The following is a 114,312-nucleotide window of genomic DNA, read 5'->3' as shown; positions in this document are numbered from 1 at the left end:
AATTGCGTCTGAAAACATTTTCAAGTGTAAATTAACCTGTGGAATTCTGGAACGAGAAGCAAGTCTGGCTCAGCCACAGTCAACAGAAAGAAAGAAAGAAAGATGAAGAAGCATTTCAGGCGATCAGCTTTCCTGCCCTCACAATAGGCAGCATTCATCAGACTGCAGGCTGAGCGTGACGACTAACTGCAGACAAACAAAAAGAAAAAAAACAACTGTATTGAAGGGATGCTCTTAAAGGGCTTAACTTCAAACAGCATTCCAAACCAGCTGGGATCAGAATATATTCAATCAAAGGTTTCTTTGCAATGTTGCGTTTGCCGCCCAAGTATCTCGCAGTGCCTTCAGAAGACCGAGAAGCAGCAGCAGCAGCAGCAGCAGCAGCAGCAGCCATTTGATAAAGTGCTCAACAAAGCAGCGTCTCTTTGAAAGCCGCTCAACGCTCAACGTTCCAACTTCTGATCAGTACTGGAGGCACCGTCGTCAGCAAGTCCCCTTCCCTCCCTCCTGCCTCGTCAACCTATAATGAAGACTCCCATTAAAGTTCCCCAGTGACTCACTGTCTATTGTTTCTACGTGTTCAAAATCCCTGTGAACTTAAAGCGACCCTCATTTGTTTTGATATCTCGCGTGCAAGCGAGTGTCACGCCACCTTCAAAGACCCGGGCTTGGCTCTGCCTGGCGTACATACGTACGCTCTGATGCTCCCTAGTGGTATGAAGAGCACAGCTCACAGGGTCGGCCAGGGGATTGTTTTCATGCGGGAGCGTGCTTCTCAAACAGAGGGTCTTACTTAATCAAAACGAGGTCAAAAAAAAAACTTAATTTTACGTGTTATAACGTCGGAGGTGTGACTCCAGATGTTGGTGGGGAGGTACGAGGGCGTGGACTCTCCTTGATTCTCCAGGGTCATTTCAGAAGAAGAACATCAAACGCAGCATCAAGGGCCACGGCATGAAATCCGCTCATCTGCAGTGTCACGCTGTGACCACGGGGGGCACTGTGGCGTATCACGATGCGTCTTAAACTGGAGCGACTTCAAAGGCTGCAAGAAAAGACATGGCACAACTTTTCAGGAACATCAAAGAGCAGGGAAAAAAACACATCATGCAATAACCACATCAGAGGAACAGAGGAAATGAGGCGTGTTTCGTAATTCAGACGATCTTTTTTATTATTATCATTATTTGCTCCAGAACACAAATCATAGCCTGATGGATCAGAAAAGGGTTTTTTTTGCCCTGTAGTTTGAGTTTTTATTTTATTTCTATCTTTAAAAAGAATGGTACATAAAAGCAGCAGATTGGATTTTTTTATTATTTTTTTTTAAACTGATATTCAATCTATGTCAAATGACAAAGATAATACAACAAAATCTGGGTTTGTTTGTTTGTTTGCTTTACAGGGGTCAAACAACTTTCTGTTGTATTAAAAATGTCAAATATTTTTAGCCAAGCTGAGAGTGAGCACAACACTTGCAGCTGTGGCACTCTAATAAAAATAGACAAAACTAAACATCAGTGCTCATGTTAAATTTAAAACTTGACATCAAGTACAGAATGTGTTGCCAGATATTGTGGTTTCAAATTTTGATGCACACCTCAGCTGGAATTTTGATGCATTTCGCTAGAGCCATTTTTTTTTCTTGCTGCCTGACTTTGATTTTGCGTGCATACACATCAGAATTTTTCATTATAATTCAGAAAACTCAAAAGAAATTTCATCAAATAAAAATGATAGAATAAAAAAGGAAAATATTTTGTTTTTTGTTTTGTTTTTTCAATTATTACAAATAGGTTTTTATCAGCTCCACTATTACACTAAGTGTTTGAAGCCAGTAAATTTAATATGCTATATATATATAATTTGACCAGACAACATGAACCATTAATTTCAATATTATTTATTTTAACAATATGATATCACAACAATCAATATTATAAAAACGATATAAATAAATAACATATGATGTTATGTCTAAATTAACATTTAAATAAACAAAGAGATCACGTCTTTCAACCGTGAGTGTGCATGAGGACATTTTGGGCGGGGAGTCTCCCATTGCCCTGTTGTGTTTGGCTGTGTGACTGCTCTGTTTCTTTTACCCCAATTATCTCAGTGTGATTTCAGTCTGCATCATGGTTGTGGCTCTTTTTGCTGTGTGTGTGTGTGTGTTTGTATGTGTATGGTGGATGCACCAGGAGCGAAGGAGGTGTTGTTTGACCTGTCATGCACGTGGTGAAGCACTTTGGATTTTCCCCAACAGAATCCGGGACATTGGGACAAAAAGGAGAGTTACCTCTGTTGTTACCATATGTCATATTTATATATTAATTTCTAAATTAGAAAATTAAAAAAAGTACACTGTAACAACATTAAAAAATACGGACATCGTCTCAGTAATGATTCATCATCACAGTTCAAACATGCACTCAAATGCCTGTGATACAACCGACCAGCACAGCCTATCAACTCTTTTAATCCCTCACTAAGACCTTGGAGATAATGTGCCATAAAACGTGCGTTATGAGGCCGTCACAGGGTTATCAGAGGTACAACAAGTTTGGGGTAATGTCCCACCACACACACAAACACACACACACGCACGCGCGCACACACGTGTATGTGTGTACACTCACGCACACGCACCGCAGCCTGATCTGAATGGGAAAAGGAACTAAAGAGGGCTCTGGGCCTGCATCCCCTCAGCCTCACTGGCTGAGGATTGTTCCGTGGCCCAATTCAGAAATAGCTGCTTGTTATCATCCCTCTGATCTTCGGAGGACAGTTGCGCAGGCTGTCGGGATGATACTTGAGAAGTCTACAAAGACACCAGGGTAAGAAGCAAGGCCGCTAATGATCTCGGGGAGATTTGGAAGGGAGTGGATTTGTGGATGGGCTCAAAGCTAAACTGGGTCAAACTAGGTCGTTCAAGATATTAAAAAAAAGAATGAGGGGAAAACCCATTTTAATGTATCAACCTGTCCGTGAGAGTTTGTGTTTTTATTCTGGATCGTCATCATCAAACGGCAACAAATATTGCATAAGTGACATTATGTGCCCACTTGTCCGATTCCTCAAAACAAACATGAACCAGAGTTCAGTGGACGGAACACACAACACAACACTTAGACCCGACACAGCCAGTGGCCTTGAATCCGCAAATCTCCAATGACGCGGAAATAACACATTAACCGATCTGCAAACAGAAGCTACAATAAATAAAATATTTAAATAGACAAACATTTAAACGACAGACACTAACCTAATTTAACAAGCACATTGTGGTCTAGCCAAACAAAAATTGGGCCTCCAGGGAACCAAAATCAACAGGTGTTTTCTTTTCACATCTTACATATTTTCTTTTTCAGTACAAGTCAGTCCTATTTCCCTCGTCAAGAGCGTATTCAACCGAGCTTTTTTTTTAAACCACATATCTAATAACAGGTTTGACGGTTTCTTTTGTGTGTGTTTTATTTTGTTATTTGAAGAAGGTCTTGTGATGCATTGCTTTGATCAAACAAAGTCCAGAAGTTTTTTCTCTTTCTTTTTTTCTTTCAAGAAAAACAGCCCCACGAGGCAAATAGAGGCGGGCCGGATGTGACCACAGTCCTCATGGGGGATTGGATGAGGGCAATCTTTAAAAATCTCGATGACTTTGAAAACGCTTTTATTAACCACTAAACGCTGGAGGAAGAAATACATCTCTGCCACCACTACTTTGGACAAGTCATGAGCGGATGCCCGTACTTTGAGAAGAGGCACTTGTACGTAGAACTTTCCTTTGTCTTTTTTTCATTGTCTCTAAATGATTTCTCTCAAGCTTTTTTTTTCTTGAAGTTATTTTTTTTTATTATTATTTTCTTACTATTTATAACACAGATGAGTCGCACCAAATGACAAATGGTCTTTTTTTTTCTTTTTTTTACTTGTTCTTCCAGGTTGTTTAAAAACAAGCCACCAGCAGAGGGGGAGGATGACGATCCTACTCAAGCCGGGGTTAACAAGGCCAGTAAAGGTGGAATCATCTACGGGGACTACCTGCAGGTAGAACACGTATTACAAGATTTATTTTCAATAAACCTTTTCTTATTTATTGTTCCTTACATTTCTGTTTTCTGTATTCCTTTTTTTACCTTTCAGCTAGAGAAGATACTGTCATCTCAGGTCCTGCAGAGCGAAGTGAAGGGAAGAAAGATCCACGATGAGCACCTTTTTGTCGTTACCCATCAAGGTAAAGCTGCTAACTTTCAAAACTTTCAATGAAAAAAAAGCTTAGCAAGTAGAATAAAAAAGAAACTGAAAAATTCAATGCCAACAAGAAAAAATACATTAATTTATTTTCTGTATTGTGACATGTACAAGGCTAAATATAAAAGTGATTTTTTTTTTCTTCCCGTAACATCCCCCTCTGAACTCGAGCTTGTCAAACTTGTGTATCATTGCAGCCTACGAACTTTGGTTCAAACAGATTTTGTTTGAGCTGGATTCAGTGCGCGAGATCTTCATCAGTGGACACGTAAGTTATGTTTCTCCCTGAGGTTCTGTGATGTTGTGCTCCTTTTTGTCTCGTTGATTGACTCTCTGCGCTATTAAATTATATATTAAAGACTTGCGCAAAAGGGCAATATCAGATAAAAGAGCAGTTTAAATAAAAAGAAAATGGATGAACTGTGGTAGAAAACTATGATGTCACACTATTTGAAATTGTATTAAACAAGAAATATTTATTCAACTGATTTGCAGTCAGGGGGGAGGGAATTTGCAACAGCTTTTATCAGCTCTTAAATGATTAAATGGTGCTTCATTCCCTTCTGGGGAAAAAAAACACATGTTAAATTCTAAAATATTGGTGCAATAATTCTAATTATTGAGCAACTCAACCGTTCCTCTGTGTAAGGCCAAAAAATTCATAGTGGTCTTTGTGTGAAGCCAAAGGTTACCGTCGAGGGAACACAAAGCTGTGGGACAGACGGCTGACATTTAATCAGGATGTTACCAATATATTCCCATCTACACTAGACATGGGATAAAACAGCCAACTTGGATTGCTAGTTTGATAGCTTAATAGCAATAGTAGCCAGTTAGTTGGGTGGATAACTAGAAAAGCAGTGATTTTGTGTGGTTGTCAGCTTAATGGATAGACGGACAGAAAAATACTGAACTCATGTTGTTTCTCCAGGTCCGTGATGAGCGCAACATGCTCAAAGTCAACACTCGCATTAACAGGATCGTTATGATCTTCAAGCTGTTGGTTGACCAGTTTACTGTTTTGGAAACAATGACAGCATTGGACTTTTTTGACTTCAGGTAAGCTTGTAAATACCCGTTAGCAACAACTACCTCAGTGGTCAACCATCTGTTCAAAACATACCTTTTCCATCATCATGCATGAATTGCATTGATTGGTTTTCTCCGTGTCACAGGGAGTATCTGACCCCCGCGTCTGGATTCCAGAGCCTTCAGTTTCGCATCCTGGAAAACAAAATTGGCGTTGCAGACAACCTGAGGGTCTCATACAACAGACGCCATTACAGGGACAATTTCAAGGGTCAGGAAAGTGAGATGCTGCTCGCTACCGAGAGGGAGCCAACACTCTTAAAACTAGTTGAGGTTTGTCTTTGTATTTTTTTTAAATTTGCATACATTATCTTGTCGGTTATCTTGCAGCGTTGCGGTGGAGACAAAAATCGTGTTTTTTTTCACATATGCAGGAATGGCTGGAGAGAACGCCTGGCTTGGAAGTGGATGGATTCAATTTCTGGGAAAAGCTAGAAATCAATATATTTGACGGGTTCAATCAGGAGAAGGAGAAAATCGAGGTAGCGCAACAAACTTCCGCTCCTTTCCCCGGAGTGCTCCGATGATTGACAGCGCTCATGCATCTTACTCTGTGTTTTCATCCTCAGAAAATATCAGATTGGGAGGAGAAGGAGGAGATGATGGCGGAGCTGGTGAAACAGAAAGAGGTGTTCGCATCTCTCTTTGAAGAAAAGCGCCACGACCATCTGGTCAGCAGAGGTCAGTGACCTTTCAACACCCGAACGGTCTCGTTGTGCTCCGCCGAGCTCCTGAATACGAACCAGCTCAAACATGTTTTTCTTTTTTCATTTCCCCGGCCAGGTGATCGGCGGCTCTCCTACAAGGCTCTCCAGGGTGCCTTAATGATCTACTTCTACAGGTTGGTGGCTTGTTTATGTAACAGGCGTTTCCTCCCACGCCTTGCCTTAAAATAGACATGTGAGCAGACTAACGTGTCTGACACACATGCTACGGCATCAGAAACTCAGTCATCTATCCTCTCAGGGAGGAGCCCAGGTTCCAGGTGCCTTTCCAGCTGCTCACGTCCCTGATGGATATCGACACCCTCATGACAAAGTGGAGATGTGAGTATGGCACGGGGGTGGGGTGGGGGGTGGGGGGTGGGGGGGGGGTGTACAAGGTGCTCATTTCTATGAGACACCAACGTCTGGGGCCAGAACCCCAGAGGCCGATGATGCGATCAACATTCACACTGTCTGACTAATTAATTAAACATCCTGTTCACATGGACTCCTTGGAAACGACATGCAAAACAAAAAAAAAACAGTTACAAACTTATGCGTTTTCAATGCCTTTTTTCTCCTTTAGACAACCACGTTTGCATGGTGCACCGCATGATTGGCAGCAAGGCTGGAACCGGCGGCTCCTCGGGCTACCATTACCTGAGATCCACCGTCAGGTATTAAATGGTTTCAAATTGACTCCAGCAATTACAGCCTTCAGTGTGACGCCAACTCAGTTCATTTTAGACACTTTGCGGCGGGCTTGTCGAAGGAAAAACTGCCACACGGTCTCTTTACTCTGTAATCTGCGAGCTAAATCCTTCAAGAACGTTAAATTAAAAGTTCTGCATGGAGTCTGGACTTGTCTTCAACTCGGACTTGTCATCCTCACAAGTGGCTGTCGGTGGTAGAGAGGACGCATGCTCACCGGCTAATCGAAAGGTTTTTCCCTGCCCGCAGTGACCGCTACAAGGTGTTCGTGGATCTGTTCAACTTGGCTACGTTCCTCATACCTCGCCACTGGATGCCCAAGCTCAACCCCACCGTTCACACCTTCCTCTACACGGCCGAGTGCTGCGACAGCTCCTACTGCAGCAGTGAGGATTCGGACTAGGGGGCGCCGCAGCCGAGCTCGAAACAGTGCACGGACCAAAACGCTAGTCCTCAAAATACGAATCAGGCGCGAAGGGTTCTATTACGTTCTATTAATTACATTAAGGGTAGGATTAGATTTGCGACACGGCGGTGCAGCGATCGGCACCGTCGCCGCACAGCAAGAGGGGTGCGGGTTCCATTCTTAGTTGTCAGTTCGACAGGTCGCGACAAACTTTGGCGACCCAAAGTGCAGAATAAGCACTGGTTGAGCATCAGAGAGAAGAAAAGATTTGAAACCTCCAGCAGCAGCACTGAGGTTCAGGAAAGTATAAATTGAAGGGCCGGGTTTGTTTTTCAATGAAGTTATGCAAATCTGTACAAAGTCATCTGTAAGGGAAAATGGATTTGTGGGATCAGTGGTCCCATTGGCAATGAGGAATTACATACGTTTTTCAAAAGTGTCTCGTGAGGCATGAGAGCCCTGTTCAGTGGCTCAAGTGTTAGGATCACTGTAAAACATGGACCCCCCAAAAAAATGTATATAATGTTTATATGGTTGTTGTGTAATAGTTTCTGTAAAGCGCATTGTAAAGATACATGTATGTATTTATGCAATGATTTGATTTAATTCCTGTAAAGTTGAAATAATGAGGTGGAAATATGTATCTACTTTATGTATTTAATAAAATACTTCTTTTGTACAGTGAATCACTTCTGAAGAGTCGTGTTGTGTCGATTGCTCACGTGTGCCTCAGCAGCTTTTTAAATAAAAGCCTTTATTTTTCCGGTGACAAATAAAGGCTCTAAACACTACATTATTTAAAAGCTGGCAAGGAGAAGTCACTCACACAAATATGCAGAGACAGAAACAAAAAAAGCGGACAGGATCTTTTCTCAAAGGAAACTGTTGCCACCGAATCTGCAATGCCTGGAAAGAGAAGGCTTATGTACCATAAAGGCAGAAAATAAAATCATAAATAGCATGAAATACAGAAAGCAAATCTCAGGGGATAAAAGAAGATCATATTTTCCACAGACGCTGCCACCAATTTTCTATATAAACATAACCTTTGCCCCCCCCCCGTGTTGTGCCCCACGAGTTCTGTACAATCCTGTATGGAATATCTCCTGAAACAGACAACATGCTTTCCGAGATTTAATTATTTACAGGCTGGAGGAGCAGTAGACGTTGGAGTGCGTCTGCGCACTCATGTGTCTGCAAGCACGCAATGCAGCTGCAACAGCTCGACCACAGGGAGATGGGGGGGGGGGGGTTACATAATCCTTGTGTAATACCGACAAAACTCAGGAGGCCGCGAGAGACTCAACGCGGTCACCGGTGCTCGATGCGTACGTACGTGTGCAAAAAAAAAACAACACGGTCCGCTGAGATCAAACGTTTCACAGTCTTTAAATTCTGTTTCGTTTTGTTTTTGTTTTTGTTTTTGTTTTTGTTTTTTTATTTTTTATTTTTTATTTTTAAAGGGGCGGAAATGAAAGGCCTCTGCGATCGGGACCTTCTGCAAAAGAGCCTCATACAAGAGCGCGTGTGGCAGTCACGGCTGCCACAACGGGCACTAATTGATTTTCGTGTAGCAGATCGGGACAGTCACCCAGGCTGTAACCTCCAATTTACGGAGGGCATCAACAACAACTGTGTTCTTCCACTTCACTTTGTCTTTACAAACAGTGCAGTCACTGGGAATCTGCTGGGTGATTATACATTACAACAGGTTACAAGATCATGGCGCCGGTGGCTCACTTTATTCCATCGGCATTTAAGGCAAATTTACCGTATTAACGACTCTTAACCTTTCTCCGTAATTGCGCTCAGCCACCTAGTTTGAATTGAACCATTTGTTTGTCTAGGTTCCTAACAGGAAACTCACAAGGAAACGCTTGGCCATATTCATTTTCAAGCTGCAGCATCAACATTTTATACAAGTCAGAGGTGATGATTCTGTTCCATCTGGGATAAGACGGGGCATTTGCAGTATATATTTTGAGGTTCTTCCAAACACATGTTTGAAACCTTCACTTTTAGTTGTTGTTGTTTTCAAGCCAAGGAGACATTTTCTCCCCAAGATTTCGTTTTTACTGTGAAACACAAAGGTTAAAAAAAAAAAACATCAACCTCGACAGTTTGGTATTTGTTATTACTATTAGAGGTCATCGGACAACACCAAACATGCTATATTTTTCAATGGCGGAGTGCAAAATGATTTGAGTTGTGGCTAGTGAAGACACAGTGGGAACTGCTCTCTATCTCACATTTGATTCTCATGACCATGTGCCGCCAGCGTGAACCCGCAAGTGTTGAAGCCAACCACCGGGGCTGTGTGATTAGGCCTCCGGCTGGAGAGGCAGTGCTGGACGATGCCACCGAGGTTACGCTGCCAGCTAACTGCATCCACAATCACCACCAAGGGACCGTTCCTCACCAGATGACCCATCACGGCCTGCTCCCGGTCGCCGAAGAGGAACGACACCCAAACACGTTTGTATATTGATCTTTGTTTCAATATATGTAAGCAGTTAAGAACTGGAAATACACGAGCAATGTACCTGCCTATGTATCTTTATAAGTCACCTGATTAAACGCTGGCTGTCAAGAATAGCTAACAAATTAAATAGGTATATTTAGTTTGTTTGGGCATCTCCCTAATGGGGCCCCTTCCGACCGGCTTTCTGTGAAGGCGATACTTGTAGTTCTCGTCAAGTCAATGCGAAAATGAAGCGAACATATCCCCTAAGGGCACACAAAAAGTAAAACAAGAAGACAACAAAAAAGAGAGAAAGTGGTAAGTTTCAACATCTTACATTAACAAAGTGGTGATGCCAATTTGTCCCAGTCACACCAAGCACCTGAACATTTTACTGCACATTCGTAGCTGGAGTAGTGGAGCTAAACAACAGTGCAACTGCTTCGGAGGCTAGATAATATATCTCAATTGGAATTTGTGAATTTGAGTTGTATGAATTAATAAACACAGTTGGCAATGACTGTGTAAGTTAGTTCTGTGCAGCCATGTGCAGCATATGTTAAATTGCAGAATAATGCATTTTGTTGTTATGAAACTTTTAGGTCCTGATGACCAGCGTTTGAGAACTCTGGCCAAGAGAATGTTCCTCACTGACTCTTGTTTCCACATTGCAAAATACTGAGAATCTGGTCTGTGGCCAGTGTCATCAGGTCCCTCTGTTGACCAAAACTGTTTTGTCTGTTTCAGTTAAAAGTTATAGTGCTAAGAAAATGGATGGGACTGCAAATACAGGTAACATTTGCTATGTATCCCATGTCTATAATGTGTTATTTGCATAGTTGAAAGACATTGTGATCTGATTAGCACCTAAAATTAATAAGCACTAATACATTTCCTAATGCTTTATAACAATCATGACGCAAAACCTTTTTAGAATTATTCATATGGGCAAGTATTGTAATACTTACTGAACAATAGCTGGAGACTACAGACATATCTGTCAGTGCCCCTGCAGGTATAAAGCATTATAATACTTGACTTTTACAAAAGGCTTTATGATTGCATTATGTGTGCTAATAACTGTCTGTCTAATGACTGTCATAATCAGAATACAGTTCCTTTACACTTAACATTACAAATCATTCATACAATGCTCTGTAAAGTGTTAGGATTACTTTATTTAAGCATTATGAATATTATTGAGTGCTAATTATAGTGCTATGAATAGATTCATAAAGTATGTTTATAATGTATATATTCTTATATCTAAATTATAATGATTATATGAGAAATTATAAGCTTCGGATGCAAAAAATATTAATATAAATGAATGTGTTGGGTGTGGTGTAACTCTGACTTTGCCAGCCAACCATATATTTGTCCCACATGGCACAAAGTTGGCAGCCCTGAAAAACTACCTGGCTATAGTCATTCATCTATCTAGCTTGCTGTTCCTCCAACTGTGACTGGCTTGGCTGAAATGATGGCCGAATGGATATCTACACATTTAAATGTTTCTGTTACTGGCTTATTTGAATAGTAGCTTTTAAATTGTGATTAAACCAAGTATTGTATTCATCCGTCGGTTGGGGGTCCCTTCCTCCCCCCCCCCCCCCCAGATGAATGACTGTTCAAAGACAAGTCCATTCTGAATGAAAACTATTTTTCCAGGGTACCGTAGGGACAAAGATCCTGTGTAAACATAGCCTTCATAAACTCTATGCAGAAGGTGAGGACCTGTTTGGCAAAAACTTCATGATGCTGTTTGTCTTTTGCTCTGCAGTGGTAAAGATATGGTTTATAAGCCCCTCAACGGAAGGTCAAGACATCCCCACCAGCACTGTGGCTGGATGTTTGAGATAAGGGGATCCTGCAGTTGCAGTAAAATGCGGACATTCCTGAGTGTAAGAATCAGTGAATTTGCACTTTGCTTCCAAGGTTTTGTTTAAAATTAATAATTAAACACGGGTAGTAATTGGTCATTTGATACCATTTAAAATGCAGAACCAGCGCATCGTGGAAAGATCAACTGCAAAGGGGAAACAGTAGCTGCAAACGCATGTTAGCAGTGTTACGACAATATTGTCAGTTCCAAGTATCAAAAGTTGATTCTGCTGAAGCCAATGTGGGAGTCACTTGAACTCTGTACCAAACTTCTGTCAGACTCAGTGTTGACTCAGTAAACACTGCTGCCAATCTTTGTGCACAACCCTCCCGCCTCTAGCGGTGGTATTTAAAGTAAATGATTACATAAAATGCAATACTTTACAATGGAACACAGCCGACTCACAGACAACTTGTGAAATATTTGTTGTGCCTGAAGTCATGCACAATAAAGTTCCTTCGTGTGAAGGGGCCTTGTAGGGATAATCTGACCAGGCACCAATGTCATTCTGGTCTAACAAAAAAAGCTGAATTGTTCATTTCAATCAAATAGTCAACTGACTAGTAAATAACTGAATAGGTAAATAAGTAGGAAACATTAATATCTGACTTTGATAAAGAGACGGATTGTACTTGTTTTTTAAAAATAAATAAAAACCAAACAGGATCACAAGACCTCATTTGACCTGATTTTCAGACATTTCCATCTCGATTTCTTGAGGCAAACTGGAGCGTTTTAGAGTAAACAGCTCTCAATCCGCCTGGGAAGGGACCTTCCTAATGTGAGGCTTACGAACAGCGCTAAACTGACGCTGCAGTGCGGCCTCAGAGGACAGTATCCATGCTTACACTTCGTCTTGCCATGAGCCATGCTCTTTTTCTTCATTTTCTTGAAGGAGCTGCAGTGTAGCTCGATAGAAATAAGATTGCGCCTTTGTGTCTATTCGGCTTGTCCTCTTTCAGAAAGTTGTCAATTCACAACTTATGAAAACAACACACCTGCTTCAACTCCCCCCCCCCCTAGATGGAGTTCAAACTGAGAATTCCAGATTGGAGTTCTAATATTTTAAATTAAATCTGATCGTGAACCTGCATCCAGTGAGGATTGTGTACACGCTAATGTGGTGCAAAGATGAGTCAGTCATCGAGAACTGAGACTAATTGTTTACTGCTGCCACCTACTGACAGAACCAGATCAGACGTGCAAGGATTTTTTGATTCTGTTTTTTTTTTTGTTTTTTTTCAGGTGAAAATACAAAACAAATCCGGTTGTTTTGAATTGCCAGATCAAGTTTTTGTATAGCAAACACTACAGACATAAGACAAAGTACATTAAAAAGGCAAAGACACGCAAAACACTTTCTGCTTCTGATACCGCGATTCACTCGGAAGGCTTTGAATTTGGAGTGCATTGAATAACTGACGGCAAATCTGGTTCAAATACTTCTTCTCTTCTTTTTTTGACTGTTTCTCTGTGTTTTCTTCTACCATCAACCAACGACAACAAATCCCCTCTTTGGTCTTGATGTCGGCCTCCTGGCTGGCACTTCCATCCTCAGCATCCTTCTAGCAATACAGAAAAACACATTGTACTGACAGACAGTATGTCCTCATTCCCTCTTTGATTCATACGCAGGTTCTGAATCCATTCGTTCACTCCTGTGCTGTGTTGTTTTGTGTCTTTTTTTCTTCATTATCTTCTATGCAGTGGCAGTTTAGTAAGCCCATTCTTCTCAGAGTGTGCGCTCATCAGCACAAATTCGTATAAATACGACGGACAAACTGAGTGCTCCGTGTAAGATCAAATCGACCCGGCGACACAATGAAACTGTGTTAGAGAAGGAAACATTAGTCGTGTCTGGCCTTTCTTTAAGAGAGATGACAGACGTCTATGCCGTTAAGATTGGGGGCCGGGGGGGACGGGGGGACTGGGCTACTGGATGAGGGAGAATTTATAAGATGTGATGCCTGAGGTCCGATGCCTTCGGGCTGCAGTTCATTGCCAGTCGTGGAGACTCGGCCCGGGCCAGAGATAAAGCACAGTGGGGAGAAAAGCTGCTGTCAGGTGGAGTGACGGGGTGAACGTGGTCGCATACAGACGTCTTGGAGTGGTGAGCCTTTTATCAACTTCTGAGAGCCAAATACAAGGTTGTCGTGTGGGATTTTGGCAGAGAAGACTCAGTATCTCTCTGCCCAGCAACGGCTTGCAGGCAGAATTTCATCCTGAAATGTCCAGAGTGTCGAGAGGAGCAAAGAGTGAAGCTTCGACTCCTCCACCTCAACAACCACCTGCCCGACCGCCGTCCCCTGGATCCCTCTGCCAGCCTCGCACAAGACCCTCACGGTGACCTCGCTCGCCATCTTCCATCTGCTTTTGCCAAAAGCAAGTTTTAAATTTTCCCTTTGCTGTTTTTGCTAACTTGCACCTAGGATTCACTTCTGCTCAGTTCCTCTGAAAGGCTGTTTTCAAATCAGCCCTGATCTCTGAGGGATCACAGACAACGTGACAATGCACAATGTGACAACTGACACTGTCACAACTGATGGGACAAGTCTTTGTCATTATATTTTCTTGACTTTTTAAAATGAGGTAATTTGGGTTTTGGTTTTGCTTCTAAACATTCCAAGAACAAAGTTTTGCAGAGTGAGAGCGTCTCACTTTCTTAAAAAAAAGAAAAAAAAGAAAGTGCATTCATCTTTACAAAAGAGGTTGAAAGACTCCATACAGAGAAAGAAAAACATTAAAAGTTTATCTGTGAGAATATATAAGTATTTCTCTGAATGTCTTTCTACAGTCTCTGTGACATCAAGTAAAGTATTTATTTGTTGATGCCACAGTGATATAAAACGTGCACATATGAATATTAAAAGAAAATCCAACTGGTAACAATACCATACTTACGCATGACTGAAGCTACATGCACCTAACCCCAACCATAACTAACCCTAACAGTAACCCCCTAAACCTCTGAATCCCGAACTCCCCTTGCCCACTAATCCTAGGCCTGACCCAGAGCCCAGACCAAAACCCAGCCCCGAACACCCAAAATCAAATATCCATCAAGTGATTCTACTTGGGCTGAAACTTCTCACTAAATAAAAAAAAAACAAAAAAAAAACAAGTCACTAATTTTGAAAATATAAATATACAATTGAGTTTTTAAAAAGAAATTTTACATATTGAATAATATACTTAACAATATACTTGTAGTTCTTTAAGTATCTCCAGTTTGATTCAGAGAGGAAAAAGAACCAATTAGTTATGTTCAAACTGAAAAAAAAATAATGATTTTTTTTTTTCTTTAAAGAAGGCATTACAAAATATAAATTGCAAGTTCAACACGTGTGAGTGAAACAGCTTTCTCATAGAAGCAACTTACATAACTGGTGAACACACACACACACACACACACACACACACACACACACACACGCACGCACGCACGCACGCACGCACACACACACACACACACACACACACACACACACACACACACACACACGCACAGGCACACACGCCCCCTGACAAACATTATGACAACATGGCATTAGTTGCTCAGAAGCACGGTGGCAGCTGCAGACCACCTTTTTTCCCTGGCTGTGCTTTGTCTGGACCAGCCGACTGCTCGGTGCCCTTTAGAGAACAGTAGGCTACTCTGGTGCTCTTCTGAGTGGCATCTGATCTCGCCTTCATCCTAAACCAAAGCTCCCTCTGCAAAGGATTGAGAGGAAATGTCAGAGTCGAGCGGGGAGCTCACCAACAAGCCCTTTGCGGCTCAGTTGTCCAATGTTTACTTCAGCATCTTGGCTCTTTTCTGCTTTAAGCTCTTCGTAAAGATCTCCCTCAACTTGCTCGCATACTTCTACGTTGTGCGCGGGAACCGCAAAGAAGCTGCCAGGATATCAGCAGAGTTCTATGATTACGGTCAGCAACACAGTAAGTACTCTGATGGCGGTGGTGACATACAGGACAGAAGTCTGACGGAGGTGGTGCCTCTTGGTTTTCTTCTCCCCTTTTCCATCATGTCCAGTCAAGTTTATGTATTAATAATTTTAAGACGTGTTTTCTTTTGTGTTTATCAGATGACACAGTGGGTATTTGAGCCATTGCTGGCTGTAATGTGAACACGTGCAGATAAAGATATTGCTTTTTACTTTGCTCACAGCCAACCTTTTAATTCCTGGCCTGTTCTTTTTAATATTAGATGAACACAGTGTAGCCTGGCCGTTGGTTTTTGCTCCAATGTATTAATAGAACACAGTCATGATACCCTTCCCACCCCCCCACCCCACCCCAACCACCTCCCTCGCCTACCCCCCAACATGCCCTAGTTTCCATTCCCAGCTATGCGCTGCACCCCGCTCACACTCAGACAGCGAGCAAAACAACATGGTGCTCGGCGAGACAAGCGGCGGCCCTCTTTCCACCGGCGGGAGACAGGCACGACATAATCCATATCCGTCTTTCAATGGGAGGTTTAATGTAAAGCGGGGCCACTATGTAGAGTAGCTACTTGCTCTGCTTGCAGTATTAGTCACGGCCCGGCTTTACATTACTCTCGGGAAAGTGTTCAATGTTTTAATCTGGGCCTTTTTTTTATTTTTCTCATAAGAAAAACATTCAATGTAATGTCAGTTATATAAAATGAATAAAAGAGCATGCACACCCAGTTGGCTAATCATCGATAACCTGCGACTGAAATGGACAAAGACAAGCACGATGACACTGAGGACAATGTGTGGAATGCAACAGGTGTCATTCTGGACATTGATTCAGGTGCGCTGATACCAATGCGTTCCTTCTCTCCTCAGTGTTAATTTGTCATTTTCGGCGTGATGCATTTACTGCGTAAAAGATTTTCCCCTGCACTAATCAGTCAAACACGGAGGAGGTAGAACAGGATCTCTCGAAGGATACCGACTGACGCACTGTGGTTCGTGTTGGGGAATTCATTAGCGAGTAGCGAGAGACAAAGCGACTGCAGTCATTTAAGACTGTGGGAACTCAATGTGGAATGGCTGCATTGCAGAGCTGCATATTTCTGCACGTGTCTATGCCAAATATATTGTCTGTGCGATCCTCAGCAGAGACTCTGACCGCTTGCTCTTCCACGCTATAACTTGACCTGTCGGGGGGTGGGGGGGGTTACTGACAGTCGTTTGAAATTGGTTTGGACCGGAGCCTCTGCCCCATGTAATAATCATGAATGTGAAATGGAAGTGAGCTCACTGAGTTCTTATCTGGCTGCAGGGTCCTGGGCGGACCGCTCACCCCTCCATGACGCTGCGAGTCAGGGCCGCCTCCTGGCACTGAGGACCCTCATTTTACAGGTGACGGAACACAATCCTCGGAGGGAGCAGCGTGCACACGAGGGTTTTTATTCCATCGCTCCCTAGAGCAATTTATTTTGTCGCTCTCTAGACCAATGGATTAGATTATATATGTATAAAAAAGCCTCGGCTAAAAGTAAGGAGCCAGCCAATCAGATTATCTAGGATTACATCCATTTATCACACATGTACACCTGCACCTCTATTAGTCCTTTGACACGGCAGCAATATTTGCACGTGGACATAGCGCTGTACGATCAGATTTATTAGGCACACTCTGACCAAACCGCTAAAGATTCTTAATAGAGGCGTGACATTGAGTTTGAAGGCATTGCTTTATCGTTATCTACACTGGTTGCTTGCAGACGCACAGGTTGCAGACCATAGGAGGCTTGGCTAAGTGCCTAAAGCGTTGCGCTGCTCAACATCGAGCCATTAGTAATAAATCTTGGGTTGTAGAGGATATGAGGTGAAATGCGAAAACAAGATAGTGAGGTTAAATGATTTCACCTTAAGTGATAGACTCTAGAAAGGGCTGAGTAGGTCAGTGGGATGTATAAAGCACAAAATCACCGTACAAAACCTTGGGGAAATGGGGGAAATGACTCATATTAGTGGTAAGAATGCTAACAAAACAATTTTTTCCCCTGCCTCCAAGATAGGGAAACAATATCTTTTTGCCATCTTTTGTTTCTCTAAAGTTGAGGAAATGAACCTTCCGCGAGGTCTTAAAATGGACGGAAACTGATAACTGAACATAGATGTAATATGGAACCCTTAACGTTCTGTGCAACACCATCTGTGGCTGTTTCAAGGGTCACAGCGTGAACATCCTGACCATAGACCATGTGACACCACTTCACGAAGCTTGTGTCGGAGACCACGTCGCTTGTGCCCGAGCTCTCATAGACGCTGGGGCAAATGTAAGTCACACAACAGCCTTTATTAGCTTCAATATTTTAATTTTTTTTTTTAATGTTTTTTAGGTTTTTTTTTTAGCAATCAAGATCTTCAAAAGTGTTTTGAATGGTCTTTTTCACTGGGCAAATGGTTAAAAAGGAAAAAGGATGTGTGTCATATAAAGCTGGTTTGAGGACTTGGCTATCTGTTTGGCAGAAGCCTTGTTTTTTACATCTTGTCGACCTTGTACAGATGTTTTGCTAAGAGACCTCATTGATTGGACATGGAAAAGAACGAGTGTATAGTCTTCTCCACTTTTCTTTAGACTGTTACCTTGAGTTTGCCCACATTCATTTTAGATGACAAAAACAGACACAGACCCAAAATGTGAATGGGCTAATTGTGAGGTATAACTGAACCCACGAAAACACCCAGGAAGGATGTGTGACACACTCAATGACCAATGGGGGGAAAAAAATAGCCTTTTAATGGTGAATTGAGAATGCATAAATGCAACAAAATGCTGCCGTGCAACAAAGGTCAGTGGCAAGTGAAAACTGGGGTTGGCATAACAAATGAACAGGGCCTTGCTGTTCTTCCGAAAGTCCTTTCAGAGCAGTTGCCCTTCAGTTATTGCCATGGGCTGCTCTATTCATCAAGCTGCACGGTTAAGCATGGTCTAAAAATACGGGATTAAAGAAAGAAAGAAAAAAATGTGTTTACAGGTCAACGCTTCAACGATTGATGGAGTGACCCCTTTGTTCAACGCCTGTGCGGCGGGCAGTGTGGCATGCACTGAGATTCTGTTGGAAAATGGGGCACAGCCGCGGAGCCAAGTGTACCATCCCTCACCCCTCCACGAAGCCACCAGCAAAGGTTGGCAATTTGAACGGCACACTGTTATAATTACATCGTGTGCAACGTGTTTGTGATCAAACAAAACCCCAACTTGCATATTACTGTAAATCTGAGCGTTTTCACTAAACTTCAGAGCACGTACCAGGAGCGGTACGGTGGAAAAATCACCTTAAAAATAAATCTCAACATGACCCGAGGAGACAGCCTTGGGGAATTATTCTGGCTTGGGACTTACTGATTGCCGTCTTCACGCCCCATTACCTTGCAGGTCATTACGGCTGCGTGGAGGCTCTGGTGACGTGGGGGGCAGATGTGGATATGGACATCCCTCACATGGGCACGGCGCTCTACACGGCCTGCGTCTGCCAAGAGCTGGAGTGTGCCAGGACACTCCTGAGGGAAGGTCAGCCGGCGGCAGTGTGTTGATCTGTACATCCATGCACACACACGCCTTATGGGAGCATCTGCACGCACAGACACACACAGATGGGGAAAAATGTTAGTGATGCACCAAATACCGTTCTTTCTTTGCCACATTGACAAGAACACTGTAATTTGGAACAAACTGCCCATTTATTGACAGGCATTTCCAGGACACAACGTATCACGTAGAAATGTATTTCTAAGCTCACATAAGCAGTGTGTAATTTAAGCACAGTGCAGCAAAAACATCCTACTGCACGCTGATCGAAAGCGTGCAGTAGGATGCCGTAGTAGCCCAGGCAGTAGTAGCCTGGGCTTTTGGAAAGAGTCACAGAGACACTCCTGATTTGCGCATCAATGTTTGACTTTGGATTTGTTGCCGTCCTGCTCGCAGGTGCAAGCGTGCAGAAAGGCAAATTCTTGGATTCGCCCTTACACGCAGCAGCAGAAAAAGACTGCACGGCCGTGGTGAAGCTGCTGCTGGACTTCGGCGCAGACATTAATGCCAGGAACACAGAGTGTCAGAGGCCAGTGGAAGTGGCACCGCCCAGCAGTCTAACGGAAGGTTTCCTACTGCTGTACGAAGGTACAGGAGCACTTTGCACAGTGCCGTTCATCTCGGTGTTAAATGTACCAGAACCCAGCTGATGTATTGTTTCGGTCGCCTTTTTCGCAGCGACGCCACGGCTGCTGAGCCAGCTGTGTCGTCAGCGCATCAGGGACTGCCTCGGCCGTGATAGACTTCATCTCCTTAACCATCTCCCCCTGCCCACCAGACTCCGGAGATTCCTGCTGTACCAATGACAGGCGGAACCGCTTGTACGCCTAACTTCACCTTTGAAATACCGGATTAGCGACATGGTAAATAAGACATATTTTGCAGTTCAGGTTTGATTTGTGTTGAAGATGATGTCAGAGCAAGCTGTTGTGATGCACTTCAACATGTGTAAATGGAAATTTTCATGTTTATGTAATGTCAGCAATATAAAGACATAAAAAAAAAAAAAGCCATTGACACAGTTTTGTTCTTGCATGCTTTGTGTGTGAAAGTTTAAATTTGTTTTTCACAATCTTGAACAAGATGTTTTTACTGTCGGTCAATACACTCAACAGGAGCACCACAGAGTGGAATTTTGAATTTTAAATAGCCTGACACTAATGGTCCAAATAAAATTGAAGTCTGGAAACAGCAACATCATGATTGACAGGTTTGTTTGAGGAGGTTTTAGATGTACTTTCCACTGAGCACTGACAACTGCAGGACGTTGAAAGACGAGGAAACCCCTAAATGGAAAATATGTGTGCACAGGTGAATCGTCAGATGTGTTTGTTTCCATGTGTGACATAATACCACTCACCATACATAATGAACACATTTTTATTTTTATACAATTCACTGCTTTCGTCTTCATATGTGTTGTCAATTTTAAAGTGTTCAACGTCATTGCCAAAAACCTTTATTTAAAAAAAAAAAAGAAAGGAAAAGAAAATGCATGTGCTGATCCATCCTCTAGGGGGCAGCAACCTACCACCCGTGTGTTGTGCTGTCGCTATGGAAAAGAAAACAAACACTCGGACTCGTCAGTCAACGGCACGCTGTTAATCTGCCGACACACCGTATATCGGAGCGGAAAGTGATGCGACGACGAGAAGCAACGACCGGCAGATGAACAGATAAAAGTCGAAAAGACCGCGAGGACTTTTATCTCAGGACGCGACTTATGGACTTTGTTGTTGTCACGTTCCGCACACTGCAAAGCGGCATGTCTTACGCACCCTCCCCCAAAAAGACAGGACTGCCGAGGGAAGTCTGGAAGTGGCTGCAAGGCACCGGCTTGTCGTTTTACCCAAAGAATGTCCGCAGGTAGACGACCGACACGACGCAAGAGAACACAGAATGGAGGCGAACAGCTGGATTGATATGGGGGGGTATTTAGGTATTTCATTTGCGGTACATGAACGTCACACAAATACATGACCGGCGTCGCCATTTTGACGTCATCTATCTGACTAGGTGGGATAACATAATGTAATGGAAATAATTAGTCAATTAATTAAATTGGGTTTCTGTATTTTTCAGGATTTTTTTCCCCCCTTATCGAAATTGTGCCATCCAGTTTTGTTTCGTTTTTTTTTTTTTTTTTTTTTTCAGACTGAAAGCGTAAATGGTGAAAACATCTGTGAATTTGTTCTTGGTCCTTATATCAGACCATGGCATTAAAGAAGCAAGCATCTTTCCCTGCACAATAAACACTCTAAAGTGCTGAATCCTTTTCCAATCCTACATATCCAACTTCCGTTGGCAAACTGAATAATATTTACGGCTTGTCAGGAAGAACAAATGTACTCAGTCTTTTTTTTTACGCACTGTTTCATTTTACAGAGATTTTTCCAACGGTTACCTTCTAGCAGAGATACTCTCTCGATATTACCCTCAGTCCTTCCCAATGCATTCATATGACAGGGGAACGTCACTGTCGGCCAAACAGAGTAACTGGGGCCTGATACTGAAGGTAAGACGAGATAAATGCCACAAGAAAAGATAATCAAGTCAAGCAGGCAGAGAGCAGAGATGCCAGTTCAGTGCAGCTCTTTGCTTCACGTTGACACTTTCTCTTTCTTTGTTGTCGTTTTTGTTGCTGCCTCGAACACTGCCAGGCTCTACAGAAGCAAAACCTGTCCCTGGTGAAGAGCGTCATCGAGGGAACCATCCACTGTAAACCTGGTGCAGCTGAGCTGTTGGTGCAGGAGGTCTACTCCATCCTGACCAACAAGAGGTACAGTCGGCTGGGTGCTAGTGCCACCGCCTGCCACCAGGAACCAATCAGGTTGCTTAAACTAGGGTTGATCCGCTTGATCTCAGGGCCACCAGTCAGCATCCCAAAGTAAAGTTGGTAACTCAGGATGGCTTGATGATCTCTGTGGTCATGGAGGCAAACTGCCGAGTGAAAACAGTCCACTGTCTTGGATGCCATGAAACACTGCCGAAAAGAAGTTTAGTTTGACCAAGCATGTTGAAGCAGTCGCCTGAAAATCTGGCAAGTATGCAAGAGGAAAAAAATACAAATTTTAAATGTGCGCATTTGGAAGAACTGCATTGGAAAGAACTCCTGAGGTCATCTTGATGCCTCCAGATTTGATTTAGTGCTGTACAAATATATCACTGCTGCATGCGCCATACTCACGACACTGCACATCGCAACTGAGTACAAGGTGTGATTCTGTTGTAATTTCCTGACACATTGCGTAGCTAATAAATTACACAGACTTGGTCGCCACGACCCAAACCTTGTTAAAGTCTCCTCTCTCAGCATCAAAAGTGTTCCCGGCCCAGAGTTGGACTTCACTGACCGAGAGTACCAGGAGATTCTGCCCCCGGTGGCCCGTTCCACAGCCTCCAGAGCCATTAAAAGCAACCTGACTGCGACCGAGATCATAGCTGAGCCCGACATCAGTACGAACCAGAGGAGGACAAATGTCATCTTGCAGCGGCACGCTGTGCACAAGTCCGCAGAAAAGGCTGTGTACCCAGGTGAGTTAGCTGGGGCTGACACTAGCAGTGGTTTCATTACCCTTAAAACAGTTCCAATGGAAACTGAACTGAAGATTATGCCAAATGGGAACATGTCTCTTGGGAAAATAAAAAAATTAGTTACATAGAAGTTTTGAAGCTTGCAAAGGTGGAATTTCAACAGATTGGGAAAAAGTTAATTATAATGGAAAACCTTATTCCACATCACGTTTCTCCTTTCTTTCATTGGTAGGACGGTTTAGAATGAAGCCCCGCAGGAGTCCGCTGGTGGGAAAAGCCCTGGTGTCCTCCAGCTACTGTGATGAATGTGACATCAACCCTTCGTCTGAAGACGTCGCAGCTAGTACGCTTCACGCATTTTCATTCAGGAACCGTTAACATGTATGTGTTTGTGGTTACTAATATTATACTCTCTGATGTTACAGAGTTATGCTCCACGTCAGTGTGTTGCAAAGCTGCTGCTTCCTACAAGGAGTTAAAAGTCCTCCAGCCTGTCCGACGATCTCAGGATAAAGAACTTTAGTAAATGTGCACAGACAACGCATGTAAATGTCACTCATGTTCACTCTGTCTATAGTGAACTATATCTAACTTTTCTGCAACTTAAAGGAGTTTCTTTTGCTTTTCCCCCTGAATTTTTCTCATGTAATGCTCTTCAAAATAGGCATTAAAGGACTTTATTGAAACTCACTGTTTGCAATTTGCTTTCTGTCCACTAAACGGCAGCAAAACTCAATTCCAGGATCTCAAAGAGCGCTTGCATCAGGTCAAATAACTCCGTGGGCTAAAATGTTTTTAGGAACAGATTTTTTGTTATATAAACAATTAGTAAGATGGCTTGCGGTAAAATATATATTTATACACACACACACACACACACACACACACACACACACACACACACATACATACATACACACATACATAGATTTATTTGTTAATAAAGTTAAATAGAGTGATCTTGTATGCCAGAGGAAAAAATTAAGGAAAGAAAGAAAGAAAAGCCTGAGCACAGGCAGAATTGGTCACATCAAACAGTTTTGGTATTTGGGGCTTCATGGTTGGGTTGATGTAACATTTCTGCCATTGAGTGGCAGCATTGAGTAAAGAACGGAGACCCAATTCACGGTTGTCCAAGGTTTGACACGAACATTAAAAACTAAATAAGGTGGTCGTGTTTACTGAAGTTCCTGCTGGAATAAACATAAATGTTCCCTCTGTGGTCATTGGTGTGGTGGCAAAACCTTGATATGCCTTTGCTGAAAAATTTGATTAAAACTTTTAGAAAAAGCTAGAAAAAAGAAAGTCCCATAAAAATCTGAGAATAAAAAATAATTACACAAACATGCAGATTGTATAAGCAGCCAAACAACAAATGTCTACATCTATAGGCAATACACAAGCACAAGACAGAACCATTCCGCCTTATGACTCACTGCCTTTGACAGCTTAAGGTGCACATTGGCACAGATATATAATCTGTTATTGAAAGAGGAAAAATAATCTTCGGACACATCCAAATGTTTAATTCAGAGCCCATTGCCAACATGTATCGACTGTTCGTCAGCTTTTAGTGTGCAAGGTTCATGTAGGTTTTACCCCTCAGGGCTGCCTCATCCAGTCGGGGCCTGCCTCGTGCTTTGGTTTGTTAGACACATATATTGAATTACTTGGCAGACGACTCCTATCAGATATGACGTCTTAATGCCTTATCGCTGTCACCAGCTTCTGCAGTTCTTGGGATGTGGGGGTGGCGGATGTGGAGTTTCTTGAGTCTTTCGGGTGTGATGCATGACTGATCCATCTTAAGAGCACTGCATTGTCACATTTTTTTTTAATTTTGTTTTAGGATGCCACAGTCAGACTGCAGACTGTTGTGCGTCACGCTGCTTTAGCTCTGCTGCTTGACTGAGCCGTGAACCTCCTGAAAAACAGATGATGGGATGGGATGGGATGGGATGAGTGTTCCTGGGACAACCGGCCGACTCGGCTTCCTCTCGGCTGAGGGACGGCCAGCACAGGCTCCTAGGCCGCAGACGGCCGCAGACGGCCGCAGCTGTTACGATGCAGTAAAATTAGATTTTTATGAGAGCAGTGTTTGGGTCAAGTGCAAAATCAGATTACAGCAGCAAAGATGCTATGGAGTATTTCATTGAAGGCGAGTGGTGGGAGGGTGGGTCTGATGCCTATCTGCTGGTGTCTGACAGCAGCCTCTTCTTTTTTAAGCAAGCAAGGCAACCCCCCCCCCCCCCCCTCTTTCTCCCCCTCCCTCAGTGGGCTTGTAAAAACCTCCTTAATCTTTCAGCGCCTTTTTGATTTGCCTCAGCTCGACTGGCCATGAACACACATCTGCACTTAAGGTGAAGAGTGAAAGTTTATGTGTCCTTTCCAGAGACTGGGTCTGCTCGAGGTTTCTTCCCACAGCCGACTGACTGACGGACTGACTGACTGACTGACTGACTGACTGACTGACCAGCTGATTTTGGCAGGAAATGGTTGCATCACTTTAAAGGGGAAATTTTCAACTACAACCAATTTCAGGATCACATAAGAAGTACAACATTAAGTGCGTCCTTAATCTGTCATGTTTGCTGCTCGGTGTGCTAACGGCGTTAATAACCACCAGCAAAGTGGTTATGAGAACTTGCCGTGGCCGCGGGCTGCTGTTTATATTTATTCCATACCCGCACGCCTCTCATTCTGAACAATATCCAGGGCCGGCGTTGCCACGGCAACTAGCAAGCTCCCATAACTGGGGTGCAACCGGGAGACGTTAATAAGCTTAGAGTGAGCTCCTTTGCCTCCTTCTGTTTGTCATAAGCGCAGGAAGTGGGGAGCGACAGATCAGACGTGCACACGCTGAGCGCACGCGAACATGCTGTGCACATTCAGGATGATATGCAAAAAAAAATCAAGCAACAAGACTGTGATGAAACTGAGGGATATGAGACAAACTGCTGATGCCGCCAGAAACTGCTTTCACCATCTGCTCATATTTTCTATTGGCATCTGTGGCAGCCAATGAGGAGGAGGCATCACAGACGTACAATTAGTGATAACTTTAAGCTTAGCAGACTGAAATTATGTTTTGCAAGCAATGTATATGTGTATGCTTGCACAATGTATATGTATGTGCAAGCATGAAATTTTCTTTGAAAAATAACAATATTGAAAAATAAAATTATAATATTATTCAAATCTTTAAAATGTCACCCACTTTCAAGATGTGTGTTCTTTGTTGTGTGTTCTTCGCTGACGGTCGAGCAAGGTCGCAGTTTCATGGCAGCTCCAGTCACACCTGGGCTCACGCGACTTTTCTCCTGACCTGAAGGCCTCTTGGCTGACAGATGCGGCTGCCGAAAAGAGCTTCTCAACTCCAATGACGAATTTGAGATAATAATCTGCATGCCAAGATATCTTTTTGAGTGAGAGGGTGAGTTTTTATTTCCCTGCCTTTAACACATCGAGTTTACAACTTACAAATCTTGGCTTTGCAAGTTACCTGCGTGAGTAAATGTTCAGCAAGTGTAAGTCCCTCAGTGACCATATCATTGAATCAGTGTGACAAATAAGATTAGGGGAATCCTATTTTTTGAGAATCAGATGACCCCCACACCCGATTCCCACCCCCACTGCCCCCGCCCCACCCATTCTTGCTCACCCTTATTTAAGGAGAAGGCTGAGTTGATGCAGCAGCGTCGCTGTTGCAGTGGGGGCAATGGGTTGTACCATTGTTACCCGTGAGCAGGGGGTGGGGGTGTTCAGAGGTGTCTGGTCTACTGACAACCATCTGCACCTGTCTGAGCAAGGCAGTCTGCATCTTCGTGTGTTCCATGAAGGCACATACAGCATTAAAAAAAAAAAATCTTTACTTCCACGCAGATGCCAGTTTCTCTGCGCACTCACCCATCCTTGGTCCGCACGTGGGCTCTCCCTGCTAAACATGAAGAATACCCCCCCGCCGCCCCTCCTTCCCTAGCTGGGGGGAGGGGGGAGACCAAGGAGGCTTTCAGCACTTCCCACGGCAGCTCACAATGGACAGCACCACAAAGGCTCAGTGATCCCATCACATCAGCCTGACGACGCTTGACAGGAATCACAGCTGACAGGCAAATCTCACTTGTCGGCGGTGTGGCGGACATCTAGGTACAGTCGGGTGGGAAAAGTGAGACAAAAAAAGGGCGCACACACACAGGAGATCTCCTTTCGGACTACCACCTGCAGAAAATAAACACAAGAGCGGCTTCGTGTTTCTTCAGAAGCAGACAAACACACTTGCCACGATGGAAGAAGACCTGGACGAGGGGCAGACCCAGAAAGGTAGGAAAGGATTTCTGTGCGAGCTTCTGCAGAGATTGGCTCGTTTTTATCATTTATTCAGTAGAAATCAATCTGACGTGGCTACATGACAGTTTGGCCGAGGCTACTGTCCAAATGCTACCTTTCCCTCCCCTCTTCCCTGGAGAGAGAAAAAGGGGGCTGCAGCTGTTTGGAGTTTCAATGCTTTTGTCCAGCGTGCACGTCTGTCAGTGGCGTTCTGGCCGTCAGAGGGGCGTGAGCTAATCCGGAGAGGGGCCGAGCGCCTTTGTTTGCCGGTGGGTTAAAGCTTTCATGTTTGTCATGACGACTGTAAGGGAAAACGCTTGGCGCAAGGGGAGCCGTGCTGCACCGCTACACACTCATCCAATCCATCAACCATTGGACGAGCATTCGCAGAGCTCCGACACTCAGATTTGTCTTGCAGCAATCAGTGTGGAAAAAATACATGTGCAGAGACGGTTTTCTTTTTCTATCATTCCTGTCAGAGGGACTGTTGCAGGCCAGCTATTTATATTTCCACAAGCGGCCGAGACTTCAAGGGAATTATGTGTTGTTGTTTTTCACCCGCCGGCTGCAGCACAATTCGAAGCAAAGGCGCTCCATCACTTCTTGCCCCTTCCCTTCTGTTGCTGTCACACCGTGACAGGCGCGGATCTATGATTTCTGTTTCTGCCCTACCTCTGTCCCCCAGAGCCACACGCACAAGCTAAACAGTTGCCATGGCACCGGTTCAAGTGCAGCCCTTTCTTTCCTCCTCGCGCACCCTCCTGTTGGTGACATTTCAGCCGCTGATAACACACAAAGGCGGAGGAGACATGGAGAGAACGGTGGGAGGCCGCACAAACTAAGTAAACAAGGGCATCAGCGGCTATCTCACTGGGACACGTACAGGTTCTCTTTTGCTTCCTGTAGGACCATTTTGAGACGGCTGCAGCCGGGGCTGATAATAATGTTTGACAAGCGTCACTGTAAACCTTAAGGAATCTGACCCAATACCTAGCGGCCGCCATGATGAGGTGTTCGCTCAGTCACTCCAGTTCAGACAGCAAAATCTGCAGCCTTCGGTCATCAGGACTGACGCTACTCAAAGACATGCTTGTGTTCCAGAGACGGTCAATTCATTGATTTAAAAAAAAAAATGTCCGATCGAAATCAACTGGCTGCGGCCTGTTACAATGTCCGATTTTCCATTCCGGCACTGCTGCTTGTCAGCATCTCCGGCCCAAAACTTCCCTTCCTGTTAGCGATCCAGCACTAAGAGCCGGAGAGCTGCATCGTTAAATATGCTAACCGTCTAACATGTGCTACCGTTTGCACATTCTCTGAAATCATGCAGACAAAGAGGAAACTCTGTTAGTCAGGAAGAGGAGATTCATCGAGGACATCAGACGAAGTTGCTGCAAAATCTCCCATTTGATATTGACTTGGTTTTACCACCTTTGAGAGTGGAGTCAACAAGTGGCAAATAACTTAAAAATAATCACTGTATGATTATAGGTTGTTGGCTTCAAGTTAAATTCTCATCAGTATCACATGCAGTATCATAGATTTGAATCTGGGTGTTTCCAGTTGACATTTGTTTTTCAACTGGCGATAAATAATTATTATAGTTAAAATCAATTAGAATTTGAGAATTCTGACACAAAACCAACCCATTCTCATCTTTCTTACTTTCCCACAATCCTTCAGTCTAGACAGTTCATTACCTGATTATCTGTGTAACTGCTGGTAGTGGACAGGGAGGCAGGCTGATATTAGAAGAAGAAAAAAGAAAACACTTGAAACCACTTAGAAGCCAGAATATTTCCAGAACGTGTCAATAATGTATCTAAATGACAAATCTATCTGGAATTGTTGATTATTATTATTGGATGCTGATGATTATTATTTTTTAACATCCAAGTGAAGTGCTAGTCCAATTACACAAAGTCTACACTGCCTTACTTTGAAATATGTTTTGCTTGATTTTGGCTTGATAATTGATCAAATACAAAACATTATTAAATGGGTAATTTAATATCCAAATAAAAAGCCTCCTACTGTATGTCTCTAATGACGCATGTTGGACACAACCAAAACATCCTGTTGGGTTTCCTCCATGGAAACCTCCGTCATTGAAAATCTGTAATGATTTGATAGAATTACCGGCCACTTTCACACAAAAAATTAAACTGCTAAGATACAAAAGAACCCTTGTGTCCTTATAAATGATAATCACGAGTAAATTTCAAAAGCACAGTACTTAAAAAAATCATGTGAGGATTAAGAAAAACACTGCAAAGATTCTTCTTCACAGCAGCTCAGTAGGTCCACTTTACTGCTGCTACACTGCATTTAAAAGGTATGTGAAGGCCACAAAACGCTGTTTATGCTTGACAGGTTCACTGCGTGTTGGGACCTACGACACCCTTTTTGGTACGTCACTTGTTTTTATTGCCAGCTGGGAACTTTATTCAATAGTGAATTAATAAAACTTAATTCACTGAGGGTCTTTTTTCTGTCCTGGAGCAAAACAAACTGCCAAAATACACCTGAAATATCACCGGGGAAGAGTCGTAGGTGTCGGCAAGTGTTTTCTAAAGCGCAGTTCTTGTCATTCTATTTCCTCTGGTGGGACTTTCAAATCTCAGATTATGAGTCAGATGCAGCAGGTGGGCGCTGGGGCCTCAGCTCTGAGCCAAATAGGGCCACTGCACCACCAGGGACACAAGGAGCCAACCGACGCCCCACAGGTGGAAATGGCTAATTTTAGTTCATGGAAAAGGGGAAGATTACATGGGTTTACATGGGAAATTCTTGCGAGAGAAATCAAAGTTGTGGGAAGCAAACTATTGTGAATAAAGACATTAATATTTACAGACAATATATTTAGAGCCTTCAAAGTGGCTGGTGGTCCACAGACTAAAAAAGACAAGAAGAAACACTGCCTCTGAGGAGCACCGCCTGTCCTTCTGTTTGATCAGGTGGATCAGACCACCAGCACCTAGACTGAGGTTGTTTGACTCTTACGTCAGATGGACTTGTAGTCAGGCAAAAGAACGGGGCAGCAGAAAAACTGCTTCTGGTGCTGCACTCTGCCTGACGGACCTCCAGTCACAATGACAAGCTGTTATTCTTTTTGAATAAAATATGCACATTGCAGCTAAATCACCATCAAACATTGATAGAGCTGCGTATTAAATATTAAAACAAATCATCGGCTTGTGCAATATTCATGAATACATATATTGCCTTTAATAGCCGCCAACGCGGACAGAATGATGTCGGTCTGCGACTCATTTAAGAGTGTGTGTGCCCACCATTGGCCTCAGCGTAGTTCTCTCGGCTATAGAAACCACCGATGACGGCGCAGTGCGAGCAGTGGTCATGCCACAGTCCAGTAGTTCCTCTGATTTCTCGCCCTGCTCTCAGCCTCTCTCAGTCATTGTTGGGAGTCCTGAGCCGCCCCGGCCCAGGAGAGGTCAGGGGAGTTCCACCAATTGTCCCTGTCAACTTTGTTGGGTCTATTTGTAAGGAACTTTGGAGCTGAGTTGTACCATTGTTGTATGGTTTTGTTTTTTCTCCAGAGGCAACAGTAGCCTGGAATAGATATTTCAGACAGCGATAACAGGTGTTTTGATCATAACAGTGCAACATTTCCTCACAGAGCTTCAGTGGCTCCTTGAGCCTTTAGAGTCTTATTGTGCAAAAGAGTCAAGATTTTCAGAGATGGCCAAGTGAACAAAGTGCTTCAAACTGTTGGGGTGTATAATAACATTTTGACTACAGTATATGTATTTTGCTCTAGTTACATCTTCATTACACTTTGAACAAAGTACTTCATAACTTTCTGTAATTTAAATACATTAAATATATATATATATATATATATATATATATATACATATATATATATATATATGTTAAGCATTGGGCGACACAGTGGTGCAGAGGTTAGCACTGTCACAGCAAGAAGGTCATGTGTTCGATTCCGGGTTTGGGACCGGGTTTGCATGTTCTCACTGTGTCTGCGTGGGTTCTCTCTGGGTTCTCCGGCTTCCTCCCACAGTGCAAACACATGCAGGAGAGGCAAAAATTGGAAACTCTAAATTGACCGTAGGTGTGTGTGTGAGAGCGAATGGTTGTTTTATCTCTCCGTGTGGCCCTGCGGTGAACTGGCAACTTGTCCAGGGTGTCACCCTGCCTTTGCCCTATGACAGCTGGGAGAGGCTCCAGCAGACCCCCGCAACCCTGAGTGCAGGACAAAGCGGGTATTGAAAATGGATGAATAGATGTTAAGCATTATTGCCTTTGTTCTTGTAAACAGTATTACTGTTGATAATTCATAATAAAATATGTAAGATTGTTCTATTGTTCTATTGTTGAGACATAATCCTCCATCTGTCCGAAAAGGCATCCTGCTATTAAACTGAGTAGTAATACATAAAAACACATTGATGTTTTTTTGTACAGCGCAGCAGGTTTAATGAAGTTGCGACCTAAACGGAAATTACACGGAAATAAAGTCACGTCCACACAGCTCGGCAGTCACACAGCAGTACCCAGGCTCTTCCATCTCAGGGCAGAGGGGGGGGATGGTGGGGGCAGAAAAGAAAGAGCGGCAAGGAGAAGTGAGGAAATCACAGGCTGAGCTCTCGGACCTGGCCTTCAACATCCTCCTCTGGCCCGGGGGGTTATCTGCGTAATGTGAATCGCTCACTGTTGTCCCACTGAATTTGTTGACATACAGTTAAGTGGGTCATGGCTCTGAAGTACGCCGCTCTATTCTCAGATTTTGCACTGCGGTCGTCATGGCAACCATCCTGGTTGATTAAACATGCACGGAGCGCGGAGATGGGTGAGGGTTGGGGGGGGGTGGGGGTGGGGGTCTGGTGAAGGAGCTGGGAGAGAGAGGGAGAAAAAAAACCTACCCGCTCCAGGGAAGAGTTGGGGTGGGTGGGATGTGCATTAAATATAAGGAAGCAGCGAGACCAGTCTCCGCCCATTACCCTCAGACAGACGTCCCCCTCCCCCCACTGAGGCTCAGCGCCACCCCGCCCCCACGCAAAACTCCTCCAGTAACAAGGAACTAATGAGTGCTCGCTGAACGAACACACTCACACACACACACACACACACACACACACACACACACACACACACACACACAAAAACCCCACAGAGTCTGATTCTATGTCTTGGGGTGCGAGTATAGTTGACGTTCACCAGACGCAGAAATTAGATTATCCGTCTCGTCGCCGCCAACCCTTTCATTTATTTATTTTTTTTCTCCCGACTTCCTCCGCCAACATCGTAGAATCCTATTAATTTTCCCCGGGGGATGAGGACTGCACATTTGCATGTGACCTCAAAATGGAACGAGCCCTTTTAATTAGAGAATGCGCCGACAATACAGACGTAGCGCAGTCATTACAAACCCCACGTGATTGTTTCTCTTGCTGAGAGTCGATCCCCTATTCTATGATTGACTATAAATAAGCACTTTGACAAAAAAAAAAATCTTAAAGCCGAATGAAAGAGCCGAAAGAAAAAAAAAAAACTAGGACAAAATGTAGTCAGCCAGTATCTGACGTTATAACGGATGCTGCTTCCACTGGCAGATAGGTAAACAACTACCACTGCCGCTCAAACACTGTGACCAAGATGACTGTGGACAAGGTTCCATTAGTGACGCTCAGTTAAACGCAGGCAAGTCCATGTCGCAGAACTGGGACAGTTACAACGTTCAGACTCCGAGTGTCTGTGAAACAGCAGCTATGTCCAATTTCTCCTTTTTCCTTTTTCCTCCCACACTGCCCAACCAAATGACGCAATGCTTTAATCTCAACCCTCAACAACGTCAGGCCTTGTCAATCATCCGTTAATTTAACTCTGGACTGTCACATATTGTCTAGGAAGGACATCATTTAGCCCCTGAGTCTTATTTGAGGATAATGTGAGTGTGTGATCTTTTGCCTGTCGAGTGACAGATGGACGGCAAGTAGGAGGTGTGTGTGTGTGTGAGTGTGTGTGTGTGTGTGCGTGTGTTGGGAGGGGGGTTATTTATCTTCGTATTAGAGGGGGGTCCGCCTTCTGTTGATTGGACTCAAGTAAAGGGGTCACAGAGGGTTTTGGCATTTGTTTGGTCAATTCTCAGTGGGAGGGGAAAAAAATCCCTATTAGTCACACTGAAGTCAATGTGTTCATATATAAACCAAGATGGAAAAAAAAAAACATATTTTGCAAGCAATGTGTCAATCTTTTTAAAACTATACATCCTATGGAATCACTCCTTCCACCAAACACTTTCTCGTTCACCGCACTGGCCCATATTCCTCCACCTGGCAAGTCAATGAGGTTAAATTCCCAACATAACCTTTCTGCCCAGCTCTACTTGAAAACAGAGACACCCACCACATCTGTAAGATAAAACTGACAGCAGCTCATCTATCACACACACCCCTCCAATCACAGGTAATGCCGGCCTTAGCAGAGGACGTTAATAATGAATGTGAGAGGCCGGCGCTCTGTCGAACGACACTGAATTATGGATCGAGCATCCAGAAGCTTATAGTCACTCTTTTTTTCTCTCCGCAGTGACTTTATATTGATGAAGAGCTACGGAAAGTAAACGAGAGGATGTGCTTTTATGACAGGAGGTTCTTAGTTTTATGGGCGAGCTCGGGGGAACAAATCACAGCGGAGCCAGTGTTCTGTCAGAACACTGGTGCGGAGAAGCCACAGCAGCATTGCTCCTCTCTGTTTTAGAGTCATCTCTGACGTTTTGAAAGTAGAACAGAGATGTTGTTCTCACGTAAAGAATTGGTATTTAGACTTATTCACTGTAAAAGCATTTTTTTATTGGATCAGATTGGACTATATCACGGAAATATATTCAATGTAAAACCAATTTTTTTTACCCTTTTTGCTGGGAGTTTTCCCATTTTCTTGTATTGACTGAGTAAGTGAAACAAGAATGTCTGACATTCTAACAACCACCAAGTCTCGTTAGAAAGGAGGATCAAAGATGGTGCGCCGGGTTGTTTTAACTTGATTCTTTCGGCTCCAAACAACTTATAATTGGCTTCATCTTGGCAGACGAACAGCGTCCTCCTCTCCATGTACAGAGCGTCACACTCAGGAGGCTCAGCGGAGGATTTCCGTTTCTCCGCGGCTGAAGCCAGTTTCTGCTTTGAGGATTCTGACTGCAGCATTTGCCCACTAAAGAATTTCCCATCTGCTTCCATATTAACAATTTAAGGTCAACTTCATCATGCTCAACATTCGAAGGCCTCTCACTTCTGCGACCGTGCACCTGTTTATGTCTGAGCTACCCATTGACAAAATTAATAAACAATGAGCTGCGGCCCCAACACATTTTCTTCCGCGAGCACTCGCTCTCTTCGTTAATGGCCTCATTAAGGCAAAAGTCCCTAATGAGGCACAGCTATTATTCTGATGGTCCACACACTGCTGTGCAGCAAAACAAGGCAATGTTATTGTTGAAACATAAATCACGTGTTGTGGGGAGAATGCACTGATGACCCTGCAGCTTTGGACTAGAAACACGCTGGAGGGACGGTGGTCTTTTACAGCATCACCGAAGGAACTTTGAACTGCTGCTAGGTTGTGATTTTTTATGAGCAAACAATTGGAAATGTTTATAGAGCCAGCAGCCAGTGTTGTTGGCCTCGTTTGACCGAGTTAGCAACATTGTCCACTTGCAAGAATCACAGCTGTTTAGGGTCGCACCAATGGGGACTCTTTGCAATGCTACGCTATAATACAGCCAAGACTGAAAAATAACGTTGATTAAAATCAACTCAAGAGGACCTTAAAAATGTAAAACACGGGTCACCAATGATCCCATTTTGTTTCCTCAGGACACAACATGAAAAACACCACGCAGCAAGTGTTTATTTATGCGACACAGTAAATATTACAACGCAAACCAGCGGCTAGGTCTGTCACTTGGGACAGCAATAAGCCACTCTGGCACCTCTCCATTGAAAAAAATGAATGCTGTAGCGGTACATCAGGGAGTCGGAAATGCATTAAAAAGGGGAGGTGGGAGGAGGAGTGGAAAAAAAAATCACCTGCATTCGAGTCGCAGCTGCTTTAATCTGTGTGCAGAAACGTAAATAATGCAGCGGCAATAAACTTTGATGAGGAAAGCGTCGTGCATGATTCATATGACTGCGCATCTCCCTTCATGTTAATCACAAGCTCTGTTGCCTCGAAGCAAGAGGGCCACAGGTTTGATTCTCACTCATGAGTTTCTGCCTGGCTTCTCTCAGGTACTGTGGCTTCCTCCAACGGTCCAAAGACATTGCACACCAGGCTAACTGGCAACTCTAAACTCTAAACTGGTTTATGGTTTTTTTACGTGCTGGTCTGTGGGCAACCGAAATGAGGGTACTATTAAGTAAACGACCAACCCAAGCCCCATTCTACTTCTACCCACCGACTGAACTTTTCCCCCTGAGCAATGCGCAACCACATCCAGAAAGTGCTGATAACCTTACTTTGTCTAGTTTTGCTGTATACAGTATATATCTTGATACATGGCTCAACTCAACTGTACAGGTTTCTAGGAAATACCTTTCATTCTCTGCAAATCCTTAGTGGTCAAAGGAGATAAGAAAAATGGTAAATCAGAAGACAAGTCATGACTTAGCGCCAGATTACACTGCGGCTGCCGATGCAGATTTATTTTTCAGGCGAACTGCGGTCAGAGTCAGAGCCACACAAAGCATCTGAGCAGACCAGCAGACAGACCGGCTACTTGGTATTCCACTCAGGTTTGGACTAGAGTCTGAGGCAGAGGGTTGAGGAGGAGGAGGAGGAGGAGTGTTTGCCGTGGCTTCTGTGTTGTCGCGCAGGTGAAGGCTGTGAGGGAATCACCAGACAGAAATGTCCTTTATGAAAAACCTTTATTGTTGCTGAAATTGGAGAGAAAGACTGACTGTAGTGTTAAGGAAAAATGACAACGACCATGTAAAGTAAATGTTATGAACGGCAAATCATACATTTCTTAACTGATTTGATTTCAAAAAACGGTAGATTAGTTCCAGGCTTCCAAGGTAATTGATTTTCACATTAATTGCTATGGTAAATAATGACCGACTTAATACCTCAACACACATACACTTACACATGCACACATACACACACACTTTGCAAGCCTAACCGTGGGGGTCATAAATCTCGGAATGTGCGAGTGCTTGGAGATGCAGCTTCTGCAATAGAAATCTGGTGCGACTGGTGGACATTAAAGCTGGTGATTAGTCACCTTGAGGGCCACTAGCGTCAGGAAGCCATGCAGAGAAGAATGAGGTCAAAGGTCAGGATGGCTCCGTGAAACTGCCCCCGCTTCCCTTAACTCACAATGAAATATCAGTGATTTCCCCTGGTAAACTCCGGATAAAACAGCTGATTCTGTGTTCTTTGTGTCCTCAGGTTGCCTTGAGTGCTGCATCAAATGCCTGGGAGGGATCCCATACCCGTCCCTCATTGCCACCATCCTGCTCTACGCTGGAGTGGCTCTATTCTGCGGCTGCGGACACGAGGCCCTGTCCGGCACCGTCGCCATCCTGCAGAACTACTTCGAGGTGGTGCGGAGCCCTATCGACGCGCTGGACGTCTTTACCATGTGAGTTGAAACAGAAGGGTTGCTCACATTGGAAGCAGACACAACTGCAAAAAATTACCAAAGCAAAAGTCATGGAAATGTGATTTCATTCTTTTTCGGCTCATTGTGTCCACCAAAAACCGACCGCCCATCCTCCCGCGTCTGAGTCTGTTGTTGTGGATTTTGTCAGTGATGTCCTGTCCAACTTGCCCCACAGGATTGACATCATCAAGTACGTGATCTACGGCATCGCCTCTGCCTTCTTTGTGTACGGTATCCTGCTGATGGTGGAGGGATTCTTCACCAGTGGCGCCATCAAAGACCTGTACGGCGACTTCAAGATCACCACCTGCGGACGCTGTGTCAGCGCTTGGGTAGGTCTCGCACCTCATCATGTATCAAGTTCTTTTGGCCCCTAATTATTCCCATGATCTTATTTATAAATGGTAATCCAGAGTTTTTCAAATAGCAACCCAAGTTGAGCAAAATTCATCAAATAAATGATTGTTGCTACGTGAGGCAAGTGCCAGTTTTCGCCAGCCATGAAACATGTATGACTCTCAGCGAGCATGCATGACAAATCTGCCTAGAAGTAAAAACGTTGTGTGATGTCTGTGCACTCAATGATTTGCCAATTTGGATTAGTGTGGATTATCTTCAGAAAGGGATAAATGCTCGTGTATTACATTAAGAGCTCTGAAATCACTCTGAACATGTCAGTCATAATAATTCTATTATATATTCTTTAAAAAGGAGAAACCAATTACATTATTTGCTGTGTGGAGCAAAGCTGGAAACTCAAACCCTAACAAGATTACGTCTGCGCTGCAACTGCTGCGAAAATTCAAAGGCCAATAGGGAGGACCAAGAATATCAGCCGCGCTGTGGTATTTGTGGTCGCTGGGGTCATTGTGTTAGCGCCGGGAGAAAATGTCAAAAACCAAAATGTGCATGCAGGTTTCAGGGAGGACGCTTTTACCGAAAAGGTCATACGTTATCGGTCAGACTGGCCTGTTTGCATCCCCCATGACTTCCTTCCAAAATGCCTCGCGGGCAAAAACAAACCCAAAGGAGACAGTCAAGGTCCGCGCGGCACTCGGTGTTAATTAGACCAGTAACCTCCACAATGACCCGTGTTCCTTGGTTTGCCCCCGCAGTTTATCATGCTGACATACATCTTCATGCTGGCTTGGCTCGGAGTGACTGCCTTCACCTCCATCCCAGTCTTCATATACTTCAACATCTGGAACATCTGCCAAAACGCCACAGTGCTGGAGGGAACCTCACTCTGCCTGGACCCACGCCAGTACGGTAAGGATGTTACCTTGCCTTGACTCCAAGAAAGCTGGGAGAGGCTCGAGATAAAAAAAAAAAAGAAAAAGAGAAAGAAAAATGCTTGGATGGACAATTGGCATTGGTCTCATTGTTTCTCCTCATGTTAGTTTCTGGCCAGCTTAATGGTCCAAGATAATGGTTTGTGGAGTCAAGATAATGGTCCATCATATAACGCACTGGTGGATTATACGACTCGCCAATCGCTATTAATTAGCACGCCACAGTCCCACTGTCATCAGCAATCACTGCTCAAGCCAACGTGTCAACAGCTATTTGTGCTATTCCACGCAGAGGCCCGTGTGATATCTGATACGTCTTTATTATGCGTTACATAAACTTTGATTTCTTTTTTTGTCTTCTGCTGCAGGTATTGTGGCAATTTCAGAAGCAAAAACAGTGTGTGCGGGATCTGAGAAGTTCTACAGAATGTGCGAATCCAATGAGGTGAGCTCCCAAGTCAAAGCTGCTATCCAGCATTCGATACAAAGTGATATTAATGGCCCATCAATTAAAAGGCAATAAATATTGCTAGGAGGAAACATTTCGGCGATTGATTAAATGTGTTGTTGAATGGCGGACAACAGACACAAAAGCACTTGGCAGGCCTAGCATACGTCTTTCTGCTTGAACACTGTGGACACGCTGGCATGACACTGTGAGGGGTAATGATGTTTACTTTGATCTGTTTTCCTTTTTTTTCTCTTCGCCACAGCTCGACATGACTTTTCACCTGTTCGTCTGTGCCCTCGCTGGAGCGGGAGCTGCCGTAGTCGCAATGGTGAGACAAGACATAATCTCTAAACCCCATAAGCACCAGAATACCAAACAGCGTTGCAAGCTTTTAAATCAGACACGAGCACGGAATTTCCCCCCGTTTAAAAAGAACAAAAAAAAATTGCTGAGTCGCAAGTGAAACTGCGGCGTTACGGGGTAAACAAACTGTGGCCGGGACACAGCTATTGTCATAACTGCAGTACGTGCGCCGGAGCCAAAAAACAAAAAGAAAACACGGATGGGAGAGAAGGCATTTTGGCGCAGTGGGAAAGACTGTGATAGCCTCCCTCCCTCTGTCGGAGGCGCCAGGCATGTCATGGTCGTCATGGAAACAGCGAAGAAGAAAGGCACTGTGATTGCTGGAAACATCACTCGGTAATTCGTGCACAGCCATTGTCTTAAAAAAAAAAAATGGAGGGAAAATCCACATTGGTCGTTGAAAGTGTTTGACATCATGAAAGATTTCTTTTGCCAAGCAGATTGTTATTTTTGCAGTTATAACAGTTGATTTAAAGAAAAAGCTGTCCTTATGATATAATCAAGGCCACGACTTTGCAAAAATAAAATATAAGCAGCAAAAAAAGGAAAGAAAAAAGATGTGTTATACAGTGTAAATAATGTTGGTATTTACTTTTATAAACGAATTTACATTGTGACTAAATGAGCCACGGTTCTGCTATTTGCATAAAAACAACCCGCGTTTCAATTTAGTTAATTAATATGCACTCCTTTAATCTAGGATACCATGGCAACACAAGTACATTTTTTTTGTCAAGCCCTATGCCGCCACCTGCTGGACTTGGAAAATTGGCCCACCCAAAGGCAAAGGGCAAGCTGGAAAATTCCATACTGTGCCTTTAACCTAATGGCAATTAGGCAAAAAAATTAAAATTAAAAATAAAAAAAAAACATTTAGTTGCCAGCAGGGGACAAATTCCCTTTACCATTTTTTCTTATGAATAAAACTATGTGTGCTGCTGTTCCATCACCGTTAAACAGAGGGACAATGCAGTTCCCTGGAAATCTATATATATTATAATCATTTTTGATCCACTGGCTAGAATTCTAGAATTATTTTTTCATTCTAGGACTTCAAAAAGAAAAATGAGCCAGAATAAAGCCACTTTAAAGAAGCATTTTCTCAATACAAAAAACTAAATTCAACTGACATCTTCCACGCAGATCCACTATCTGATGGTGCTGTCTGCCAACTGGGCCTACGTGAAGGATGCCTGCCGAATGCAAAAGTACGAGGACATCAAGTCGAAGGAGGAGCAGGAGCTGCACGACATCCACTCCACTCGCTCCAAGGAGCGTCTGAACGCCTATACATAAATACCAGCAGGAGGCGCCACCCCGCCACTCGGGCCTCTCGTCCTCCTTATGTCTATCCTCCCGAATCCCCACCTCCCTCTCTCTCTCCCTTCTCTCTCAACGGGGCCCTGGTGGCGCTGAGGGGCCTCGTTTGTGCTGATGTCACTGGTGCGTCATATGACAATGTTTTCTGATGGGGAAGAGACACACAAGCCTCTTCAGTCACGAGCATTTTCAGATGAAAAAAAGCCCCTTTACCTCTCTCATGGATGGTGTTACACTAATTATTATGGCAGTTCTATTATTCTCAATGCAATGTCTTTTAGTGCTGTTAGTAGTTTTAGCGTAGTTTGTAGATTTAGGCGTAGCAGCAGTAATTCAGCTATCTCTTTGGTTTGAACTTTCAGTAATTTGCATATGATGAGTTATTTTTTTATTACGTTTCTTGATTTTATGTCGATTCCGTGTGACATTTTTGCAGTCATTCATAATTTATTATTACTATAACATTTTTTCCACTGATTTCTGAGGGGGTCAGCAGGGGCTTAAAGGTTTTTCAAGCACATTCCTCCTCATGCCGTGCGTCTGGAGACGTTCAAGTCCTTCGTATGCGAATGAATGGCTTCGTTATTTTTTAACAATATTTTTAAATCACAAACAGGGATGCCATGAAGCATTGAACGTCTCACTTATAATGGTATTCCCATTTATTTTTAGACTATTAAGTAACTCAGCCCGTGATTCTAGGCTGACACTGCAAAACAAGACAAACCAAATCATGAAGGCAAAAACAAATATTTGCTAGACGTGCCAAGCCTGTCAAACAGGAAACCATGACTTTGATAAACATCAAAGAGGTGTTAGATAGATGGATAGATGAAAAATAAAACGGGGTGGGTATTTTATAATAATCTTGCCAATAAAACGTATGTCAGAACTGTGAATGATTCAATCGCCTTTGGATCATAAGCCACAAAAGCACACGTAAAACATGCTTTATAAACACTAGAATTGTCTCATTCTTTCTTTTTGTTTTGTTTGTTGTTTTTTTTTAAGTAGCTTTTATTTAGTTTGCAGAACTCTACACTGTATATACTGAGATATCACTGTCATAATGTTGAGCACTGACATCGAGACCATTCATGTCATAAATAATACAATACAAAATGGCAGTTGACTTCTTTCATCAGAAAAAAAAACCCCACAAAAGTTGCACTTTTCGGTGTGACCTCGGATGGAAATATCAGACGTGAGACAAGTGTGTGCGTATGTGTGTCACCGTGTTTTTGTCCACGACACTAACCATTTTGCTCCACATCCCGGCACCGTGCAACGGCGAAGCTGCTCCGCCAGCTTCTCGCCTACGGACGTTTTGTATCGGCTACATCTACGGAAGATACTTTCATCATGCACTTATTTGACCATGTTTGTGCTCTCTCTCGATCTCTCTCTCTATCTCTCTCTCTCTTACTCTCTCTCTCTCTCTCTCTCTCTTTCTCTCTAGATGTAAGCTCATCGGTGTTCAACTCAAAGTTGGGAAACTGTACTGTTAGTAAAGACTGTGAAATTTAGATGTTTTTCGTGGCATGGAGATGCATCAATATAGTCTTATTGACTCAAAAGTTACTTTATCTCATCTATTTTTGTTTCCGACACTTCGGACCGTCTTGCTGGATCGACCTTCTGTTAATGTGTGCAGTACCAAACCTCCCTCGCTCTCACCATTATGCTACCGATAGTAGAAAAGACTGTAGTCTTTGAGTTGTGTCGATTTAGTTTGTGAGCTCTCAACCATGTCTTAAAACTAATACCTACTGTACCGACATTGCATACCATGTAATGACCTGGAGGGAAAAAAAAAAAAAACAAGAAAAAAAAAAAAAAGCTTTCTCCTCGTATTAGTCTTTTGTATTTTCACTAAGAATGCTTAGCAGCGAGCTTTAAATTGAATATGTTTTGTACCTTTATGTGCCAACAGCTTGAAGTGGCTTATTTGACCTGTATGATCAAATTTGCTTGCGTTAATAAAACTCACTTGTGTACTTGTTAAGAAAGGCTCGTCGTCTCCTCTGTCAAAATGGTTTCAAACAGGCAAAAATGAATTTGTATTATCTGAATCATTAAGGTGAGAATCATATTGAAATGTTGCGCAATGCAACAAGTCATTTTACATGATGGGACACCTTAAAGGTGCATTTTTGCATTAAAGCTCTGTGTTCTGCTTGCCACAGTGTGGATCCATAAACTACATATACCACAATGCATGGGGACTTTGTGATCCCACAAAGTGACGAAAGGAAGAAAGTTTGAGTTAAAGTTGATGTCAAAACTTGTGTGAGATGATTGTTGGCTTTGTTATTGAGGTTTAATATTTGATGTGGTGATGTAGGAGCCTTCACCAGATTAACACATGCAAATGCACAGAGAGTGTTGGTAACTTGAAAAATAAAAATCAAACACAGATGAAAGTTAAGGATCCATTGAGTTTATATGGACTTAGAGTTACAACTGACAACCGTAAAGCTGAGGAGTTCTAAGAGTGTCTGACTCCCCTGGCCGATAAGCAAATAGAGTCAGTAACACGTTGAAACCACTAGGTGTCTCTCCAAAGTCTTTACAATGAAAAGTTTGCATAGAACAACTACAGCGCTGCTCTGTCAAGGATGTTGATAGAAAAAAAGGATAAAATTGCAGCTACTACAAATCTGTCCTAATCAGAGAACACGCACACACACACACACACACACACACACACACACACACACACACACACACACACACACACACACACACACACACACACACACAGGCAATGCCATGAATGTACAAATATTAAAGGGAAGAGGAGTACGGGGGGTTAAGAAACTTTTTTAACACCTGGTTTTTGAACAGAATATAAGAGACCTACAGTAAATTCAACCTCTGACTGACGAGCAGATCGGCAGCCTCCCCAGCCCCTCCTGTCCTGAGCGGGCGGTCCACTCAGTCAGATGATAAATCATATTCAAATTACACCTTGCACCAAAGTGCCAGACAGAGCTCGCTCACACATCTCACACACGTTCTCCCGCTCAATGATTCATTCATTTCTCACTCTGAGAATTAGAGTGCAAAGAAGAAGAAGAAGCACAAAAAGAAGTACAATAATAAAAGTGAGGCAAACCGGAGACAGAAGGATTTTTGTTCGATTGTTTGACATTAAAAATCATAAAACTAGTCTTAATATCAATATGATTGCCACGGGGCCAAGAACATTCATCCATTTTCTATCGGGCGGGGGGTGGAGCCTATCCCAGCTGTCTCAGAGGGAAGGCGGGGTTACACCACTATTGTCTCAGGGACACAAACAGATAACCGTGACCACTCACACCCACGACACGACAATTCAGAGTTGCCAAATCCGCCTACGGCGCAAATCTTTGGACAGTGGCAAGAAGCCGCAGTAGCGAGAGAAAACGCAGCCGACACAGGGGATAACATGCTAACCCCATGCCATAAGGGACCCACAACCGTCTCGCCGTGAAGCCACTGTGCCTGAGTTGCGTGCTATCGCCAACCACGCTGTCAATCGCTTTAAAAAAAAAAAAAAAAAAGGAAGCACACAAAATTGGTTTAATGGTAAAATGGATTAGGGAAGGTCTTGCTGGATAACATGAGGGGAAACCTCACTAGAATTAGCTGCTTAGCTTGTCCAAACCACCGTGGTCCTGCCCCGTAGCCGGGCTTGCGTGACCCTGTCATCCCTAGAAATCCTCCGCTAATCCAACTCTGTTCCCCCCCTGCGAGTCAATCTAGCAGGTGACCTGTACTGTAATTAGATCTTCAGACTGTGCGCCGTTGTCTCCTATGGATTTGAAAGTTCTTTTTATTTTTCTCCGTGTTGTTATTTTCTTTAACGGGAGATGAAATAATTTTCAGGGCCGTGGATCCGGATGTGGTTTGTCCTGCTCTCTTCTCAATGTAAGAGCTGTGGGTGCGTTCGCTGAAACCATGCGTCGATTTCTGTACGTGCACGTCCTCCTATGCTGCTTGCGTACGGCTCATTCCTTCTGCCCGTCCCAGTGCACCTGTGTCTTCCATGGTGGTACCGATGGAACTGGAACCAGGTAAAGTTTGCTAGAACTATGCTTTCATTGGCACAAACATAAATGTTGTCCCAAATTTTTTTTTCATTTTATTTGTGCATCAGAGTTGCCAGCAGCAGACAAAAACAATTCCATTTGGATAATGTGACATTGATGTAGATTGAAAGGAAATTTGTGAGATTTTAGAGCAGAACAGCAGGACCGAGTTTACATTTGCACAAGAAGACCCGGTGTGCTGTACGTATCAAATTCATGATTACAAAATAAATTGTTTCATTAAACGAGCACTTTAGCTTGATGTTGAAGTTTTGATAGTGGACGCCATTTGCTAAAAATCATATCCACTATATAGCATAGTAACACTGCTTGTGGCAACACAGCATTGAACCTGTATTCATATAATGTACATTCCCTGGCTCACTTCCAATCTATTTATCCCTGAGTGAGAGCTAATGGTCTAATTAGTACTCAACCCATGGCTGTCTCCATGCTTTACACACAGAGTGCATTGCTTTGATGTAAAAATAAATACATGATGACTCACGATATCAACACATAATTACCACCAATGGCTTGAATTTTAATTCTCTGTTGAGAATTACATGCAGAATATTTTTGTAAATCTGCTAAACTGATAAATATCTTCAGGCAGAGCTGAATTTTTTTTTCTAGATACTGTACTGCTCGGCGATCCACACAATTACTTTCTATGAATGATGGAAGTGATTATAGTAATTCTAGCTAATCCGTGGACCACACCACTGTTCTTACAGGGAGAAAGGGGGAAAAAATCATTGGAGCTCACTCCAAGTGGATGGATGTATCAGAATGTGTATCACTCACTGAGCTTATGTGTCTCGTTCACCCTCAGATCTGTGTTGTGCAATGACCCCGACATGTCCGACATCCCAGTCAACGTTCCCGTGGACACCGTCAAGCTCCGTGTGGAGAAAACAGCAGTGCGACGCATCCCAACGGAAGCATTTTACTACCTGGCGGAGCTGCGATACCTGTGGATCACTTACAATTCTGTCACCTCTGTGGATACTGCGAGTTTCTACAACCTCAAGGTTCTGCATGAGCTGAGGATGGACGGGAACATGATATCGCTGTTCCCCTGGGAGTCTCTGAGAGAGATGCCCAGACTGAAGACACTGGATTTACACAACAACAGAATCACCAACGTTCCTGTCGAGGCGATACCCTACATTCTCAACATCACTTACTTGGATCTGTCCAGCAACAAACTGGCCACCCTGCCTGCTGATCTCATGGATATCTGGCCTCCTTTCAACGGTGTTCCTGTCTCTGCTAATGCCTCCCAAAAAGTTGTGTTAGGTAAGGTTTAAAAGGCTGCCTGAGGTGGATGTAGAGGATATTAAGGCCACAGCAGGACACTTTGGGGTTTATTTGCGATTACCTTAGATACTTCATTCCATCACACGTCAAGCTAACCTGACTTGTTCTGACCGATTGAAACCTGTTCTAGAAGGAGATTAAGTCAGGAGTCAAAGACATGATGTCCAATATGTATTTTATCGATTAATTCTCCCAGTTAACTGTTGAATGCACAATAAACTGCTTCAAGTGGAGCACTGTTTCATTGACATTGACTAAGACACTGTAGCAAACATTCAATGGAGCAATGCAATAGAAGGCAAAGGTTGATAAATGCTGTCCTGAGACAATCATAAGGTTGTTATTGCTGCCTCATTTATAATTTGAAGATTAGAGCAAGAGCAATTTGAGTGGCATTATTATTTTAGGTCTGAGCCCTGAGTAAAAAAGTTTACAGCCTGGTTGAGTAATGTCTTGTCATGGCTACCCCGTAGCTGCACATCAGCAAAATCCTCAGGAATAAGCAGATTAAAAAAAATAATGTCTTACCCTAGCCTTTTTTATTAAAAAAAATAAAAAATAAAAAAGAAGTGTCAATTCCCGTTAAAATAGATATGTTGGTAACTGCGTTGCACAACAAAGGATGGGGTTTAATCATATCTTTATTTGGTTTTCCAAATAAAGGTAAGCTAAGTGTGTGCTGATGGAATGTGTGCTGAGAAAAATAGAGCAAAACACCAGGATTTGAGGGAATGTAAACAGATGTAAAGTTTAGGACGGATGGAGTGCATGCAAAGGTGATGTTTGTTCACAGTATTTCCTAGTTTAAGAGCAATTGTTAAAAGTAGATGATCTCATGAACCTGAAGGAGAAATTATATAAACATAGACAAAAGTTTTGCCTCTTTTGATGGGCATCAGAAGAGAGATGTGTTTGAAATTTTCCATCTCAGACCACCTAATTTTAATTTCATCAAGCTCCTGGGGATTTGGTTAAACAGCAAGTTCCTAGATATCTGCTCTTTACAGACAGTGTGCAAAAGGATTGGGTTTTGCCGCGAATGCAAGTGGGACCTGTGCCAGCTTAGGCTATTGGCCTCAGTTAAGACAGCCTAATCCTTTTAAAGGGCTTTAATACCTACCAGTACACGTGCTTAACCATTGTGTGCAGCAGGTGACTGAAACAATTTTGAATAATAGTGTACTAACATTTGAGTAAAGATTTCCATGCAAAACATCCACATATAATTGTGAATTTGACATATCTTTTATCACCAGGCCTACAAGATAACCCTTGGTTCTGTGACTGCAAAATCTCCAAGCTGATCGAGATCTCCAAAATGACCGACACGCCAGTGGTTCTTATGGACCTTTTCCTGACCTGCAGTGGGCCGGAAAACCTGGCAGGTGTCCTCTTTCAGCGCGCAGAACTGGACAACTGTGTCAAACCATCAGTCATGACTTCGGCAACCAAGATCACATCTCCTCTGGGCAGCAATGTTCTCCTGCGGTGCGACGCTACTGGCTTTCCAACGCCCGCTCTTTACTGGGCTAAGACAGATGGCTCACCAGTTAACAACACTGGTAGGTAGTCATTTTAAGGAGAAGAATCAAAGATAAACTTATTTACTTCATGGAGAAAACCCTCAAAGTCACCATTAGAGCTCCAGCAATTTATCTATTGATTATGTTCTTTTAACTCAAATTAACGATTACTTAAATAGGCTGAAGAAAATGTAAATATGTGTAGATGTCTGAAAATGATAAACAACTTGTCCTTTATTCTAAAATAGGCTGAAACCACAGGCACAAAATGTATAAAAGAAGGACATGTACAAATTATCTATTTAGAAATGACAATGGTGGAAGAAATTAAAGCTTTGTAAAGGGAACAAAGCTTCTACTCTGGAAAAAAAAATTAAAGGGAATAGCTCATGTAATCAATTCTAATAGACTAATCATTTTAGCTGTTGTCACCATCACCATTTGTCATGTTTCTCTATTTTTTCCAATCTGTGTTTTGCTAAAAGAAAGAGGAAAATTTATTTTTAAGATGTGGTCCATGTTGATCTTTCTCTTGTTATTCACTCTTCAGTCCAAGAATCACCTGCAGACGGCGTCCGGTGGTCCATTATGAGTTTGCATGGGATAGTATTCAAAGACGCTGGGAACTACAGCTGCAAGGCAAAGAATGTTGCCGGCAGCATAGAAGCCACAATTTCCCTCTCGGTTGCCGGCACCATCAGTACCACCATGCCTCCGCTGAGCTCCAGCTCAGTCGGGACCGGCCCACCCAGCCAAAACACGACGGTCACTCCTCCGGTGGACGTTCCAAGCTCCACTCTTCTCACGTCAACTGTTCCGCTCAGAACATTAACAACGCCAACCCCACCTCCCAAAAAAGCAAGACCCACTCAAAGCAACATCATGCAGAAAACCACCCCAAAACAGAGAAAGAAACCAATGAAAACTATCGAAGAAGCTGCAGAAAAAGATCCTGTCATTGACCCATACACCTTGGGTAATGTGGAGGACAGTGGGCAAAACCAGCTCTTCATGATCATGAGCGGCATCGCCTGTGCTTTGGTTTTACCTCTCATCGCGTTGCTCATCTACAAAATTCTGGCTCTTTACTGCAAAGGGCAAAATGTCAACACTGATGAAGAGGAGCTGGAGAAGGAGAGCTACGTCAAATTTGAGACCATTTCGATGAAACAGAGGGCTATGAACTCACATCCAGCAGAACTCTGGGCGAGGCGGCAGACTCAGGAATCAGAGCGAATGCTCCTCTGCTCCAGGTCAAGCATCGATTCTCAAATGACCTATAAGAGTGACAGTTCCCGCTCCGAGTATCTCTGTTGACAACAGTCAATGGACACTGTATCTTGAACAAAAACAAGTTTTTATGCCTTTCAGACTTTAATGGGCAACAGATGATGGAATTATTTAACAAAAGTACTTGGAAGATTTATGACTATTTTTGATGTTGTTGATGTTGTTGTGGAAGGGATGACTGAAAAATGGTTTGCCATTTTTTTTTAAAGAGTACTTTTTTATTTTAAGTTTTAATTACATAAATCAAAGTACACATTTTTAAAGATTCACATAGAAATTAGTGGAAACTGAGTTTAATACAAAAGGTGCCCAGAAATTTGTGGGCCATCCACGCCCTTATTAATCTTTAAGGCCTTATATTTGAGTACCAAGTCTGAATGGCTACCACATCAGATGTTAACTAAAAAGTCCAACTCTGATTCCAAGTGTATTTCTGGACTATTCTATCAGTGAGTGGACGCAGGAAGCTTGCACGCTGCTTCTGTAACACTTCCAGTCTGTTTGAATGTCTAGATGGTTTTGGAATCACTGCTGTACCGAACAAATAGACCAGACCAGTAGCCGTGTGTGGTGTGTAAACTTAAACCTAATGCCAAAGTGTCACGGGTAAAAAAGAAATATACTCCATGGTGTCAAAATAAGATCAAATATCGACATCCAATCACTTTACAACATATTCCCTGCTTCAAGGATCAAGCAGATGATTGCCTTAATTGACAAAAAAGGACGGATGTTATGAGCTGTACTGTGTAAGACAATGCAGTACTGATAAACATTGCCTGTCTCTATGACATAGTCTTTATATTTTACAACTGTTTTTAATAAACTTTTTTTCAGTTCTGCATTTATTTTTCCTATTTCTTTCTGTACAAGAAAATAATTAGATGCTGAATACATTTTCCAAATTGGAAAACAGTGGCAAAGTGAGGGATGTGGCAACATGTACATTGCGATATTTGCCAGTATAAATTGTATGATTCAACATGACCGCTCGTGTGAATTACAATTTTCTTTGCCATGTCCCATGGTTTATATCCTGGGAAAAAAGGTCACCTCAGACTGCTAACATTAGTCTGGAGACAAGGGAGCTGCCTCAGCTGTGTAAATCTCCTGCAGCCGTTCTACAAGGTTACCAATGACGTTGTGGCTGACAATATGCTAGTCATAGAGGGTATGAATAGAGGTCTTGCTCCGTGGAGCCTGTTAGTTGTTCTCCTGGGTAAAAGGAGGACAAACAATTTAAGGGGCAATCTGCTCCACTTCAGCCCTCCCTTCTCTTAAAATGACTCATTCCAATGATTCTCCCGGAAGCCAGATGTTCTACAAACTTACTGACATTTAATTTAAACACAAAACAAAAGTGGCCAGTGAGTGAGACTGTACATGGATGCCTTTGCTAAATGGTTTAGAGGGGGGGAATTGACTATGAGAGGACAATTTTACTCCAAGGAGAAAAGATAAACTCATGCTTGTGCATCTGGCAGACACAAAATCTCCATCCATCCTGTCAGGAGGACGTGGGTCAGGGTCAGTGGGTGGAGTAAGATGTTATTACGGGACCTCTCTTTGGCGCAGCCTCATTTGTTGCATATTCTACATTCTGCAGGAGAGACTGAATGCAGTTTAGAGGAGTGCTTGCCCCAGTGTTAGACTCGCATGTGCAATATTTACCACGGGGGTGTCAGGAATTTCAATCTTTGCTTCCAAAACAGACCAGCAGCCACAGTGGGGAGTTAGGTGTAGGAGAGGTGTTCTTTCTTTTTCTTTTTTTGTTTGACACTGTATCTTCTCCTCTACCACCACCTCAGTGGGGTGTGTGTGCCTGGCAGTTGTGTGTCCAGCATGTAACAGTGGATTGCGGAAATAAGGATGCCACCAGCCCGTACGCAAGAGTTACTTTCTAGGATTTCACGTGTGAAAGTGCTGAGAATGGAGACGTCCACCTAACAAAAACACCCAAAAGGTGAAGACAGAGCACAAGGATTATGCTGACGGCAACAATCACGGCAGTGCTTCTCTATCTGTCTGTGCAAAGCTCAGGAGCCTCAGCCCTCGGTGCAGCATGTTGGGATGAGCGGCTGTCGCGAGCGGGAAGAAACGGCAGCTGCGTAGGTAAGTTTGGCTGACAACCCAACCGTCTCCAAAAGTGACTGCTGACATACATATGTGTGTGTGTGTGTGTGTGTGTGTGTGTGTGTGTGTGTGTGTATATATATATATACATATATATATATGTATATATATATATATATATGTATACATTTTTATATTTGCATTGTATATATATATATACATATATATGTATATTACTTATATACATACATATACATACATGCATTCATGCAAGTGTATATATAAATATGTATACATACCTTATGTTTGAGTTTGTTAGGTTACTTGCATTTTCATTCATATATGTGTAAAAAAAAAAAGAAAAAAAAAGAGAGAATTCATAGGAACAGTTTTTTTTTATTGTGAGTAGGACAAGTAGTAAGGGTAGGCCAAGGTCAAATAATTTAGAATGGGAGAATTGCACTAAAAGTTTGAACTTTCCTGAGAGCGTCAAATCCAACAACCCGACAGGGTTAAAGTCACATTGACCACGATGTGAACTTGTCAATAATGATTCATCTTCACGTCTCCTAGCAACTCAGCAACATATATTTCATTAGGTTGTTTGTCTGGTGCTTCCTCATTGTTTAATTCATTCCAAGGAGTAAAGAGCTGTTTCCATGGTTGCACATGTAAATGTTATGGCCATGACGGGGTGTAGAATTCTGGTGATAGTTTAAAATGTCACAGGCATGACCTAGTGGGATGGACATAGGTGTTATCCTTTACTTTTTCTTTTACCTAGTTCACTGATTATGGATTATAAAGTTATTTAAGCTCTTCCTCGCAACAACAGACTTCTTTGACTATCATGTATTTTAACACATTTACTCCAAAGCACCTTCAGAGTTAGAGCCTGGTGATATATATATATATATATATATATATATATATATATATATATATATATATATATATATATATATATACATATATATATATATATACATATATATATATATATACACATATATGTGGGTGTGTGTATTTAAAAACGTATTTTTGATGCAATTCTGTGAAGCTGCACAGCCCTTCCTGATCTTTGGCCACGGAAAAGCCATTCATCGGGTGGACCTTGATGGGAAAAACCAGAGGAGGCTCGTTACCGGGGTGGGAAGCACTATTCTGCTCGACTTTCATTTCAGAGAAGAGATGGTTTACTGGGCCGACAGAAACACCGGGGTCATCCACAAAGTAGCTGTGAGGGGAGCACGCAGACAGGTGATTACATAACTTGACTCCACTCGGGGGCGGAGCCGTGTTTTTGACTGAGAAATGGCCCGATCATTTTAGAATGTTTACGTTTCAGAAACTCTACTCGTCTGACAAACACATATCAGGCCTCGCGGTGGATTGGATTGGAAACAGTGTATACTGGACCAGTATGGAGAAGGGAAAGATCAAGACGATGGATAAAAACGGAAAGAATGAAAGGACTCTCGTTAGACACTTGACCCAGCCCAGTTCCATAACTGTTGATCCTATTAACAGGTGAAAAAAACATTTCTGAATTACACTTTGGGAATTATTCTTTTTTTTGCTGCAAACAAAACAAGAGTGTGGGACGGAGTGTTTGAATAACTTGAATTCATGGCCTATATGTAGCAACTCCACCTTAACACAAAATCCCTGCTTTTGCAGGTTTCTTTTCTGGTTGTCCACCGGAACTTCTTCCAGCATCCAGCGCTCAGACGTCACAGGCCGGATGAAAACTACACTCATCAAAACAGACCAAGACCTAAAAGCACTGACAATAGACAGAGCGGGAAGACGACTGTTCTGGGTTCAGTTTGGCTCGCTAGGAGAAAGTGCTATCGCCTCAAGCGATTACAGCGGACACGGCCTGCATATCAAAGAGCAGCCGCTGCAGTAAGCAATTCTCTACTTTATTCTTGCAAAACATTTTCAGGAATAGATTGCATATAAATCAGCCCGATAATGCACTGTGCGTTGTTTGTCAGGTCTCGGGCAGTGGGGATATCGATTTTTCTTGAACACTTGTACTACAATGACGCAGCATCGCGGGTTATAAAACAAATAAACAAGTACGCTGGTGGAGAGGCGGTGAGCGTTAACATAAAGCCAATGGCCAGGCCCCCTGTCGAGATAAAGGTGGTTCATGATCTCAACCAGCCGATGGCCGACTCTCAGACCTCAGGTCAAGGCAAAACTCACGTTTTTAGATTTTTTAGATCTGATTGTAGATTTTAGATACAATCAGAAACAATACTGAAAGAAATTAACTATGACATTAATTCAACAGGATGTGACAGTCACAGTGAGAATTGCGTGGACGTGTGTTCCGGTCTGGGCGAGCGTGGCACCTGTCAATGCAGCACTGGATTTACTCTCAGTGGGCAAGGAACACATTGTGAAGGTTGGGATCAATGCCTTTTAAACAATATTTACATTATTCACCAACAATCAAAGATCTATGGTTTGATGGTGTTATGTCTACCATGACGACCAATCAAGTTTTGTGTCTTTATGGTTCTGTTTGCCACAGATATAAATGAGTGTGCACTCTGGAATCACGGATGCTCCCTTGGCTGTGAAAACATCCCGGGATCCTATTTCTGCACCTGCCCTGGAGGATATGCTCTACTTCCTGACAGGAAGACATGTCAAGGTTGGGTGGAGACAAACTTGGATCCATGTTGATTACACAAAAAAATCAACTAAGTGCCATTTTGATTCATTCATTCAGTCGTCTCGGATATGGACGTTCATGCATAAGGGGGGATTTAAATTAAAAGCTTGTATAAAGGCTAAATTGCTCAAATGTATTCCGGAATATAAACTCAACCATCTAACCATATATCATCATTTCTATCACTGCTTCTCTGCTGCAGGATTGCTGGAGTCTATCCCAGCTATCTTAGAATAATGGCGGCCTACATCCTTTACACGTCACCAGTTTAAAACAGTGTCAACTCACAGACAGACAAGCAGCCAATCGCGATCACACAACTGTGAATTTAGAGTTGCCAATCAGCCTGAGGTGCATGTCCTGGGACTGTGGGAGGAAGTCGGAGCAGCAGGAGAACCCATGCAGACACAGGCAGAGCATGCAAAGATACTAACTTCCATCCGTCCACTGCATATAATTTCGAATGATTTGTTGAGGCGAGTTAAACGGCATTCTGTGTGAGGCGTTGGGGGAAGGGTGCTGCAATGACTTATCACTAACATTTCACTACAAGGTCTCTCATTGGTGCTCTGCAGCTACTCCAGCTTCCTCCCACAGTCTGAGAACATGCACGCTAGGGAAACTGACTATAAATTACCACGTGGGTGTTCCAGTGCGAATGCTGGTTTGTCTCCAAATGGCCAGCCCTGGGATGAATGGGTAAACTGGTCTGGGTGCAACTTGTGCGTAAAAAAAAAAGAGTGGAACATACAGCCTTAATGTCTGGAGGTGTCATAGGAATTGGCTCAATGTCTTGGCCTACACTGTGAGCGTCTCTCTGTGTTGCGATCCCACCTTGTCTCTTTTGTGGCACTTTGAACGGTGGCATTTGTCCCCTAGACACTACTTTGACCTGACAGAGACTATAAAAAGGCCGGGTCAAATATAAGGCGTCCCCAGCTAGACACAGGAGAGCTGTCAATTGTGTGTCAGGTTAGTTGGGTCACAACACTTTGTCGCTAAATGTCTGTCGGGGTTTTGGCTCGACAAACCCAGCAAGGAAGGGCTCATTTTCTTTCTCTACGTGTCAGTTTAGTGATTGCCTCTTTTTTAAGACTATTCTTTCAATGTGGTGTTTGGATGGGTTTGTTTTCGCTCAACTAGGTTTCCCCACATAGCCCGCGCACTGCGTCTCGCATTCTTTCTCCGGGATAATGCAGGTCTGTTGTCTGCATCCATAACAACAGCTTCCTTATTGGCGAACGGATACCCCAGAAACAAACATATGCATAACAATCACTGCGGAATGTAGTATCAGCATTTAGTCACTGATAACTTAGTCAAATGTTCTGTGATTTTATCTGAATTCTGAATTTTTTTTCTGAATTCTGAAATCTTATAATTTCTTTATTCTTTCTATAGTTTGCTTATGTCATCTCAGAAAAAAACTGTATCATAGTTTCTGCTTTATACTCGGTTTTCCTTTTAGTGGGACGCTAGATGGGACAGTTTTTTTTTTTATTCCTCACAAGCCGGAAATGCCTTCCATGCAGCAACAGCGACGCATTACGTCCCCATCCTAATCCCTCCCCTCTCCCGTAATCCCGCAGCTGCGAGGCTGGAGCAGCGGAAGTCTCGCGAGCACAGTGAGATTAGGTGGCGAGGTGACATTTGCAAAAGGGAACATATCTGGTCAGCAGCTTTGTGCGTCTAAGCTGTTTAGCAGACAAGCTTTACACCGAGGTCTACCAGAGAGAAAAATGCAGCCAAAATAACAGGGCAGGGCGGGAGGCAAAACAGAGATTTAATGCGCGGTGGAGGGGGGGGCATTTTCAACTACTTTAAAACATCAGGAAAGTATAAGGACATAGTTATTGTCACTGCCAAACACACAGTTTATGCACTATAAGAAAATAAATTATAATCCTTTAAATAATTTAAATACATTTACAAACCTATGTGTATACAATATACTATATATCTACAATATATAAATATATACGTATGAAATATATTTTGTTTTGTTCCGAATATTGTTGAGTATATTCAGTGTTTTTAGTAGTTTTTTAGTATTTAACAGTTTTCTGTGTGTCATTAAGTTTTATTGTACAGAGTTCTTTGTATTTATCTGACTGATTGGCATGTTGCATTTGTGAAACTTCAAAATGATGCAGTTCTAATAACTTTTTAATTACATACAATGTTTTGCAAAGACAATGGGCAGATACAAGAAATCGTCCTCTGCGCCTTTAAACCTCAGCTTATGTCCAAAAGCTGTCAGACACATTTGGTACCTATCGTTAGATCAAACCTTCTACTGCAGATAATTTCTGCCTTCATCGCACTTTCACCTCCTGAAATGAAGTCAGGTTTCGACCTCAGGGAGGTATTCCCCCAAGAAGAGAACTTCAAAGGGGCAGCCGCGACGTCACATTCTTCAACCACATCATCTGCATGTGTTTCTGATTTCTCCACCTGCCGAAGCTCATCATTAACCATGTTAAATGTGCTTCTTGGTTCGACAGAGATCATTCCATGCAATGGCAATGCCAGCAGCTGTGGCCATGGATGCCTCATGACAGATGAAGGGTCTCTGTGCGTTTGTCCTGAGGGATCTTTACTACAGGACAATGGAGACGGCTGCACTGGTACGGCCTATAATGCAGTTATTGGCTCTTATGTGTCTGTGAATTATTAGTAGTGGTTAATATGAGCATACAAATGTGTGTACGAGGTATAAAATGTGATAGAATAGCTGCAAACAGGAAAACAAAATATCCTAAAGTAGTAATGTAGTCATTCTTGTTTATTATTATGACAATATTTCTACATAATGAGTTTTAAACTTTTAAAAATTCTGTTGCCAGCTGACACGCCGACTAGCTGATATGGTCAAAATATTTTATGTGCCATCCTGTTCCAGGCTGTTCGTCTGAAGACAGAGGTGGCTGCAGTCAGTTATGCATTCCGGTCACTCCCACTAGGTGGCAGTGTGACTGCCTGCCAGGCTACCAACTCCACCAAGATGGCAAGCGCTGCATTGCCTCAGGTGAGTCACAATAGGGCGAGAATACGGTGAAATGACTATCCTCGCATGAACAAATTTCCAGTGAATACAACCCTGAAAATTTTTCTTGTTGTTCTTCTTTCCTTTTGTTTTTTGTAAGTCACTTCAGTACATAATGGTAAAATATTTGCCTTTTCTCCAGGACCACCAGCTGTCCTCCTTGTTGCCAATCTGGTGGAGGTGCGACAGATTCATCCTGATGGAAGCAGTGATGGGACTCTTGTTGAGGAGCCCAGAGGAAGCATCATCGCCCTGGACTACGATCCCGTCCAAGAACATGTAAGGAGGGATTTTTATCTTTTCTTTTTCTTATCTCACATCTGTGGTAAGAATCAAAAAAAAGAAGACTACTGGATGGCATCAGAGGTCCTCGCCGTGAGGAAACGTACGTACTGTAGACATCTACTGACATCTAGTGGACAGAATGCGGAAGCAAGAATTGGTGAGCGGTCACTCACTCACTTACTCACTCATCCATCCACACAGGCCTCTGCACCACTGAGCTGGCCTGGAATTGTTTAATAATAAACATAATAATGGCATTTTCTTGGAAAATGTGGAACGTGTTAAACTTAGTCGTAGTATTTTTGATTACTATGTAAAATTGTTGCGCTCGTGCTCCGTCTCCATACATTTTGAAGGTGTACTTTGCGAGCCAGAGAACGATTGAGCGGATCGATTTTCACGGTGGTTCAAGAGAAGTTCTCGTCTATGAGGATCTGGACGCCCCAGAGGGGCTGGCTATCGACTGGGTCCATCGCAGGATGTACTGGACAGACACAAGGTGTGTCATGAAGCAGTCATGTTTTTCGTATGATTTTCCAAAATGACAGGACTAAACCTCCACCGCAGTAGTATGACTATTGGGGCCATTTACAGATGACTCTAAATTAGGGTTTTCATTTATTTATTCATTTATTTATTTTCATGTATCTATTTTATTGTTCATTTATTTACTTATTTATTCATTTATTTATATTCCCTTACCAGCCAGTCGACAGTTGAATGCAGTAGCTTGGCAGGGCTCAACAGACAAACGATTCTAAGCCAAGGGTTGGAAAAACCAAGAGGAATCGCTGTTCATCCCTCGGCAAAGTTAGTGGTCGCCTCTGCCCTCGCTGCCGTTTCACTTCTAAGTGTCTGCGTTCACGATGTTCTCCTTCCGCTTTTGAGGAAGCTGTTCTGGACCGACGTCGGTGTCCAGCCCAGCGTGGAAAGAGCCTCTTTGGAAGGTGACGAGCGCATCGTCATCGCCAACACTGACCTGCTGTCGCCCAGCGGCCTGGCCATCGACTTCACAGAGGAGCGTCTGTTCTGGTGCGATCAGAGGAGGGGCGTGGTGGAGAGCGCCGCCCTGGATGGCTCAGCCCGACAGGTTCTGTTGGGCAAGCAAGTAGGTGAGGCTTGTGTTACACACACACACACACACACACAGACGTGCACATGTCATTTAAAGGGGTCCTGTCTACATGGGCTGAATTCTTACAAGTCATTGAGCTGAAAACGACCCGTTTGGATTTTGGTCGTCTTTCTATGTGACAGGTCTAGCTTATTATCACAGGAACATATCTACAGACTTCTTTTTTTTTTTTTTTATGCAAGCAAATTTTCACCGCATTAGTGCAAGAGCCATCTTCCCCACTCGCTAGTAAAAGCAGTGAGTGGCTGGCCAATCAGTGGAGAGTGGGCTGTCCCAAGGTGGAGCTACGGATGGAGCCGGTGGGTGTGTGGGGGGCAGGAGGAGGAGCCTGAACAGCCTCCTCAGGCCGAGTGAGAGAAACCAAGGTTTTGTAAAAGGCCGGTACAACTCAAACTAGCTCATTTTTGACCAAACAAACCTTGCAGACAATCTGGATCTGGAAATATCCGTAACTGGGCCACTTTAGGTACAAATACAGTCCCCAATATTACTCTCAACTCACGATACAGTGAAATCAGCTCTTCCTTACCGTACTTTTCCATTTTCAACCCAGGTCGCCCTTTCGGCCTCGCCGTGTTCGAGGACAGGCTGTGGATCTCCGACCAGGAGCAGCAGCAGCTGAGGAGCGTTCACAAGCGAACCGGGAAAACGTTGCAGCTCATTCGCAGCAACATGGTGCAGCCCGCCTCCGTCGTGGTGGTTCATCCCCTGGCAAAACCGGGTACACAGGAGCGACGTGGTGAAGTTTCACGACCGGAAAACAGATTCAAAGTTCAGTGCGACTGATAATCTGATCTGCCGTACGTCTTCTGATCTTGGGCACACGCAGGAGCAGACGCTTGCCTCCACTTAAACGGCGGCTGTGCGCACATCTGCGCGAGCGAACTGGGATTCGCCCGCTGCTCCTGCCTGCCACATCACGTCCTGTCAGCTGACGGAGCGTCTTGCTTGCCAGCCGGTGGCAGGAACAAAACTACAGGTGATTTATTTTAGTAGGTACAACCAAACAGGAACACAGCCATGCACTGGTAGGAGCAGGTATCTGCCAATACTTGGCAAAAACAAATAAGTATGTGCCTTTTCTTTGTGTAGAGTCTGGAGATGGTGTTGCCACCGATTTAACGCCGGTCAAAAATGAAACGTTTGACGAGGAGAGCAGAACCCAGATGAGCTCAGAGCCGCCAACAGACGGAACTATCGCCGATGAAGGCTTTGGTGCCGGCAGTGAGTCGGACCCCTTCACAGACAAGATGGTTTCAGGTGACAGCGAACCTCTCGTCGGACCAATAACTGCAGCATTGAGAACGTGTTTGTTGTGTTTTGTCATCATTACTCTATCAGAGCGTTTTAAAAATGCTTTCTATTATGACTCATTGTTATGCAAGAATTCCAGTGTGCAAACTGTCTGTTTGCCACCACACTTTATTAGCAGTTTTTCCCTTCCAAAACCCCCCCTTTTTTTCAAAGCTACGGCACTTTTCTCTTCTCCTCTCATCAGACCAGCATGACTGTTCCTCGCTTCACTGTGACGTGAATGCGCAGTGTCTGCTGAACGCCGGCACCATGGCCTGCCGCTGTCTGGGAGGATTCACAGGTGACGGGCAAGTGTGCGTGGGTGAGTGCTTCATCTCGTGTCGCCTCTCAAATGTCCAGCATGTCACATATTAGTCCATTCATAGAATCCTGCTCTCTGCTCGCTAGAGATGGAGACGACGCCGCCGCCGACCAATCAGCTTGCAGATGCCACCAGCCGCCAGAACAACAGCAGCAGCACCAGCACCATGCAGAGCTGCCCCTCCAGCCACGAGTCCTACTGTCTTTACGAGGGCGTCTGCTTCTACTACCCGGATATTGAGTCCTATGCTTGCATGTAAACATCTAAAAAAAAAAAAAAAAGCATTCCAAAAATGGTTTAGAAGTGGTTACTTGCAGAATATAAACCGCTTCAATATGACTTCAATATAACTGAAGCAATAATTTAAATAATTCCCAGTATGGAAATCTTAAATCAGGCCAAATTTTACACACTGGACCTTTTAGGACCACATGCTTTGGAAGGCCACGTTTTAAAGGACAACTCAGTGCACCGCACCTTCAACGACCAGCGGGTGTCACTGTTGTTCCATGCACGCAGCAATGAAGGCCATCGCTGCGTGCAGTTCGTAAACCTTTCATATTTATAAACTTATAGTACAAAATATTATAGGTGGAGAAATATTTAGGTTTAAATTCATCCACAGCAGAATGTTTGATTTACTCTTCTGACATGTGATGCGATATTGATATATTTTATTAGTTAAAATCATATTATGTCAGGCGAAACATCTTGAGCCTTTTTACCTCGAAAAAAAATGCTTCTAAGAAAGTCGAACTGTCAAAGACAACTCGTGGATGTGCGACTCGTTGCAGCTGTGTGGCCGGCTACATGGGCGAGCGCTGTCAGCTCAGCGACCTGGAGTGGTGGGACCTCCAGCAGTCCGAGGAGGAGAAGAGAAGGAACGTGGTCATCGCTGCCTGCATGGTGGTCCTCGTCTCCCTGCTTTCCATCGTCGCCTGTCTCACCTACTGCTACGGGTGAGGAGGCCCTTTTGAGACATTGAGAGTGGTTGGCGGGTGAGCGACAAAGTGTGGTTGCAGGAGCTCAGGGGTTACAGTTCAACCTGAGAGCTCATCACAGCACCTAATTCAAAAGGTTGGCAAAGAGATAACAAGTGTGACATGAAGTTGGCGGGAGGGGAGGCCACTGGATAAAACACTGCTGCCAGTCTGCCAGGTTGGAATCAGTCCTCCCTCATACCTGGGAGTAAATGGGACGTGAACCAGATCTCCGTCAGTGTGCTGGTAGTCTAAGGAGGTGGATCGCATACCAGCTGGTAATGCACGTCAAAAATGGAAGGATGGTGCGTACTCAGGGATGTAATTACACGAGCTAATCAGTGTGCCCAGAGCGCTAACGAGCTAACGAGCTAAAGGCCTTGCCTCTCTCACCTCTATCTTAAAAATACAAATTACACTCCGAGCATGCCCGCGGTAGCAAGGCTTTTAACCGCGGCTGCTGCAGAATGTTGCTTACGTCCCTTGTTCACATTTATTTCCTTTTCTGGGTTAGCACCTCGGCGGGCGGATCGTGCCTGCGCGAGGCGGCCTGTGTCAGCCAGAGGGCACAGCCTCAGCAAGTGTAAATGCAGATATCACACATAAGTCACCCTTGACAGTTGAAGTAAGTTGATAGTCGAAACAAATCAGGGAGGTAGGCACCTGCAAGTAAGGGAAGTCTGAAAACAGCTGAGCCAGGGAATGAATGACAATTTGATGAATTATACAATTAACTTTCTAATAAAGAGGAAAGTTGTCGCATAAGTGCCGAATAAAGTATTGATTAAAAAAAAAAAACTACTGTAGGTGGAATCGTCTTCAGTGTAATTTTCTTACTAATGTGTTATTTTTTTTAAATCATAATATATCTATTGTTTTTAATGAATCTGTCCTTGCAATATGTAAAAAATATCAAGCCCTATTTAAATATTTTTTGAAAAGAAGATTATTCTCAATACTTGCAGCTAAACCATCACGTCAGGAAACACTGCACAGTGTCCATCAAACGCGGAGCGACAACAGTGGCAGATGGCATGTGGAACGGCTGTGGTTAACGGAGAGAAGCACACAAAAAAAAAGAAAGAAAGAGAAACTTCTGCCCTTTCTTCCCCCCTCGCGGAGGCTCTAAGTAGCTGATTTGTCTCACGGTTGTTCCGCCTTCGGGCTCGCAGAAGAGGCCGTCAACACTACTCACACTCCCGGACTCACAACAGAGTGCGACCAACTCCCCTCCCACCCGCCGCATCCTCACGCTTTGGAGTACCGCCCCCCCGCCCGACCCTGCCCCACCCCCCGGTGGAAGTAGCACGCTTTCAATTACATGCTTGGTTTAGCTTGTTCTACAGCAATTACACATAGAAATAGGTCATTTCTCAGCTACAGAATGGAGCCGCTGAGGTATGACCCCGGTGGAAACGCTGCACGGCCGCCAATACCTCAGCTTCAAATTGCCTTCTGCACTTGACTGCGAGTGCGCTTACGCAATTTTATTTTTTATTTTTTTTACTGCCCCCTGCCCAAAGACTGGCAGTGTTTCTGTAAGCTCAAGCTTATAAAGACATAATTTGTTTTGTGTTTCATGTATTTTGGGTCTTCTCAGTTCAGTTCAGATCTGGTGGGAACACACACAGTCCACCTGCACCCAGGCACTGAATCTGCTTGCGTCTTTTTCAGTCAAAAATGGATAAATGTATTTGCATACATGTGTGAAAACAAGGATGGGATCAAATCACTGACGTGTTGGTTAACAATGTTAAGTTGAGTTAATTAATGAGGCGCCATCATGCTCCTTTTGTCAACCGCACAGAGCCAAGAAATTGTTCCGCAAACATCCGTCAGTGGACAACGTCAGCGAGACCAGTGTGACAGATGAGAGTGTGTCAGAGCCGTCCAGCGGTACGCGGGTGAGTCAGTCGCCGTTTAAATATCAGTGGAGAAGCCGTCCATGCTTGGTAACACTCTAGAAATGCCTGTTAATGTTAAAAAAAAAAATCCAAATATTATAACCCAATTTACATCCAGCTTAGTTAATGCTTCACTTCATTCAGATTCCAAAGACTTGGCACCCGCTGCACTTCAAACCACCAATAAACCTTATCTGAAATCAAAGTGGTTATGAACATGTTTGTCATAACAAGAGCCACCGACCAGCTTGCGTGGTCACTAATGCTTCCACCTCCGACATGCTGGCTCACGGGGACAGGACAGGTTCCGGATTCACTAAACTTTCCAAAGGGTTTTCCTGTGACAGAGCGAGTTGGAGAGCAGCTTTCCCACCAGGCCATGACGGCACAAGAGAGGAACCGAGGCTCGACTGTACTGACGATGCAGCTCTTCTCTTCTTACCCCACAGGCCTACGCAGCAGGAGAAAATGGAGTGGACGGAATGTTCATCCCCGTCCTCGGAGTCCCTGCGAGAAGCGTCTCTTCATTCTCTGCTTCAGAAGCAGGTACCTGAACCCCCCCTCCCACACACACACACACACACACACACAAATCAAGAGACAGAGATTCCACAAGCGCCGGCCTGTTAGTCACCGCTTCCTCTGAGCCCCTCGACAAAACTCTTGTAGTCAAAACAATAAAAACTGGAAAACACGTTTCTCAATTTCTCCCCTCTCGTTTTTCCAAAACCAGGTGAAAATCCGATTCCTGATGACTGCGAATCGCCGTCCAAACACAGTGGCGGTTATGAGCGTTCTGCCTTTTTATTGGATACCACTAACATCCACCACTGCAGTCCTCCAGCCTACACTTTGAGTACTTTTACATCATTCAAACCTCCACCGCACGCAGAGAGTCCAGGCATGGAGGCGGCAACGTCTGCGTCCACCACAGAAATCCAGTGAAAGATAAAATACCTCACAAAAAAAGCGGATGCCTCACCAAAGGTAAAAAACCTCTGCAAGAGGAGATTAAAATATGTGGCAGTTCTGGCACAAGAAAAGACAACTTATCTGGCCTCCTCCTGTCAACCACATAACAAACCAGACCATCTCCAGTTATATCTTATAGTAATATGTGTCTTGCAGACTTTGCAAAGATTACAGCAGCATGGACAGTGGAAAAATGAAGTGACACAGAAGAAGAGAGAATGACAGGAGGAAGAAAATACAATTGTAATGCCAGGGATTTGATGCTAAAAAAAAATAATTTTAGTTAAAAAAAAAAAAAAATCTGCTGGTTAACATATTAACAGTGGCTCCTAAAGCTAAATGTTTCAAAATAATTTGGGCTTTTTTTTCCCTGCATTAACTGTTTAGCATGTGTGCAAAGGCCTTAACCTATGACTCAATTTCAAGCCCCAGACAACAACTGTGACGCCAAAGTGGAAGAGGAGTCTGTCAGCATGTTAACTCTCTGCAACTAACCTGGTGAATTGTGATATTGTTGTCAATCCCTATATTTATTTTTATACAAAAAAAACTATGTGCCACAGCTCTGTAAACGTTGTTGAAGCGGGATGCTGCACAGATTATTTCCAGCAAATATTTAGACTAGAATTTTAAAAAATGAGGCCATTAATGTCAATTAATAAAATCACATGTTGGAAAATATGTTGTGAACCCTTTTTTGTTCTTGATTCCTATTTTATAAGCCCTCCATTGCTGATGCCCCTCCGTCCTACGGAAAATCTAACGCTCCAGTGGTGTTGGCGCCAACACCACCTGCCAGCAGCAACCCCTCATCTGTCTGTCTCTATTTCTGTCCCTGTCTGCCACATTCCGTCTCAAGGTTGACTGGGAATCATTCACGGAGGGACTTTCTGCCTCTTTGTTTTGAAAGCACTGACAGGAGATGGAGCACTTTCGCTCAAAGTGAAAGAAGAAAAAGAAAAACATCAGGGGCCAAGTCGTTATTGATTCTCCCAGCAGGAGACACTTATCTATATAAGGTGGCCTCCATTAGGACTAAGAGATGGGTGAGAGGGCCGCACTAAACAACAGTAGCAGCAGGAGCCGTCAGCTAAAGATGAAATTGGGGCCTGGTGTCAATTTCTTTTATATTACTCCTCAATTGGGGCAACAAGAGGCCAATAGAGTCAGTGACACTGTAAGTAATATGGGCCTCAAGAGGTCTCCATCTTCAATCATTGTTAACGGGGCGACTGGTATGGGTTTAAAAAAAAAAAGAAAAACATAGAGCGGCAGTTGGTCCCTCAACTCAAACTGATGCAAAGGTCACCCCAACAAAACTCTCTGTCTTCTCACTTGTATGACTCCTTTACTTTCCGTCTATTTCCAGTTTGTTTTGGAGGCGAGTTGACTGGCGATGCACAATCCGCACCCAAAGGGCAAGCAGGTCAATTGGCATCGGGCGTGGACACCAGCTGAAACAGGCGGTGCTTGTTCTCTTCCCCATGTGACACGGCCGATCTGTCGTCTTGCACGAATTTGGCTTGTCGGTTAATCGAGGTCGAACCCCAGCGCGGTTATCGGCAGGGCAAAATCACGCTTGGCTCTCGAAGGTGTGTTTGCTTAGGCCAGATGTTGCCGCTATGGTCTGCCAACAAGACTAACCTCATTCCTTAATGCCACCCCAAGTGGAGCGATTGCGCATCAGTTAATAGTCTTATCCGATTTGCCTGCTAGTATATAAGAGCATCTACTGTGCTCCGAATTTAAGAGGTAATTAATCAGAGGCAAACTTGTAAATGGCAGATTATATAACAACTTGCTTGCGTTACAGTTCCAGCACTTTTCCAAAGCAACTTTGGACAAGCACAAGTTTAAGTTTAAGAATGGCCTCATAGGGGAAACAGAATAAAAAAAAATGTCATAGTGACAGTGATTTAAAAATGCCCATTAATGGAATTGTTGAAATTTGGCCTTGCTTCCACCAGATGGGGCAAGTTTTTCTTGTGAGTCTCACTCTCAGACCAGGGAACAGCTGATGAGGGCTAAAGAGGGAATTAGTTACCCACTCAAAGGCTTTGCTCTGATCCTTCAGGTCAGTATTGGTTCCCTCCAGCTCTGGAACAGGATAGAGTAACACTAGTAGGCAAGGATTCAGGGAAGATTTAGAATCATAAAGGGAGTGAGAGCCTAATGCACATAGTGGACACTGTCACATGACCTCCAATCTGTGTGCAACAAAGAGGAAGGGGATCCACAATCTAAGTGCTCCCATGATTGCTTTTCTTCCAGGGGGAAGTTGAAAGAAATCTTAATGGCACTCATTAGCAGTTTGAGAATTGATGTCATTTTGAGTGGCATGATGGCACACACATCGGGATTAACGTGCAAGGAATGATTGGAGCTTTTTATAAACTGACTTGAACTGAAATTCCTCTTTTAACCAGCAGATGGCGACCGTGTTAATACATTATTTGTGTCTACTGGCTGTTGGCCAAGGTTTATGTATATTTTGAACGGTGTGCAGATGTTAATCGTCATTTGATTTGCATTTTTGTGGCTGGTAAAATGTGAAGTGAATGTAAACCACTACTAAAAACGTGCATCATAACTGATAGTCAAAAATATACTAACTTATCTCTTAAATATATATGCTTTTGGGTGAATGAGGGGTATTTACTATGGGATTTCAAGCACAATCTGATCGGTTTTGACTGGCGTTGCTAGGTTTAACTAGCTTTTTGCTAACGGTTATCATGATTTCGCCATTTCTCGAAAAAAAAAGAATGAAATAAAGATACTTCATTAATATTTCCTATCTGTATATTGTAGTTTTAAAAGTGATCTGATGTCATGAAATGTTACGAACATAGAATTTACCAACAGTAACGTGGAAAAGTTTGAATGAGAACTTACTTAAGGCCTGAGCTGGCTGGAACTTCCGGTGTCACGAAGGAACAGGTACTAAGCCGGGGGGGCAGTGGGGAAGGGAGGGATGGGGACACCACTTCCTGGAAGTGAAACTGAAAAAAATTCTAATATAATGCCTACCTACCCTGTTAAACGAATATGAGTCATATAATAACGACATTAATTACAAGAACTAAACTTAGGGCAATAAAGTGTGTATCACGTATACCCCCGAAAAAAATGTTAATTTTAATATGAGATATTATTATTTATGTTGTCTTATTCGTGTGCCTTCAACGAGTTTACTTCCGTGCAAAACGGAAGTTGTAATATAAAAAGGCACCTACAAAGGGAGGCAAACCTCGATAGCAATGTACGCATTTTAGAGACAGAAATAAAGACCAGTTAAAATTTTATTGACCCAAGGTTTTCATGAATGCAGGCAACCTAGCATTGAAATGAAAACACAGATACATAACAAATATAATTAATATACTTCAGTGATCACTTCCCTATGGCTTTTTGAAAATTTAGAATGTACCCCATTAAGAACCTACGAGATGCGATGAGCCAAAATATTGCAGATACGAGAAGATAAGAGAAAAAAACACACAAAACAGACACATCATATTGTGTACTTTTTGTTCATACATTAAGTTTTTAATGCATCAATTGCATTTTTTTTTTTTTTACATTAAACAGTGCAAATGCACAATAGCACAACCGACACCATTAAGGATACATTATATTTTTTTCAAAAGTCAATACAGCAGATTTCAACAAATTTCCTGTTTGATTTTGTTTACTTTTTTTTTTTAAATTATCTGCAAAACATGAATAAGTTTGCCCTGTTTTTTTTTTTATCCTTTTAGTGTCCAAAATAAACAAGTTCTCTTCTCTCGTATGGACCGTTTACGACAGATGTCAGACTGAATGAATAGAAAGTTGTTTTTTACCCCCCCCCCTCCCCAAAATGTAGTCACCTTCTCCTTCAAAGTAATAACAGGCGGTGAAGCAGGGCACTGTTAGCATCAGTTTCCCATCATATTCACTAGCAGTGTGGTGATCTGGGTCGATCTGTCCATCAGCTTCATCCAGACCTTTATTAACCGTGAGGCCACGGCAAACAAATTTCAGTCTGCCGATGTTGAACCACATTTACTTTGACTTGATATGCAAGTTGTGTGAAGAGATAACCAATGTCCTGAGAAAACATCACGTTTTTGCAATGTTAGACAGACGATACAGTGCCGCTCACCCCATCGGCCAACGCACAACCAACGGGTCTCTGGAGCTTCTTTGAAAAACTATCCTTAATGGAACAAAAAGAAAACAACACCGACAACAGACAGACAATAAAGAAAAACATACTCAGATGGTCAAGTTAGCGACACTCCATCCATCCTTATATGTACAGATTAATATTCCTTTTTTTTATTCAAATATCAAGTAAACACATGTTTGTGGCAGACGTATTTGTTTCAATCTATGGATTTTTGTCCTTTTGTTCTATTTTGGTTTGAAGACTATTCACACTGAACTTAAAAAGAGGCCATTAGGCTTCGGACACACAACCCGCGATGGCTTTCTGATGGCAGCTCTGCGTTCCCGGTATTCCCATAACAGAGACTCCGTCTCCGTGTGAGGAGTTTTAGATCTGCACATTAACTGTAAATGCTCGACCACAAAACACCGACCGTCTTCTCACCCGCCCCTCCCCGCCAGGCGAACCCCACCCATCCCTCGCATCCCTGGTCTTTGATGGCACATCATCATCATCCATCCACCCTCCACTGAAACGGCTCTTTCCCAACCCCTCATCTCTTTTTTACAAGTCCCTGTTTTCCAATTTCATCTCCTTATTATCCTTTGTCTCCCTTCTTCCCGTACTGACGGCACGCATTTTACTCGCTCTTCTTGGCGGCGGCGGCCACAGCCGACAACTTGGCCTTGCTGAAGTAGGCTTCCATGAAGAACTGGACAAAGAGCACAAAGTAGCTGAGGTACATGAGGGAGGACCACACAATGTTCTGCATGTGAGACGGACACTCCTGGCCCTGCTGCATCCACGAGTATACCAGGTAGTTGACCACGCAGCCCATCAGCATCTGGGTGATCTGCGTCAGCGTGATGAACATGGCAAACTTGCGCGACAGCTTGAAGCGTGCCGCCCGCAAAGCGTAGTAAGAGTACATGACGGCGTGGACCAAGTAGTTCATGGTCATGAACCACCCGCCGCCTGCCACCATGTCTTTGTAGGAGTACCAGGAGTAGAGCAGCACGGTGATGTGGTGGTACCAGTGGAGGAAAATCAGCTTCTGTTTCCTCAAAACGATGAAGAGAGTGTCGCCTGTTGACACGACAGGGAGATACAAAAAAATATGAAAGATAAACATAGCAAAAATAAAATTTAAATAAATAAGCAGACAGGGATGATGGAAATAAGACATAAAATATATGTGTCTACCGTTAACTTCGGGGAGCAAGGGTTGATTCATGAAAACAGAAAGTCAGAGATATTGTGTAAAGAAAAGTCCTTGACTTACCCAGTTCTGGTGCTTTACTGAGCACAAAGGCGTACGCCCAGAACTTGCTGACAGGCCCATTGTAAAAGCTCTGGTCACAAACTGACTGCTTAAGCCCTTTTGTCATCAGAATGTAAGTCATGTAACTCCCAGTCCGAACAGCACCAAATATACTACAGGAGAGAAAAAAAGGGAAAGTTGATAAGAAAACATGTAGTACATGGCACATAGATTAAACTAAGCCCCATTTTTAGTCCTAATAGTTGCTTTTATTCATCTGCTCAAGTATTAGAGATTATTTTCCAGAGGGACTGATAAAAATGTAAAGAGTGTTTTTTGTATTCTACACATTCTATAATTTCTTCACAGTTGCCTATATCTTCTTTGTAGTTTCACATCAGAAGGATTCGTTCATTCATTCATTCATTCTTTCATTATATTCAAAGACCTTAACTATAGGCATAGCCCAGTATATAAGACAGGAAACTAGATTAGATAAATCAATTATCACTGCTAAAGCAGATATAAATTGTTGCCTGCACTGATTACGAGGTAAAGTTAGAGAGGCACAACTACTAGGCCCACTAGTATACTCACCTAAATACAGCGAGCGTGAGCGACCACAGCACCAGCGGCTTCCGCAGCTCAAACTTCTCCCTCTGCTTCATGACATGGCGCCCACCGAGGATGCAGGCAGCGTAGAGTGCAGAGAACAGGAAGGACTTCTTCCTGTGAACAGAAACGTGCAAGACAAGAGATGTTTGGTCTCTCAAAGTAAGTTCATGAAAGTTTGCTCAAAGTGACGTCTTTGTGCTCGGAGTCCAGCTTCAAATGTCACCATCAAATCAGTCAGATGGCGCTCAGAGCTTAAATTCAGCTCTGTCTCGGCTACACTTTGATGTCCACATGACAGAACCGCCTCGTTACAGGACAGCGACTGCTGCGGCAAGTGAAGTGGAGGACATTTGGTGAAGCTCCACCTGGTATGGCCCAGAGCGTTTTACAGTCCTCAGCACAGTTTTAAGGCACAGGTGGCCTGACTTGACAAACTGGATGCTGAGCGCACCGACAGAAGATTCGGGCACGCTGCCTAAAAAACTAGAGCCGTTTGGGCCAGAAAAGAGAACAAAGAAACACTGGACATGGACACACAGAGGGGCAGTGAGGATTTAAACTGTCACAGAGAGTTAAGCCCATTACATTAACACTGTTTCTACAGACTTTAAAAGGCTACACATGAGGATGCGACCCTGAAATGATTATCCCTGGGATAATTCAGTCTTACAGTCAGAACCTAATCACTATGAAGTCCTGCCACGTGTACTTAAAGTACAAAAAAGAACCATTAATCAAAATAAAATGTCTGTATAAAATCAATTACAGAGGCTGGAATGCAGTCAGTCCTGCAATGAACCTGGGAGATTAACTAGAGTACAGCACACATTCCCCTGCCATAGACGGGCAGGATGGTCACAATAACCTCCAGCAACCCTATAGGAAGGATAGGGAAGTACAGGCGAGGGCTGCGTAAGGACACATTTTTTTTACCAGTCTGTAGCGGCTCGTGCTGTTTTATTTGGGATTGTTTGTTGGGGCGGCGGCCTGACTTCGAGAGACAATAACCGGTTGGACAAGCTGATCAGGAAGGAGAAGTGTGGAGTCTGTAGGAGCTGTGCTTGAGAGAAGAATGAGAACTCTCATGCTGGGCATCATGGGCAACTCCAGACATCCGCTCCATGACACTGTGGCAGCTCAGAGGAGTAGCCGTACCAACAGGCTCCTCTCACTACGTTGTCGAACGGAGCGTTTTAAGAGATCATTTGTTCCTTCGGCTATAAGGCTGTACAACAGATGTGTCTAAACTTAACATGTGCACTTTATCACTATTAAAGTAAGTAAGTTAGTAAGTAATGTTTTTAGAATTTTTAATTATTTTTAATTTTTAGAACTATGTTTCTGGTGGCTGTGTGTTGTTGTGTGTTTCTCTTGCTACTGGACACCTGAATTTCTCCTACGGGAAATGAATAAAGTATTTATCTATCTATCTATCTAATCTATCTATCTATAAATGGTGGCATGAAATAGATGGATGGGTGGATGGAGATAATGCAGCAGGTGATCACGTGGAGATGAAAAGACAAAAAGTCACCCTTCCTCTAGGGCTGCAACGATTTGTCGACGTTGTTGACATAAATCGATGATGAAAATAGTCGACAATGAATTTCATTGCCGACAATTGTCGCCAGACGTGTTTTTTTCTCCAGTGGAGTGAGCCATCTCACTTCATTGCGATCTCTTGTTAAGAAATGCAGTCAGGAGTCAGAAGAGCAAGACGGACTCGTTTTAAGGTTGTTCTGTACTGCTACAGCACAGCTGAAGCTGCTGACAGTTTGTGCACAAAAGCAAGGTAACAAACCCATAAGCAGATGCAGCCGCGCCACTATTTCAAAAGAAAGCCCACCAAAGCATTGCGCTGAGAAACACATTTCCTTCCTGGGAGAAGGCGGTAGTCTAACCAGCCGTTGCGGCGAGGTCCATTATTAAAAATAAAAAGGTTGATGGAGCCAGGAAAGAGGAGCGGATGGACGGAGGAGGCTGCCACACATAATGGACTGAATTGCATCCTGCAACAACACGGGGAAAGGCGACGTCCTCCGTTGTTGCAAGCAGGCCCTACTAAGTATTGAACCCCCCACCCCACCCACCCACCCACGTTGGAAACAAAGGACAGCATGGAGAGGTCAAAGTAAAAAAAAAAAACAAAAAGAAAAGAAAAATATAGACAGCTGCACAAAATACCAACATGGTTGGCCTGCAGGGTGACATCACTCCTTGTTACGACACTCCTCAACCACCAACAGACGAGAGGGGGGGGGGGGAACAATGCAACGCACAGTGACCACACACAGGGTGGGGTTGGAGAAGACACAAGCATTTCAGCTTTGCCCCTGCAATGCATTGCTCTGAAGGTCAAAGGTCAGCGATGAACTGAAATGATGCTTCGACAGAGTTGCAACGAGCACCGTGTGTCTAATGATCATCCAATGAATCGCGTAAGATGACATACAGTAGTCAAACTATTGTGTGTGTGTGTGTGTGTGTGTGTGTGTGTGTGTGTGTGTGTGCACATTGCATCTATTTTTCTCAGAGTGTGTATGTGTGTGTGCGTGTCCATGCGCGTGGGTCGCCCTGGACGTCCGGAATGCACGTGGGCGGCAGATCGCTGACATTTTCTTAAACGGCGATGCTGAGACGCCGACTGTGTTTACTTTGGGCCGAGCTTGTTTAGGCCACCGCCGTCCGGAAACATCCAGAAGGCCACGACATCTCACGTCTTCCGTGTCCAGTGACTCAGAAACTGGCCATGCTCATCGCACCATTTGTTTTTAATCTTCACAGTTCTTCTTTCTCTATTTAGCAGAGCAAACTGTTAAGCCAATTGGAGAGCGCTTTCTATTAACAATGCTTGAGGTTGCAGCTTAGCCAACCACAAAGCATTTTAGCTTAAGGTCCAGTGTGTAATATTTTGCAAGGACTCCACTTTATGTCGGCAAAAGCTTAATACACTGCCCATAAATACATTAATAAAAGTGTATAATTGCAGCAAAATAAAAGTAATTTGGTTGATCAACTCATAGAACGGTTCTTATTTATGTATCAGAATATAGATAGAAGTTAGTAGATAGATAAAAGTATGGGGGTATTATTGTAGCAAAACTATTTGCAAACACATATCTGAAATCTGTGTGTGCGTATGCGAATATTTGCAAATGCGTATCTCAAATCAGTGTGCGCAAATTGACACTTGTGCATGTAATCAAGATCTGTGTGTGCGTATTCAAATCTGCATGTGTGAGATACAAATTGGTAAATGTCTGTCACCCCTCACAACTCCGGTGCGAGTCCTCAATTCGCTGTCTTTACACACGTGGCTTTTGCTACGCTTCTGCCGTGGCAGATCCACAAGCGTGTAGAGCAATCGAGTTGTCTGCAACTTCCTTTGCCCTGGGCGCAGACTCACAGGCTCAACGCAGCAAAAGCCATACAGCCTTCACACCACTAGTCGGCGCGGAGCGTGGCCCTGTTTGGCACTTGGTCATTTCAAGTGTTTTTCGTGTTCCAATCAGCAAAAATCATAAGAAGTAAACAAGTGAAAACAGTACAAATCAAAACAGGTGGTTTCGACACTTCGCATCGCATTCCTCACAGACGTGAGGAATCCGTCCGCGAGGAATGCGATGCGTTGAGGACGTGAGAAATGTTGCAAAGAATGCAATCTTTGCAACAGATAGAATTCTGTTGCTAAGATTGTAACAGAATTCAATCTTTGTCGATTAACGACCGCCTGCTCTGCTCACCTCTCCCATGTAAGCGGAAGTGCATACTTGGCCGCGCCCCACCTCCCGGCGTTGTCATTATAAAGTTACAAACGAAAACAACTAATTTTTGTTGGACTCTTTTATTAGGATGCTAATAAATTTTATTCCGCTACAGCTCAGCAGAGGGAGGATGAGAGGGTTAGCGCTGCAATCTAAAATGTTACCACTCAATGTCGCTTTTTCTTCAACTATTACACACAAAATAGGACTATAATAGGATTATAGTCCTATTTTGCTGCGCAGGCAACGGAAAATGAAAGCCCGTCTGCACAAAACATAAATATTTTTCTTATTTTCCAGTGCAGCTATGTATAATTTGCTTTTTGCGCACAGTTAAGCGTGGCTGCAGGTATATTTGACGTGAGATCTAACATCAGGACAACTAAGACTGAAGACCAGCGTCCACGATGACTCCTGTGTCCTGCTAATGGACAGTGGCATGACAAGGACACTTTTTTTCATTGCCATAATGTGCAAATAGAGCATCTATAGGTTGAGATGACCTACTCCAGCATATTTAGAAGACGGATTAACCTCCTGTCAAAGCAGAAAGGTGGGCGGTTTTGGGGGGGGGGGGGGGGGGGGGGCGCTCAAGGACACGCTGAAGAAATAACTGCGGCGAGAGGAACCTCTTAAACACTTTGGTGTGAATTAACAGCGTTGTCTCGTGTCCCCGCGGGTGATTGAGAGCATTTTGAAATGAAGTCATACATTCGTAACATTTACTTCCTTTGGCACGAAGCGCGTGAGAATTCCTGAGGCGTGATCAGAACATAAAGCTGTGCTCTCGCGGCCTGTTGTCTGTCTCACTGTCATTCTTTGGATTTTACTTAAGCGAGTCAGCGAGTAACTTTGTTTTTAAATACAGGTACAAGGTACAATGAACATGAACCCAACACAATGGGGAGAGATGGACTGTGCAAGGTTCTAGCCAAGTCGCTTGTTTCTACCCGTAGTCCATAAATATACAGGATTTTTTTTGAAAAAGTGATGAGTTATAGTTTTTCATTGTGAAATTTAGGTTCCCAGGAAAAATCGCCACTTGTCAATTAATCGTTAATCGATCGATAAGGTCAATCAACTAACGATTAATGAATTAATTGATCATTTGTATCCGTAGTTTACACACACTCACACACACAATGACTACAGGTGTGACTACTGATGTGTGCAGCATTGCTGTGTGACTATCCAACGCTGTATTAAGCGAGAAAGCTCATGAAAGTTGACTGTTGTTGTGAGTTCTGGTGGGAGGCCATTCTACTGTTTTATTGCTGTGAACACAGTTAACACTTGAGGGTTTTTTTTCCCATGGCCCAACGTGGAACCTAAAAAATGGAACATGATTTCTATCCCTCCCCCCCATGTGTTTAACATGTAAACATTGCATAAACACAAACTACTGCTGTAACAAAACTGATGCAAAGATAAAGAAACAGGTGAGGCAAGAGGGCTGGCTCTCTGTGAAAGTGGGTTGGGGGGAGGGGGGGTGCAGGTGGAAATCTACAGCACCTCCTGAGGACCTTCGGGAGGAGAAGCACGGGCTAGTCACAGAGTCGGCAGCCTTGTTGCTTCCTATGGCGACAGATGTCCGCCTTTCTCATTTACTGCTGAGAGTGCCGCAAAATATTGGCAATCAGCAATAAAATACGTCAGCGTGCAGCCAGGTAAAAAACGCACCAGCTGCTTGCTGAACTAGTTAAGGCATCTCTGGCATGTCCCCTCCGAGCGAGGTGGTGGATGCTGTCCCAGTTTGACTTTTTGACAGCTCTTCCGAAATGAATGCGGTCTATTGAAGCCTGAAATGGTGTTTTCTGATTTCCAATATTGTTTCTAGACCACATTGACAACACGAATTGGAACTTATGGGTATACACAAGGTACTCAACCAAGGTACTCCTTTTTTTTATTTCTTATTATTTCATATTTAAATTTTTGCTAACTCTTTTTTTTTCAGATATCTTTTGTCTTATTATATATATTTATTGACCTTGTGTGTGGTTCTATCAATTTACTAAATAATGTGTAGTGGCCATTTGTCAAAACATATAACCTTAAAGGAAATCAAAAAGCCACTTTGCAAAATGAACTTGTAACTTAGGCAGGCAGAATAGATTCAATGTTTGATGGGTTTTCATAGCTAATTTTTCTATTCGAAAAACAAGCAAACAAAGCAGCAGCAAAGGAATCCTAGTAACATAGGCCCATTCAGGTGCATTCTGGTACTACACCTACCTTTCTACTTATATAACCAGTGGTGGCCATAGCCAAATGAACAAAGCAAAACAAATAAAACAATAACTACATAAACAAAACACTAAACTGGGAAATAGTTGAACTAAACAAACAAACAAACAAACACGAAAGAACTCCAAATGAAACAAACATCTAATAATATAATCAAAGATAAATATTACTTAAAATTAGTGAACAAGAATACCAAACAAATGGCTTCCACATCATTTATTAAGTTTCTATCTATCTATCTATCTATCCTATTTAGTTCCGCTGAACAACACACACTCTAATAGGGATGTTGTTTCTACACACTCCTCCTTTCCTCCCTCCCTCCCTCGCCAACTGTCAGTGTTGTGTAAAGCTGCGGGACAACCTGCCGGGGGAACCTGGATCTGTATTAGCTGGATCCAGGAGATTTCACCCATTACGTAATCCTGAGTTGGCAGTCTGAGGATGAGTCTGCACGCCTCGGCCAATAAGCCGGAGTCCCAGAGCACGCCGCCGTCTGACTTGCAGCCTCGTGTTTGCGGTCTCGCGACGCCGCGTATGCATAATGAACGTGTGAACACCGACAGTCCGCCCCGATTGGCGCGGGGTGTGTTCAGCCGACTGTATCGATAACAACAGAGATGCAGGATGTGTAGCGCAGTAGCCACTCGATGAGACTAGCAGGATGCGCTGCGAGTAAAACTGAGGCTACAAGCTGCCATTACGTGGGCAACCACACGTCACCACGTTAGCAACGCAGCCACCCGCGGCACCTATTGTGAGTGATGTAGTTTTAGGTTTTGAAATAATTGTGTCCTTCTCGGATTGAGTTTCTCAGGTCCATCTCTGTTGCTGCACGTCGACGGAGAGGTTGATCGTTGATTCTGGAAATATTATTCTTCAGCCGCTTCAGTGCTCCGGGAAGATCTCGAGCCACATTTACCGAAGATAAGAACCTCTCACGAGTCAGCAGAGCAGAGAGCAGGTTTCACCACCAGCCGCTGCGTGACTGTTGCACATCTAATCACTCATCTTCCAATACAGTTTCCCCCATAACGGATGACAAAAACCAATAGTGGAAAAACGAGGCTGCACGACGTATCTGAATGCGACACAACGTCGATGCATAATTTACATGTTACATAAACTGCAATAAGTTGTGTTCAATACAGCAAACTCGACGGCGATCCATTCCGAGTCGATATATCACATGTGGTGAGACGGTTTTCTTTTAATGAGATCAGATTTTACCAATGGGATGTTAACTGAAGAACTCTGTCTCTCATAAAAAACTAGACTGGAAATGCTGATTCCCTTCATTTCTGCATAGTCATTCTCCAAGGTCTGTACCATCGGCAACGACATTAGCACTGTTTTTCTAAAACGTTATTGTTATGTTAAGCCGTATTATGTTTATTGCGTCACATCACCAGTGCAACATTCAGCGTTCAGCATTCCCATATTGCATGTTTTCCTCATGTCGTGCAGCCCATAATGGGAAGCGTGCAGGTCAAGCAGAAGTCCTGGAGCTGCAGCAGATGTAATGTAATTAACCGCCGCCCCGGAAAAGACGCTATTGCAATGGGTGAGAGGTGATGTGGGATAATCTGCAAAGAGAGGCTTCGACATGCGAGTGGAGCAGTATAGGCCGCGGACAAGGCAACAGCTTTGCTGTATTATTATATTCCCCTCTATCAAAGCAACCCGGCTTTTCCTTGACAGCCTGATGAAATCAGATAGTTGGAAGAACCGGAGCACGGCGCACGCTCCGAGCAGACCCCGATCCCTGGAAAAGCCAGGCCGCATCTTCATCCCGCCGCCTGACCCCGACCGGCACGAGAGGGGGAGCAGCCCGCGGAAACATCAAGTCTGAGGTGCCTCTGGGTCTGCACGGTCGCGTCCCATCAGCGTCACGTGTGGCCGCTGTTCTCGACCAGGCTTACCACAAATTTGACATCGGCGTCACGGCAAACGGCAAAATAAGCACAAATCCTTGCCTGAAGTCAACGTATTGTAAATAAATAAATGAAAGTATCAGCCTGGAAAGTGTCAATCGATGGCAAATAATGTTTTAAAATGATTCAAAGGACTTCATCACATCCTCCAGGCAAAGTCTCTCTAAAGTGCATAAGGCAAATGGAATATGTAATGATGGCAAAGTGATGTAGCGTGACTAAGCTTGCTTACGATTTAGAAAACTTCACAGGGGGAAACGAGAGCACATATTTCTGCCAAGAAACGCAGTTCTGCCGAAGCAAGAATTATGCATGTGTCAATAACATGGCAGAAACAAGCAGAGCCCTGGCGTTATCTGCAGATCAATGACAAAGTAACTTTCCAAGAATCTGGAGCTCAATATTCTCCAGTACAAAGCAAACAAAAGAGCTGATTCTGAGTCCTCTAATCAGCGGAACAAATGAAGGAATCTAATTACGCCTAATGAGCTATTAACAACCAATAATCCATAAATCACAGGACAAGAAGACATTTTAAGCCCATTGCAGTTTCAAAAATGATTGGCAGCTGTTTGTCTCCGCAGGTGACAAAGCAGTGACAAAGCAGTGGGGACATTTGAAGCGTTGGGCAAAAACAACAACTTAAAACTTCAGAATGTTGCAGCTCAGGTTCTTACCAGAACAAAGACAACAGAGAAAACCACTCCAGTTCAGAAGACTCACACAGTCTCCCAAGTCAGCTATAGGATTGACTTGAATGGTTTAGGTCCAGAAAACATAAATGAACCGCTAATGGAATATAAACCCAGTAGGACTCTGCAGACTGATGTCAGACAGTGGAGCCCAGAGTTCAAACTAAACATGGCGAAGCAGCATTTAGCTCTCCTTATGCTTACAATTGAGTGTTTTTGTTCATCTTATTATATTTTATTATCTTTTTATTTCTATTATCCTTTATTACTGCTCTATTTATGCATTTTAATCTGTCTTTTTTTCTCTGAATTTTGCCTAAATGTTTGAACTTTTAATCACGTAAAGCACATTGGGGTGCCTTGTGTATGAAATGTGCTATATAAATAAATAAAGCTGCCTTGCCTTTTTATTCAGCAGCAAGGCCGAAAATGTCTTGGCTGACGGAGAGACATTGCAGAAGTGAAACAGGAAACAGTAGTGGAAGATTATCAAAACAGAACGACTGGAAAGTAAACAATATGGGCTATAAATGAAATATGCATGGTTTATCTTGGCAAATAACGCATTTGCTGTTATTCAGTCGTACGAAGCAAAGTGTAGCGTAACCACACGCAGCAAGCAAACAGACTCGGAACGCCTCGCTGTGGACGAATGAACCCGCCTGAGATCCATGCGAAGATCCCGGGAGACGCCGTCCAACGGCGCCCGAGAGATTAAAAAACTCCAAAGATTCCAAGCAGGTCGCAAGATAATGAAGAGAGGCAATGTGTGTGTGTGTGTGTGTGTGTGTGTGTGTGTGTGTGTGTGTGTGAGAGAGAGAGAGCAGTGATTCAGCAAGGTGAGGAAAAGTGCAGAACTACTCCCTAAAGGGTATGTATGGAATCTCTGCAACTTGAATCAGTTTCCTACCCCGGCACATAACATAATTAAGTACCAACACTGTCGTCCTGTCTGAGCGATGCATGTAATCTTCAAAGATGCACGTTGCAAGAAAATGTATACGTGCAACCGTGTTAAAGGGACATGGCCCCCCTGCTTTTGTCAGTCTGTGTACGTGTATGTGTTGCTGCATTTTGCATGATGTTGATGCTGATTTCCAATATTGTTGCTAGACCACCTTCACAATAGAACTTGGAACTAAAGGGGATTAGTAGAGTAGGTACTCTACCGACTCAGCAAAATGCAACTTATTCTGTTATCTCTTATCCCGTTTGCTGCTGATGCATTTTCCACATGCTCATTAGTGTTTAAAACTGCACTAATGCCATTTATTATATCATGGCACAGCAAAAAACTGAGTCGACGTCCACGGAAATCTTTTAGCCACAACAGCAGTCTACAGTGCACAACTCTTGCTAAACCATGCCAGGGTACAGCTTGCCATTGGGTGATCTCACAGGCTCGTCCGAACCTTCGACAGTCTCATTCATTCAAAGTGACTCAGAATCAAATTCAATCTTCAGAGGCAAAGGACGTGCACGCTTCCCTCGCAGCTTTGCATCCTTCATCCTGAAGGCAGAGACTAAAATTCAGGGTGAACAGAACGAGCGAGAGAAACATAGACGCAATTTCAGGGAACTGTCTTCTGTCTGTTTTAAAAAGATACCCTTTTCTATAGCTGAGGAGTTTGTCTTTGCATAAAGTTCCTTTGAGGGCTGCTCAAAGATACATGACGGCGCTTTCAGCCGTAAATCCGTTAGGAAGCTATCAAAGGGCTGATGTTGCCGCTGTGTACGAGTCCGAAACACGTACCTCTCGTACGTCTCGTTCTCCTTCGGAGAACAGCGGGCATCAAATTTACTAAGCACCGCCTCCGACTTCTCATCATCTCCGGAATTGTCAAACACGAACGTGTTAAATACTTCTATGGCATGTGGCCCTGCGATCGTTAGCAGCAGCGCTACCTTCCTTGCCTCCGGCTTGGTCTCAAGTGCCAAAGCTGCGACATGCAGGTGGAACTGCTGTCTGAAGGTGCGCCAGTTTCTGTCGACATTCCCCGTTAGTTTCAGGCTTAGCGGCGGTTTCAACTCCATGTCGTCCTCAACCATTTACTCCTGGTACCCTGTCATGTTCGTGTTCCAATGAGGAAACAAAGTTGGAAGTCAGTCGTAGTTTTAATCACACATCAGGTACAAAGCACAGCTGCCACTGCAGCCTTACGCTTTTTATACTGAGTGATAAGCTGACTACCAAATGGTTATGCCACCCAGCATAACACACAATCACAACAGGCCGGTGATTATTTGGGATATATCTTCAGCAGAATTATTGCCTTCAGACATAACCAGCTGCCCTCAGCAATTTCATATCAGACAAGGACCTCCACTAACGGCAACTCCGGGAAAAAGGGAGAAAAAAAATGCTATTACTTAATGTCGACACATATTTACAAGTGTGTCGCAATTCTGGCAGTGTGTCAGTGCACCTTTATGGGCCGTGGTGCGAGGTGGGGAGCCCACTACGGTGGCAGCGAAATGAGGTGTGAGCATAAATGAACTTTGTCCCACTTGAACACGGTGGCAGTGGCGGCTTGTCGAGTGCTGAAATGAAATAAAATTGCGCTGCCTTGCGATACAAAAGCCCTTTTAAGAAGCTGCTGAATAGGACCTTGACTTGAATGTGACTTCTGAATATGATGTCGCCATCTGAAAATGACCTAATGTAAGATTGTTTAGTTTTCGATCATAGAGGAAATTCTTAAACGAGGATGCGGGTTAAAGGTCTGGATGGAAATAGAAGGTAATTAATAAAAGGAGTGTGTACATTATGAGGAAGCAGCCGTCTCAGCAGCCTGCTAAATGGCAACTCAACCTCTTCCTTGACTTTTTATTTAGACACTTCAAATCACTATCACCTGTCACCTTCTATTTCCTTCTCTTTTCCACTCCACCCCTCGGCCTCGACCCGAGGGGGAGAAAAAAAACAAAAAAAAACATGTCACGCTCAGTCAGCTGCTGACTAGATGCTAACAAACAGCCCATCAAATCCCATTTTCTGCGGCTGCTGCTTCTATCAGCTGTGCATTTGGCCGGCCCGACATCCTCCCCTGCAAGAGCAGCAGCAGCGGCAGCGGCAGCATCAGAGGGAAGTCAGCACAGATCAGCCGCTCTGTGATTGGACGGCGCTCTGTCAGCAGACATCAGAAGATGAACGTTATTGGTCAGCTGTCAGTACCAGGGTGAGGACAGCTCCTACACACTGCTACCATGCTTTGCCTTTCGCCCTCTATCTCTCTCTATTTCACTCTTACACACGCAAGCTTCAGCGCGGAGGCTCAGCTCACATTTTTGGTCTAAATCTGTAAGAACGTGACTCTTTTCTACAGAAATCATGGAGACAAAATGTTACGAAAGGGCACCAAATACCTCCAGCCTACCTCTTCATTTTTGAACAAAGCTCCTGCTGCTGAATACTCAACAAAGGCCGGGCGTTAACTTCACAAACGACTCATTCTATCTCGTCCTACTCGAGCTGGCACGGACCCGGACAACAGTGACCCGCCAGTGACTTTAACAGATCGAGTGGCTAAACCGCAGCAGCACGCGACCTACATATACGGTGAACGCATCACAGCACAGACATTCGCAAAGCAATATTTACTTAATCCCCCGCAGCGCCAATGAGATATCGGTGTAAAGTTTTAGCCGGCAGACACCTCCTTTGGCAAACAAGATGCAATCCACCTCTGTGTTTTATACAGGTCACAGGTCAGTTTGTCTTTTGCTCCCACGGCAGTTTACTTAAGGGCCTGTGTGGAGAAAAAAATAGCAGCATCTAATGATAAGAAAGCGTACTGTAAACAACGTTAGCGTTAATCTCATTTCTCTCTCATGGTCCACTTAAATCTTGGCGTTGTGTACATTCCAGCTGTGATTTCAGGGTGAAAATAACAAAACTCCTGAGCATCTTCTGGGCTACTGCACAAACATGGAGGATAAACATCCTCGCTATGCATACAGAAACCCATATGACCAGTAAACAACAATGCAAGAGTTATTCTTTTTTAAAACAACGTACATTCCACCCCCCAAAATAATGCTGTACATGTGGACTGACAGTCAAGTTTCAAAGGTTTGTCACTAGTGAGTTGAGTAACTCATCTGTTTTTCTGACCTTTCAATGGCAAATGCCGCAATCCGTTTGGTGTTTGGGGTAACTGAAGTTTGCAATGGATGAGCAAAACATCAACCGGTTCAGTAAGTGTAATACGTGGACGGACTGAACACATTTGATGTATTAAAGCAAATAAACAAAAAAAAAAAAAAAACACTTCCAGTCGGTTTAATGTGTGGATTCAGTCCTTGTTTCTGATGAAAACAGCACGTTATTATTTTGTTTAAGCCCGATATGTGCAGTTGGTAAATTTGTTCACAAACACGTTTAGCAAAGAAGGCATCATTTGCTTCAGACACACTCAAAATAACGAGACGTGCCCAACTCCCCACATGGTGATTTGAGCGCTTTTCCTGCATAATTCATCAACATATGTTCTTCGAAACGAGCGCAAACGAGCCTGAGCTGACCTGGGGGGGGGGACCGAGGGACCACCTGTGCGGAGGTGGGAGCGGCGGTGAGTCTGGCACAGTTGAACTGGCCAGAACAACCAGCGAGAACAGGCTTCGGCCCCCTGTGCCATTAGGCCGAGGGCTCTCTAAACGGATGAGGCACGGATGACCTTAGCAATCGTATCTCGGTAACTGATGCCGGAAGGATGAATCACAGGAAATCAAGGACAAATCCGGAGGGTTAAAAGATGGTGGGGGGTGTGGGGGGAGACAGAGACAGAAACGCATTGTGCGATCAAATACAGCGACCGCAGCAGGACGGGTGTTTGTGTCCATACATTTATGGTATATGTTGTTATTTCCACGGTAGCGCGGGCAGCGGTTTGCCTCCGCGGAAGCTGATATAACGGGAAGCGGCGAGGGTTTTAATCCCTGTGAGAAAGGCTGCTCGGTGCATGTGTTAGCGATGCAGCCTCCGGGTCGGCACGTACACACTGCGCCGCTATTCTCGTACGACCATGGGTGAGGGAGTGTCTGTTGAGAATGCTGCTGTGGAGCCGGTCGGATTGTAACCTTACCAGTTCTCCTGCATCCATCGGATGGCTTCATCCTCGTTGAACTGCCGCTCGAACTCGTACTCTTGCAGGGCTAGCACCGACATGGTTGGTGCTGGCGGCGGTGGCGGTGGTGGTGGTGGTGGCGGCGGTGGCGGTGGCGACAGGGGGTTCGTCTGACGGCGGAACGGTTTCGAGCAGGGATTTGGCGTTACTCGGCGGCTGGGTGTCTGGGGTTTTGGGGAGGGGGTCTCGGAATTAGTCGGTGTGGCTGCGCAGCCGCTCTCGCATCGCTCGCGGTGCCGTCAGGGAGCTCGGCGACGCCGATGTGAGCGGGCAGTTCGCCGGACGGGAGTCGTTCATCCTCCTCCGCCAGAGCGAGCCTACGCCCTCTTCCTCAAAGAGAGTGTGCTCTGGGTCCTAGTGCCCGAGGGCTTAGGCCCAGGATCCAAAAATCATTCACGTAAAAACATTATCACGTTCTTTTTTATAGTTACTTATCATTAGTAGTAGTAGTAGTAGTAGTAGTAGTAGTAGTAGTAATAGTAGTAGTTGTCGTAGTAGTAGCGTATTTAACAATGGAAAAAATAACAATATGCTACCACTACTACTAATAATAATAATAACAATAATAATAATAATAATAATAATAATAATAACTGGTTAGTGTGGTGGTTCGGCTGCTGCCTTACAGCAACAAGGTTGTGGGTTCGATTCCGGGCCTGTGGCCTTTCTGTGTGCATGTTCTCCCTGTGTCTGCGTGGGTTCTCTCCGGGTTCTCCATCTTCTTCCCATACTTCCCACAAAAACATGCATGTGAGGTGAATTGTCCGTAGGTGTTTGCGTGAGGGCGAATGGTTGTTTGTCTTTGTCTCGATGGTGCCCCTGTGATGAACTGGCGACTTCTAGCAGTAATAGAAAATGGATGGATGGATAATAATAATAATAATAATAATAATAATAATAATAATAATAATAATAATAATAATAATAATAATAATGATAATAATAATAATAATAATAACTTAGTTACAGATGGCTCAGCCAACGCTTAGTTAAGCTGCTATAGGCCAAGCCTGTCGTGACTTCCCCCCCGTCATCCTCTGAGCTTCTCACTCTTCCTCCATCAGAAGAGAGAAAAGCTCTTTTTGCCTGTTACTAATTCATAACTCTCTGCTGGAGCTTTACTTCTCCATCATCTTTGCAGGTCCTCCTGTCAGGAGCTGTAGACCCTGGATCTGTGTCTGCAGCAACCAACACAACCTCATTTGAAAGTATCCCCACGATGTGCAATAGTATCTGTAGCTTCTGGTCCTTATTGCACTGTCATTGTTTCCGCTCTTCCTTACTCCCACATATCTGCTCTCGCTCACCCCTCCCACTCGTTTTCTGGTTTCAGTGGATGACCTCCAACCCTTATTTTGAGAGTCGGGGTCTGCTGCTCTAGGTTTCTGCATTTTTAAAGGGCAGTTTTTACTTGCCACCGCCATCCCTCACTGCTTGACCTCGGCGAGAGGAATTGGCTAAAAGAGATGCTGTTCTAGACTTGCTTTGCATGTAAATCAGATAAATTTGTTACAATATGGTGCCATACAGATAAAGCTGGATTGAAACTGAAACTGTTTTACATATTCTCCCAGTGGAGCCTGTCCGTGTGGCTCCTCTCTGGGTACAGTCAAAGGAGATGCAACAATAAGATGATTAGCAACTCTACATCGACTGTAGTTGTCAATGTGAGTGTGGATGTTTGTCGTTTCTCTCTGTGTTGATGCTGTGAGGAACTGCCGTCTTGTCCAAAAACCTTGCATCCACCCCAACAGGGATAGGATGGAACACCTGAGGGACCCTTAATGTTTCCCATTCACCAGGCATATTTAGTTCGTATGATGTGATAAATTGACATCATTTTTGCAATGCAAAGCCAATGACACGCTTGTTTACTGTTGTTGTGCTGTAACGACAGAGACCCCGAGAGCTCATCTCCCTGATGGCCTGTCATAGAGCGTTGGTTAATTACAAGGTCAGACGGTTGTGTAAACTGAAAGGAAGCCACCTATTATCTTGAAAGATAACATTGTACAAGACACCATTACTTTCATTTTTTTGATTCAACAGCGCCAACCTTGAGTAATAATTTCAGATGAGGACTTTTATACAGATACACAGCATGCTTATCATGCATCAACAAAGAGAAACACAACACATGTGTTACAAATGAGTCATCTTGCAGCCCACCAGTTCAATTAAAAATTAGTTATCACTTGGCTATCAGCTTCAATTGATTATGCAGAGCCGACTTCCAGACAGCAGTTACACAATGTGTAATTTGTTGCATAATCATGAGCCTTTATCTATCACTGTGATACACTGTCAGGTCATTAATATTAGGAGCTATTTATTCATCTGGCAACTGGCCGAGCTAAAGTTAGCTCATTTGGCACCAGCTGATTGACCCTTTTCATGGATAAGGACTACCTGGCAGTGAGCAAACACAGACATGGAGCAAACACAGACATGCAACACTGGACTCACTGGCACTTGCTTCAGAGAGGGTTGCATGTTGCAAAATGTCCAAAAAATAAAGAGTAACAGAAGTTACTTTGGATTGGTAGATGATGTCTGATATTCCAACTTTTAGAACCAACTACTCCGGACAAATCAACTGAAATAAAACAAGATGCCGTCTTTCAACTGTATCTGCATCCACTTCAACACTGAGCCTGAACCTTAAACAGCTGTAAAAGTCACCTCATCGTCCCCTGGCTGACCTGGGTCTGCATTCAGTTATGTCACTGGGATATCTCTGTTGAGATAATTCTTTAAGATAGAATGATCATGCAGCACTGTCGTGGCCCCCTTGGTTGCAATCTAGGAACAGAATTCTGGCAGAAAAATGAGTCCCAATAATAGAAAATAATTCAGTTTGCTGAATTGTATTGCACAAAGCTGCAGATGTCTGTGTCTGTTCTGTGGAATTTTCCAAGAGAAAACACCACAGGGCAGACAGATCACAGGGCAGATAGATACACACTATCTGTGCCTTTGTCAAATCAGCACTTCACACCAAGCCACGGTAGCAACTGTCCTGCTTTGTGTGCAAAAAAAAGGATACATTTTGTCCTTGAGGCAAAAGCCACATCTGTCTTGGAAATTTCTTAGATCATCTGGTGTTCACGTGCTGTGACTGATTTAGGCTGGTTGACGAATATTTATTAAAATGCCTGTGATGACATTACATTGTTATCTCTATAGCTACCGTTCTAGCTTGTGAAGACAACTTCCAGTAAAGTGTTGGTCTCACTCTTTGGGTTGTTCAAACCTTGATTTTGAATCCAGGCATGTGGGAGATCCATGTTAGCACGCCGGCTAAAGAGAAGTAACAAGGCTGAAATTGATGAATTATTCTAGGAGGTTCATTCTGTCAAGACTAAAACCAAACTAAACGACCGCTAGGCTTGCAGCTGAGTAATTCAAATTTAAAAACAAAGGCCACACTATTTACTCTTGAGAATACAAATCTAGGTACAATTGTGCTGCACTTCTAATTCAATTGTCTCTAAAAGTGCATCCTCGTCAAAAGTCTCAAGTTAAAGTTAAGTCAATTACAACAATCTAATGTCTCACTCAACTTCATCAAAGAGTTAAAGTAGAGGCACACTGCACAGGGAGTCAGCTGCCTTCCACAAACTGAGCTAGTCCGGCAGGTGATTGTTGATTGAGTAGGTTGGACGTGTAGTTGATGCTCCACCAATCAGACGGCAAACATCTTGTGCTGCCGCAGGAGGCTGCAGCTGACCTATCCAGTCAAAACAGGCCTTCAGGATCCATTCAGACTCGACTCAAGTGGAGAGGAGACAAGCAGCCACCCACCATCATTTCACAGGGGGCTGTAAACAGAAGGCTATAGTGATATTGTTTTCTGTTTTTTTTGTTTTTTTTTGGAGTCTAGAGTTTTGTGGACAGCTAACATTACAAGGCTGGAGTCAGAGCTGAAAAGATCTTAAGTGTATCTGGGTTAAACATGAAACCTTTATAAAAAAAAAAAAAAAGACGGGAAACTTGATGGCTTCAACTATACTGTAAATAAGTTATTCAAATTATTTTTGAGAAAACAAATCGTTTCAACTGCTCCCTTCAGGACTGACCAGGGCAAAGGGATTTGGTTGTTTAGTTGGGGAGTTGGCCTTCCTGACACAATCCTCCCATTTATCCAGGTTTGGGAAACGGCAGAAGGAAAACACTCACGTATCGCCCCCTTCAGGCTTCGTTTGTATGCTCGAACTGGTTGGGTTTCAAACTCCACTGCGCTACATAATATCCCTGGAAATGAAAGGGGGAAAAAAGAAAAAGAAAATAAAAAATAATTTAAGCTCGTCTCTATATTCACATGTATGCCGCCATCTAGTGGTCTCACAAGGATGCGCCTCGACCTGCTGCATCTTATTTGCTCTCACACCACGCGCAGTGTCAGCCAAAGCAAATTGGATTCATAATGTATGGCTTACATTACACACTGCTTATGTCATATGTGGGCCTGTAGGTGAAACCTTGCGGTAAATCCATTCTGCAATATCCCCCCCGACCCTTGGCGTGACATTGCCAATAAGACGGGGAATTGGTGTTAGAATGTATGAGTGGTCAAGGTGAATGTATTGTTTTAACCAAAAGGGCACCAGCTGCCGTCACAGAGTCGTGGCGTGGAAAGTGGAAACCTGACCTATTGGTTTAGAGCGGATAAAAACACATCCCCCCGTGACCTTTCCGCTTTATTACCCACCATGATACCTCATAAATTGAGGAGAATACAGTGGTGCTGTTACATCAGAGCAGAGAGCGCTGCAGTTTTCATCCCCTTCACTGCTTTCTGATTCTTTTTTTCAAGACTATCTCTTCAGAAGTAAAAGCCATTATCAGTTTGACTGCTATTCTGTTGTGTGTTTGGGTTTTGTTTTGTTTTTTGACAATGTGAAAGATTACACTTAAGGCAACTCAAAACAAAACAAAACAATAATTCATTGGATAGAGTTTTAATTTTAGATCATTAAAGGCAATAAAAATACTCCTCCATCTCAACTATCAGACGATATACATTTTTAACAAAACTGTGGATTTATTGGATTGCTTTTTAAAAGTGGAATACTATACAGTACTACGAGAACATCGAATTGATTTTTAATGTTTCCTAACGGACTCTCTGTCCCTCCTTTTTGAGCGAGAGGGGAACGAGTCAGCTGACTAAGCATTCTTCTTGACGGCAGTGGTATATTAGATATAATTATCTCTGGCGCCCTCTGCTGATCCAAATTGTGCCCTACAAAAAAAAACAGATGACTAATAAGAAGTGGGGGAAGCTTTGGTATTTTATCCCTCTTGACTTTTGAAACGATGGTCAAACCAAAGCATTATGAATCATGTATCATGAGTGAGTCCGAATGTTTCCCCACCATTAACAAAAGGCATTGATAATCTTCATCAAATCTGTTTGTATTCTTGGGGGTTTCTGAATCACTGTAAACATTTAAATGCATGTAATAGAAGAAGACATCCACTGTGCATTTTATAACATCTTTATTTCAAGTCCCTGATGGCCATAAACTCAGACATTATCTTACTTGTGATGTAGTTAGCAGACCTGCAGCAATAACACAGTAACCCAGTAGTTTTTTTTTTTTTTTTTTTTTCAAGATAGCAACAACCGAAATCTCAGACCATTTACACCTAGTTTGGATCATACTGAACTAGGAAATTATCTGGAGCAAAATCCCATCTGAAATGACAATAAAAATGCTAACATAAGATGCTTGATGATGCTTGTGTGAGTGTGTTTATGTGTGTGTGGAGGGGAGGATGGAAATGCCAGCTTCAGGAAAAACATGTGTTGTACTCGGTGGGAACCAGTTGCATCATGACATTTAGTGGTGAACTAATATTGCATGTCGCCCCTTAAAAGTCCCAAACATCATATTTGTAAACATTTTTTTTTAACAAACACTAGTTTTGCACATCTGTGCATCGTAAACACGGCTCTGCAAATACAAGCCCTCGCTTTAATGGTGGCACATTTCCCTCCAACCAGTCATCTCTCAGCCGGCACAGGTTATGTATGTGTGCGACAAGGCGGCTCCCTCCAGCAGGGGTCACCACACAGTGAGCTCTGGCTGTCTCCCGCAGCGGCAGTAATGAAGGATAGCTGTGGAGGCGGCTGGTCGCTCTCCACCAACGTTGACACGGCAGCCGACACATCAGAACGTGACTGTCTTACCACAGATTAAACCCATCTGAGGGCGAGAGGCGGACATGGACGGACAGGCGAGTACAGAATCGTTTCATTTCAAGACTCCACCTGTTTTCAGACCGTGATTGTTCATCCAGTGGCACAGCAGCCTTGGCTGGTTACTTATTTGCAAAAATTCCATACATTATTTCCAGAAAACAGCACAGTTATCCCTTTGTTTGAAGCCTCATATTTGGCTTGGTGTGAAAACTCAGGGAATTGTCGCCCCCTTCTGGCACTACAGTCTATTACATGTATGTAATCACATGCATTAGCAAGGGAAAAATAGAGAAACATGATACTGATAAGCTGGTCCACTTTGGGCCATGCACAGATACACTTCTGCCATTGTTAGCCCTCTGTTTGCAGCCTCTTACTAAAACTGATAAAGCATTTAAGAACAAGAAGGTCTCAAAGTTTCGAGCCAAGTGACCGGGACTCTTGTCACTAACCCTGAAAGAGTTATCTCTGAGGTATCAGCGCCCTTTATGACATCACTACCATAATTGCAAGACAGAAAGTTTGTTTACAGATCACCAGCTACATCTGCACAGTCTGGGACCTTTACAAAGCTTGTAGGAGTAAATGAAATTGTTCTATTAAAAACAGGATTGTGCAACTTCTTACTTTTAGCTTTTTGAAAAATAATAATAATACCGTCACACGCATAAAAAAAACACCAACACGCACACACACAAGGGAGGGGCTGCGATTTCAGCATCTCCTCTCCCCTGCAGGTCGCGGCGGATGTTCACGTCCTGCGGAGATCAGGCAGAGGGAGCAGATCTTAGACAGATCAATACCCCTGAGAGGATTTCCTATATCAACCACACTGAAATCCTACCATCTGTGACATATAGGTTGAGCGCATAAGTCACTGCTGGGTGGGATCCAATCCAATAAGAGGCTCCCCCCGCCGTCTGTTCTTGGCTGGTTGGGAACGCCGTGGAGTGGGAGAGGTGGATGAGACGCGGCAGGTACGCCAGGTGGGAAACGGCTCTTTCCTTTTCCTAACTGGTGGAAATGACTCCTCTGCTGTATGTGTCCCATTCTTAGTGCCTAACCAACACAGAAAAAAAGATAAAAGACAAAAAAAATGATAAAAGAGACAATACACCTATTGCTATTACTGAGATTTTTTATGTCACAGAGCCATCTTTAAAAAATCTCAAAAGCGTTTTTCCTTTTTTTAGCATCACTGAAAAAGATGCAGCAACAAAAACCTGCAGGCAGCAGCTGCTGACTGGCCTTAAAAACCAGCAAAGGTGATAGATGGGAAACACAGAGGAAGTGACTACAGGTCTAGCTGGCTAATGAGATTAGCATGAACACTTCAGCCACTTCAGTTTTATCAGAAGTGGATGTTGTGCTCTTATTGTCTCGGTGGGGAAATGTTTTTGCCTTTTCACTTCCTTTTGTCCTCAGCAAGGGTTAAAGAAGAGCAGGCCACCGCTGCTCACAAGAGGGCAGTAAAGATTTAAATGACCACTTTGAATGAGCTGGACAGAGGTTATGTCCAGTCGTCTTTCTGTGTTTCCTCCTCAACTCGCTCTTTCCCAGGAGGACATCTGTAATAAATCCAGTTTAGAACTGAGAAACTCATCTGGAGCGTCTGGTAAAAAGATAAAGACAGGAGAAAATAAGACAACACCAACAAGAATTGTTTTATATATGTGTATATATTTTCAGATTTTTATTGTAATTCCCAAAGGCCAAAGATTATTGATGGCTATGCAGTAATGCAGTGGTCGGCACTGTCTCCAAACAGCAAGGCAGTCCATCCAGGGTCCAGGGTCCAGGGTCCAACCCCACCAAGACAGCTGGTGAGAGGCTCCTGTCGCCCTACGACCCTGAGTGCAGGAGAAGTGGTGATAGAACATGAATGAATGACGGGTGGAAGATGATTCATGGCTGAAAACAGACAACAGACTGTCTAGAGATTCTTGCAGGTAATGTAAAATTAGAATTCACATCTGTAACTTGTCCACTGTGCATGCTTGCAAATAGTCTGTTTTCTTTTTATCCAAGAGATTGATACTTGACGGGCTGCACCATGATTTCTCTGTGCTGTCAGAAGATGCAGCCAGTAGTCTGGTGAGATGATGTGTGCGAGCGGAAGCTAAACAAGACGGTGAACACATTTCAGATTTGCTGCATGCAAAGCACAACTTTTTGTTTGCAGACAATAGAGATTTTGCGCAGCTTATTGGACCTTAAAGCATTAAGTGTCACTTTTTACACTATTTAATCTGTTAATGTTGTAGGATTAGAAAGTTTAAACTCCCAACTTCTTCCCAATTAGCCAGCAAGGAACTGAATGGCATCTTTCTTTTGTTCACCGTCACTGTCAGAAATATTTGTAAAATTCAACCAATAGTGTAAAGACAGAAATTTGAGTATGTGGGGAATTAAACAAATAAAAAGTAAAAGTAAATCAACTTCAAATATATGCAATGAGCATAATGAGAATATATTTATACCCATTACTGTTTACAAGTTTGGGGTCACTGAATCACTTCTGCATTGAACTCCATTATAACCAGCTTGGATACATTATAACCAGCAGGAATGCTGAACACATTGGGAAGGCTTTGACAGTTGTTGCCTTGAATGTCTAATTGAATGTGATTTTAGAGAACAAATATCAACTGTGCAATATGCGGCCATCATTGTCATTTAGTATCATGAATGCTTTTAAAAAGTATATATATATTTTTTAAATATTTCTAAAACAAAGCTTGTATTATATTGATGCTTAGTTGTGTGTGCTAACCCATAAAAGAGTAAACAAAGCATCATGGTTTATATTTTAGGCTCTTTAAAACAGCTACTTTTAGTGTGTTAGGACAGAATTTTGCACACTTGGAATTCTCTCAATAACTTTTAATTAGACACTGAAAATGGTTTTCATTAAACACTAAAATGTCATACTTGTTCAGCACATCTTGAGGGATTTTTTTGGTGCAAACACAAAATGATCGCAGTACATTCAAGATCGTTATTGCACAAAAACTGGTTATAATTGAGTTCAATTCAGAAATTAGTCATATGTATGTATGTATGTATATGTATATATGTATATATATATATATATGTATATATATATATATATATATATATATATATATATATATATATATATATATATATATATATATATATATATATATATACATATGTATGATATGCGGTACAAGTGATGCAGAGCAGTGATACAAAGGAAGTAATAAATCTGTAAGATTCTGAGCAATAAAGAGCTATAAATATTACCCAAAACAATAGGGACACAATTTCACCCTAGTTTACATCTGTTTCTAATAGCCTATTTGCTCATTTTAAACCCTGACAATTTTTTTCCTCTTGCAACGTTTCAGTGCAGAGGGGGCGGGGGGGGGAGAGAGCCAATGCCAGAAGATGAGAGAAGGGGGAGAACGAAAAAAAAAAAAAAACCCTTCCACTGATCTATATTTGCGCGAGGGGGGAATGAGAAACATCTGGCTTTAATAAAAGGGCCATCCAAGGAAATATTTTTACGAGGCGTAAACATCATGCACTTCAGCCCGGCACCGGAGCCGAGTGACGGTGGATGAAGAGGCAGAGCTTGTAATTCTTAATATCGGTGGAGATGCGCCGCTCGGCCGCGAGTTCCAGTGCAGCCAAAGCGGTGCTGGCGGAGCGGGGGAAGGTGCTGCGCGGGCGGAGCGGGGGGAAGGTGCGGCTCTGGCAGCCGCAGAGGGGAACTTGTTGATCTGAGGCCACGTGCGCTTCAATAAGGAGAATGAAGTGGAGCGTAACGCGGCTCCGTGTGTGACAAATAGCCTCTCCTCAGGCTGCAAACAAAGCCTGCGAGCCGTCACTCTCATCTCATGGGCGCAGCACAACTGAGTTTGTGTAATGTGCAATTTGGATCTAATAGTTGGGGCTCTGCTTTTCATTCCGCGGTGTATGAAATTGCCTTCTGACGCTGCGCCGATTCCACAGCTGATCCAATGTTGGTCCAATTTTAAAGAGCAAGTCGAGTAGATGGCAAATGTGCCAAAAACCTGCAAAATGAATCTTTGAATGAACATATTTGCTGTCAGAATAACTGATGCAACTGATTATTTCAACTCTAAGTTGTTAAACTGTCACATTTTAAGGTTTATTCTTTATGTTTTCAGTTAGTTTTCACCAAGACCCGCATTTGGTCCCGTTTTAGTTCAGTGGACAATTTGGAAGCTCTTGTTGGTGTTGAAAGAAGAAGAAATTGAAGGGAGAACATTTTTACAGTTCCAAAAGAACAACACTAAAAGACAGATTAATCTGACAATGAATCTGATTATCTTATCATCCTAATACAATCAAAAACCCGCAGAACCATTTGCCATAAATTCAGAGGGAAAATGAACTGGTAGCCCGTTTGTTTGAAAGCCGGCCGAGCTGCAAGGAGAGTTCACGACCAGATGTCATAATAGAACGTTCAACTTTTACCCCAAGGAGGTTTTATTTTCCCCCCTCCATTTCAATAACAAACTGTATCATACAAATCTCGTGGGTGTCCTCGGTTCTTCCTATTGCTCGCGTGACGGATTCAGATGAAAGCAGGGGGGGGCTCGGACTGAGGAAACACTCGCTTCTGCCTTCGGGCTTTGAACTGAAGGTGGAATTAAGAGGGATAAATGATGTGAAGTGATCCTCTAAGTGCTCCTCGCCATTACACTGTGCGGCCTATGCCCAAATATGACACTTTTCACGGCGCTGGAGAGCACGGCGCTATCGTTGCTCCACACAACTCGACCACGGAGGCCGTTTGAAAACTCATTGGAACAAATTCCTTCTCATCATTTCCAAGATGAAACACTGCCGAGAGTTCCAGCAGCCACTCATTGTCGTGAACGACGAGAGATTTAATGTGGAAGCCCTTTCACGGCGCGCTACTGTTGAGACAAAGTGTGCCGCAGCACCGACCCCAACATTTTTCTTTTTTTTAATTCATTTTCATTTAATAACACGGTCGGAAACAACCAGGAATTCCCAACACAGACGGCGGCATTAAGGGAGACGCTGTAAATTTCCAAATGCACAATGAACAATTTTGGCGTGGGTGGAAAAATTGCACGGTGCAGAGTGAACAAAGGGTAAAACAAACAAGCGGGGCTCAGGTGTGATTTTTTTTCCTCTCTCTCTTTCTTTCTCATCTGGAGCCGCAGCGCCTGGGAAAACCATTGTGCCGGGTTGCTCATCAGACGCAGACTCAGGGCGGCGGGGGAGGTAAACGCCAATTAAGACGTTACAGTAGATGACAGGCCCTGAGAAAACAGCGGCGGTGGGGGGGGAGGTGCCAGCTGCAGCAGACTGTGTATACTGGAGGTGTCTGAACACGATGCAGTTGCCCCCCAACCCCCCCTTCCAAAGAAAGGTGGGCTAAAGTGTGAGCAGCTTCAGACACGACGGGTTGACATGAAGAGGCATGAGGAGGAGGACCATGGGATCAGTGCAGATCCCCTGGTTAGCCGCGGTTAGCCTTCATGCTAAACAATGGCACTTGAAGGATCAAAAAAAAAAATTGCATGGGCATGCAAGGTATTTTTCTGCAGCAGGCAAAAACATGCAAACACGTCCAAGCGGAGACTCAGCAGTGCCTTTCCTGTGAGCCGCACGCGCGTGCAGGATGCACAAAGTTCACCAGCCAGAATCTGAAACCTGCAACAAAGCCGCCAGTGGACGCAGGTTTTTAACTGGTTTACTGCGGCCCGCGAGCTCATTTCATCATTCGTGTGGTGGATAATTTTTCCAGCACCCTCCCCAGGGGCTTCCACCACCACCAGCACCAGCAGCACGCTTAATGGCCAGAAATTGATTTGGAGAGAAAACATCTCAGATGTGTGTTTTTGTTTTCATCCGCCCTTAATAGAAACTTCAGAGGGCAGGAAGTGTGTGCGTCATGAAATTCGTCCTGGTTATCTGCTTTCACACGCTCGGCCCAAGCTACCCCCCGCCCTCCCACTCCCCAGCCCCAGTGAAAACCGGCACCCAAAGCCCCCCCCCCCCTACTTTCAGTGTGAGCAGACTCACAGTGCACGCAGACGCACCGCATGCAGGACAGACTGTGTCTTTTCAGTCTGTCAAATACAGGGACAGAGGAGCGTGTGCTATAATTAATTGGAACAAAAGGGCAGCACGGACACAAAGACTCAAAGGTCCAGCTCAGGAATTCATCTCCCTCACGGCGGCTCCTGAAAACCTCATCGCAGCTCCGACTCGCCCGGCGGTTCCGTTTTTTTCCCCCCCTCCTCGGCCCGTAAGTGAGGGCGCGGATATGTGAGGTCACCCCGCGCGACCTTTCAGCTTCCGCGTACGGAGGGCTGCCCATTGGTTAAGAGCCACTCCCCCCCCACACACCCCACCCCCACCACTACTACCACCAGTCGCCTGTGCACCTTTAGATTTGTCACAAACGCCACAGCAGCTGCAGACCTGATGCCTCGGCTCAGCGTGTGTGTGCGTGTGTGGAGTGGGGAGGGGGGGGGCAGACTGTGTATATCCAATTGTGTTTATTAATTGCATTTTTACCATATTTTCTTTGACCCCGCCTCCTCCACCACCACCACCACACACACACACACACACACACACACACACACACACACACACACACACACACACACACACACCCTAGATGTGGAGATGTGTACATCCTGGAACCTGATGGATTTCTGCACTTGAAGCAACCGAAGCATCAGCAGACCTGCTTTGGTTCATTCACTCTCAGCCTGCTGCACTGTGTCGCCCTGCATTATTTTTTTTGTGTTTGAAAAAAGCAGGTTTTGCACTCATTGTTAAAAAAAAAAAAAAAAAGAAAAAAAGAAAAAAAAAAGAAAAGATAAAACTGTCTAAAATGCAGATTGTAACTATTAGGGACTATTATAAAAATAATTCTACCAAAAAACAACTCCTGCTTAAAAAAAAATACCTCCATCAAAATTGCCTTTTTTTTTCTTGCATAACTCACGTGGATGCAGCTACTAAGCACTTCAGTTGCAAATGCAAATGTGTTTTATGACAGACCTGTGCACTCCTTGCCATTTGCTTTAAAACGCGTTTCATTGTGTTGCAGGTTGACCCCTGAACCTGTGATCTTGTTTTTTTTCCCTCTCACTGCAAAAAAAAAAAAAAGTAGTCTAGTCTGTCATCGTCATGTTATTGAAATATATCATGCCCTTCTATTTTTTTTGCACGCTACCTTATTACCAAACCGAGTCGTGTCTGTGTCGAGCCCCTGACTGCAGAGCGACTGTTAATTATTTAGATTGGAGGTGTAACGCTTCGTGTTTGGATATTTGCGCTCGATCGCGGTTTTATTTGAATTCCCAGCGGAGCGGAGGTGAAGGCAGCGCGCGGATCCCCCCCGGTTCCGTTTCCTTCTTCCCCCTCCTCCTCCTCCTTTATCATCAGCTGACGGAACAAATCTCACATTAAGATGTAGCGCAATGTTTTTCCTTTTTTTTTTTTTTTTTTTTTGAGTGAGACGAGCCGAGGCAGGACAAATGCGGATTCTGTTTAAACAGCGATTTATAATTTACTATTTTTCTGTGTGTAGTAGGAGCGACGCGTGCTTGCTTTAGCTATTCCGATAGCATCTTTCTCATGCATAATCACGCACCGCTACGCCTGTTTACGCCCTTTAAAAATGGAATTGGAGTTGATGATATTTGAAAATAAATAAATAAATAAAAGACTCCGGCATTGCGTCTGAATTTGGAATGTACATTTCTGGCAAGACATGTGAGGTGAATCTTAAGAACCACAGTGCCGAATTAAAGTAGAATCTGGATGCATTTCTGTGTTTTTGATTGAAACGTCCAAAACAAAACAAAACAAAATAAAGTTTCTTACCTTAACTTGCAGGAGGAGACTCTTGACTCTTTGCGCTGCGCTTCGACCCCACAATGCTCATTTCACCACCGCCGGTGCTCTCTCTCTCTCTCTCTCTCTCTCTCTCTCCCACTCTCTCTCTCTCCCTCTGTCCCTCTCTCTCTTCAGCTCATCGTCTGGTTGCACATGTTGATTGCGCGGATGTGGATTGAGGCTGCAGACTTGCGTATTCGCCTGCAGCCGTGAGGGGTTTATCCCAGCCAGCCAGCCAGCCAGCCACCCACCACCCAGTCACCCCCTCCACCGCCGAGCTCCCCTTTCAGCTGATTATTGCTCCATCAAACAGGGTGACACTCGTGCATCGCAACGACCGGCGGCTTTTTTTTTTCTTCTTCGCAGAGGGGCGGAAATAATAGCGCACAGGGTGACGAGTTCAGGCTGCAGAGATGCGCAGCGCACCGCGTCCCCCTCTGTTTGCTATTTAGCACTTATGAAAACATCACTTGAGGCTGATTTATTTTTCCTCGTGATAATACTCTCCCCCACCCCCCACACCCTACACCACACACACACACACACACACACACACACACACACACACACTCCCTCTCCCCCGGAGACACCACCAGCACCACCTCCTCCCCCGGGACCTCTTGCAGTTTGACACCAGTTCTTAAATCAGCTCTTTCAACAAGCGGCCATGTTTCCCCTCAGTCATGGAGGGATTCTGCAGCTTCGGGGTTCTTCTCTCTTTTTCTTCTTTTATTACAACAGCTTATTTGGTTGACGCTAAATATGAGCTGCTGTAAAGAAACCTAGAAGAGACTGTAAAAAAGAAAGAAAAGGGGGGGGGGGGGGGAGTGAAAAAAAAAATCACACCATTTGCTCTTCTCTTCCTCTGTTGCTCTGCAGCAGTCAGACAGCCACTCACCGGCCACCTCACCCCCGTGAGCCCCGACACACACACACACACACACACACACACACACACACACACACACACACACACACACACACACACACACACACACACACTGTTTGTTCAAGCCAGTGAATCATAGCTTCCCTCCAAACGTGCAGCTTTGTCCGTTTTGTTTTTTTTTTTTAGTTTTTTTTATTATTATTATTATTATTTTTTTTAGCGCGTTTGAATTTATTTTTTTTTGCGCAATAAAATGATTTAAAAGAAAGAGGGGGAAAAAAAAGAAAAAGCAGGCCAGACACGGAAAGCTTGACAGGAAATAGCAGCATGGCTAAAAATACAAGATGCGTCAGGTGCGTAAAAGTATTATTAACTTTTTTAAGGGCACGCGTTAAACAAACTATTGCGTTTGCTCATTTGAACTAATGCTTAAAAATCTGATTTTGGGTGTTTGGAAAATACGGCATCAAATGGTAAAGGCATATTTAGTTTGCGTATATATATAAAAACAAAACTAAAAATCTAAATATGGAAATTTTAAAGTCTTTGCGCTTAAAGGCGTGTTTAGATTTTTGGCCCATATTTAAATATGAGCGCAATTTCTGCTTTTGTCGTCGTTTGCTTACGCCATTAAAAGTGTGACGGAGATAATAACACCTTTAATTACGTCATTAGACGCGCAATGGCACATTTAGGTTGGGCGTTTGCATTTGCGCGTCAATGAATCTAAATTGCAAAAATATTTACAGACGCCGCTAATCAACAATTTTAAAGCTCATAAAAGACGCATTTGAATAACATCTTTAAGGAGGTCATGAAAGAAAATGAGCACACACACACACACACACACACACACACACACACACACACACACACACACACACACACACACACCAGACGAGTCTCTAATGGACTGTTGTCATTGTTGTGTGGTCCAAGTGCTGTTTGTTGATTGCCGTGTTATTTCAAGCGCCAGTGATCTGAGCCGAGGCCCTGTGGCTGCAGCGGGGGCAGACGTGCATTCAGCAGTTAATCTGAAGGGGCATCCCGACCTGGCTGTGTGTATTGGAGCGGCTCCCATTGTTTTCCTCCTATAGATTAGCCGCACAAGTAGCCTCACATGTAATCGAAGGGGCTCTATGGACACACTGTCACGGCTCCACAAGCGCGCCAAGCAGAGCAGCGGCGCCGCATGTTACAGGCTTCAATGAAAGTCTCCCATCACATCAGAATCTTTTTGGAACAATATATTTACTTCCATTAAATAAACACAATAGTTTTTTTTGTTGTTGTTGTTGGGATGTTGAAAAAAAGAAAAAGAAAAAACAAAACATTTCCGTACCAAATAGTATACACAGAGGCAAAAAAGGAAAGAAAATCCAAAATAATTTGTCGCAGGAACATTTTGATGCTGCTTCTTCTTTTCTTTTTAAAATCCAGAATTGCTATTCTAAATTGATATTCACACAGACATAATAAATTTATATGTTAGAAACACACGACCGGTGCGTTTTAGTATATGTACATTCCCTTTTTTTTTCTTCCTTTGTTTGTTTGCAAGCAAAACATGATTCCTCGTAATTTTTTTTTTTCAAGGGTTAATTTTTCTTTTTCACCGCCCCCCTCCGACCCAACTCCTCCAAAAAAAACATGCGTCGATAAGTTGAAGCCGGAGAGGGACTGGATGGAGGAGGAGGAGGGAGCCAGAGCACATTTGGCCTCGACAAACAGGAGATGATGAATCAAATATATTTACAGCCGTGTGGGTTTTTTTTTTTTTTTTTTCAGTCAACAATTAACGTCCATAAATTCCACCAGAGGAAATTTAAAAGGAAAAAGAAACCCTTACGATGAGCAAGAATAAAACAGGTCCCGTCTGGTGTCACGATGGCGCGGAGTGGAGCCGGAGCTCACGCTCATCAGAGAAAAGAAGAAGAAGAGGGAATTAAAAACTAAATTCTCCCGTTTCAGTTTCGACTCCCGCGTCAGGAGTTGAGCTTCGCTTCAGTGGTTCAGTCATCTTAGTGCCTTGTTGTCTTTTAGTTGTTGCTTCTTCTTCTCTTTTTTTTGTTTTATAGTTGTTGAAAATGAAAAAAAAAAAAAAAAAGTAGTAGTAGTAGTAGTAGTAGTTGCAGTTGTAGTAGTCTCTGTTCCTGTGGCCGGTTTATTTTTGTGTGATCGTACACACACACTGCAAAAAAATCCCCACCATAACAAGCCGGCTGGTTTTTGGAACCAGCCATTTACAAAGAAAAAAACACGTCTAAAGCGCCCCCTAGAAAAAAAAAATCAAACACCGGGGAGCAATTGGTAATGTTTTTCCCTCTTGAATCATAATTAATAGTTTTAATTTAAAATCAAATCAACGCCCCATCCAAAAAAACAAAAACAAAAAAACAATGGTAAAAGGCGTGGAAAAATTACAATGATCTCATCACAAAAACTCCCCCCCCACCCCCACCACTCGATTTTAGATGAAAAAATAAACAGCACTAATTACGACGTCGCCCCCCCCCCCGTGCCCCCCCCCCCGTGCCCCCCATCATTGACTTACTATGGTGGTCATTTTTTGCAGTGGCTGCAGGTATTAGACTGGCCTGTCCACGGCGTACTGGCAGGCGCTCAGGTTGGCGGCCGGGTTCTGCACGCTGGCGTATCCGAAGCTCGAGTGCTGCTTGGCTTTCAGTCTCAGGCTGGCCAGACTCGAGTTGCAAGTGTCCCTGTACACGTATGGAGGGGTCGGGGGCGCGTACGGGCACGCCGACGTGGGCACGCCCGAGTTGAGGGACGGGTTGCTGAGGTTGTTCAAGTTGTTGAGGCTGTTGAGGCTGGAGCCCGGCACGCCGGTCACCGCCGACGGCACCATGCCGGACGTCATGGACGATATGGAGTTGGGCGCCGGCGAGAACATAGTCTGCGAGGACAGGGGGTTGACGTTCATGGAGTTGAAGAAGGGGAAGCTCTTGGTGGACAGCGAGGCCGGCGTCAGGCCCTTGGCGGCCCAGTTGTTGTACGTGTAGCTGGGATACATGTCCTCGTAGGGCTGCATGAGTCCGTTGAACTGCGGCCCGAAGCCGTTCTTGCACAGCTCGGCTTGCTGGTTCCGTTCCCGCTTCCTCCACTTGGCTCGCCGGTTCTTGAACCAGACCTGGAGATCCCAGAGAGGGTGGTGGGGGAGAAAAGGGTGGTCAAGGAATGATGATTTGGAATGGTGGTTAATCGATAAGACGAGCGACATTTGCGGAAAGGGAGCATACCACGGCAAAACATACCGCTGCGTAAAACTCCTGCGCGCAAAGCTCCGCACTTCCACTGCCTCGCCAGTTCGCTCTCATTCTAAACTCGCACTAAAACTGACGTGCGTGTGAGATTGTGTGTTTGCAGACGATCCCGTTTAGATTTTTAGCCGCTTATCTGTGCAGAATACACACCGGAGCCGTCACCGACCCCCCTCCTCCTCCCCTGTTCACCCCCTAAATGTGTATTCCCACAGCAGGCTTCCACAAACACGCTGATTTTAAATCACACAGCAGCAGCAGCAACAGCAGCAGCAACAGCGGCGGGCGTCAATCGCGAAATACAAGCTTTGCACCTCTTTCACACGATCAGGAGACCATGACTGGTATCTGCGCCGACAACTTGTCAAACTGCCTCGACCGTGAGCTGCTAAATAATGCCGCAGTTACGCTTGGGGAACAAACAGTAAGACGCTTCTGCACATTATTATTATTATTATTATTATTATTATTATTATTATTATTATTATTATTATTATTATCATTATTATTATTAGCAAGTGTGCAAAGTGATCCGAGGTGAAAACCACAAAATTGGCGTGGCCAAAACTATTTGTTTTATATCGTGCGCAAACAATATTTAGTTGAATGGATAAATATATATGGATGGCTCTAATTAAAATCCAGCTTCAAGCAGCAGTATATTTGGACTGTATTCTGATTATTTCTTTTCCGGATAAACACAACGCGCTGCCTCGTTTTCTGGGAAATATTTCCTGCTGTGCGTAAAAGCCTCGCTGTCCACGCGTAACGGTTTAAAAGCGGCGAATATTTTGGACAAGTTGGGACAGAATTTCGCAACTTACAAAAATAAAATAAAATAATACAAATCTAGACACGAGAGTCGCTTTTTGCTTGAGTCCCTGGGGACGCGGCACTCACCCTGACCCGGGCCTCTGTGAGGTTGGTCCACACGGCGATCTCCTCCCTCGTGCTCATGTCCGGGTAGCGATTCCGCTGGAAAGTGGCCTCCAGCTCCTGCAGCTGCTGGCTGGTGAAGTGGGTCCTCTGTCGCCGTTGCCGCTTCTTCTTCGATGGGTCGTCCGACGAGTCGTCGTTCTTGTTCTGGGTCTTTTCTTTCTCTGCAAAGGAGGGAGACGGCTCGGTTTAGAGAAGGGTCAGAGGGAGTTGTGGAGGGGGATTAAGGCCCTGAGGAGGAGAGGTGGTGGCGGCGGCGGTGGTGGGAAGGGGGGTGGGGAGGGGGGGGGAGAAATTCCTGGATCGGTGCCACTCTTGGTGAATGGATGAAGCGTCCACGGTTGGAAGTTTAATTAGGTTTATTTAAGGGCGTCGAATAACGAGATAAATATTTTTTTTTCGTCCAGTATTCCATAAATAAAAATTGCTCGTCCTCGTTATTAAAATACCTATCCCATTTTTTATTTTTTTTTAAAGCCGGCTTTTCATTGACACAGCATTCACGCTTAACCCCGCATCCGTCAGTCACAATCAACATTTTACGATCGCCTTAAAACGAACAATTTCCTCCAAGCCGCCTTTTGATGGGGACACATGTGCAAAGCAAAGCAAAGCGAAGCGAAGCAACCCCACCAGGCGGCGGCGGGGAGGCGGCTCTCTCTTACCGACAGACTCCGGGCTGGACGTGTCCGACACGGTGTGCACCTCCAGCCGGTGTTTAGAGTCCACAGACCGCTGCAGCGGCTGTAAACTGGAGGCCATGGCCAGAGCCGTGTGGTGCGTCGAGGACAGTTTATTCCCTGTGAGGTGATGATGGTCTATATTTAATGGGTCCCTCATAGAGTTCATCGGTGAAATGTCTGCGAGGCTTGGCTGTCAAAGCCAGACGAATTCCTCCCTTCGGGTGGTGGTGGTGGTGGTGGTGGTGGTGTTGAGAAGCAAAGTGGCGGGGGGAGAAAAAGTCCGTCTTTCCCGGAACGCGTTCAGCTCTCCCACAAACAAGAAGAAGAAGAAGAAGAAGAAGAAGAAGAAGAAGAAGAAGAAGAAAAGCGCACAGGAAAGAGGATCCCTCTTGCGGCTCAGACCTCCTCTTTTTTTATTTATTTATATATATATTTTTTTTATTTCCTCTTCTGATCTGACTGTAAAAAAAATAGAAAAATAGAAAAAAAAGGGAGAAGACAGGCTCTAGAATAGATCACTGACTGGCTCGCATCGCTCGCTCCCTCGGCCGGCTGGCTGGCTGGCTGGCGCGCACCTCGGGCTGCGCTATCAGAGTGACAAGGACAGGTAGCGCGATATCAGATCCAGAGGCAACAGCAACGACGACGACACACACACACTCACACTCGCACGCACGGGCGCCGCTCTCTGGTCGTCTCAGCTGTTTCGCCCGAGCACTGCATATCCAGAGTCCCCCTCCTCCCCTCCACCACCACCACCGTCTCTTCTCAGAGCTCCACGTCACCGCGCTGAGCCCGCCCACATCCCTCCTCCCCCCTCTCCCCCTGCTAGGCAGGCGCGGCCATGTGAAGATGACGGCGGTGTGTGTGTGTGTGTGCCAATGTGTGCATGCCCGGGTGGCTGGCGCGCACGTATCTCCTCCTCTTCCCCAAATAAAAAAGCATGTAAAGAGAGACGGGGACGCGCCGTGCGCACCGGAGCAGCCCCAAGACCAAATAAGAAAAAGACGCGAGGAAAAAAAGATAGAGAAAAGAAAATAAGACAGTTTGGAGTCTTTTTTTTTTTTATGGGTCCAGTGGCCCAGCAAAGCGGGAGAACGTTCTGCTGAGCTGCTGAGCGACTCGTCACGGCAGTTTACTCAGGGACTCGGCGTGGATGAGACGAGCCGATGGGAAAGTTAGAGAAGAGAGGAAGGCAGGAGGGAAGGAAGGGAAAATCTGGTTGTGTACGCACGCAAACACAGCGCAACAGACACCTCCAGCTAATAGAGCAGCAGCAGCAGCAGCAGCAGCAGCAGCAGCAGCTCGGCTCCAATGCTTCAATGATCCAATGCTTCAATGATCCAATGGAAAGAGGCCGTTACTCAGAGGGGAGGATGCGCCACAGACTGACTGTCAGTGAGCGCCTGTCAACTGACGGTAACTGCCAGACATGTACAGTATGTTAAAAGGAGCACGCACGCACGCACGCACGCACACACACACACACACACACACACACACACACACACACACACACACGCAGCTGTTGCAATTCTCTCTCTCTCTCTCTCTCTCTCTCTCTCTCTCTCTCTCTCTCTCACACACACACACACACACACGCGTGCCGAGTGGAATCTCTGCATGTTGACGTGTTTCCGTGCACGCAAGGCAAGTCGAGGGAAGGAACGACGCAAATGTGCCAGAACCGAGTCAAATTTTTCATAATACTCCAGTTCACAGATCAGAAAAAATATATAATATAAATTAACGCCCCAAATGTGGACTTGTGCATCCAGCACGTCATCAGTCCAGCACCATCTCTGGTGGTGGTGGTGGTGGTGGTGGTGTGTGTGTGTGTGTGTGTGTGTGTGTGTGTGTGTGTGTGTGTGTGTGTGTGTGGAAAGCGGTGGTGGTGGTGGTGGTGGTGGTGGTGGTGGGGGGGGGGGTCCAAGATATCCCGGGCCACGTTTACAGCCCGCACACCCGCTTTGTTGACGACGGATTACTTTATTCGGGTGCTTAACTGCGTATCTTTCCCCACTTTGCTGCCCCCCCAAACCCCCACCTCACACACACACACACACACACACACACACACACACACACACACACACACACACACACACACACACACACCTCAGCGCGCACTCCACCAGAAGCTAGTTTCCTTCCTTTTAATCTGATAAGACTCTCATCTATATATATATGTCATATATATATATATATATATATATATATATATATATATATATGTATATATATATATATATTTATTTATATATAAATTGTTGGCATATGAGATCAAACTCATTTCAAGTCTTTTCTTGAGAAATTCTTAAGCAAATGATGATATGACATATATATGTATATATATATATATATATATGTATATATATATATATATATATGTATATATATATATATATATATATATATATATATATATATATATATATATATATATATATATATATATATATATATATATATATACATATATATATCAGTCCAGCACCATCTCTGGTGGTGGTGGTGGTGTGTGTGTGTGTGTGTGTGTGTGTGTGTGTGTGTGTGTGTGTGTGTGTGTATGGAGTCTGACAGGTGCTTGGAAAAGTGATGCTTCCTTTGCTCTCCAGTCCAGCACCATTTCTCACTCCTTGATGGCCGTCATTCTCAACTCTTGCCGTTGACTTGCCACATGCACTTGCATTGGACGTATATACACAATGATGCCGCCGAGGCAAATCCCGTGGAGGCCTAGGCCTCTATGTATATTTAACCAAAGGCATAGGTTATGTGATAATGCAGGAAAATGAATTTACATGGCAGTTAGTCTAAATGTACAACAGCGGGGGGGAAATGTGGGGACAAACGCCCGAGATGAATCATCTCCGGCCAATTATTTCATTTATTGGAATAATTCATTGAGCAGAGATACAGGGCAGGCCAGTGGAGCGTGTCGTGCTGTCCCGCCATCAACCGCCCTGTTGCTCCTTTTCCTCCTCCCAGCCGCGTTTTAATACTAAACCTGAAGTGGATTATCGCTTTCCTCTTCATTTCTACCTTCTGAATGCGTTATCTCTCTTCTGCGGATTACTGCGCGCAATAGGCCTCCGCCATAGAGGGCCATTAATTAGCAATTCAGTCAATATACGGGTTGAGGGGGGGTAGACGACAAGGCTTTTTTTTTTTTTTTTTTTTTTACGTAGGATTAAGGCGACATCAGATTCCTCTATTAGTATATTCCTCCTCACGGCTGCGCTCTCATTATACTGGCAGTTTTCCCCGGAGTCGACCCAACAAGCGCCGCATATATTAGGACACAACGGTCGACGCTGCTGTGTCTATATCTTATTATCTTATTATTCTTAATCAATGGCTGTTAAAACACGGGCAGCCGTATCACGGGCGGCTCCAGGCGCCATCGATGGCACATAAATGGGAATGAATGAGAGTTATTGGTTATTCATTTACGACCCCTAACAGGATCTAATGTCACTTTTCCTCCCCTCGCCATGTTGGGGGAGTTGATTGATTAGGAAAAACAAAAAACAAAAACAAAAAACAGAAAACAAAAAAACAACACGAAAACCAAAAACAAGCCTCCAATTTGGAAGAAAAAAAATGTTGTTGGGTGAAAAATGTGTCGCTTTAATTTACTCAGTTATTTGTTTTTATGCTTTTCAGGAAATATTCATCCATGCAAATGATTAAGTATTATAATAAAAAAATTAATTAGCAGAAAAATACTGATGAACAATCACAATCAGAGACAACAATTTTTATGTGCTCTCTAATAAAAACAATCCCTACAAAAATGCCATTCTTGGCAAAACCATCTCTATTCATTTCTCAGACGTCCTGCCACATGTGGCCACCAGGTGTCTCCCTAAGTCAACAGAACGGCCTGCACTCGGCAGCAGAACGAGCCTCCGCACAACAAAAAGGGGCCTGAAGTCAGAATTAACTGAACTGACAATTAGTGGACTGAGGATGTTGACAAACTGCGTCTTTCTGAAGCTGATTTTTCTTTTCAATCCGTACATTTACAAACCTCAGATGAGTTGTGATTATTATGACGGCCACTTTCTGAAACAAACGCTCCTCAATGTGCAATTTATTTTAAAATGTAAAGTTCATATTAGAAGCAATGACATTAATTTAGTGAAACGTTGGTGAGGGAAATAATATTTAGACGTCAATATATTAGTGTGAGTTTTTTTTAATGGCCTGAGTTACTCGAGATTTTTTTTTAGAGCATCGGCTTTTCCTAATAAATCCTTATAAGCAGTACGCGCTGTCTGCCGGGACAATTTGAACAACAGGAAATTTAATATATTTAGAAAAGTTCGATTTTTACAATAATAATTATTCACGTTATCGCCATCCCAGAGTATATATGGCGGGGAGGGGGAGAGGAAACAGCATTTTACAACGTTTTATCACCTGGGTCGGACATACTCACCTATTTGTGCGCAGGTGGTGGACAGTTTGCGGCAGTGGGAATCCATGATGGCACTTCAGCACAGCAGCTTCTGGAAAACACAGCAAGGAACAAGAATGTCAAACGAAATATGCGGACTAAAAGGCCTGGAATTTCTGAAATGTAATAAATTCTTACTATTATATTACGATAATAATTATTTATTTATTTATTTATTTTTTTAAAAAGCGGACACCTGTAAAACTCAGCTATTGTCCGAGTAAAGCAACAGAGCGGATGTTGTATTGAGGTGGACGCATCAAGAATGAAAAGCAGCGAAGACGCGCATTTCCGAGGCCTCTGGTCGCAGAAAAGCCTTAAAAAAAAAGGAAAAAAGAAGCAAAACCCAAACTTGACTCACCTATTTACTTTTCGATTTACTGGTGCATTTAAGCAGCAGCAAGCATCCAATTACCGCGCACTTTATTAAAATAATAGATTTAAAAAAAAAAAAAATCTTCATGGACACCAATTCACATCATTCTGAGCCACTTCCATCACACAACTGGAGGTAAACCTGAAGCCCCTCCATTAATTAATTAATTTATTTATTTATTTACCGAATATATGGTGCGAGGTTCTCCCACCTCTTGATTCGAGGGCTAATTTATTCTCAGCCAGACCCCAGAAAAAGCCGCCGTGTTTTGCGCAAGTGCGATCACGGTGTTGTGGCGCAGACGCGCAGCAGTTGGAAGTGGAGTGATTCCGCAGTAAAATCACGGGATTAGGGTCTGATTGAGATGTCTGTCGGTGGGATATTACAAAATTCATTATCGCAGCCCTCACACTACCTCGATATGAAGTTACACAGATGGGGTTTTATTAGTCCAGGCTCACGCTGTTTGCTTATGATAATTCAAGTCGCAGGGAATTTGCATGCAGTCACGCTGTTAACCATTTTTTTTTTTTTTTTACTCCGTTCCTCCCTTCACCTGCTCGACATCATCTGTCGGAGATTTTCCCTCTCTCTCGCTCACTTTAATACCAAATATGAAGGCAGTGGAGGTTAAGTTTTTCCGGTATGTACCTTGACAACCTTCGCCCCCCCCTCTATCACCGCCACAGCAAATGAGAGAGTTGGGGGGGTCAGGCTGGAAGGTGTGCGTCCGTGTTATCTAATCAGTGATATTTAATGAGGGGTGACCCACTTTATTCCGCCAGCCTCCGCAACCTCACGCGCGCACACGCGAGTTGGATTGGATTTTAATTTGAAAGAAAACAAATGGACAACGACACAAATGACTTTAAATACGATTTTTGCTTTTCGCTTGGGAAAAATACAATATTAACACCTGTAAATAAAATCATGTATAAATTTCACAATTAACCAATAAATAAATTAGCACATTAATTAATTAATTAATTAAAATACAAATTTCAGAAAGAATAATGTGTGAACAGCATCACCAACATGTATTGTTATATTTACGAGAAATTTGACATGCAGGTTTAATTTGTAAATAATAATAATAATAATAATAATAATAATAATAATAATAATAATAATAATAATTATGATAGACTGTTAGTGCTTATTTTCCCAATTCATTAATTTCTAGTATTTAACCATTAGTTCAGTAACAGGGGTTTGACGGTGTGTTATTGACCATTAATAAATGTATTGAGTCTCTTCGCAGCCGCTGCTGTGACAGTGGCCCTCTGCCGCCTCAGCGGCTCAATCACACACTCAGCTGGCACCAGGCCAGTGCAGACACACCGCTGGCACTGCCCCCTTCACACAGCGCAGTGGCTCACCTCCACCGTGTTGTTTATTCAAAGTGAACGCGTCGCCTTTTGTTGCACCACTTTCACTGCCACCAACGCGTGTAGACGGAGGTAAAATAAATCACAACATGACGCAATGACTTCATTAATTGTGAATTGATGAACGCAGCTAGATTCCCATTCCAATAAATGAGGGTTTCGGGAGAAAAAAAACACACACACATTTTGTTGCAGCACTGGCTTTTTCAGTTGTTGTTTTTTTTTTGCAGTCTGTTACCCACTGTCGTCTATTTATTTCTAATTAGCGACGCATCATGACAGTTTCCCTGCAGTCACAGCCGCCGGTAGAGCGGCACGCACATGCCCCCCCCGCCCCCCCATCCAACCCACTCGGTCTATTTTTATTTGGCCGCAGTCCATCACCGCTAATGATGCGTCATTATCATCCGCCGACCTGTAAGGCGAACCTTTGCCCTCGCATCACTTCATGCTCCTCTATGTCACGGCCACGGCTTCTAAAATAGGATCAGGTCGAAAATAAAAGAATAAAACCCTGCCGGCGAGGTGGAACCAATTCGCCCACTTGCGTGAACTCACACACCACCGACCTCGGATTACAAGAAAATAGAAGAAAACTCCGCTGTGGGCTACTCACCAGTTGACACAGTTGCTGTAGAGCTCTTCTTCTCTCTTCTGCTTCTCCAGGCGTCGGTGTTTTATTGTGAAGAGTTAAATTCCAGCAGCCGGTCCCACTTCAGAGAGCAGCAAGTTGCGTCAGGAGCGGAAACGAAACGAAACGAGAAAAAAACAACCAACAAACACAACTGGGGAGCAACTTCAAGTCCGGCAAGGCGAGACTTTCTGTCCGGGGGGAGGAAAAATTCAAAGAGAGCGCGCGCTACTGGATAATGGGATTATTTTGTCTTTTCTTTTCCGTCCTTCTCCTCGGCTGCGTTATCCACAAATACAGAGAGACGCGGCGGCGCTGCGTTTTGGGGGCTCGTTTCATTCAGGCGCGCAACACACACACACACACACACGCAGACACACACAAGCATCAGTGTTCGAGCCGGAGGAGCGGCGAAGGAGGCGCGTCCATCCGAGTCTCCGCTTGGTTCCTCCTCTTCTGTCTTCCCCGAACTTTTCTCCCCCCCCCCCGCCCCCCCTGTCAGGAGGGACCCCGGCCCAGCGCGTGGAGGAGTGTGTGTGTGTGTGTGTGTGTGTGTGTGTGTGTGTGTGTGTGTGTAGCGGAGCGCAAAATTCAGAGCGTCTCAAATTTCAACAACAATCCAATGAAACGAGCAAAGAATTGCACCTTTTAAAAAAGGAGCTCAGACGTCTCTTAAACGTAACAACAGCAACACCCGCTGACTTGTCATCTGCCCTCTGTGTGTACGTGTGTGTGTGTGTGTGTGTGTGTGTGTGTGTGTGTGTGTGTGTGTGTGTGTGTGTGTGTGTGTGTCGCTGAAAAGGTTCAATTTGCCCCCTTCATTGAAAAAAAAAAAACCTAATCTGCTGTAGGTTATTTTCTTTCCTTTTTTTTACCCCCCACTCTTTTTTTTTTTTTTTTAGAAACTCCGAGGCGAACAGTAGTCACACACAACGCCCCCCCCCCCCCCCAAAAAAAACGCTCGTGCTCGCCTCCTCTGAAATATCTCCCGCTCGATTACGTAATGGGGAAATTGAAGGGGGACCAATTGTGTCCAGCTGATGATTTCTCTTAAAATAATTTCCAAACAACAGCAGCAGCAGAGGTGCGTTATTTTCCCCAACTCGGATATGCGGCAGAAGAGAAGAGGGGTGGAAAAGCACTTAAAAAACTGAAAGAAAGGAAAAAAAAAAAAAAAAAAACACTATTGAAGCGGGCGCATTAGGGCTGCGCCGCGGCCAGACAGAGCGCTATCGTGTTGCGGATTTATGTGCGGATGAAGTGAACAGCTGGCTCGGATGCAAATGTCCTTTATAGATCCGCCGCGGCGCTCAGATACAGCCAGATTTCTTCTTCGCCCCCCCCCCGACCCTCCACCCCATAACGTCTCTCCACGCGCATTTTGAGCGAGGCGAGCAGACCCACCGACCGGACGTATAGGGCCCCGCGCGCGCCTAATCCGCCTTTTACATTTTTAGTCATACTCCCATTTAAAGCGGCAATTAATGCGCGCGTACACACGGGAATTTTTCCCCTGGCGAAAGAAAGCAGGGACACACTGAAGCAAAAAAGGGGGGGGGGAAAAAGAAAAAAAAGTGGGCGCGTAACGCCTTCTCATTTATGCACCCCTCCACCCCCACACCCCAACACACACACACACCTTCTCCAAATTTGGTGAACCGGCACTGATCCGCACCATCACAGATAAATCACTAATGACTCTAATAGCCGCTTGTTTTCAGGGTTTATTCTGCCCGAGCAGGACACAGTTATGGAGATACATTCTCTGCGCAAAAGGCCCGAAAAAGCCATACATGTTGTTTTTTTTATTTCTTTTATATAAAATAATAATCGTACGTCGATTAAAGACAAATAAATAAATAAATAATAATAATAATAAAAAAAACAACAGCGCAGAAGAGGGGGGAAAGGAATAAAGAGAGGAATGAAGAGCGGCTGTTTGCCAGCGCGGCTCGGTGCTTCAAATTTGACCCATATGCTTTAATATTGCGTGTTGTTTGCGCGCGCGCAAGTGGGAGAGGGGCCACGTGCGTGCGCGTACGTGTACACACACACACACACACACACACACACACACACACACACACACACACACGCAGTAGCCCAGTGACTGTAAAAACAAAACACCAACTGCGCGCATAATGTCTCCAAATTACGCACACAGCCAAAGAAAAAAGAGGGGAAGAGGGAGACTCGAGCCTCATCTGGAGACACGCGACGGCTCGGCTGTATATTCTCCTCTTATTAGCCTCCTTATTTATACAAAGAAGGAGAGAGAGAGAGAGAGAGAGAGAGAGAGAGAGAGAGAGAGAGAGAGAGAGAGTGCGTGTGTGGAGGGGGGGAGAGCCTCCTTCTTTCTCACGCGGAAAGGTACAGAGGAATGCCTGGAGTTCAGAGGAGGCTGGCGGCGGTGAAATCTTTCGCCTCGGGGGCAAAACCGGCGCCTTCTTTTCATTTCAAGCGTTTATCGATTCGCCGTTGTCATCTTCGGCGACGCAGAAGGACACTTGAAAGAATTTTCTGATGGGGCTGTGATGTGTGAGAGGAGGAAAAAAAAGAAGAAGGAGAAGGAGGAGAAGGAGAAGCGGTGACCTGCCGCTGCTGCCGCTGCTGCTGCTGCTGCTGCTGCGGTTGACGCTCTCTCCTGATTCTTAACGAGCACATCAGCCCCGCAGGCGTCGGTCGGTACAGTTGGACATTTTCAACTTTTCCTCCCCCCTCCCCCCGCGCGCCCGAGAGAGAAACTTTAAAAAACTCTGCACTTTTCTCCCACAGGATCATCCGCAAAGCTCCACTTTGGAGCAGCGATGCTGCCAGACTGCCCTGCGAGTCAGGGCCTCGGCCCGCGTGCGCGTACACACGCACACGCACATGCACATACGCACACACACGCACACACACACACACACACACACACACACACACACACACACACACACACACGCACACACACACACACACACGGAAATTCAGGCCTTTGCAGCCTGTCAACTTTTTTATTACTACAGATTAAACTTGCAAAACTGCTTAATGCAAATCTTGGATCACACTCGGCATAAATTATGAACAAAAAAAAAAACAGTTTCCCATAGAAACATATTTAATGGTCTATTTTGATGAAATGCATGAAGCATGAAAATCAGGCACGCGCACTGTGATTTATGAATAAACAGTGAGGAAATATTACAAAGCCTCCTCCATGCCAGCTAATGCTTGCATATCCAATTCTACGCCAGTCATTGGAAAAAACAACTTTTTTTTTTTCCCCGTCACAGGTCTGCGTTCTCACCTGCGACGGGACGACCAACATCGTTCTACCGCCGCAGGTCACCGACCTGACCTCTGAATTAAATCCTCAAGCCGTCAGAATCTGAACCACTTTGTACCCGCAGCCGTAAAACACAGCAGTCGGCCCCGTTTTACACCGTCATCACTCTGTTGCAGTGGCAAGCCTGAGTAATGTGGATGCAAAGTTGTTCCATTATTTAAGGGCGTTCTCAGAACCAAGCTCCAGTTTCTTCTTCTTCTTCTTCTTCTTCTTCTGCTTCTAAACCACATGTGATTGTCGCCTAGTGTTCCGTCCCTGTGGCCGGGGCAATGAAAAAAAAAGGGGAAAAAAAAGAAAAAGGAAAAAAAAGTTTGCTTTCCGAAGCCACAAATCTTTAAGCGAATTAGTTTGCTGCTAATATGTTAGAAATAATGTCACTGCTGCAAATGTAAGTTTTGTTGGGGGGGGGCAGTTTTTACAGGCCTGGCCGCCGGAGGGCGGGGTCAACGTCAAAGTGGGAGATGGAGGGACGGGAGAGGAACCGTCTCTCGGACGCGAATGTCCTGCGTGCGTTTCCGCTGGAGAACGTCGTTAGCAGAGGAGGAAAAAAAAAGAGGGGAAAGAAAAACGGGGGAAAAAAAGCAGCCTGTGAATTAACCAAATTAAAAGGCGGGCTTTTCTGATAGCTCTTGAGCTTGTTGAGCGGCTTCGTGCCTGATCCTCCCTCCCCACCCCCCAAACACCCTCCCTCCTCCTTCCTTCCTCCCTCTCTCCTCCCTCCCTCCCTCCCCTGTTCCCAGCTCCCAGCGGCGGCAGCGGAGGGAGACGAGCAGCAAAGCACGGCCAACAACACGGGCGCTGCGGTTTGCAGACATCGTACTAGACGGCCAGCGAGTGACTTATACGCGATAGGCTAACCTCACCCCCCCCCCCCCCCCCTCACTCCCGGAGCTGGTGTATGTTTAAAAAGCACTCAGCTTCTTTGCTTTTTTTTTTTTTTTTCACGTCAGGCCTCCTTCTGTAATTATCCCATCGCGGGCTTCCAAAGAAAACGCCGGGCTGATGTCATCGTGGTTTTGGCCCTCCCGCCGCTGCTCTAATATTAATGCTACGCATGAAGCCGTTTCAGAGGAGATTACTCCGAATTAAAGCCCAGTCCCCCCCCCCCCCACGTTTTTGTGTGCGCATATTAACTCCTGTCACCACCGCCGCGCCGCCGCCGCCGCCGCCGTGGACGGGACATTGTTTCCAGTGGCGGAGCGATTTGGAAACCGTCCTCCAGAGCTGCGGGGTGGGAGTGGGGGGCATTCGTCTCGCCACACTGGACGGACGGCCGGACGGACAGACAGACAGACAGACAGACGGCTCAACCGCGGTGTTAATGGCCGTTCTCGGGGAGGAGCGACGGCGGGCGCATGCATAAACACATGTGGCCTCGGCCTTAATCACAGGTGCGAGCGGGCGCCCGATAAATTGCCGGCGCAGGTCTCTGATCAATTACACGAAAAATCAATGGGAAGCTGCCACTAACCCGCCTGAGGGGGAAATCGGCCAAGAATGAAATTGGTGTGATAAAATGACTATCATGCCTCCCGCTCTGTCGATAACATGTAAAACAGTCTGGCTACATGCTAACTCCGCTGTCAGCAGAC

General features: G+C 44.0%; 8 protein-coding genes and 1 long non-coding RNA gene across 15 annotated transcripts; 6 read left to right on the top strand and 3 right to left on the bottom strand.

Moving 5' to 3' along the window:
* Nucleotides 1-3,611: 3,611 nt before the first annotated feature.
* On the top strand, nucleotides 3,612-7,847 carry tdo2a (tryptophan 2,3-dioxygenase a). The gene is made up of 12 exons (XM_076012371.1): nucleotides 3,612-3,767; nucleotides 3,942-4,047; nucleotides 4,144-4,234; nucleotides 4,449-4,519; nucleotides 5,183-5,310; nucleotides 5,427-5,613; nucleotides 5,715-5,822; nucleotides 5,910-6,021; nucleotides 6,124-6,181; nucleotides 6,307-6,386; nucleotides 6,631-6,721; nucleotides 7,005-7,847. Exons 1-12 carry the CDS (start codon nucleotides 3,733-3,735, stop codon nucleotides 7,156-7,158), a joined length of 1,221 nt encoding a protein of 406 aa, XP_075868486.1. The 5' UTR covers nucleotides 3,612-3,732; the 3' UTR covers nucleotides 7,159-7,847.
* A 7,205-nt stretch (nucleotides 7,848-15,052) lies between these two features.
* Nucleotides 15,053-20,007, top strand: asb5a (ankyrin repeat and SOCS box containing 5a). 3 transcript variants are annotated; one of them, XM_076012365.1, is made up of 7 exons: nucleotides 15,056-15,443; nucleotides 16,758-16,837; nucleotides 17,653-17,760; nucleotides 18,463-18,613; nucleotides 18,864-18,998; nucleotides 19,413-19,604; nucleotides 19,695-20,007. In XM_076012365.1, exons 1-7 carry the CDS (start codon nucleotides 15,239-15,241, stop codon nucleotides 19,820-19,822), a joined length of 999 nt encoding a protein of 332 aa, XP_075868480.1. In that variant the 5' UTR covers nucleotides 15,056-15,238; the 3' UTR covers nucleotides 19,823-20,007. The 3 variants fall into 3 exon arrangements, with proteins under 3 accessions (XP_075868481.1, XP_075868480.1, XP_075868482.1); XM_076012367.1 differs by lacking the exon at nucleotides 15,056-15,443 and adding an exon at nucleotides 15,831-16,283; XM_076012366.1 differs by lacking the exon at nucleotides 17,653-17,760 and having other exon boundaries at nucleotides 15,053-15,443.
* On the bottom strand, nucleotides 18,915-58,053 carry LOC142878514 (uncharacterized). Its single transcript, XR_012924783.1, has 3 exons — nucleotides 57,918-58,053; nucleotides 57,233-57,346; nucleotides 18,915-19,059 (listed from the first exon to the last, which is right to left on the bottom strand). It is a non-coding gene; the product is annotated as an uncharacterized LOC142878514 (long non-coding RNA).
* On the top strand, nucleotides 20,580-23,110 carry spata4 (spermatogenesis associated 4). Of its 2 annotated transcripts, none has more exons than XM_076012364.1 (6): nucleotides 20,580-20,882; nucleotides 21,483-21,531; nucleotides 21,677-21,795; nucleotides 22,330-22,550; nucleotides 22,783-22,893; nucleotides 22,976-23,110. In XM_076012364.1, the coding sequence occupies exons 1-6, from the start codon at nucleotides 20,740-20,742 to the stop codon at nucleotides 23,071-23,073; spliced, it is 741 nt and encodes a 246-aa protein (XP_075868479.1). In that variant the 5' UTR covers nucleotides 20,580-20,739; the 3' UTR covers nucleotides 23,074-23,110. The 2 variants fall into 2 exon arrangements, with proteins under 2 accessions (XP_075868479.1, XP_075868478.1); XM_076012363.1 differs by having other exon boundaries at nucleotides 21,402-21,531.
* Nucleotides 26,545-41,957, top strand: gpm6aa (glycoprotein M6Aa). Its single transcript, XM_076012362.1, has 7 exons — nucleotides 26,545-26,870; nucleotides 36,309-36,501; nucleotides 36,698-36,854; nucleotides 37,638-37,791; nucleotides 38,183-38,259; nucleotides 38,528-38,593; nucleotides 39,772-41,957. The coding sequence occupies exons 1-7, from the start codon at nucleotides 26,834-26,836 to the stop codon at nucleotides 39,922-39,924; spliced, it is 837 nt and encodes a 278-aa protein (XP_075868477.1). The 5' UTR covers nucleotides 26,545-26,833; the 3' UTR covers nucleotides 39,925-41,957.
* lrit3a (info leucine-rich repeat, immunoglobulin-like and transmembrane domains 3a) lies at nucleotides 43,815-48,864 on the top strand. The gene is made up of 4 exons (XM_076046944.1): nucleotides 43,815-44,009; nucleotides 44,860-45,326; nucleotides 46,604-46,909; nucleotides 47,421-48,864. Exons 1-4 carry the CDS (start codon nucleotides 43,894-43,896, stop codon nucleotides 48,185-48,187), a joined length of 1,656 nt encoding a protein of 551 aa, XP_075903059.1. The 5' UTR covers nucleotides 43,815-43,893; the 3' UTR covers nucleotides 48,188-48,864.
* egf (epidermal growth factor) lies at nucleotides 49,527-64,095 on the top strand. The gene is made up of 22 exons (XM_076012370.1): nucleotides 49,527-50,272; nucleotides 51,294-51,493; nucleotides 51,582-51,763; nucleotides 51,914-52,141; nucleotides 52,234-52,430; nucleotides 52,536-52,649; nucleotides 52,779-52,901; nucleotides 55,427-55,549; nucleotides 55,825-55,950; nucleotides 56,111-56,247; nucleotides 56,610-56,752; nucleotides 56,959-57,063; nucleotides 57,142-57,365; nucleotides 57,942-58,109; nucleotides 58,218-58,367; nucleotides 58,481-58,648; nucleotides 58,887-59,003; nucleotides 59,090-59,258; nucleotides 59,798-59,962; nucleotides 61,791-61,887; nucleotides 62,337-62,433; nucleotides 62,621-64,095. The coding sequence occupies exons 1-22, from the start codon at nucleotides 50,146-50,148 to the stop codon at nucleotides 62,830-62,832; spliced, it is 3,372 nt and encodes a 1,123-aa protein (XP_075868485.1). The 5' UTR covers nucleotides 49,527-50,145; the 3' UTR covers nucleotides 62,833-64,095.
* Nucleotides 64,096-66,707: 2,612 nt separating this feature from the next.
* Nucleotides 66,708-82,949, bottom strand: elovl6 (ELOVL fatty acid elongase 6). Its single transcript, XM_076012369.1, has 4 exons — nucleotides 82,610-82,949; nucleotides 68,871-69,002; nucleotides 68,295-68,446; nucleotides 66,708-68,098 (listed from the first exon to the last, which is right to left on the bottom strand). Exons 1-4 carry the CDS (start codon nucleotides 82,690-82,692, stop codon nucleotides 67,653-67,655), a joined length of 813 nt encoding a protein of 270 aa, XP_075868484.1. The 5' UTR covers nucleotides 82,693-82,949; the 3' UTR covers nucleotides 66,708-67,652.
* A 7,161-nt stretch (nucleotides 82,950-90,110) lies between these two features.
* Nucleotides 90,111-109,839, bottom strand: pitx2 (paired-like homeodomain 2). 4 transcript variants are annotated; one of them, XM_076012360.1, is made up of 5 exons: nucleotides 109,378-109,839; nucleotides 106,980-107,049; nucleotides 102,515-102,649; nucleotides 101,814-102,013; nucleotides 98,946-100,783 (listed from the first exon to the last, which is right to left on the bottom strand). In XM_076012360.1, exons 2-5 carry the CDS (start codon nucleotides 107,023-107,025, stop codon nucleotides 100,223-100,225), a joined length of 942 nt encoding a protein of 313 aa, XP_075868475.1. In that variant the 5' UTR covers nucleotides 107,026-107,049; nucleotides 109,378-109,839; the 3' UTR covers nucleotides 98,946-100,222. The 4 variants fall into 4 exon arrangements, with proteins under 4 accessions (XP_075868473.1, XP_075868475.1, XP_075868476.1 ...); XM_076012358.1 differs by lacking the exons at nucleotides 106,980-107,049; nucleotides 109,378-109,839 and adding an exon at nucleotides 90,111-90,709 and having other exon boundaries at nucleotides 100,190-100,783; nucleotides 102,515-103,238; XM_076012361.1 differs by lacking the exon at nucleotides 102,515-102,649 and having other exon boundaries at nucleotides 109,378-109,838.
* Between the last annotated feature and the right edge of the window lie 4,473 nt (nucleotides 109,840-114,312).

Source organism: Nelusetta ayraudi, unplaced genomic scaffold, assembly GCF_046127955.1.
Source record: "Nelusetta ayraudi isolate G7.1 ecotype Tasmania unplaced genomic scaffold, CSIRO-AGI_Nayr_v1 ptg000005l, whole genome shotgun sequence".
Classification (NCBI taxonomy): Eukaryota; Metazoa; Chordata; class Actinopteri; order Tetraodontiformes; family Monacanthidae; genus Nelusetta; species Nelusetta ayraudi.
This window is presented reverse-complemented; position numbering and strand designations above follow the sequence as displayed.

Bases quoted from the DNA above. Each gene is read 5' to 3' on its own strand.
- pitx2 (XM_076012358.1), bottom strand. From the start codon at position 102,698: ATGAACTCTATGAGGGACCCATTAAATATAGACCATCATCACCTCACA. The intron at 102,014-102,514 runs GTAAGAGAGAGC...CCTCCTTTGCAG, and splicing joins GTCCAGCCCGGAGTCTGTCG to AGAAAGAAAAGACCCAGAAC. The intron at 100,784-101,813 runs GTGAGTGCCGCG...TGGGATCTCCAG, and splicing joins TCACAGAGGCCCGGGTCAGG to GTCTGGTTCAAGAACCGGCG.
- spata4 (XM_076012363.1), top strand. From the start codon at position 20,740: ATGGACTTTGTTGTTGTCACGTTCCGCACACTGCAAAGCGGCATGTCT. The intron at 20,883-21,401 runs GTAGACGACCGA...TTCATTTTACAG, and splicing joins TACCCAAAGAATGTCCGCAG to AGATTTTTCCAACGGTTACC. The intron at 21,796-22,329 runs GTACAGTCGGCT...CTCCTCTCTCAG, and splicing joins TCCATCCTGACCAACAAGAG to CATCAAAAGTGTTCCCGGCC.
- egf (XM_076012370.1), top strand. From the start codon at position 50,146: ATGCTGACGGCAACAATCACGGCAGTGCTTCTCTATCTGTCTGTGCAA. The intron at 50,273-51,293 runs GTAAGTTTGGCT...AATTCTGTGAAG, and splicing joins AAGAAACGGCAGCTGCGTAG to CTGCACAGCCCTTCCTGATC. The intron at 55,951-56,110 runs GTGAGTCACAAT...CCTTTTCTCCAG, and splicing joins CAAGCGCTGCATTGCCTCAG to GACCACCAGCTGTCCTCCTT.
- asb5a (XM_076012365.1), top strand. From the start codon at position 15,239: ATGTCAGAGTCGAGCGGGGAGCTCACCAACAAGCCCTTTGCGGCTCAG. The intron at 18,614-18,863 runs GTTGGCAATTTG...ATTACCTTGCAG, and splicing joins CCACGAAGCCACCAGCAAAG to GTCATTACGGCTGCGTGGAG. The intron at 19,605-19,694 runs GTACAGGAGCAC...CCTTTTTCGCAG, and splicing joins TTTCCTACTGCTGTACGAAG to CGACGCCACGGCTGCTGAGC.
- elovl6 (XM_076012369.1), bottom strand. From the start codon at position 82,692: ATGTCGGTGCTAGCCCTGCAAGAGTACGAGTTCGAGCGGCAGTTCAAC. The intron at 69,003-82,609 runs GTAAGGTTACAA...TTCTGTTCACAG, and splicing joins CGATGGATGCAGGAGAACTG to GAAGAAGTCCTTCCTGTTCT. The intron at 68,447-68,870 runs GTGAGTATACTA...TCTCTCCTGTAG, and splicing joins CTCACGCTCGCTGTATTTAG to TATATTTGGTGCTGTTCGGA.
- gpm6aa (XM_076012362.1), top strand. From the start codon at position 26,834: ATGGAAGAAGACCTGGACGAGGGGCAGACCCAGAAAG. The intron at 36,502-36,697 runs GTGAGTTGAAAC...CTTGCCCCACAG, and splicing joins GCGCTGGACGTCTTTACCAT to GATTGACATCATCAAGTACG. The intron at 38,594-39,771 runs GTGAGACAAGAC...TCTTCCACGCAG, and splicing joins GAGCTGCCGTAGTCGCAATG to ATCCACTATCTGATGGTGCT.
- tdo2a (XM_076012371.1), top strand. From the start codon at position 3,733: ATGAGCGGATGCCCGTACTTTGAGAAGAGGCACTT. The intron at 6,022-6,123 runs GTCAGTGACCTT...TTCCCCGGCCAG, and splicing joins CGACCATCTGGTCAGCAGAG to GTGATCGGCGGCTCTCCTAC. The intron at 6,182-6,306 runs GTTGGTGGCTTG...CTATCCTCTCAG, and splicing joins TTAATGATCTACTTCTACAG to GGAGGAGCCCAGGTTCCAGG.
- lrit3a (XM_076046944.1), top strand. From the start codon at position 43,894: ATGCGTCGATTTCTGTACGTGCACGTCCTCCTATGCTGCTTGCGTACG. The intron at 44,010-44,859 runs GTAAAGTTTGCT...GTTCACCCTCAG, and splicing joins ACCGATGGAACTGGAACCAG to ATCTGTGTTGTGCAATGACC. The intron at 45,327-46,603 runs GTAAGGTTTAAA...TTTTATCACCAG, and splicing joins CTCCCAAAAAGTTGTGTTAG to GCCTACAAGATAACCCTTGG.